This window comes from Mesoplodon mirus (genome assembly GCF_964341445.2).
Source record: "Mesoplodon mirus genome assembly, chromosome: 3".
Classification (NCBI taxonomy): Eukaryota; Metazoa; Chordata; class Mammalia; order Artiodactyla; family Ziphiidae; genus Mesoplodon; species Mesoplodon mirus.
The window spans coordinates 71,705,373-71,849,551 of NC_138978.1; the positions used below are offsets into that span (position 1 = coordinate 71,705,373).

General features: G+C 40.0%; 1 protein-coding gene across 1 annotated transcript; it reads left to right on the forward strand.

The window, feature by feature from the left end:
* Positions 1–4,090: 4,090 nt before the first annotated feature.
* Positions 4,091–90,711, forward strand: GIPC2 (GIPC PDZ domain containing family member 2). Its single transcript, XM_082615680.1, has 6 exons — positions 4,091–4,583; positions 33,583–33,768; positions 43,239–43,419; positions 63,831–63,937; positions 69,786–69,867; positions 90,367–90,711. The coding sequence occupies exons 1-6, from the start codon at positions 4,344–4,346 to the stop codon at positions 90,504–90,506; spliced, it is 936 nt and encodes a 311-aa protein (XP_082471806.1). The 5' UTR covers positions 4,091–4,343; the 3' UTR covers positions 90,507–90,711.
* The last annotated feature ends 53,468 nt before the right edge of the window (positions 90,712–144,179 follow it).

Genomic DNA, 144,179 nt, shown 5'->3' on the forward strand with positions numbered 1-144,179 from the left:
CTCTCTGTGTCTATACGGATATATGTATGTCTGTGTGTATGTTAGAGATATGATATGTCTCTACCTCCAGATGGTATTACCAAAATTAATTTGCAAATGAGTTCTATTTAATTGACTTAAAGGAAATTAAGTGCTTATATAAATTCTCAGAAATATAAAAGAAGCTAACCCAAATGAATTTCAGGTTCATGTGAACTGGGAAATATTCAGTATTAAATTAATATTTGGTATTAAATTTAGTTTAGTTAATACAGACATGTCTTTAGAGTCATCAACATTAAGTATAATAGTATGATTGTACCAAGCTTTACTAGAAGTCAAATAAGATCTTACTATATCTGGTGCAAAGTTTGTCAGCTTTACCAAAGTTTGTCAGCTTTTTTATTTACCAAGAAAAATAACTTTGTATGATGAAGTTTTTAATAAGTAAGTTAAATATAAATGAGTTAAGAACCTACAGGTAAACTCTTTAGGAATAATTATGTTTTAGGAATGTCTACCTAAAAATAGTCTCTCCAGATTTTGCTAACTTGAAACTTCACAGTTTTGCTAAATTAAGTTAAATGATGGAAGTTTATTGACTATCTAGGTCATTTCCAAATAAAATGATACTGAAACATTAACTACTGAACACTGGCTTTCTTTTACAGAGAAACTAAAGATATTTAAGGACTATTAATAAATATGTTTGGTGCCACACTGAGACATTTTCTATAAGAAAGCATGTTTTTAGACATTATAAATAGTGTTTGCCAATCTACAGAATCGTAATGTAAAATTTCCTAAGTGCTTACTTCTTTGTTTTCACTAGAAATTAAGATTTTTAAGAGTTGAGAATTCTAATTAAAATATGTACTTAAAGCTAATAGAAATAATAAGGGAAACATCTCACTATGCAAGGAAAGTAAGAGTTGTGTTTTCAGTAAAAGAAGATATGAGGAATGGAAATGCATTTTGTTAAGGGAAAATAAAGTAATTTTTTCTTAAAGCTGGTTATTTCTGAATAAGAAAGAAAATAAGGGACAAATTAATATGGATATAGCAAGTTGTGGAAGGTTCCTGGGGAAGAAATTAAAAAAGAATCCTTAGAAAGGAATCCTTTGTGTGGTCAGGACTGACTTAGATTAGAATGAATTTAATTGAGTAGATACATTTTAAGATTAAAGGTAAAGTGGTGCAAAACTTGAATTTGGTTTTCTCTCTCTGTGAAGAAAACAAAGTTCTCTTAGAATGTCGATCTGCTTTCAGTAACATTGTAGTTTCTTTCCCTTTTTATTTATTTATTTTTGCCTGCATTGGGCCTTTGTTGCTGCGCATGGGCTTTCTCTAGTTGCAGCGAGTGGAGGCTACTCTTCGTTGCGGTGCACGGGCTTCTCATTGTGGTGGCTTCTCTTGTGGAGCACAGGCTCTAGGCTCACAGGCTTCAGTAGTTGCAGCACATGGACTCAGTAGGTGCAGCGCATGGGCTCAGAAGTTGTGGCTCATGGGCTCTAGAGCGCAGGCTCAGTAGTTGTGGCGCATGGGCTTAGTTGCTCTGCAGCATGTGAGATCTTCCTGGACCAGGGCTCGAACCCCTGTCCCCTGCATTGGCAGGCAGATTCTTAACCACTGTGCCACCAGGGAAGTACCTCTTTACCTTTTTAGTAATGTATCATAACTTTCTGAATTTGTCTTTGAAATCTTTCTTTCTTTATTTAATTTCAATTAATTAATTAATTTTTTTTTTGGCTGTGCTGCATGGCATGCGGGATCTTAGGGATTGAACCCATGCCCCTGCAGTGGAAGTGCAGAGGCTTACTGGACTGCCAGGGAAAGCCTGTTTTTTTTAAAGAAATAATTTTATTTAATTAATTAATTTATTTATCTTTTGGCCTCACCACGCAGTATGTGGTTTCTTAGTTCCCCGACCAGGGATTGAACCCGTGCCCCCTGCATTGACACTGCAGAGTCTTAACCACTGGACTGACACGGAAGTCCAAAAAAAGGTATTAAATTAATTTGGTTTATTTGGTATGTTAAATTACATGGGAAGCATTGTTAAATGAGTGATAAATCTTCCTATGTTATAGGGGTAAATATTATTAATACAGGTATTCTAGAAATTATATGGAATTCCTAAAAATCTGGTATGTCCTGGCAAATTGTTATCAGTCATAATTCTAGTTATCTTAAAATGTTGTATGTCACGGCAGTAACCAAGCTTCTTTGTCAATTGCGTTGAAATAAGATCTTTAACTATGCCTTTAAAAATCTTTTGTCATTTATAGACAGTTATTGTTGTATTGATGTTTTTGCAAAAAAATAAAACTTCGTCTTCAAGATTCATAGAAAGGACTGTTTGACAAGTACAGGTTTCTGATAAATTTCAGATCATACAGCTGAACTGGGTAAGGAATTAAAGAATTTTAATGGAAACCCTGATGGCTTCATAAAACTGTTAACAAGAGATCAAGGATTAGTTACATAGGACTGAGTGAACTGCTGAATATGGTTATAATTTTTATGTTTTAAAAAATTTTTTGTCTGAAATGTTACTAGCTTTTACTCTGTGTTTTCCAGATATAAGGAAACATTTCCCCTTAAGCTAATTATGGCTTACAGCAATTTGGTAAATTATATCCTTGTAAGCAGAATTGAAACTTTTATCTTTTCTCTCTACCTCATCCCTCCAGAAATTGGAAACTCTTAGGTTCCCAGCAGATTTATCAGGTGAATAATGAAGGCCACCTCCTGACAAGTGCAGGAATCTCAAGATACCTTGGAAGCTTCAAGAAGAGAGGAATTCATTCAAATTTGTTGATATCACAAGTGGAATTGAGTTATTAGCCACTGCAGCTGCTGACCTTTAACACACCCTGAAAGGAGTTCAGGACAGAGATTAGGAATAAGACTCTGGGAAAACTGGTAGAACAAAGCTTCAAATAGTTAAATATTTTCAGAAGAAATTTCTTATAAACCTGGATTCTTGTGCCTTCCCATACTTAGAAAAGCACTAAAACCATTTATGAAGATTATCTGTTTCTCATGACGGGCAGCAACCTTCTACTGAGATGTGTGCTTGGGTGCATGTACCCCCTTTGCCAAAAGCACATAGATACTGACCTCCCTCTTACCTCTTCTGAGCAGTTCCTCAGAGCTATCTGAGATGCTGTCTCTTGGGCTATAGTCCTCAGTAAATCTCCAAATAAAACTGAAACTCAGAACTCTCACGTTGTATGTTTTTATTTCAGTAGAAGCCAAAACAGAGGTGTGATTTAAGAATAAGATGGTCAATGCAGTCAGATATTCCAAAAGGCGAAGTAAGACTGAAAAGTGTTAATCATATCTGATGATTAAGTGCTGACCATTGTAAGAGCAATTTCAGTGAAGAGTGAGCATGGCTCCAGGTGTGCGGGCTTCAGTAGTCGTGGCACGTGGGCTCAGTAGTTGTGGCCTGCGAGCTCTAGAGCGCAGGCTCAGCAGTTGTGGCGCATGGGCTTTGTTGCTACAGGGCATGTGGGATCCTCCCGGACCAGGGCTAGAACCTGAGTCCCCCGCATTGGCAGGCGGATTCCTAACCACCGCGCCACCAGGGAAATCCCTAGAAATTGAGCCATTTTTAAAGGAGGGGAAAGAAGCCAGGAGATGAGAGGAGGGAATGGGCTATCGACTGAAGAACCTGCACAACCTAAACGTTTTGAGTTAAGTTTCATTCGGAGACCTTACTGAGCACTGTAGCGGAGGAGAGCCTCTCAGATAGCTCTGAGGAACTGCTCAGAAGAGGTAAGGGAGGAGCCAGGATATATGCGTGTTTTTGTTGGATAAAAACGTGTTATGGAACATGAAAAGATTACTGCTAATCACAAAGGACAGACGTCTCAAGTTAATGATTGTAGTGCTTTCCTATGTAGGGGAAGATGCAAGAGTCTGAGTTCACTGAAATGATTCCTTAGACGTGTATCTTAACTATCTAGGGCCAGTATCCAAATCACAGAATGCTTCCTTGTTTTCTCCATCCTGAATTCCCCTCAGGGCACACCATCCGGGGCAGCTGCGATGGTTGATGGCTTGATCCTTGTAGAACTGGAATGGTAGGCAACATTCCCCTTCCTCAGGGTCCAACTTTACTTCTCCCTGATCCATCCGGAGGGCAGGTAGCTGCTCGGCTGGTTGCAGGTGCAGCTCCTCTCAGTGGAGGAGGGCCCTGAGCAGGCGGGGCCTGGCGGGAGCGCCTCTGCCATTGGCCCAGCCCAGGCTGCACCTGCCCGGTGCCGGCAGGCCCTTAGCACAAAGTCCGGGGTCCCAGGCCAAGGAGGCAGCAGTCCGTGGCAGTGCAGGTGGGTCCCCGCCCTCGGCCAGGCAAGATGCCCCTGGGGCTGCGGAGAAAAAAGAAATGCAATACCAAGGAGACCTCCCGGCTGGTGGAGGGCGAGCAGACGAATGCGGCTGGCGGCAGCCTACCCAGCCTCCCGGCGCCCACCTGCAGGCTGGTTTTCCACACACAGCTGGCCCACGGCAGCGCCACGGGCAGAGTGGAGAATTTCTGCAGCATCCAGGAGCTCTACGCCAAGATCGCGGGCGTGTTTGAGATTTCGCCGTCGGAGGTAAGCGCCGGGGGCTGGGGCTCAGCCTCTCGCTGCCTCTCGCCGCTTCTCCCACCGCCCCGCGCAGGCTTAAATTGGCTCCGGCTGGTTGAGCTGCGCTTCCCGGATCCCGACGTCGGAAGCGGGGTGGGGTCCGCGGCTGCGAGCGCCCCAGGGGGAGAGAGAGGGCCTTACTGGGAAGGGAAGAGGTTAGTCCCAGGACTGGAGAAAGTCACGTTCTCCAGGCTCGATCTGGCCTCTGGGAAACACGGGACGACCTTTCTTCCTCCTGCAAATGAGCATGCTCTAGTAACCCGAGATTCAGCAGCTTCGGCGCCTTCCCAGCGTCGAGATCTGGCTCGGCAAATTAACACCCTTCACTTTGTCTGGACTTTGCTCTCCTGCTTCCTCTGCAGGGCTGAGCGGGCCACGCTGAGCATCTCCGGGATTGACGGGCTAGGGGGTGCCTTCCGGGTGATACCAAACCAAGCCCCATTTTGACCCGCATATGTCATGTCACATGTCATCAACACTTTGGTATTTCCGGGAAGCTTATTATTCCAAGGGCAGATAACTAAGAGAGTTATACTAAACTATGCGGGACTAGTTGACAAAAATTTCAGAGGGGAAAGCCCCTCTAAATTTTACCCCATATCCTTGAAAAGGGACTGAAATTTGCTTTTATTAGATCGATAGCACGTGTGCCAGGAACTGGAGTTTGTTATAGGGTGATTTCCAAAGCCCTAGTTTAGGCGGATATTTATGTGAGCACTTTTTTTATACTTACCCAAGCTAACTGCAAATGCAGGTGTGAGAAGTCAGTCCAAGAAAGTATTTTGTCCATATTTCAAGGAAAAGCACAAGACCTTGTTGCCCTGGACTCCTGGGAGTTCAGAGAGCTGCCTTTGTGTGGCACAGAGCAGCATTTGGCTATCTATTCTTTAATGTTGTTTATCAGGTCAGTTCAAGCGAAATTGAGGTCAAGACAAAATTCCAAGAGGAGATGAAAGAGATCTTGAAGCTAACCTTTTGTTCTTTCAGGGTTCCCAGGCACTGAGGGGGCAAATCACAGACCCATTCTATGAATTATTTAGATTAATATAGGGTATTAACGATAATACTTCACGTTTGTATAGGACGTTTCAATTCAAAAAGCCCTCTTGCAGGAAAAATGTTATTTGATCTTCTCTAAGAGAGGTAGGTGGCAGAGAGTTCATTGGGTAGTTAAGGACAGGATTTGGAGACTGACAAACCTCCCTGTGGATCCAGGCTCTACCACTTACTAGCTGGGTGGCCTTGAACAAGTTTAACTTGTCTCAGTTTCAGCCATTTGTAAAATAGAGATAAGGATATCTACCTTGAAGGGTTATTGTAAAGACTGGAGTGCATGTGTAAACCTATCAGATTGCATTGGTGTATGGTCAGTGCTTTACAAATTGTAACTAATATCATTAATACCTAATATCATTAATACCTAACAGTTAAATGAGTGGGCTGAGGTACAATGTGTCTGGCCTTTGGCCAAGGTCACCTAGCTAGCAACAAAAAAGCTGGGCCGTTATTTTAAACTTGAATCTTCTTGTTTCTAAGCTAAGTGAGCTTGTTAGCATTCTTAACTGACAACTTTAAATATCTGTCCTGTAACCAGGGACTCCAGATTTATTTACTTTGCATTAAGTCTTCCTCATCATAATGGGATACTATTTTGAGTTCTAGATGCATGACTTTACTCAATCCACTTAATCCCTGAGAAGTATTATTATTATCCCTACTTCACAGATAGGAAACTAATGCTTTGAGGTTCAGAAAATTTTCAAAATTACATATAGTAAGTGGCAGAGCCTGTGTTTAATTAATTAATTTATTTATTTGGCCACTCTGTGCGGCATGTGATATCTTAGTTCCCCGACCAGGGATCAAACCCATGCCCCCTGCATTGGAAGTGCAGAGTCTTAACCACTGGACTACTAGGGAAGTCCCAGAGCCTGGGTGTAAACCCAGGTTTTTTTTTCTGGCTCCAAATTCCATGAAGTTATATTGCTTCCCAAGTTTTCCAGGGTGTCTCAGCAATAACTTGGCAACCATGTTCAGCATTTTAAGTTTGCAATGTGCTGACTTGCATTAAAATTTCAAGATAAACATTAGGTATTTTGATGTGCTTTATCAAAGTTCATAAATTTTTATAACCCTAGATATATATATTAGTATGTTTATGCATATAATCAACATTAGTGCAGGTTTTCCATCTAGACTAAAAAGAGTTAAGTATATTCAGGGTAAAGTATTGATCATCATAGTATATGTCAAAGTATCTCAATAGTTACTTTTTTAATGAATGAATGAATTTATTTTTTGGCTGCGTTTGGTCTTCATTGCTGCACACGGGCTTTCTCTAGTTGTGGCAAGCGGGGGCTACTCTTCGTTGCAGGGCGCGGGCTTCTCATTGCAGTGGCTTCTCTTGTTGCAGAGCACGAGCTCTAGGCGCGTGGGCTTCAGTAGTTGTGGCATGCGGGCTCAGCAGTTGTGGCTTGCGGGCTCTAGAGCACAGGCTCAGTATTTGTGGCGCACGGGCTTAGTTGCTCCGCTGCATGTGGGATCTTCCCAGACCAGGGATTGAATCTGTTTCCCCTGCATTGGCAGGTGGATTCTTAACCACTGTGCCACCAGGGAAGTCCCAATAGTTACTTTCGAAATGAGTAATTTATTAAAATAAAATGTACACTAGTGAGATCCCATTTCTCATCCCATTCCCCCAGTAAGAGGAATAGTGGTATGCACTTTTGAGATGTCAGTGGGGAAAAAACAAAAAATGTCCCCCCTTTATATGACTATATCAGAAGTCCTGCCTTTTCTCTAGAGAGGTGGCTATAAGGATACAAATAACACTGTATGAAGAGCTGTACTCTCTCTGCTAAGGAAAAGAGGGAAGGAGTTGGCCTGACCTGATGGCAGGGAGTCTGTAATGTGCCTCTGGCTGTGCGAGGCGTTTAAGACTACAGGGTGGTCATTCCATCCTCACCATAGCACTGAGGCAAGGAGTCTTCTCATTTTGCAGTTGAGCTACATGAGGCTCTGAGAAGTCAAGTAGCTTGCCCAGAGTCACTGGACTCGTGTGGGGCGGAGTCGGGATTCGAATCAAGGATTCCTGGTTCCAAGTTCATTACATAGCAGCTGTGGGATTCTTGGTAACTGTATTCAGATTCCAAATACAAACCCGGCAAAACTTCTTTTTTAAACAAACGATCTTTTCAAGTAAAGCCTCAGAATCAACCACCGAAATACTTACTACCTCAAAAAGATGCTGTAGTGAAACTGATAATTATGGATTTCACCTATTTCCTGGTTCCTGAAGGAGGAAGTTAACAAAACCTATGAATCACTTGCAGGGTGCAGTCTGTAATCATTACCTTGAAACAGATGGCCAATTATGCAAAAATCCCTTACAGCTGATATCATTTTTCTAAACAGCTAGATGAGCAATTCAACAAAAAGAAAAAAAGTAAATCTTATCTAAAAGAACAGTTAAAAGAACAGTTAACTCATAAATTCTGGGTCGGTTTTACAAAACATTTGATACCATCTTTTAAAATATTCAGGATTCAGGGACTTCCCTGGCGTCCAGTGGTTAGCACATCGCGCTTCCACTGCCGGCGGCATGGGTTGGATCCCTGGTCAGGGAACTAAACTCCTGCATGCCGTGCACAGCCAAAAAAAAAAAAAAAAAAAAAAAAGAAAAATTTCAGGATTCATGTATGAGTTGATTACTAAACTCTTGAGCTGTAGTCATAAAATTTGTTGAAGGGGCCTTTTGAATATTTTACTACTGTAATTGTTTGACAAGTAGTTTGTGTCATGACATATTTTCTTAATTCTCTATTATGTGGAAAGATTGTGGGGAAAGAGTGAATTTGAAAGAGTTTATTAAGAAATCACTTTTGTAGCTAGATACTTGTCCAGAAGCTGAAAACTCTGTAGATTTCAGATATTAACTTTGATTTGGTTACATTAGTTTGTATATGTTGTAATACTAAGTAATTCATTGAATGAATGGATCAAGCAAATACAGCCCCTTCTCTCTCAATACATAGAGCGGTCAAATAAAGCAGTGTACTGGGGAAGCACAAGAGTCAAGAACTGTGATTTTAATTTCAAGCCATATGTTCAACATGCAATTATGCTATTTCTCTTAAAAACAACAACAACAACAAACCTTCTCTTGTCACCTGCCCCCATCTCTTTTGCTATTACCCCATTTCTCCTTTATAGCAAAACTCAAAAGTTTCTGTCTCCAATGAGATATATTCTGCATCTCATCTCTCTGCTCAAGACTGATAGCTCCTCATCTCACTTAGAGTAAAAGCCAAAATCCAATGATGCTTACAGGTCCTGTGGCCTCTCTAACATGCTCCAGCTAGTCTGGCCTCCAGGCTGTTCCTTGAACTCTGAAGCCTTAGGGCTTTTGCACTGGCTGTCTTCTCTACCAGAACCTCTCCTTGGCAAAATGCTCTTTTTTTTTTTTTTTTTTTTTTTTTTGGTTACGCCTTGTGGCTTTCAGGATCCTAGTTCCACGACCTGGTATTGAGCCTGAGCCCTCAGCAGTGAAAGTGAGAGTCCTAACCACTGGACTGCCAGGGAATTCCCAGAATGCTCTTCCTGAAGTTTGGTCTAATGTCACCTTCTCAGTGAGGCTGGTACTGATCATCCCATTTAAAATTACAGCACCCCCTAGGAACAAAACAAACAAACAAACAACAAAAAGAAAAAACAAAACCCCTCAAATTATAGCACTCCCTATTCCCTTTTTATAAAAAAACAAATTTATTTATTTATTTATTTATTTTTGGCTGTGTTGGGTCTTCGTTGCTGCGTGCGGGCTTTTCTCTAGTTGCAGTGAGCCGGGGCTACTCTTTGTTGCGGAGCATGGGCTCTAGGCACACAGGCTCAGTAGTTGTGGCTCGCGGGCTCTAGAGCGCAGGCTCAGTAGCTGTGGTGCACGGGCTTAGTTGCTTCGTGGCATGTGGGATCTTCCTGGACCAGGGCTCGAACCCGTGTCCCCTGCATTGGCAGGCAGTTTCTTAACCACTGTGTCACCAGGGAAGTTCTTATCCCCCTGTCTTGACTGATATAAATGACTGCTGCTCCTTTTACGAACCACAGTTTTAGCTTTGACAGTTTTCCCCAACTTGAGATAGTTTTATTAAGATACTGAGTCATAGACTTGTCCCCAGTTCCTGACAGCAAACCTATGCTGTCCTAACATCACCTAACACAAGCCCAAATCTTTTCTAATGCCCTCTTACTCAGACCCTCCCCCACGGTTCTCCATGGTGTGCTGTCTCCCTTGTTGCAAGGAACAGTAAACTAGAAATGAGAATTCCTGGTGGTTTTTGGCTGGAAGGCATTGACAGTTGTCACTGCTGGATTTCTACAATGCAGATTCTAAATGGAACCCTGAATATGGTTTCCCTGATTCCACCCATCCTCTATTTTTTAAAAAAAGCAATTAATTCATTTATTTTTGTCTCTGTTGGGTCTTCATTGCTGCGCGCAGGCTTTCTCTAGTTGCAGTGAGCAGGGGCTACTCTTTGTTGTGGTGCATGGCCTTTTCATCGCAGTGGCTTCTTTTGTTGTAGAGCATGGGCTCTAGGCACGCATGCTTCAGTAATTGTGACACGCAGGCTCAGTAGTTGTGGCTCGCGGGCTCTAGAGCATAGGCTCAGTAGTTGTGGCTCACGGGCTTAGTTGTTCCGTGGCATGTGGGATCTTCCCGGACCAGGGCTCGAACCTGTGTTCCCTGCATGGGCAGGCGGATTCTTAACCACTGAGCTGCCAGGGAAGTCCCGCATCCTCTATTTTAATATTGATTCTCAGATCATACCAATCTCAAAAACCTGCAAGGCTCCCTGTTACTTACTGTCATATTCCTTTTGGGCTGCTATTAAAAAAATACCACCAACTTGGTAGTTTATAAACAAGAAAAACTTATTACTCACAGTCTGGAGACTGGGAAGTCCAAGATCAATGTGCCAGCATGGTTACCTCTGGTGAAGGCTCATTTCCTAGTCCACAGCTGGCACTTCTTTCTCTGTCCTCATCTGGTGGAAGGGACTAATGGTCTTTCTGGAGCCTCTATGATAAGGCACTAATCCCATTTATGAGGTGTCCACCCTCATAATTTGAGCAATTCCCAAAGGCCCCACCCATTAACACTAGGATTTCAACATTTCAATTTTGGGGGAGGGGACATAAACATTCAGACCATAGCGCTTACAAATAACCCCCACCAGCCAGACAACGTCTCCTAAGTCCTGCCTGCCTCTTTAGTCCTGCCCTGTGCCTACTGCTCCAGTCTCATTTCCTAACAATCCCCTTTTTATTCCAGAATGTTTAACTGTTTCATTCCTCTATGCATTTTCTCATGATGTTCTCCCTTCCTTGTTCTGATAGCTCCTACCCACCTCTCCAGTCTCAACTGTCACCTCCTCCAGGAAGCCTTCCTTGTGAATCTGCCAATCTAGATATGTTTAATACCCAGTACTGCATGATTTTAACATAGCATTAGCACACTGAATTGAATTTAGTTACTTATCTCTTACTGAGGGCTGGGAGGGTTTTTTCCCTTAAAAATCTCATTTCCAGAGTTGCTAGATGGCTTAATTGCACCATAAAAGTTTAAAAAATAAAAGTAGATGGTGGATCCAGTAGGAGATGAAGCTGAAGATGTAAACAGTAGTGAGACTACAAATGTCCTTGAAGCTATATGGGTTCTATTCTGTAGGCAGTAAGAGTAACCCAAGTATTTTTCAGCAGGGGAATGACCCGTGACTGGTGTTTTATAAAGTTGAAACACAATCGACCATCCCTTTGCTATGCTTCCTTTATAAAGTTTAGTTTAAGTTAAATAGGATGGTATTTTCTGGAATTGCACAGTACCATCTGAGAAGTTCTAAATATACTACGATCATTATGTGTGCTTACTACCCCTCATGAGCATCAGCCTCTGTTTTCTATGAAAAGCTCAAGTAAAAAACAAAACACCAAAAAATCCCCCCTTGAACCGTGACTCATTTTGAGAAGTGGGAGGGTAGTCTCACCAGCTGCCTTATAGACCTCATTGCTCTCAGGAAGATAAGAAATGGGTAAGACTGTTGATTTGTGTGCTGGAGATCCCCCAAAGTAGGTGTGTGAACAACTCTAGAATCAAGTCTGAACCCCTCCCCAAGCCTCTGCTACCTCATAGACAGATGGTGGCCCTTTTGCCATCCCTCACCTCCTCCCACCGCTCCAGCCATCCTGAGTGGACATGGGAGGCTCTTGCAGGTTGTAAGAGATGGAGACACTCAGGTTACCTTGGACAACGTGTATGTATGTATTTGTTAGGATGTACGGGGTGGTGAGGAAGCCCAGGATCGCCTCTGTAGCTGGGTGGTCAGTTTCCATGGACAGCTGGAACATCACTCATGCTGTCTGGGTGAAAGCAGTAACTTCAGACTCTGGAGAACCAAGAGCAAGTCCAGTTGCTCTTCACCTTCCCTCTCTACCTGTCTCCCTACTTCTTACTGTGTTCTTGACTGATTCCCTCTTTTTATCCTTTGACTTTTCTCCTTTAAGGCCCCTATTGCCTCCTCTCTGTCTTTTAGTTCTTTGCTTCTGTACTTTCTGTGCACCCACTCTGTCTCAAACTTGAACTCCCTGAGAGTGAGTCTCTGTTGTTGAGTCAGTGTACAGGACAGGTGGGGCAGGCCCCTTTGGCTTGTGGGTCAGGGCTCGTCTCTGGTCCAGTGTGTAGGTGGTACTAAGGCAGATGAACAGTGGATAAGGAGTCCTGTTGGAGAGGACAGTGGGTAGGACAGATAGTCTGAGACTTCTTGAATTAGGGATGTGGCACACACCTTCCACGGCCTGTACAGAGCATGAAACTATTCTTGGTTCTCTGACATTTATCTGTTGTTCTTCTCTTTACCTGGAAATCTTTCCCCTGTTCTTTCCCTGTTAATTCTTTTAAAGGATAAACTGAGGCATATTTAAATTGAGTATATTTGAGCAAAAATTGATCTGGGCGGTGGCAAACCATAAGGGGTTAGAAGTGCTCAGCAGACAGGAGTTAGAGGCAAGGTTTTTATAGAGGAGATGTGGAGGCAAAGCAAGGAAGTTACTTGATTGGCTCCAGCTTAAGTGGTTGCCTTATTTGGGAAAACCTACTTGGCTGTTTGTGATTGGTTGTCCTTTAGGTTTCTTAACGTTGAGGCATTTGCTGGCCTAGGTTTTGGTTTGCTTACGTAGGCTGCCAAGTTCATTAGAACCCTCTCAGTCTAATGGCCTCCTTTTAAAATTAACAACTCCTACTTATGCTCAGGACTTGTGAGTCAGTACTCCAGGAATGCAGGTTTCTGGGCCCCGCTTTTATGGATTTGGGCTAGGGCCTGAAAAATGTGGTAATTTAACTTTTCCCTGTTGTCCCTAGGCAGTTGATCTGTCATCTGTTGGCAGATATGTTTTTGGGAACCACTGGATTAAATGAGAAGATCCAAGGTGTTTTCCAGTATGAACGGTCTTCCAGAGCTTGTGCACTCAATTAAAAATATTAGAGTGTCATTTTTATGTAAAAACTATTGAAATACATACAAATGTTACTAACTGCCTGTCTAATGGAGCTTATAATGTATAGGAGTGGTGGTAAGAGTAAACTAAGACATGTGAGTAAACAAGTATGTATATGCTGATAATACAAGGTGGAATACAAAGGATGCTGCCAGAGATACCAGATATGCAGGTAGGGATATGGTAGGCAGAGATCAAAGAAGAGTGAGATGGAATTTGATTGAGAAAATTGTGGCAGAGCCCCAAAAGTATTGAGCCGTGTGTACCTTTACTGCTCAATGTACATACCTAGCATGTAATTTTGATTCCACAAATGCAAAACTGTAATTATACAGGAAAATGTGGTAACAAACCAGAATAAAGAAAATGACTTCAAATCAAAGACTGTTTTTTTTTTTTTTTTTTTTTTTTTTTTTTTTTTTTTTTTCTTTTTGCGGTATGCGGGCCTCTCACTGTTGTGGCCTCTCCCGTTGCGGAGCACAGGCTCCGGACGCGCAGGCCCAGCGGCCATGGCTCACGGGCCCAGCCGCTCCGCGGCATATGGGATCCTCCCAGACCGGGGCACGAACCCGTATCCCCTGCATCGGCAGGCGGACTCTCAACCACTGCGCCACCAGGGAGGCCCTCAAAGACTGTTTTTTAAAAAAATTTATTTATTTATTTATTTGGTTGCGCTGGGTCTCTGTTGCGGCAGGTGGGCTCCTTAGTTGTGGCTCGAGGGCTCCTTAGTTGTGGCATGCATGTGAGATCTAGTTCCCTGACCAGGAATCGAACCCCGGCCCCCTGCATTGGGAGTGTGAAGTCCTAACCACTGTGCCACCAGGGAAGTCCCATATATACATATTTTTTAATATTAATATTAATTTATTTATTTGGCTGAACTGGGTCTTAGTTGTGGCACACGGGATCTTCATTGCCGTGTGTGGGATCTTTAGTTGCAGCATGTGGGATCTTTAGTTGAAGCACATGGGATCTAGTTCCCTGAAAGGGATCAAACCTGGGCCCCTGCATAGGGAGTGTGGAGTCTTAGTCAGTGGGCCACCAGAGAAGTCCCCTCCTCAGTGTTATTAATTGTAACCTTCCTCTCAGGTCCTCCTCTTTCTTTCTACCTGTTGACTCTCAGTTAGTGAGCATATCCATGATGTTTGACCAAAGACCACCAAGGGAAAATGGTTTCTGTGGTTTTGTTTTATTCATTCACTAAATTTCCTAGCAGAAATTACTCTCTGTGAAGCAGAAGTCCACAGAGGAGTTACATAGTAAATGTTATTTAAAACCAATTTTTATTTTATTTTTTTATTTTAATTTTTTTAGAAATTGGTGTCTTTATTTTTTTGGCCATGTGGTGCAGCATGTGGGATCTTAGTTCCCTGACCAGGGATTGAACCTGGACCCCCTGCACTGGGAGCACGGAGTCTTAACCACTGGACCGCCAGGGAAATCCACCAATTTTTATTTTAATTGAAAAAATAATATATATACATAGTAAAAAAATTTTAAAAAGTGGGTAACCACTTTTTTTTTGTGGGGAAAAAAGTGTGAACCACGGTTCCCTAGTCCTCTTTCCCCAGAAGCATCTGCTTAGGCCACTTTCTTGACCATGATTACAGAAAAATTAAATTTGTGAATTTGTGAGTGTGTGTTTGTGTGAAACATATCTGTGTAAGTGTAAACCTCCCTTCTACTTTTAACAAATTAGGAGCATACCATGTATCTGTTCTATACAGTTGGTAGTAGCAGAAGCAAAGAAGCGGACCTAAGAAAAAAACACTGAAGCCTGGGGATGACAGAGTCACTGGGGTCCTTTCAGGGTCACAGAGGGCCATCAGAATGTCCTTCATGCTAGGAGAACTGATACTGTGTCTTTAATGGCAATGAGCCAATTTTTAGTAATTTCTAAGAAGTCTGTCTTCTGAGAAGGTTTCCTGTGCTTCTTTTGTTTCCCTGTGTTTCCTTATAATAAATCCCCATCACCTAAGGTAACCAAAGGTGTTCATTTTTTATTGAAGTATAGTTGATGTACACTGTTATGTTTCAGGTGTATAACATAGTGATTCACAATTTTTAAGTTATATTCCACTTATAGTTATTGTAAAATATTGGCTGTATTCCTGATGTTGTACAATGTATCCTTGTAGATTATTTATTTTATATATAGTAGTTTGTACCTCTTAGTTCCCTATCCCACTCTTCCCCTCCCTCTTTCCCTCTCTCTACTGGTAACCACTAGTTTTTTCTCTATACCTGTGAGTCTGTTCATTTTTGTTGTATTAACTAGTTTGTTGTACATTTTTTAGAGTCCACATATAAGTGATATAATACAGTATTTGTCTTTTTCTGTCTGACTTATTTCACTTAGCTTAATACCCTCCAGGTCCATCTAGGTTGCTATAAGTGGCAAAATTTCATTTTTTATGGCTGATTAGTATTCCATTGTGTGAATATACCACATCTTCCTTATCCATTCACCAGTTAATGGACACTTAGGTTGTTCCCATTTCTTGGCAGTTATAAATAATGCTGCTGTGAACATTGGGGTGCATCTAAAGCTGTTTCTTGAAACTATGTATTCAGATAAAGTAACTAACAAATACCTGTGGGCTAGATACTTGCTGAGATAAAGAAAAGAGGAAGCCAACAAAGAGTGGATGACTGTCACTGTTTCTCTGGATTGGGATTCTAAAAACTGCTTTTTTCTCACTGTCTTAGAAACTCTAGCCTTTCTGTTTGGGGTATGCTGAGTATTTTGAAGTTTTGGTGATTAAAATGTGGAGTAGGAAGTTGAAGTTTGGACATGACTAATACCAGGGAGGTCCTATGGCTTCTACAGATAAGCGAAAGGGAAGAAGGGACCTTAGACCTTGTCAGTGATAGAATATTTGCCTTTTAGGAACATATCTGACCCCCAGTTAGTAGTGGCTAAACAGGCCCAAGACCCAGCATTCAGAAAGTGTATTTGCTATTGTATAAAAATCTCCCTAGAGATAATCAAACCACGTGTAGAGGAAGAGTTCCAACTTAAAAAAAAAAAAAAAAAAAGAAAGGCTAAAATCCAGGATCTACATCTCAACCTCTACAGGTTCTTAAGTTACAGTGTTAACTTTAAGTGGTCTTAAAGGGATACACAGTAACAAGGTTGAGGAAATGATAATTCTGTACCCATTCCTGGAACAATTCACATGTCCATATATTGCATTAAGTAGTAGTGTTTGTAGTAGTGTTTGTGTGATTGATTGGCATTAACAACATGTTCTTCATGATCCAGGGCCAGAATGTAACTTGAACCTCCTGAACCTTTTTACATTTGATACTAACAGTGTGTTCTGGGTGTAGTTAGGTATTAGGTACTGATCATGATTTGTTACTCCCTTTCTCCTTCTGTATTCTTTTTTAAAAATTCATTTACTTTTGGCTGTGCCAGGTCTTCATTGTGGCATATGGGATCTTTAGTTGCAGCATGAGAACTCTTAGTTGTGGCATGCATGTGGGATCTCGTTCCCTGACAAGGGATCAAACCCGGGCCCCGTGCACTAGGAGCGTAGAGCCTTACCCACTGGACCACCAGGGAAGTCCCTCCTGTATTCTTTATACTTCCCCCTTCCTATCTTAATTTTCCTGCCTTCTGTAAAGGTAAGTGGGGGAGGGAAGCATAGCTTGAGCATTGAGAAGGGAATTATTGTTGAATACCTATCATTACCACTTAACCTGTGCTACCTTGTTTGAAATAGCAATTCTTAACAGAACCCCAGAAATGGCTGTGATCAATAGATGAGGCAATTGGAGCTCAGAACAAAAATAAACTACTCTGGCTTTCCTGGTGGCGCAGTGGTTAAGAATCCGCCTGCCAATGCAGGGGACACGGGTTCGAGCCCTGGCCCAGGAAGATCCCACATGCTGCAGAGCAACTAAGCCAGTGTGCCACAACTACTGAGCCCGTGAGCTACAACTGCTGAGCCCAGGCACCACAACTACTGAAGCCCGCATGCCTAGAGCCCGTGCTCTGCAACAAGAGAAGCCACTGCAATGAGAAGCCTGCGCACCACAATGAAGAGTAACCCCCGCTCGCCACAACTAGAGAAAGCCCATGCGTAGCAACAAAGACCCAATGCAGTCAAAAGTAAATAAAATAAAATAAATTAATTAAAAAAAAAGTAAACCACTCAAGGGACTTCCCTGGCGGTCCAGTGGTTAAGGCTTCGCCTTCCAACATGCAGGGGGTGTGGGTTCAATCCCTCCTTGGGGAACTAAGACCCCACATGCCTTGGGGCCAAAAAACCAAAACATAAAATAGAAGCAATATTGTAACAAGTTCCATAAAGACTTTAAAAAAAAAAGTAAATACACAAATCATGCAGTCCAAAGAGATGTCTTCTATCTTAGGTTTGTCTGACTCCAAAGCCCATGTTCTTTCCTTTACACAAGTGGTTCTTAACCTTATTGGACCCAAAGTTCCCCTGTAATAACAAATATTTTGTGGCACCACTTTTATTTATCCTGAAATAAAAATTTAAACAATAATACCTACCTATACACATAATTTTAAAAACTATTAGAAACAAACATGGATTTCAATGCAAATACTTCGGAAAACTATCTCAGAAGACACAATGAAGCAGTCAGTTTCTTGTATTTACCTACTTACAGTGAATAAGTTTGGATTTAAAAAGAATAAGAAAAAAAATGAAGAAAAAAAAAGAATAAGACAATAGTCGCTTGATTGTTGTTGACTCCTTTCTGTTACCTTTTGTTATCTAAATATTTGTAGGTATTCATAGAACTATATAATGTAACAATAATAGGAGCAAATGATATAAATGTTTCATGTTAAATTCAAATAACATGGACAACAGTGCTGTCAGTGACTTGATTTTCTGAAATGATGAACAACTCTTGATAAGATTCTACAGAAACGAGAATATATATATTCTCTTCCCAACATGAATCTCTAGTAAGACATTTGAAAATCATCAGAATTAGGCTCACCAAGCTGAGCCTCTCTGAGCACTAGAGTTCATACCATATCCCTACCTCATCCCCTATCTCTCCCAGAGCCAGTGGTGTACATAATCATTGTAACAACCAAAAAAGCTCCCACAAGATTTCAAACAGTTTTCCAGTATCACCCTACCTGCTGGCAACATTGCTTTATGCCAGTTTGCTTGAGGTTAAGCACTTTCTCTAAGCTGTGAAGTTAAGATGAAAAGGGGGGCAAAATGGGAAAGCAACAAGAAGGGAAAAGCAGTAGAAAGACCTCCTGTTTTATACTTACAGTTTTAGGATCAGTATTATAGGATTGTAATTATACAAAGTGAAACATGGCTGGTTAAATTTGTGAGATTCCAAGCTTTTGCAATACCTCAAAACTACACATGTTGCTGTGGCTATTTCACAGACTTATAGGGTCCTATGATAGATGGAGAGTCAGGGTGGCATGACAGCAATGCTTTAGGTCAATCTGATGGGGAGGTGGGTTTCAGAGTAGCGTGGTGTGCCCTGAGTTTGCTTGGAGGTGCCACCGAGTGGCTTCAATTTTCTCACCTGGAAAATTGAACAATGGAATTGAACCTGGAAAATGTACAAATAATACCTGCCTTATAGGAGTGTCGCGAGAACTGAATGAAATAGCATATTAGGTATCTAGAACAACGGTTCAATAAATGTTAGTTCTCGTTCCCTCTTTTCCTCAAAAAGATGCTTTTTAGGCAATTTTTGAGGAATATTTTGGTAATTTTTTCCTTTTAGTTTTTCTATTCTAGACCTGTACAATTTCAGTCTCCTACTTTTTGCCTAATCCCAGAAAATAAGGAAAGCAAATTTAAAAGTTTATCTCTATACATGATCCTCAAACTAAGCTATCTCAGTGTGGAATTCTGTGTTACAGTAACTAATGTGGACTCTTCTGACAAGGGCTTCTTCAATAAGGTTTAGTATAAACCTAATAAACTATTTCAGTCAACACAGTCAAAGATCTCAAACTTGAAATATTAAATATACCAATTTATTCAGAATTATTTTGCATTGCATTTGTCAATGCTTATTTCTCTTGAACTCTTATTCAAAAGAGTTATTTCAAAAATAACTCTTTAGGAATACCCATGTTTCTTTGTGTCATATCTCTAGACATACCTGTGACAGAATTTTTTTCAGCATGGAATTCTATTATTCTACTCCATTCTTCCACTGAACATTTAGAGCTCATTTTCAACTCTCCCCACACTCGTTAAATCTCCTAGAATCTTTTTTTTTTAAAGTTAGTTGGAGATTTTTTTTTAATTTTTATTTTAAAATTTTTTATTTTTTAAATGTCTTTATTATTATTATTATTTTTACAGTAAGTCCTTGTTGGTTATTTATTTTAAATATAACAGTGTGTACAGGAGTCTCCTAGATTCTTTTTTTCTTTTATAATGAAGTATTTTCTTTTTTTTTTAAATTTAAATGTATTTATTTATTTATTTTTGGCTGCGTTGGGTCTTCATTGCTGCTCCCTGGCTTTCTCTAGTTGCAGTGAGTGGGGCCTATTCCTCATTGTGGTGCACAGGCTTCTCATTGCGGTGGCCTGTCTCGTGGTGGAGCACAGGCTCCAGGCACGCGGGCTTCAGTAGTTGTGGCTTACGGGCTCCAGAGCACAGGCTCAGTAGTTGTGGCACACGGGCTTAGTTGCTCTGCGGCATGTGGAATCCTCCCGAACCAGGGCTCGAACCCATGTCTCCTGCACTGGCAGGAGGATTCCCAACCACTGCACCACGAGGGAAGTCCCTCCTAGATTCTTAATTGTGCTCAAGTCACAGACACTGACTTCCAAGAAGCTTCTGGGGAAGATTACTTACATGCTAAGGGATAGAGGAAGAACTCTACCACTGCCTTTCCTCAACATGCAAATCATGTTTTCCCTTTTATCCCATGTTGTCTAGTCTTATCATCCTGAAAAGGGAACATGCTTATTTGATCTGCTTAATAGAAGAAGCATTAAAAATAGATGGCTATGTAACTTATATTTCCTACCCAGACACTTCACAGAGTGAAAAGGAAAGTTGTAATAATCACTCTGGGACAGCAGCGGTAAACTAGGATCCAGAGTCCCTCTAATTATAGAAAAGGAGAAAAAAAAATGCGATGTGAGAAAGTTTATCATACATTTGCTAATTAAGCACCTACCACACACAAGCCAGTTTCCTAGGCAGTAAGGAAGGTTTTGAATGGTAGGCATTTGGGGAGGGGGTGGGGAGAGGAGGGTGTGGGCATAAAAATAGAAGCAGGTAGTGAAGGCACAGTGTCAGCTCTAAGCCTGGAGCCAGGAGATGCTGGTACTCCTCGTCCTGGCTCTGGCTTGGTGACACATTCTTGGGAGTGAGGATGGAGCCCTGCCAGCTTCTTCGGGAAGCTTCCTGACACTGCTGGGTCCTCCTCCCCTCTTCTCTAACTGCTCTGTCTGCTCCAGCCGCAGGAGTCCTACATGCAGGAAGGGCAGGAATGTTGGCAAGCAGAGGGTGGGAAGAAGCTGCTTGGGAGAGTGGGGAGCCTGAGCTGGTCATAAACCCCTGGGAGCAAAGGTGAGAGGCTCTCAGCCAGGGCTGTGACTAAGTGTCTCCGATTCTGTGACAGGATTCTATTCCTGGCAGCTCCTCTCCGTGTCTTCCTGGTCTCTGTTCTTGGAGCTGTCTATCCCTGGGGTGGGAGGTGGCTTGAAATTGAGCAACCTGAACCTAGAAGAATCTTCACAGTCTCCAGACTTACTAACCTCCCTTGTGTCACACCAGCCCCACCCATGGGTGAACTTTTCTATGCTTCTCAGACTTTCTAATCAATAAGGGTCTAAGGCGGTCACTGAGTTTGCCTCCACTCCCTCACCCCAACCCTTTGTCACCTCTCATCTAGGGAACCCTGTAGTACATTTTCCTTTGTCCCCTCTTGCCCTGTCACTCTGCACTATGTTTTTCTAATGTCTTTCAGGTGTCCTAGTTTAGAATAAAAATCAATTGCAATCTTTCACTCCCTCAAGTTGTTGACAGTTTCTTGCATGACCCATTTTCTTCATAAAGTGCTCATATCTTTCTGTCAGAATTTCTGTTCTGGGGAATAGGAAGGAAGAGACCACCTTCCTGCATCACTCCCGTCTTGACCCTTGAGTGGCTCCCCATGCTTGCTTTCCAATTTTTCATGATTTATTTGGGTAGCTTTTATTTAGTTAGTTATTGAAATATAATTCATTTACAATGTTGTGCCATTTGGGTAGATTTTAAATATCACATACCTTGTAGACATTTCATTGTAAGGGTTAGAATAAGTCTGCTTCCTGGTTAATATGAACAGGGTTCTTGCTACATGAGCATTCTGCCAAACAAATTTTAAATTTTTGTTTAAGGACCCTTTGGGGATCTAATGGCTTTTTAAAAAATATATAATTTATATTTGTATATTTGGTAAACTGGAAAGTTTAATCAGAGGTCTCTTTACTAATAATTATAATTTATAATGTTATGTCTCACGAACCACTCTACTGCATTCTTGGATGTAAAATGTCTCCTGTTATATCGAGTTTCTCCTTCCCTTTTGAGGTTCTCTTCCATCTTAAGTGTCAAATAAGAGGAGGCTTTTAAGAAGATAAGTGGTTTAAAAAAAAAAAGAAGAAGATAAGTAGTTTAGAAACCTGGAAAATTTGGGACAGCACCTGACAAGGGGAATGGCAGTGATTTATGATGTCTTTCAAATTGGCATGTAACCTTGCAGCATTATTAGACCAGGCTAAAGCTCAGATATCTCCTCTGACCTGAAGCATAGTTTGGAAGAGGATGGATATATATAGCTACACACATTTGATTTATCTTACTCCTTGGGTTAGTGTCGGTGTAATGTCCACAAAAGCAAGACTAAAACCTATCTCTATTCTTCTAACCTTTTCCTGTTTCAAGAATTGCTTTGAGATCGCCTTTCTTTGTTACATAGTTGCTTTGATTAGATTTCATTAACAAAGGAAAACGTTCTTTCTGTTACTCTGGGAAGTCATTTGGTAGATGAAAAAATGTGATTTGATTTTGGAGGAGGGGATAAAATTATTTTTGTCACATTATTTTGCCCATTAAAAACACTGGGAAAAAATGTGATTGTACCAGGGAAGGAACAGTACAAAGGATGATTCACCTTTTATTTAAGACTTGCCACTGCTGACCCAGGACAGCTAATTTAGAAGTGAATCATTTATAGAAAGTTCTACATAGTTCCAAGGCAGGGCTTTGTACAATATCCTCATGAAGGTCTAAATAGAGCATACAGTATCAGGTTTCTAAATATCTGTCTTGTTGCCAATTTTATATCTTTTCCAAACTGAAACTTTTTTTCTAGATGACTGTAGCCATTGACAAGGTGAAGGCAAAGGCACTGGATTTATAAAATAATGTATATTTAAAAAAACAAATCTTAGAAATTTGTTACATGTGTTATACTGGGAAAATAATAGGCATGAGATCTTAAATGTCTGTGTTTTGTTACATTCATTTCTTTGGATTATGGTCAGTTTTAAAATTAAGTGGAAGAAATCATTTAAAATTACTTATTTACAGTAAATCAAATTAAACAATGTATTAATATTTTGATATTTACTAACCACCTAATACATTTGACTTTAAAATTTTTTAAATTTTAAATTTATTTATTTATTTAATTTTTGGCTGTGTTGGGTCTTTGTTGCTGTGTGCAGGCTTTCTCTAGTTGCGGCGAGCGGGAGCTACTCTTCGTTGTGCAGGCTTCTCATTGCGGTGGCTTCTCTAGGCGTGTGGGCTTCAGTAGTTGTGGTGCATGGGCTCAGTAGTTGTGGCTTGTGGGCTCTAGAGCTCAGGCTCAGTACTTGTGGCGCACGGGCTTAGTTGCTCTGCGGCATGTGGGATCTTCCCGGACCAGGCATCAAACCTGTGTCCCCTGCGTTGGCAGACGAATTCTTAACCACTGCACCCACTGCACCACCAGAGAAGTCTTACATCTGACTTTTCAAGTCCAATTACAAATAGCTCCTTTTTGTAAGCTGTCTTCACTCCATTTAAGAAGTGGGTGGTTTAATAAATAAACAGTGTATTTGGCTCCATATAGAGCAAAAACTTTGTAGTCTCTGCCTTCTAGGGGTTTTACGTTTAAAGCCAAATTTATATTTACATCACAGCTATGGTATCATGGGGTTAGAGAAAGCCCAAAAGTCTGAATTCCAGTTTTGTCTGTCATTCACTAGCTATGTGACCTTAGACAAATCATGTAAGGGGGTTTGAGCTGGTTTTCTCTTCTACACAGCATGTAGTGATGCTTGTCCTCATGACCTGATGCACATGGATTAGCTGAGCTAATGCTTTAGGAAGTGATCAGTAACTTGGATGTCTCTATGTAGATATTACGTCAGAGAGGCAACTGTAGGGGAAAGAGCTTGGAACTGGACAACCAGGGTTGGAGTTATATTAGCACCAAAAACTACTTAATCACAAACTATTTTATCTCTTTAAATCTTTATGTTCTAATCTGTATAGTATATGGGTATAGTAATAAATGTCACATAGAATTGTTGTAGGATTAAATGAGGTAGTATGTGAAAATACCTTGTACACATAAGTGATCAATTAACGTTCATGAGACCTTAATTTTTATTTTATTTTTGTTCTTCCAGACCTTTATCTCCCCAGTTCCTTCACTTTTACAGTGCTCTAATAGAAGTGGGACCCAGTCTCCAAACTGTGTAGAGCTGAGAGGGATGAACAGGTGTCTCATTTCATGAATGTCATTGAAGAATTGTTTGAGTTCTAGAACTTCCTTTATACAACACATCTACCATATATTTGGGGGAATCATGTAGGATAAGACTCTCAGCTTTTGGGAAGAGTTTTGAGTAACATAATTCTGTCACTCTGGCTTGCCTAGAATTAATTCCTTCTGTTCAAGCACTCAGGGTAAGTGGGTGATCTTTTCTCCTCAGTAATTATTCTTAGTTTCAGGTTGTTCTTAATTCCTGCTATTTTAAGGGCAATTAACTATACGGAAGTAAAATCTTTTTTCCCTTTTTGAGAAACAGTCTGTGAGGCTTAGATAATAAGAATAACCCAGATAGGGCCTTGGTCATTAACAAAGAAAACATAATCCAAGTGGTATTCTTGTGTATAAAGATGGTGGTATTAACTCCTGATGAAAGTATGGTTTAGTTAATTACTATGTTTATTATTATCCAGTTTCTCGTCTTTATTTTCTATAATGACATTAATATTTCTATAATGCTTATTTTAGAAAAATATAAAGAGTTAGCAAGGTTCTTGGTAGATTGAGATGTAGGAAAGTAGTTGTATTAAAATATTTAGTAACACTGTTATTTTAGATAACCACAGGAGATAACTGTTCTAGTTGCTTATATTTATTTTTAAAAATTAATTAATTAATTAATTTTTGGCTGCGTTGGGTCTTTGTTGCTGCGTGTGGGCTTTCTCTAGTTGGGGTGAGCTGGGGCTACTCTTTGATGTGGTGCGCAGGCTTCTCGTTGTGGTGGTTTCTCTTGTTGCGGAGCACGGGCTCTCGGCACGCGGGCTTCAGTAGTTGTGGCACGCGAGCTCAGTGGTTGTGGCTCATGGGTTCTAGAGTGCAGGCTCAGTAGTTGTGGCGCATGGGCTTAGTTGCTCCGAAGCATGTGGGATCTTCCTGGACCAGGTCTCGAATTCGTGTCACCTGCATTGGTAGGTGGATTCTTAACCACTGCACCACCAGGGAAGTCCTTAGTTGCTTATATTTAAAATCACATTCCAAATACTGTAATGCGAGCCACACAAGCCCATAATTTCTTCCAGAGATCTTTGGAACATGTGGAATCTTGGGTCAACTCAGTTCCTGTTTAAGGAAAGCATTAAACAAAAGGTTGGAAGTGGACTTCCTGGAGTTTTAAAAATGAATTTGATGTGTTTTTGGAGAGATTTGCAACCTGTTTGTGGGCTAGAATATCTTTTGAAACACTAATGACAAATGATTTATTTAACCCTATTCACCTAGCACACTCGTGGAATATATAATGGTGCCATCAGAGAAAAAGTAATATTAATTTATATTAATGGCTCTATACAGTAGTTCAGACTCTTATCATCCTATCATCCTAGCCATATTGAGTTTCTGGGGTGAATAATCATAACCGTGTGATGAGAACTGAAAAATAGCTATTGAAATATAAATGCATGGTAAGAATATGGTCATGAGTTATACTCAACAAAAAAAGTTGAAGGATAATGTAATTTATGGGGGAACATGAAATCCATCTTGGTTATGACATTAAAAAGGAGCAAAATCTAATTTTCAGGAAAAGTAATGCAATTTAAGCTGTCAAGCATAGGTGTAAATATTATTCAAGAAGCACCTGTATTCCAGGAATAATACTAATAATAACCTTTAGAGCTTTTTAGTTTAAAAAACACTTTTATGTATAGTCTCTTATTGAGTTTTAGTAACAGCTGTGTGATATAGACCAAGCTTTACTAATGCCAGGATGTATATGAAGACCAAGGAGGTCAAATGACTGAGCTCACTGAGAGTACAGAGTTGGGACTAGATCCAGGTCTCTTACCTCTTAACCCATTGTTTCCTTCTTTCCTTTACTTCTTTTTTTTTTCTTTTTTTTTTTTTTCCTTTACTTCTATTTTTCTTTCTTTTTCACAACCATTACAAGTATAACATAGCTCCTCTCTAGATATCCATTTTGCTGATACTGAAGGGAGCTTTCCTTTATGCTTGAAATTTTTGATAGGATATGAAATTAGGATAAGAATGCATATCATTTCAGTGCATTAAAGGAAACATGGTTCACCATAGACCTCAGAGTTGTCTTTTTTTTTTTTTTTTTTTTAAGGATAAAATGAGACAGTAGGTAGAAAGAACTTTTAAACTGTGAATTATGGGGAGTCCCCTGGTGGTCTAGTGGTTAGGATTTGGCGCTTTCACTGCCGTGGCCTGGGTTTAGTCCCTGGTCTGGGAACTGAGGTCCCACAAGCTGTGGGGTGTGGCCAAAACCAAAACAAAACCCCCCTGTGAATTATGAAGATACAAAGGATAATGATTCTATCAGTTAGAAATCTGTTAGTTGAAAGCAACAGAAAATCCAACCCACAATGGGTTGGTAAAATTATTGGCTTGTGTAACTAAACATTCTGGGATAGGGCTGTGTATCAGATAGGATGTTTTCAGCTTCAAGTAACACAGCGCTAGTTCAACTGCCTAAGACAAATAACTTTCTATTTTACATAAAAGAGGCATAGTGGGTTCCAGAGCTGGTTAACAGAGCAACTCACCAACGTCAGGGACCTAGGTTCACTTGAAATCTCTGCGTTCTTGGCATTGATCTCTTCCTGCATTGGTAGTAAGGTGGTGGTGGAAGTTTCTAGATCGCATACAGGTAAGGGAACGTCCATGGGAAGAGGGGATTGTCTTTTACTGTGTTTGTTTCTTAGGAATGAAAAAATACTTCCCTGAGGCTTCCTGGACATCTTCCTCCCATGTCTTGTTGGCCAGAACCAGGCCACATGCTTACTCCTAAAATCACCACTTCTACCAGTCTAAGCCTTATGCCTGTAACACAGGAGGTGAATCATTTTCCTCCAAAGCACACACGAAGGATAGCTACCTGATATCGGAAGATTACCTTAGGAGGTGAAAGGGGTGGACAACTTCCAGTGTCCATTACTGACTGTCTTTAGGTGAGGCTGGATCTAGAGGCCCTGCCCTTCTCCATGTGCCAGCTTTGTCCCCAGGGTCAGTCTTCTAATGTTGAAGTGACAGCTGCAGTAGTTAGACTTCACATCAAGGAATAGAGACACCTTTCTAGGAGCTTCTGTGGAAAAGAAGATTCCTTCCCCAGAAACCCCAACAAATTCTTTCTTGTATGTTATTGGCCTAAGTTGGATTATGAATTAGTCATTAACTGATTTAAACCTAACTACGATTCATTTCTGATGGAACTGAGGATGGGTCACTCCTACCCAAGCTACCATATGGCTTAAAATGAGGAATGAAACTTGAGGGGGAAGGGGAATGGTACTGTAGATATTGAGGTCCAGCACAATAACAAATTTGGCTCCAAAGGGCAATAGCTTTCTCCTTTCATTAAACCACATCTCCTATAAATCATGGTGACAGGCACGCAATAAGACAAATATGACAATAAGATGAATCCTTACCTGCTAAAAGTTTACAAAGCAGCACATGGTAAGTTCCACAACAAATGTATGAAATTTAATAGGTATATAGAAGGTGAAGGAATAACATTAGCTTAGGGTGTTATTAGAAAATGTAGTTTAGCTAGACTTTATTGGATGCGGAAGATTTTGACATATATGACTGGGTTTAGAAGTTGAGTTTAAGCTATGGCATTTTTGGCCGAGGGAATGACATGTATAGTTATATGGAGATGGGAAAAATACAAAGTATAAAATTGTTAAAGACATGGGATTCTAGAACAGAGCTGCCTAATATGGTAGCTGCTAGCCAAATATAGATATTGAGCACTTTAAGTGTCACTAGTCCAAATTGAGATAAAATGCAAGGGTAAATATACACCAGATCTTAAAAACAACAACAAATGCTGGAGAGGGTGTGGAGAAAAGGGAACACTCTTGCACTGTTGGTGGGAATGTAAACTGATACAACCACTACGGAGAACAGTATGGAGGTTCCTTAAAAAACTAAAAATAGAATTACCATATGACCCAGCAATCCCACTACTGGGCATATACCCTGAGAAAACCATAATTCAAAAAGACACATGCACCCCAATGTTCATTGCAGCACTATTTATAATAGCCAGGTCATGGAAGCAACCTAAATGCCCATCGACAGATGAATGAATAAAGAAGATGTGGTACATGTATATAATGGAATATTGCTCAGCCATAAAAAGGCACAAAATTGGGTCATTTGTAGAGATGTGGATGGATCTAGAGACTGTCATACAGAGTGAAGTAAGTCAGAAAGAGAAAAACAAATATCGTATATTAATGTATATATGTAGAACCTAGAAAAACGGTACAGATGAACCGGTTTGCAGGACGGAAATTGAGACACAGATGTAGAGGACAAACATATGGACACCAAGTGGGGAAAGCGGCGGGGGTGGTGGTGGTGGTGGTGGGGGGTGGTGGTGTGCTGAATCGGGCGATTGGGAAAAAAACAACTTAATAAAAATGTAAACTCTCAATTTCATTTTAAAAATAATTGATTATATGTTGAAATGATATTTTGGATATATGGGATTATATGAGGAAATTAGATTAGTTTCACCTATATCTTTTGTTAATGTGATTTTTAGAAAATTTAAAATTATGTAGCTTGTGTTACATTTATATTGAGTAGTACTGCTCTAGAAAGTGGAATAGTCATAAGAACTCCATCAATCTTATGAACATTGACAATGATAGTGGTAAAGCATCAAATATAGATACCCCAGAAGATGTTAAGGATTTCATTTTACAATGAAAAAACATCAGAAAGGTATATCTAATGGATGGATAATTTTCCTTATATGCTACCTTACCCTGAGTTTACTTTCTTTTGATTTAGTTTGTGCACCAGAGAGTATAAAAAATGACGTTAAGTACTATGTCGTACTACTTTTATCTCGTATATCTTTTCTCTAGTATATCTCTGTAACCAAGTATTTGTTAGAGGAACATTGATTATATAACCACTTCAGTGTTTCTTTTCTTGTATTGTTTTTTCTTTCTTTTAACATTAAACATTTATTAGCTGTGATAATTGGATGAAGTCATAATTTTCTCATCCACAAAATGAGGTTAATAAAACCTAGTACACAGGTAGGTTTTATTAAACGAGGTAAGTGAATGTGCAGTGACATTCAGATATAAACCAAGCAGCGCACTGTGTTAGACATTGTAGGAGAAAGATGACTGAGATCTCGCCTCTCTGAGTGAGGATGACAAATACATGTTACACCAATTGGAGTTGAAGGCAAGGTGACTCAGACACTCGAATGAGGTGCTAGATTTAAACGTTGTGAGTGAAGTGGAAAGAGTGATTCCACCCGGGCAGCCACATTCCTGCAGAGTCTCAAAAGACAAGAGCATGGGGGTAGAGTTGGGAGTGGGCGGGCAGGCCTTTTAGATTTTGGATTGAAGAAAATGTATGAATGGAGGTCGGAAGCTTCATGATATGTATTTGCGGTTCCTTTTTGGTTTAAGTATCCAGGACTGTTATATTACAATTGCGTTATGTTGCCCCACTGTACCTCAGTGGAGCATCTACCAGCCTGGGAGTTCCTTGTATATGAGGACTGGTCCTAGTCATCTTTGTACATCCAGCGTGCAGCACAGAACCTGACAAAAAGCACGTGTCCAATAGATGATTGTGAGTAGATGAATGAACACGAACTTTGCAGCATTTAGAAAGCATTTCTTATTTTTCAGTTCAAAATGCAGTATCTACGAGGAGTATTTGAATCTCTAGACTTTATGACATACAGATGTATTTGCTAACGGCTGGGCATTGAGATCGTGTGAGTGATAGTTTTTTTTTTTTTTTTAAATGTTGAGCCTTCTTTTTAAATTAATTAATTAATTTATTTATTTTTGGCTGTGTTGGGTCTTCGTTTCTGTGCAAGGGCTTTCTCTAGTTGTGGCAAGTGGGGGCCAGTCTTCATTGCGGTGCACGGGACTCTCACTGTCGTGGCCTCTCTTGTTGCGGAGCACAGGCTCCAGACGCGCATGCTCAGTAGTTGTGGCTCACGGGCACAGTCGCTCCGCGGCATGTGGGATCTTCCCGGACCAGGGCTCGAACCCGTGTCCCCTGCATTAGCAGGCAGACTCCCAACCACTGCGCCACCAGGGAAGCCCCAAGTGATAGGTTTTTATCCTCCCTTGAGGAGCTGATCTGAAGTCGCGGAACTTTAGTTACCTGCTGCTACAGAGGGCTCTTACTCCACCTCCCAGGGACCGTTACATTTCTGCCGGTTTTCAACACAGCTTTCTGTGGAGCTCTATTCCATGGCTCTACTCCTTCCAGGAAAGAAATCCCGATGCCTTGGCTGCCAACTTCTGGCTGCCCAGAGTGGAACGTTATTCTGCAGAGGAGGAAGCACAGTGGGAAAGGGTTATATCTACAGGAAATCTTATATTTGCTCTGTAGTGAAGCATGTGAAAAGGTTGAAATAAAGGAAGTAGCTTAGTAGTAGCTAGAAGTTCAGTTTGTGTGGGGTTTCCTGTTTGGGGCTTTTTCCCCTACCCTGTTTTCTCATCATTATGTTTTAATGTTTTATTTCCTGTCTACTTGGTAAGTTGCTTTTTTATAAATTAATTTTTATTGGAGTATAATTGCTTTACAATATTGTGTTAGTTTCTACTGTACAGCAAAGTGAATTGGCTATACGTATACATATATATCCCCTCTTTTTTGGATTTCCTTCCCATTTAGGTCACCACAGAGCATTGAGTAGAGTTCCCTGTGCTATACAGGAGGTTCTCATTAGTTATCTATTTTATACATAGTATCAATAGTGTATATATGTCAATCCCAGTCTCCCAATTCATCCCCTCGCCTTCTCCGTTGGTATCCAAACGTTTGATCCCTACGTCTGTGGCTCCATTTCTGCTTTGCAAATAAGATCATCGGTCTACTTGGTAAGTTGCTTATTAGTGGTGGTTGGGATCCACTATGAGCATCATTAACAGATTTTCATGGGAAAAAACGACAAGAAGAAAACTGTTCTACTCACTTTCCATCTTTTTGAGAAAGGAAGCCAGAAAAGCTGTTTTCTATGCATACTACCTCCCCCTGACTAACCATGATTAATGATTTTTGTTAGTGGACTAATTATACCACTGACTTCACAACTGGAATAAGAAATAGGAGCCATTATTGGCTTAAATGACTCGCCGCCCCCCGTGAATAATAGAAATTTAACACCAGTGAGTATTTGCAAAGAGTAACTATAAAGCCGAATATATTATGTCTTCTCCGGGATACAAAGGTTAACAACCCTTTGTGTTAAAGGCCCACCAGCTAGAACAGCTCACTACAGACCTGGGTGAAAAGAGGAAAGGGCAGCGGCAGTAGTTCTTCCCTGTAGGCGTTAATTCTTCTGTACCCTTTGGCATCTTCCTTGTCTTTATCACTAGTACCTTTCGTATACCTCTGGGGTTTGATAGGGGCTTTGCCAACCATGCTGGACCTCTAACTGTAGAGCAGGGAGAGCTGTTCCAATTCAGACTTCTTTTTTTTTTTTTTTTTTTTTTTGTGGTACGTGGGCCTCTCACTGTTGTGGCCTCTCCCGTTGCGGAGCACAGGCTCCGGATGCACAGGCTCAGCGGCCATGGCTCAGGGGCCCAGCTGCTCTGCGGCACGTGGGATCTTCCCGGACTGGGGCACGAACCCGTGTCCCCTGCATCAGCAGGCGGACTCTCAACCACTGCGCCACCAGGGAAGCCCCAGACATATTTTGATAGGGCTTAAAAAGCCATTTAACAAGTAGTAATTGCACAGTTTCTGGACTTCCAGAGGCTTATGGATGCATTAAAGCTCAAGGTTCCAGGGGAATCAGGAATGGTGTGAAACTCAGGGAGGTTGGGAGAGGGTTGGAAGTGAGGGCTGAAGCAAGTCTCAGGGATGGAGGAAAGGCTGACTATATCTCTGGCAAACGTTACTTGATAACAAAAGGTAAAATTTTTCATTTAGCCATTTTGGTATGAAAAACCTGTATTAGGGATTTCCCTGGCGGTCCAGTGGTTAGGACTCTGTGCTTTCACTGCCGAGGACCCCTACCACCAAAAGAAAGAAAGTTTTGTTTGGTATGTAGAAGGTACTCAATAAATATTTATTTATTGAACTTAATCTTTTTTTAAAAAAATTTAAGACTTAATTTTATTTATTTTTGGCTGCATTGGGTCTTCGTTTCTGCATGCGGGCTTTCTCTAGTTGCGGTGAGCGGGGGCTACTCTTCGTTGCAGTGCGCAGGCTTCTCCTTGCGGTGGCTTCTCTTGTTGAGGAGCGCGGGCTCTAGGCACATGGGCTTCAGTAGTTGTGGCACTTGGGCTCAGTAGTTGTGGCACATGGACTTAGTTGCTTCACTTGGCATGTGGGGTCTTCCTGGACCAGGAATTAGACCCATGTCCCCTGCATTGGCAGGCGGATTCCTATCCACTGTGCCACCCAGGAAGTCCCGGACTTAATCTTGAAATCAGTGGCATGTTCTTAACCCTCCTTCTCCTCTTCCATTTTTTATCTGAGCCTCACAAATGACCCAAATTATGGTTGGCAAACTTAAGAGTAGCATTGCAGATTTTAGTAAAATGAATTGTATTTTTGAAGGAAAATTAGGTCAAATAAAGACTGGGTAAACGTAAAAGTCCCTTTAAAACCTCCGCACAACTTCTCACCATTTCCGTCTTTCTGTTTCTACCATTAAGTGAATTTGATCAAGTTGCCTTAGCCTCTCCAGACCTCAGTTCCCCCTTTCTTAAAGCCAAGGGATTGGGACTTCCCTGGTGGTGCAGTGGTTAAGAATCTGCCTGCCAACGCAGGGAACACGGGTTCGAGCCCTGGTCCGGGAAGATCCCACATGCCGGGGAGCAACTAAGCCCGTGCGCCACAGCTACTGAGCCTGTGCTCTAGAACCCGCGAGCCACGGTTACTGAGCCCACGTGCCACAACTATTGAAGCCCGTGCGCCTAGAGCCCCTGCTCCGCAACGAGAAGCCACTGCAGTGAGAAGCCCACGCACCACAACAAAGAGTAGCCCCCGCTCGCTGCAACTAGAGAAAGACCGTGTGCAGCAGCGAAGACCCAATGCAGCCAAAAATGAATAAATAAATAAATAGATTTATTTTAAAAAAAGCCAAGGGATTGGACTAGTCAGGGTCCGTTTTAGACATTTTTGTTTTACTACCTCATTCATTAATTACTTTCTTAAGCACAAAAATGCAAAATAAATAAAAATTTTCTCATTTAAAAAAGCAAATTTTCCAAAATAGTCTTGCCTATGTTTTCATTGTGGTATACATATCATGACCCCACCTTTGGGAACACAACCTTCGATGTCAGCATTGTAAATGGCAAGTAACATAGGAGTGTAAACCGCTATGAAGTTGGTGAGACCTGAGCTTGAATCCTGGCTCTGACAAGTACTGTCTTTGTGACCTTAGACAAATTGCTTACTCTCATTAAGTCTCGATTTTCTTATTGGTAATATGGAGATGATAATGTATTTATAAAGCTATTGTGAGTATTAAATATAATGGATATAAATTGCTTAACACAGAGCTTGGCCTCTAGGAAACAGTTCATATCACCTAATGTTAATGATATAACTGCTTACATCATAAATTGAGGACTATTTCACTCAAGTGTTAAATAAACTAATGATCAGAATGTTTTACTGGTGGAAACTGACCTAAAATATTTCTTTCTCTTTGCAGATCTTATATTGCACTTTAAATACACCTAAAGTTGACATGGGAAAACTCTTAGGAGCACAGATAGGTCTTGAAGATTTCATATTTGCCCATGTGAAAGGGATCAAAAAAGAAGTGAATGTGTATAAATCTGAGGATTCACTTGGTCTCACCATTACAGATAATGGTGCTGGCTATGCTTTTATAAAGGTAAGTCTTAAAAAATAACTGTGTGACTTAACTGAGGGTAACATATAATCTATATTATATGAAAATCTACCAGGTCAAAGAAAGTTTGAAATGATCTTTGGAGTGAGAGCTGACTTGACAGCGATGGATGGATTGGTAATGTTTCCTTTAAAAAATGTTTCAAAGACACTATTCTTTTTTTTTTAATTAATTAATTTTATTTTATTTATTTTTGCTAGGTTGGGTCTTCGTTGCTGTGCGTGGACTTTCTCTAGTTGTGGCGAGTAGGGGCTACTCTTTGCTGCATTGCACGGACCTCTCATTGCGGTGGCTTCTCTGTTGCAGCGAGCAGGGGCTTCAGGAGTTGCCGTGTGCGGGCTTAGTTGCTCTGCGGCATGTGGGATCTTCCTGGACCAGGGCTCAAACCGCGTCACCTGCATTGGCAGGCGGATTCCTAACCACTGCGCCACCAGGGAAGTCTCAACACCATTCTTTTGTTTACTCTTTCCTTGAATTTTTTTTTTGATTTTTTTTCCTTCAGATTAAACTTCTGCTAGGATTTAGCATTTACTGAAAAGGAAAGCCTGGCCCTGGTGCCTACTTATCCTCATGGGCTCTTGTAGGTCTGTTGCTTGTCAGCATGTGGTGACTTCTATGCTGATTTCCATTGATTTTGTGTTATTTCCAAGTGCACATATTTTTGGCCACCTTATTTACTTTAAAAAAATGGCCTTCGATGGGCTTCCCTGGTGGCACAGTGGTTGAGAGTCCGCCTGCCGATGCAGGGAACACGGGTTCGTGCCCCAGTCCGGGATGATCCCTCATGCTGCGGAGTGGCTGGGCCCGTGAGCCATGGTCGCTGAGCCTGCGCGTCCGGAGCCTGTGCTCCGCAACGGGAGAGGCCACAACAGTGAGAGGCCCGCGTACCACACACAAAAAAAATGCTCTTCAAAAATATCTGAACATATACAGTTGACTCTTTAACCACACAGGTTTGTACTGTGTGAGTCCACTCAGATTTTTTTCGATAGTAAATATTACAGTGTAATGCAGTCCAGGGTTGGTTGAATCTCTGGATGTGGAACTGTGAATATGGGGAACTGTTCACACGGTGGGATTTTTTACCAGGACTTTCCATTGCGTGGAGGGTTAGCACCCTTAACCCATGCATTGTTCAAGGGTCAACTGTAATTACTTTATCTAAATACAGAGAGCAATATAGAGCTGCAAAGGCAAAAGAAGGAAGTTTGGTGTGAAAAACTGTTAAGAACTGAGGAATGGTGAAAAGATTCATCTCTTAAATAACAATTCTATTATTGTAATAAGTAGTTGTGTTTCTTTGTTTTTTTTTTTTTTTTTTGGCCATGCATTACAGCTTGTGGGATCTTAGTTCCTTGAAATCCCCGGCCCTCGGCAGTGAAAGAGCCGAGTCCTAACCATTAGACCACCAGGGAATTCCCTGTAATAAGTAGTTGTAATAACACTCTCTTATATGGAATGCTTGTCAGGTACTAGACACTTTGCATACGTTTTCTCATTTAATGCTCAAAACAATTCCATTTGGTATCATGTTTTCTTTTTAATTACTCTTTTGTTGAGACGTAACAGATGTACACCTTTAATGAATGTTTACAGATCTGTGTAAACACCACCCAGAGTAAGGGAAATTTCAGTTCCATCACCCAGAAGGCTCCCTTGTGCTCCTTCTCGGTCAATACCCTTCCCCCACAAAGGTAGCCACTATTTTGACCTCTATCACCATAGTTTTGCTTGTTCTTGAACTTCATGCAAGTGGAATCACGTATTATGTACTCTGCTGTTTCTGGCTTTTGCTCGTCATGTCTGTGAGGTTCATCTCTGGGTAGGCACTATTATCAACTGTTATAGATGTAGAAACAGGTTTGGGAAGGTTAAGCAGCTTGCCCAGAATTATGCAGCTGGACAAATTCAGGATTTGAATGCAAGCGATCTGACTCCAGAGCTGGCAATCCTACCCACTGAGCTTAGAATTAGTGATAAAGTTTCATGCCTTTTTTGGGTCCAGATCCTTGATTTGCTGATGCATTGTCATCATTGAAAAAAATAGCCTTAGGGAAGTTATCTTCTTAACTGTAAATAGTACTTTATTTAACTTCCCACTTGATAGAACGGCTATTTTTAGCTCTGCAAAAGATATGACTCTGCTGAAGTTTGAGTGGGTGACCAAATGGAAAATCTGTGAGTTGGGAAAGTCATGTGGAATTATCTGGGGGAAGCTCAGGACATGAGGTACATGGAGCAATGCCATTCTAATGTCAGCAGGGAAGGGCTTGGAAGTTTTGCAAACACGCATGGATTTTTTAGATCTTAGCCTCTAATGTCCAGAGCTTGTGTTTCTATTTTTTTATGCCCCTTCAGACATGTGCCTGCCTCAGATTACTAGTCACTAGCCCTGTGGGGACAGAGAACATGGTGTCAAAGAGAAAGTGGAGCCTAAGCCAAACCTCCAACTTACAGTTCAACTTAGAAGAGAAATGAATATCATACTGTGTACAAGGTTGATATGATTTTTTAAAAACTGTGGAGAGCATGATTTCGGACTTATTGAAAGAGTGTAATAACAAAGAACTCACATGATACACTTTACTCAAAAAAGTTTTACCATTTGCCACATTTGCTTTATTCTCTTAAACACACACATGTATGTGTGTGTATATGTACACACACATATACATGTATGTAATTTTTCCTGAGCCATTGGAAAAAGTGGAGTGCATATATTATGTCCCTTTATCCAGTAATACTTCAGAATGTAGTTTCTAAGAACAAAGATATTCTCTTTAATATACCTACAGTACAGTTATGAAATTCAGAAAACCTAACAGCAATACAATACTGTCAAACTAATCTAATGTCCATATTGCAATTTTATCCGTTGTCCTAGTAATGCATTTTTTTTCCTGGAATAAGTCCAATACAGGATCATGTATTTCATTTAGTTATCATGTCTTTTTAGTCATCTTTACTCTAGAATAGTTCCTCAGCCTTTTATAGAATATCCCTCAATTTGGACTTTTCTGATGTCTCTTTATGTTATGAAACCGGTTATTATGCATTTTTGGCATGAAAATTAGATAAGTGATGTTGTGTCCTCAGTGTACCTCAGAAGGTGCATTTTATTGGTTTGTCTCACTATTCATGATGTTAATTTTTCCCCTTGTGTAAGGTAGTGACTGCCAGTCTTATTCACTGCAAAGTTATATTTTTCTCTGTAATTAATAATTTGTGGGGAGATACTTTGAGATTATGTATATATCTTGTTCTCTTAGTTGCACCCCACAAATTTAGCATCTATTGATGAGTCTTGCCTGACTCGGTCTTTAATGGTTGCAAAATGGCGGTCTTTCTAATTCCATCATTTCCTATATATTTTTAAAAAACATTCTATTATAATAAAGCACTCCACTTATTTATTATCTATTAGCAATGGACACGTGATTTTTAAATTAATCTTTATTGGAGTATAGTTGATTATACAATGTTGTGTTAGTTTTTGCTGTACAGCAAAGTGAATCAGTTATTCATATACATAAATCTACTCTTTTTTAGATTCTTTTCCCATGTAGGTCATTACAGAGTACTGAGTAGAGTTCCCTGTGCTATACAGTAGGTCCTTATTAGTTGTCAATTTCTTATTCAGTGGGTCCATTACCATCATTTATTTTGATGCTCCAGTTTCCTGAGATTTGTCCTGCAGGAGTCCTTTTCAGCTGGCTCCTGTATCCTTTTGACCTGCCTCCCATTATTTTATTGAGCAATTCCTTCCTTTCTGGTACAACAAGATGTTCTACGATCATCTTTTATCTTCTTTTTCCCAGGCTTGGAATCAACCATTCTTCAGGGAGCTCTCTTTTTTACCGAGGATGGGTATTTCAAAATCAAGATCTGAAGCTGGTTGCATGCATTCATTGCTACCTGAATGTCAGTGTTTCTAAGTCCTTTCAGTTACCACAGAAAGGGTTAGAAAATGTGTATTTTAGGAATTATTATTTCATAATTATGCCTCCAATTCTAATCCTGCCCCACAAGGTTCTACCTTGGCTTCCCCACTAAAATATTTGCTCTCAAAATTATTGAAATATTTCCTTAGTTCTACAATATACATAAAATAGTTTCAGAATTGCTGTATTCATACTCTGAAAAATCTATTAAGAGTTCAAGATTTCTATGCATTTTTTTTTTTTTTTTTTTTTTTTGCGGTACACGGGCCTCTCACTGTTGTGGCCTCTCCCGTTGCGGAGCACAGACTCCGGACATGCAGGCTCAGCAGCCATGGCTCACAGGCCCAGCCGCTCCACGGCATGTGGGATCTTCCTGGACCAGGGCACGAACCCGTGTCCCCTGCATCGGCAGGCAGACTCTCAACCACTGTGCCACCAGGGAAGCCCCCTATGCATTTTTTGTCTTTAAATGTATGTACACAAAGTATTCTCTTCAGGAGTTAACTTGGAATAGGTTCTCACTTGCCCCTCCTTCCCCCACCCCATGATTTTTATTCATTTGAAATACTGTTGAATCCATTTGCTTCTCTTCAAATTGAGTTTGAGTTTTTCCTCTCATGTTGATTTTATTTTCTGAGTATGTAAAATGGTTTCAAAAGTTAAAACTATAATAAAAGATGTATTCAGAGATGTTGCTCCTTCTGTGATCCCCATTACTTGTTTTCCCCACTCCTTAAAGTAATCAATTTTGTTAATTTCTGGCTCACTCTTCCAGTGTTTTTTGCCAAGATAAGCAGAAAAAGTGTAATGTTCCAAGAGTTCGCATGTCATCCTTGTTTGGGGACTATGCTAATCTTCTCTGTATGCTTCCAATTTTAGTGTATGTGCTGCTGAAATGAGTACTTGATATGCTTTTAGCAGTGGCTGCAAGTCAGTGAAGGTTGATGTAAGAGGACAGTGTAGTGGGGATTCAGACAAGGGTGAGGAGGAAGGAGTCCGTGATTAGGAAGGCAGTGCAGTGTGGTGTATAGGACCATGGGCTTTAGAATCAGGCCTGCTTTTGGTCTTGCTTCAACCATTTATTTACTTGCTGTGTGACCTTGGACAAGTCATTTCTGTGCCTTCTCTCAAATGGAATATTAGCCCCTACTTTATAGGATTATTTGGGTATAAACTGATGACACCTCTGAAATGTTTGATAGTACTTATAATTGATAGCTAATACCTTAATAATAGCAAGAACAACAAATCCTCACATAATTAGGAGATGAGATCGATGGCAGAGAAATGTATTTACTAGTACTGCATGGTTCTCACCGATAAGCCTCTTCAGGTGGAAAGACAGCAGACTTAAACATTTATAAATTCTGTACCCAAGTCTTAACATTTCCCAGGAAAATGTATATAAATAACTTAATCAGAAGAATCAGAGTATACTTACAACAAACTACAAATTCCTAAAATAGTTCAAGACCAGAGTTGGCGTACATTTTCTATAAAGGGCCAGGTAGTGAATATTTTAGGCTTCATTAAATTTTAGGGTCATACAGTCTTTGTTGCAACTACTCAACTCAACGTTGTAGCACAGAAGTTATGTACAATACTTAAACTATGAGCATAGATGTCTTTTAGTAAAATCTTATTTATGGACACTGTAATTTGAATTTTGTATAATTTTCACATGTCACAGATATTCTTTTATTTTTTCCCAACCATTAAAAAAGGTAAAACCATTCATAACTCATGGGGCATATAAAAACAAGTGGTAGGCCAGATTTGACCTATGAACTGTTGTTTGCTGTTCCCTAGTTTAACAGAAGAGAATACTTTTAGATTCAAAATAAAAATAAGGGCTTATACTATGCAATGAAGAAATGAAAACCTAAGTTGATTTAGAATTGAAGTAACTTATAAATAACCACAGAACTGTCATTTTCAGAATATCTTCTTATAGAAATCTGTATGATTTGGGATACTTTTACTTTACTAGAACTAAATCACACTTTAGCATGATCCTTTGAGAAATATGGTACTAGTATATTTCTAATATTTTGATTATTTATCCAGAACTAATAATTGTACAAGGTCAAGGGACTCGGGGGGCGGGTGCGGGGGCAGTTCAGGGACGGAAGCTAGGATCTCTGAGAAGAGGCATGTAAAGCAAGAATAGAAGTGGTGATCTGAGAAAAGAGGTAATATTTGAGATCTGGAGGCCATGATATAGATGAAGAACTGCTTTAGTAGAGGTAAGAAAAAATAAAGTAGGAGGGTGGGGTTTGTAAAAAAAAAAAAAAAGTTCAAAGGTGATAGGTCACTTTTTTCCAGCTTTATTGAGGTATAGTTGACATATAACATGGTGTAAATTTAAGGTGTACCATGTATTGATTTGATACACTTATGTATCGTAAAATGATTATCAAGGTGATAGATCGTCTTGGATAACTACAACCCCAAACTCTGGTCTTGAGTCAGAAGATCTTGAATTCTTCATGAGACTTTCTTTCTTTCTTAACCAGATGTTTGGGTTAGTTAGATCTGTTTGATTGGGAGTGTTTTGACGAAAGAGCATGATGTCTCATAATTATACCACCTCTCTTTGAAAACCAGTTCTCTTATTTATTAGCTGTGTTATTTTGGTTAAGCCATGTCATCACTGTGCTTTGATTTCCTCATTCACTAAAGGAATATTAAATATTTCCCCTCCCAGGCTGTTAGGACTAAATGAAAGAGCTATTTACAATTGCTATCTGCATGTTTATTATTATGAACAAGGTTTGGGGACAGTGTTTGGAGGGTCAGCAGCAGAGACTCAGAGTTGCTGACCATGTGGGCAGGGTCGGCTCAAACAACCTTGAGTCAATGCTTAAGACTTTGAGGATGGTGAGATGCCACCCTAGAGTTCTGCTGATTTGTGATGAGAAGATAGAATTTTGTAACTATATGGGATGAATTAATAGAAGTTAATATATATAATAACAGTCTGAAATGGTTGGGAAACTCTAAGTTTAATAATATTGTAAATCCTACCTTCCAAAAAATATTTAATGTTGTCTTCACATTTTGCAGCATCAAGCTCCAAAGCCAGATGAGAGAAAGTTCTAAGTATTGAAGAGAATGATATTAAGTAACTCAGTAAATATAAATATAGAATTAATGCCTCTTTTTTCTTCCTGGTCCTTTGTGCCTGAGTAACACTTTTAGCAATATTACTAATCTATATCAAGTTATGGTATGATTATTAAAGTATATTAAATTGCAGAAACTTGTTTCAGTTGCTACCTCATTCTTTATTCTATCTATTTAGGAAGCTAAGACTCAGGTCACCCACAAAATATATCATCAGTGTCTCCCACTTTGCTTCTATATCTGGTTCACCTTATGGTGCCCTTCTCCAAGTTTCTTATGTTGATTTTCCTCTCTCTTCATCCCAGATTCTTATCCACTGGCCCTGATGATTACATATGCTTTGACTTTTCTCTTGCCCACCTGGATTCTCACCTTGCTACCTGCTGACTTCTGGTAACCGCCTTTCCTCCCTCTCTCTGGGCACCTTTCTTGTGACCTGTGGCTACTCATAGGCCCTGGTGACCCTAGATTTCTGTTACTCTGCCCTTTAATTTACTGGTAAGATTCATACATGTCTTTAAAGTCTTTCATTTAGTTTTATATAGTGCTTATTTTTAATAAAATTACAACAGTAAGTCTTAAACTAAAAACATGTGGAACTGAAATTTGTATGGTATAGTTGATCAAAGGAAAAAATAGGTTCAGAATGTATCAAGAAACAACTTAGAATAAAATTTAAGAAAGTCAGAGTTATAGATTTTCATATTCTCTAGTGACTTAAGAAAGGTTAGATGACAGAATATTAAATTTTTTTGCTTTGTTTCTTTAAACTCTAGTCTTTTGTTTAATCTCACTTATGTTTCTTTGACAGTTTAGAAACTCCAGTTGTACTGAGTGGTTTGTTGTGGTTACCTTTGTTTGTTTCTCTAGTTCATGTGTCAAACATGGACTTACTAAAAAATCATTTTCACTTAGATTGTGAAATTTCTGGGTTTTTTCCTTTAAAATTAACTACCTGTAATGACAGTAATCTCCGTGTGAATAAGCATTATAGTGTCATTTGCATAAAGACTGTTAACAGTTATTACAATGAACATATCAGTGTTCTTAAAATTGGGGGGTAAAAAAGAAACCCACTGTAAATTTTGGTATATTGTAATACAATTTAAAAATTAAAAATGCCCAACCTTTCTAGGTTAGTCTTCTACAACTTGTTTTTTCTTATGACAGTATTATGGAGATGTTGGGGTACTTGAGATCGTTTTGTCTCTCAACTCGTGGACGCAATAATCAATCCCCTGGTGACTCAGAAGATGTTGTTACTCCACCTGGCAAAATTGGGAATACACACACTTCAGTTACACAATAGCAGCAGCCCCTAATATTTCCAGCCTGTCATTCTCACAAAGGATTTGTGATGCCCGAGGCAGACTGTAGCCTGCATTTTGCCGTGTTCCTCACCACTGTTGAAGAATTTGTACATCCTCTGTGGGACTGTTACCTGTGCAGAGTTTTCTGGAGCTTCTGTCCCTAAAATCCTTTCAGGGATTCTTAGGATTACGTTAGGGAGTCTTACACCTCATCTTGAAACTCTGCACTACTGATGTATTGTACTTACCTATGATAGAGTTAGGAAAGACCAATTTGATGTTTCTCCTTGGGTCCTAAGTTCTCTTCACCTAAAATACACGAATGAACAGCGATGGTATACCATCCTTCTCATTGGCTCCACAATTGGTAACCACACCTGTCTCTTAAGTATCAATATTCTTAACTAAGGTTGTACCAATTCTTGTCTTGCATTTGTAACTAAGGTTTAAAAAGCTGTAGCTGGTAGAAAAAGCTCAAGCTTTATTCTGATGTAATGGGCCTCATGTTGAAATGATTCAACAATCATTTAGGGAGGGACTTTTCTGTACAGATGTTGTGCTAGGCACAGGGCAGTGGTGAAGAAGACCATCTCTGTCCCCAAGGATATTACAGTTCATTAGTGGAGACTGAGAGATAAATGAACAATTGCAGTATGGTTTGTTGAACTTGGGAAATTCCTTGATCTTCTGATCAAGACATGAGACTCTCATAAAGTTTGTTAAAATTAATTGAGATGGCAAATGTAAAGTACCTACCTTAGACCTCAACTTATGTAGCAGAAAGTACTACAGAGACATGAGAGTGGCACATTACCTAGTCTTGGAGTGGGCTGGGAGGTGTCAGGAAAAGCTACTCAGAGGAGGTGGTAACTGTGATGGAAGCTGAATTCTGAATGATAAAGAAGAATGGTTGGGAGTAGGATGGTTGTCTTTGTTGTTTGGGCTTCTGTCTTTAACTGAACATTAAACTGCCTTGTTGATATGTCAGTATATTGTATGTAATGTCTCAAGAGCATGATAAGTAATGTTACACAGTGCTATTTTATATTAAGTATTACCCTTCATTTTCTTTCAGAGAATTAAAGATGGCAGCGTAGTTGACTCAGTTAAAACAATCTGTGTGGGGGATCACATTGAAGCCATCAATGGAGAAACTATCATTGGGTGGCGTCACTTTGAAGTTGCTAAGAAGTTAAAGGAATTAAAAAAAGAGGAACTCTTTACCTTGAAGTTAATAGAACCTATGAAGGCCTTTGGTAAGTCGGTTTGGCTTATCTTTCTCAGGGAAATGAGTACTGCAATATGGTGCCATGTGCTTTTGTATATCAGTTAAGAACATAGGAAGTGATAGATAAGCTCTACTTATAAGGAAAACAACCATTGAAGGAGAAAAAGTTTACCTAGGACATTTTCTTAAAAAGACATTTAGGAGTTATAAAGTGTCATGTATAGTGACTCAATTTGTTCCAAGCTCGAAGAACAGCACCTTGTATTGCGTTCATCTTGCCGAGCAGGGAGATTTTGGACTGAGCTCTCTAAACAGTGGTATCTGTCACTCATGGCCCTCAACAGCAAAAATTTTAGTTACACACAGAATTGATATTTAAAGTAGTTATTTGGTCTATTTTAAAGACTTCCTTCAATACTTTTCCTCCATTGGCATTTTGAACTTGGAAGTGTGGAATGGTATGAAATTGCTTCTACTTTGGTGTGACATCTGTACTTGCTTGGTTTTAGCCATGGCAGCTGTGTTCCAACTGCTGTTCAAACCCCCAGGGCTATCTCATCTACAGGAAAATGTGCCAGCTTCTCTCTCACTACCCAGAACTATTTTAGTAAGCCAAATGATGGCCTAGTGTTCATCAGTGTTAAAATATCTTCAGCAGAATCATTCTCAGCCTGCCCTTGCTCATCTGTGACTCCACCCACCTTATGTTCTTTCCTTTGCTCACAAAACATAAATATTCCTTATAGTTTGTCTCTAATGGCTTTTCTCAGGGCAGTTAATGACAATGATGGGTGAATGCAGTGGGTCTGGGCAATTACATTTCCCCACCCTAAGCAAGTAAGGGGCAGATCCTAGCCATACGAAATTGAAACACTTTCTTTCTCTGCTTCCAAGCGATTCTGTGCCATTTAATAGAAATGCAGTGTAGGTGGTATTGCTTGTGGGTGACAGAGTTCTGAGAAGATGTAAGAAAAGGATGCCTTATGCCAGTAGTGCTCCTGGAGGGACCATTCTGGGAACAACTGCCGCAGATACCGTGGTTCTGCATGGTACATTACAGCATCTGAGCTCACTTCCCACAGAGGAAGGTGGGCCAGCACACAGAGTTCTATCCAGCAGCCCCTTTTGAAATGGGTTTATTTGGTAACCAACTTCCCAGGTATCACAGCATATAAACTGATAGGATGTAGGCAGTTTGAGATAAACAGTGTTTGATTTAGGCTCTTTGTAAATCAAAGTTATTCTCTTAGTACAGCTCAATCTGTACTAAGATTCAATAGAATCTGTTTTCCAGAGTCGATCTCTTCCTCTTTTTCCTTGTCTGCATATAAATTATGTGGTCCCTGTGTTTTTTGTAGAAAGTTGCTGGTACACCTTAACTTGGATGTTAGGTTGGTAATAGTCTTAGATGTTATAGAGGTCATTGTATTTAGCTGCTATTGCTCCATGATTAGATTTTTTCCTTCAATATTTGAGATACATGTATGGACGGTTGGTGTACTTCACTGCCTTATGTGTCTGCAATGGCTGAACTTGCTCTTTTGCTTCATATGAATTCCATGGGCAAATTTGAAAAGGATTTTCCTAATGGGGGTATATTATTTCAGGCAGCTTACATTCTGGTGGTATGAGTTAGGATACCTGGAGATTGATTTTGGGGCTGTGACGAGCTCACATTCTGGTTGTATAGGTTAGGATACCTGGAGATTGATTTTGGGGCTGTGACCAGCTCACTTTCTGATGGTATGGGTTAGGATACCTGGAGATGGATTTTGGGGCAGTGATAGGTTTTTATTTTCCATGGTTTCAATGGCAGCTTAACTCAATGTAACCCCTGCTGGTCTATATGCATTTTTCACTCTGTAGATCAATGTTTGCCTCTGGGCCCTAGCCTGGGGATTTCTCTTAGAAGTAGGACTTGCTTCTCTGCCCACCCTTCAGCCCTTAATTTTGGTGCCTATCTTTTTGACTCTAGGATAAAGGCAATGCTAGCTTGTTCCTTACCCTGTGGCCTTATTCCAGCACTTAGCTCTTTGCCAGGGAGGGAATATATATCAGGAGGTACTTGGGGGACCAGTCTTGGCCCCATTCTCTCCATCCCAATCTTATCTTTTGCTATGTTTCCTTCCTTCCTGTGTTTTTCTAGCATTTTCATTGATTCAAATTTAAAGTCCTTCATGATCTGACTCTGTCATCATGGATTCCTACCAGGAGACAGGGCCAGTCTACACGAGGCAGAATTCTCTTCTTTGCATTCAGATAGCTTCAGCCAAGATGGCCTAAGTCATTTCTTGGACTTAACCAAAAACTGTCAGAAATAGCCACACACTCCAGTAGCTTGAGATTTTCCTATCAACTTCCCAAAGATTTAGCCTGGGGAGGCATGTGGACTGTGTCCCAAAATATAGGAGGGAATAATGTAGTTGGCTGCTTTGTGCTGGCATAGCAGGTATGATGAACACAACTTCTTAACCACTGATGAGGGAATCCTTACTGCCTGTTTTATTTCCATATTTTACATCCACCACTACCCACACCCCACTTCTAGGGGCCACTATATGTGTCAAGATTCTTTGAGAGCTACAGAATAAGCACTAGCTAATTTAAGGAAAAGACATTTTTGGGAAAGACTATCAAGTAGGTCTCAGAAACAAAGAGAGTTCAATCAAGTCTTGGAAAGGTAGGAAATGAGGCTGTTTCAGGGATGTGTGAACCAGGAACCCTTCACGGTACTGGCTTAATTGACTCCCTCCAGTTATTTCCTGTCTTCATGTTACCCCACTTAGGATTCAAATTCCTGGGAGGTGGTACTTATTAGGTCGTGTGTCTGTCTTGATAGTGGGGAAGGCAGACTACATAATTGACAGGCCCACCAAAATCACACAGAACAGTGAAGGGGAAGAAATTTCCTTTTGTGTAGGAAAGGGCAGATGTCCACTTAACCATTTCTCTCAGCTTTTACATCTTGTTCTTTAAGCAGAGAAGTGTTTGTTTTCTCTTGACTTTGAATCTGACTCTATCCATGCATGATGCTGTCAGTCTGGTGTATCAGAATGAGTCTGGAGGGAGGAGGGTATTGTCAACTGGCTTTGGGTGTCTAGTCTTAAGGATTTTATTATTCTACTAAGTTTTGGGTGCTATATAGATGGCTGTTTGGCAGTGGGCTATCTGGAGACCATGACAGTATCTAACTTTCTTTCAGGGAAAGGCTAAAGCCATATTCTTCTTGGTGCTGGCCACCAAATTTGGAAGGGACCTCACTCCATAGATTTGGACTACACTCCTGGAAGGTCCTTCATTTATGTATCCCACAAATAATTTGAGAATCTGCTGTGTTCCAGGTACTCTGCTATGCCTAGCAGATACTAAGAAAAAAAGACTAAGTTATAGCTCCTGCCTCTTGAGAAGCTCACAGTCTAGTAGGAAGCTGTTATGGACTGAATTGTGTCCCCCTGAAATTTGTATGTTGAAGCCCTAATCTCCAGTACTTCAGAATGTGACAATATTTGGAGATAGGATCTTTAACTAAGTTAAAATGAGGTCATTAGGGTGGCCCCCGGTCCAATATGCCTGGTGTATTTCCAAGAAGAGAAAAATTGGACATGGAGACATGTAGGGGGCGAATGCCTTGTGAACATGAAGACAGCCAACTGCAAGCCAAGGAGAGAGACATCAGAAGAAAGTAACCCTGGTAACAGACTTCTAGCCCCCATAACTGTAGGAAAATAAGTTTTTATTGTTTAAACCACGTGGTCCTTTGTTATGGTAGCCCCAGGAAACTAATACAGAGGCCAAGAAGCAAAAAAAGAAAATATAGTGCAAGTTCTTTGACTATGGCAGTAGATCTTGGACTTCCTGACAATATAGAAGGTATAGGTTGGGTGTCTTAGCAGTCCTTTGGCCTTGGGCAGATGGCAAGAACTTACCAATATGTTTTCATTCAATGAATATTTGAGTAATTAGTATATACTGGTCTTAGGGTGCTAGTTGCTGGGATAATTGTCACTGTTTATCGAGAAACTACTGTGTTCCATCACCATACTACATACTTGGTATTCCATAAATAAGATCCAGTTCTTGCCTTCAAGAAATGCATGCCTAAGGACTTCCCTGGTAGCGCAGTGGTTAAGAGTCTGCCTGCCAGTGCAGGGGACATGGGTTCAATCCCTGGTCCGGGAAGATCCCACATGCCGCAGAGCAACTAAGCCCGTGTGCCACAACTACTGAGCTTGCCCTCTAGAGCCTGCAAGCCACAACTACTGAAGCCCACGTGCCACAACTACTGAGGCCCATGCTCTGCAACAAGAGAAGCCACCACAATGAGAAGCCCGCGCACCACAACAAAGAGTAGCCCCCGCTAGCTGCAACTAGAGAAAGCCTGTGCAGCAGCAAAGACCCAACACAGCCAAAAAAAAAAAAAAAAAAAAGAAGAAAAGAAAAAAAATAATAAACTCATGTTTAGTGAGAAGAGATGGATATGAAAAAATTTCAATAAAGGGTGTTAGAGGCGATAGAATGTACTGGAGGTCTAAAAGTGGGATAGGAGAAGGAATTTGAGCTGAATCTTAAGAGGCTTACTCAATGAACAAATCACGGAAGGTTGTCCTAGGGAGTAGGAATAGAATAAACAAAGGTGCAGAGACATGAAGCAGTATCATATATCTTAGAATATGATGTATGTGGGTGTGATTGGAATAGAGGTTATAGGTGGTGGTGTGGCAAGAGACAAAATCCAAGAGTCAGTGGGCACCAAATTATCAAGGGCCTTATGTATATAGATAAAGAGTGGACAGTGGAGAACCACTGAAGGGGTTTAGACAGGGGAGAAGCATTATGAGACCTGGATTTTAGAGAGGTATTTTGGAGACTATGTCAGAGAGGTAGGGTATGAGTAAAAGGTCAGGAATTCAATAAAGACTCTATTGTGTTGAGGAGAAGCAAGATGAAATCTGGAGACAGTGCCAGTAGGCATGGAGATAAGAAATGGTTCTGAGGATTAGATGGTGGTGCGCTGGAGCCATTAGTACCCATCTCTTTTCAATTCCATGTTCAGTGGCATCAAGTCGGTTGCTTGAAATTGGCTCTGGTGCAGTATTTGCATCACAGAAATAGAGAAGTGCTACAGGGCTTTTTTTTTTTTTTTTTTTTTTTTTTATAACTGGAAAGGTGACTGTTAAACATTTACCTGCATACCACTGAATATTAAGAAGGTAAAATTGGTAACGCATTGGATGTTGAGGTATAGGAAAAGAAGTTGCAAATGATGATCCACAGATTTGTGGATTGTGTGTGGTGCTATTCCTTGAGAGGAGGAAAACTGGAAAAGAAAGATTTGGGTGAGGAGACAGGGAAGAGAGATTGTACTTACAGTACGATTTTGGGCCTTAAGAGTTTGAAATCTGTGACAGTTCAGTTGGAAATGTGTTAGATGTAGCTGGGCATTTAGAATTGGGGCCTAGGGAATGGGATTTCTGAATAACTTGAAGCCATGGAAGTAGATCCAGTTACTCAGAGTAATAAGAGAAAAAGGCCAAAAACAGAGCCCTGGGGGAACCCCAGCATTCAAGAGATAGAAAGAGAAGGAGTCAGCACAGTGAGGAATGGCTGGGCTTGGAAGAGCCAGCTTCTGGGTGGCCTTTACCCAAGCAATCAAGGAACAAGTCACTTGTCCCAAGAGCAGATGCGCCATTGCAGCTTTCCTAAGTTGGCTATGGGACCCTGAGGGAGGAATAAAGGCTATTATAAAACATACCCTCAGAATCTTCTCTGCTGGTTTATATAGCTGTTTTTCAGCCAGTAGGTCTCAACTAGTGTTGAGTAGAATAGAAAGTAGAATAGAACTGAAAATTTCATAGTGCTTTGTGCCTAATAAGGGTAAGCATTGTTTCAGTTTCAATGTTTCCGTGTATGCATATGGGTGTTTCAGATACATAATATATGTCATGATATAATGTATTATATATATTTCTCACTGTGTGTCACAGCAAAGAAACCACAGAAAACAAAAAACAAAAACATTTGAAAGCAACTGATTTAAATGACCCCCTTGTTGAAAACTTGTAATTTAATGGGAAATCTTATTCATACCTAACATGGTTTCTCCTGGTCAGTTGCATTCCAATCCAAATTTTCCATCTTCTAGCCATGAGTTGATGGCAGCCTTCCCAGTCCTTATCAAGTATCGGCTGGAACGTCTCTAGTGGTAATTTTTTTAGGGCATGGCTCACTTCCTTTTCTCTTTTGCCAGTGAAAAGGAACATGTCTCCACAATGAGCTCAACCCTTCAGAGTTTGCCCTGTAAACCTAGATTTTCCCAAGGCTGTGAAAATTCATTCTTCCATTTAACTGGCTGAATTATCAGGCTAGTTCAACTGGTTTGTTTTCTTATGAGGCCTTTTTATTATTAAATGTTATGAGGCCTTGATTCAGTTTTATTTAGATGAGTCTCCACTTAACTTATCCTGGAGAATTTCTTTAATTTGTAATTGTTCCACTTTATGGAAAGAGGTTTGTGGAAGGAGGTATGAAATGTATCTGTAAAGTGTTTTGAAACAGAAAGGGAGTTGAAAGAATGTTGGCCTCCTAAAGCATCGATAGTCTTTGTTTTGGGGTTAGATTTTGTTACAGATCTCTGGGCTATGTCTTCTTTTAGAGACCTCATTTCTGTGCTATGTGCCCATCAGAATAGGATGTTCAGTATGTGAAGTACGTCCAATTCCCTTGAGTCATTCACAGCTGGAAAACTTGTACCTCATCTTCGTGATTCAGCTTAACTGATGTGCTCATTTTCAAAGACTAAGTCTATTTGCTATTAAGAGAAACGTTGGCTTTTAAGTTTTATGACTTTTTAGATAGACACTTCAAACATTTAAAAAATTCTCTCTACTATTCATGCTATTTCAAGTGAACATTTTTCAAGCAACAGTGCTTTTGGTCCTTTTTTTTCTTTTTAAATTAATTAATTAATTATTTATTTTTGGCTGCGTTGGGTCTTCGTTGCTGCACGCGGGCTTTCTCTAGTTGCGGCGAGCGGGGGCTACTCTTCGTTGCGGTGCGCGGGCTTCTCATTGCGGTGGCTTCTCTTGTTGTGGAGCACGGGCTCTAGGCGCTCGGGCTTCAGTAGTTGTGTCACACAGGCTCTAGAGCACAGGCTCAGTAGCTGTGGTGCACGGGCTTAGTTGCTCCGCGGCATGTGGGATCTTCGCGGACCAGGGTTCGAACCCGTGTCCCCTACATTGGCAGGCGGATTCTTAACCACTGTGCCACCAGGGAAGTCCGGTACTTTTATATATACTGAATTCTACTAAATATCCTGTGGAATACGAAAAAAGTTACAAAAGGGACAACAAAGTGTAAATAGTTAAGTACGTAGACTCTGCCACATATGGGCTGTGTGTTAATGTGACATTGGGTGAATTAACCTATCTGTGCTTTGGTTTCCTCACACAAAAAGTAAAGATAATAGTATCAACCACATTGGGGTGTTGTGAGGATTAAATGATTGAACACAAAAACAATCATAGAACAGTCCCTGGTGCATATAAGTCTTTGGTGGAAGTTAGCTGCTATTATTACTATTGATACTATCTTGAAGGTGTAGCCCTTTCTTTAAGGAGTAATTTTAGAAACAAGATGAACCCCACATGAAGCAAGACAAACAATGTGGGTGAGTTGGTGATTAGCAAATATTTGTTGAGAACTCTGGCACTCTTCCGGATCCTGGAAAGACAGATGGTAAATCACATCTCATATCAAATAATGAACTATATCAGTATGTCATTGTCATAGCTGCCGTTCACTTTTCGAAGTACTTTCTAAGTTGGAAATAATTTAATCCTTACAGCCATCCTAAAAAGTTAAGCAATCTGTCCAAGATTTTAGAGTTAGCTAGTGAACACGGGAGGTAGACTTCTAACCCCTGCAGTGGGCCTCCAGAGCCAGCCCCTAACAGCTGTTATGGATGAATCAGCATGTTTACTGTCCTCAAGGAGCTTTCAATTTACATAAGGAGGCAGACACATTAAGAATCAGGTAGTTTGGGCTTCCCTGGTGGCGCAGTGGTTGAGAGTCCGCCTGCCAATGCAGGGGACACGGGTTCATGCCCCGGTCTGGGAAGATCCCGCATGCTGTGGAGCGGCTGGGCCCGTGAGCCATGGCCGGAGCCTGTGCTCTGCAATGGGAGAGGCCACAACAGTGAGAGGCCCGCAAACTCAAAAAAAAAAAAAAAAAAAAAAGAATCAGGTAGTTTATCAATAGCCGTGATAGCTACCATTTGAAGCAATTGCTTATTAGAAGCAATATGGTATAATGGTTAAAAGCATAGATTCTGAGCCACACTGCTTGGGTTGAATTCCTACCTCTGCTGCTTACTTCCCATGTGATCTTGGACTACTTACTTACTCCCTTCTATGCCTTACTTATCCATAAAGTGTTGTGGGGATTGAATGTGTTAATATACGTAAAGCACTTAGAATAGTGCTTGGCACACAGTGCTGCATAAATGTAAGTCATTGCTACTAGGACTTCTATTCTGGCCTGATTCAATCCTTGTGTCATTCCTATGAAGGTTTTCTAGATAAGTAAACTGAGGCTTTGGGCAGTTAAATACCTCCCTGAGGTCATTCAGTGCGAGTATAGTACTCCATTCCTGTTTATTCCTGAGGCTTCTGCGCTTAACAGTATGTATTACTGCCTCTTAGACTACAATGCAAACCATATGATATGAGCTGTAGTGCAGATTTAAACGAAGGGCAGTTCAGCTGAGAGCTGATTTGTCCATGATGGGGAAGGGTCCTGAAGCTGAGAGTGAGGGAGGCTGGGAGCAGTGGTAAGATTGCGAAGGAATTTTCCCAAAGTGATAAGCCATGGGACAGATGGCTTATAGAGCATGTCCCACCAGTATCAAGGACCAGTGTCCCATTCCCATGTAACTCCCCATGAGAAGTGATAGGACTCCTGATAGAGTTGCAAAGGGATATCAGGGCTGTAAGAGCTGTGACCTTGCCATCTGAGGTGAAAGAGCCCCTGTGCCTTGGGCTTGGACACACTGACTTGGAGGTCAAGCTTCAGGGTAGGATCTGTGTTGGACTGAGCACCACATCAGCCCTCTGGATCCCGAGAAGGGGAGACTCCCAAAGCAAAAACCAAGACTAAGTTTCTCACCAAGCCTGTGGAGTGAGGGGCTCCCAGTCAGATTCAACCTGACATTTCTTTTCTCCAGAACCATGGAGCAAAAATTTAAATGTTTAAAGAGGGGAATGATATGAGTAGGTGAGAAAGATTCCTGAAGAAGATTGCCCTTGAACTTGGCCTTGCAGGATGGCAGGGGAAGTACAGACAAGGAAGGAAGGTTTTCTGTGGAAAAGTCTTGGAGGGACTGCAGCAAATCAGGCTGCAGAAACAGCTCTAGGCCATGTTAAGAAGATCTCCGAAAACTAGGTGGGGAACCTGAGCTTGTCGAGAGGATAACAGGGAATCATGGAGATATTAGAACTGAAGAATGAAATGATGAAATAGACTTTGGGGAGTTAAGCCCGGAGGAGGAATGTTGGCTGTATTTGATTAGAGGAGAAACCATGTCAGAAGCTTGCTGCAGTAGTCCAGGAGGAAATAATAAGGGCTGGGATCGGAGGCAGCAGCGGGAATTTGCATGAAAGAAGAAAGCCTGAGTAATACTGCAGAGGCACGAATAGAGCTTAGAGACGGGTCGATGCACTTTAGCTAAAAGACAGAGAGAGAAGGTTTGGAAGAAGCAAATGTAACCCCAGGTTTCTATCGTTGGAGCCTGTGATAAAAGTGATCACTGGAAATGGGGCCATTGGATGTAGTAATGGTTTGGTAGAAAGTCAGGGAGAGAAGTTTAATTTGAGATGTATTGCATTTTATGTGACAGTGGCACTCTCTTTCATGTTTTTTTTGGCAAAGGTTTTAAGCACTCACAGTGACAAATTTGGGGGCTAGAACATGCCACTTAATCATCTTTTCATGTCATAGAGTTTGTTCTGCCTTTCTTATATCTAGCTAGACATTGGTTTGGCATTTACCACAAAAATACTATGGAAGAAGATAAATGAAGAGCCAAGTTCTCTTTTGTGGGGTGTGGCAGATGTGTTAGATGAATGCTGGGTGTAACCGATAAGTGTGTTTTCAGTGTAAAGACTCAGCTGGATAAAGACCCAGGCTAAATATTCACTCTTTTCTACTCTAGCTATAAACTCTCACCAAGGGAAAACTTATTAAATGCTCATGTTTTTAATCTAAGAAAGGTGAAATTATTATAATCTATAATACTGAAGGCTCTGTAATCTGTATTTCCCATGTCACTTACCCTAAACAGTGATTGATTTCTTAGAACTACAATGTTTAAGGAGCCTTATGTTGGAATTAATAACAACCATGAGTGGAAGGTAGAGAATAGTTCTCAGCTGTTTGTAAGCTTAGTAATTAAAATAGCCATGTAGGATGAAGGGGTCAAAACTGATGCTAACATGGAAGTGGCTTCCTTAATATGGTAGAACAGTGTGAAGATAATATAACTTATTGGTATAATTGCTCTTTTTCTAATAATACACATTTCTAATAATACACATTCTTCCCATTGTATAATGGGAAGTGTCATGTAATTGTAAGAAAATGGATCTGACAAATTATACTCAAAATTGTCAGAGTATGCCTTCAGAAAAAGGTAAGCAGATAAACAGTTCCCTTTGTATATGGGAAAATGTTTTATATATTAAGTGAAAAGACAGATTACAAAACAATGTACAGTAATATCCCATTTTTTGTAAAAAACTATCTTTACATGTAGAAGAAGTGACTTGCAGTATATGTATATTGAAATGTTAACGGTTATCTCTGGTGGTGTGTTTATGAATGACTTGTTTCTTTAGGTTTCTTGTGTTTCTCACTCTTTAAAAACAAAATATTAACTTTTATAACCAGAAAACAATTATTAAAAAAAAAAGTCTAGCATTCCTAGTCTAGGAAGTAGAGAAACGGAATCATTCCACTTTTAGTAGCTTTATAATTTTTAACTGTATGATCATACTCATTTTAAACAGCTTTCTTTAACATTATCTTAAATGGTTCCATGTTAGAAATGTGGTAGATTACATTGTATCAACTTTTTATTTTATTTTATTTTATTTTTTTATTTGTATTTTTTTGCGGTACGCGGGCCTCTCACTGCTGTGGCCTCTGCCGTTGCGGAGCACAGGCTCCGGATGCACAGGCTCAGCGGCCATGGCTCACGGGCCCAGCTGCTCCGCGGCATGTGGGATCTTCCCGGACCGGGGCACAAACCCATGTCCCCTGCATCGACAGGCGGACTCAACAACTGCGCCACCAGGGAAGCCCTGTATCAACTTTTAAAATTGACAGGATTGTGTTGTTTTTTCTTTTTTTATGAACTAGACATTTTATTTTATTTTATTTATTTATTTATGTTTATTTTTGGCTGCCTTGGGTCTTTGTTGCTGGGCGTGGACTTTCCCTAGTTGCGGAGAGCGGGGGCTACTCTTTGTTGCAGTGCTCGGGCTTCTCATTGGGTGGCTTCTCTTGTTGTGGAGCACAGGCTCTAGGTGCGCGGGCTTCAGTAGTTGTGGCACTCGGGCTCACTAGTTGTGGCTCGCGGGCTCTAGAGCGCAGGCTGTGTAGTTGTGGCGCACGGGCTTAGTTGCTCCGTGGCATGTGGGATGTTCCCTGAGCAGGGCTTGTACCCTTGTCTCCTGCATTGACAGGCGGATTCTTAACCACTGCGCCACCAGGGAAGGCCGGCAGGATTGTTTTTGTAACTAATAAACTTTTTAAAAGGTGGAGGAAAAATATGTGTAATAAACCATGAATAAAAGTGAACAATTTTTGATTTTTGAATTCCCATAAAATCATACTATGGGATAAAATAAGTATAAAAGGATAAAAATACTTTAGCCATCCTTTTAACTTCCTCGTGTTAGAGTCCCGAGGTTTGTAGTATTTTTGGTGACACAATCCCCTCTGGATTAAAATTATCCCAGAGATGCACATTAACTTTTGCCTGTAATTTCAGGGAGTTATGAAAATAGGGTTGAGTTTTTCTCAAATGACACCTTACCTAAAGAACAAGATGATTTAGGGCATAGTTATTTCCCTTCTGACACTTGTCTTACACTGTTCAGTCTCATCAAAGGAACAGTTAAGAGCAACTTTGTGTAGCCTTTTTTTTTTTCTTTTTTGGGTGGATTGGGTCATGTGTTGCCAGCCCTTTTGATCCGATAGCCACCTTGTGTATGTGGCATCCACTTATCTCCTTTTCCTTCTTATCCGCCCCAGCACCCTACCAGCTCAATCAAAACAAAAACAACAGCATAGCTATTCTAAAGAAGTCTGAAGAATGTTGGAGAGAGGAAGGAGACATACAAAAAGGGAATGAATAGTTAAAGTTTTAAATTCTGGAGCAAAGCTAGATTTTATGTCAGCTACTCTGAGAGGGGTGGGGAGAGAGAGAGGGAGAGAGGGAGGGAGGGAGGGAGTGTCGGGGGTCGAGGTAGGGAAGTGAGCATACCAGCTGTTTATGGACAGCGCCATTTATGTATGTCCAAGCATTGGAAGGTCTCTTTAGAAGGGTTGCTTCATTGCACAGATACAATTCTGTATCTGTGAGGTATCTTTCACTTGGAAACAGTGGAAAACCTTATGACCCTGGCTAATGCAGAAAAGGGAAGCTTATAAATCAACCGTCCGTGAGTGATGCCAGCATTAGCAAAGCTCTATGTAGGGCCTATACAATGTGATCAGGACCCCGTTTCTTGCCCTTCCTTTCTGCTCTGCTGCCTGAGGCATCAGCTTCATCATCCATATATCCTTCACGTATCCCAGGATGGTGATCAGCAATGGCTTGGACCATGTGTTTCCTTATTTACATAGAACAGAAAAAGAGAGTGTCCTTGCCTCAGAATTTCTAGCAAAAGTCCTTAGATTTTTTTCTGACTTACCTTTGTTCACATGTCCACCTCTGAAAGAATCACTGTGATGAAGGGTATCAGTTAGCTTGGCCCATTCGTGTGTCCCATCCCTGAAGGTGGGAGCAGTCAGCTTCCCCTGAACCACAGTGATCCTCATGACCACTGGGTACTGAGAAGACAGCCAACTAATGTCTGTTACCAATGGCAACTCATAATCTTTAATAGAATATAAAATCAGGCAGTGGCTCTGGGGTAGCCCAGCTCTACCACTTACCAGTTGTCTATGACCTTGGTGAAATCATCTTACTTCTCCAAGCCTCAACTGTAAGTTTAGTTGTAAAATTAGAGTAATACCTACCTTGTAATAGTGTTGTGAAGATTAAATAAAAGAACTTATCAAGAATTTCTAGTACCTGGGACATATTAAATGATCAGTTAAAAAAGTTACCTTTAATTTTTCCAGATGATCTATGTTTTTACCCCTAGATGAATTATAGTGTAGATGTCTGTGTGTATATTTATTCCTTTGAAATAAGACTGCAGTCTAAGAATAACACTAGTATATGAAACAGCATATAAAGCTTTATAGCTATATGTAGTGAGAAATTCTGTACCTTGAGAGATTGTCTGAAAATGAGGGCAGAGAGCTGCAAACCCCAAAGTAAAGTTGTCGACCCTAATTATTATTATTTTGTAGGCATGCGTCAGTCTCCAAGAGAAGCTTAAAATTTGAATTTTTTTTTTTTTTTGCGGTACGCAGGCCTCTCACCGTTGTGGCCTCTCCCGTTGTGGAGCACAGGCTCTGGGTGCGCAGGCTCAGCGGCCATGGCTCACGGGCCCAGCCGCTCCGCGGCATGTGAGATCTTCCCGGACTGGGGCACGAACCCATGTCCCCTGCATCGGCAGGCGGACTCTCAACCACTGTGCCACCAGGGAAGCCCCTTAAAATTTGAATTTTGATGAGAAATCACCCAACTTTTAAAAGTTGGCAACTAATTAAAAAAATCTGAAAACGTTGCACACTTCACAAACATGTCTGTGGACCACATGTCACTGAACTACCTGTTTGCAGCCTTGGACTGTGAGAATTATCCTTTGTGCCCAAGTCCTTTTCTCTGGTATCATCCATGCACACTAAGCTTCTCAGGTACCCAATGGGAAGAAAGTTTCAAGTGAATTATTCCCAAGAGGGGTAGAGGCCTGGTAAACTGAGAGTCACCCAGTTGGGCGGGACTCTAAAACATCAACTCTCCACTCCTTGCTTTTGGAGTCTTGGAACTCATGGCCTGGAGCATGATCCCTTCCCTTTTCCTACTTAGCCTTGCTGTCTTAGACCTTCATGGCTGGGTCTCTGCTTGGACATTTTCCCCAGGAAGTTTTGGGTTCATGAGAATGAAACATTGGAGCCCACTTGGACCTTTGATACCATCCCTACCTATGGTTAATACATTGATGTATGACGTTTGTTCTTGTGAATTTCGTTAGTGTGAATCAATCCCTAAGACTCAGGTCAGTTCTGGGAACACTGGAAAAAAGCATTTCTGGGCCTGTAGTGCTGAAGGTCATTGGTATAACATCCTGCAAAGTCCTGCCTGAGTTGCCATATGGCCACTATTTTTTTTTTTTTTTTTGCGGTATGCAGGGCCTCTCACTGTTGTGGCCTCTCCCGTTGCGGAGCACAGGCTCTGGATGCGCAGGCTCAGCGGCCATGACTCACGGGCCCAGCCACTCCGCGGCATGTGGGATCTTCCCGGACCGGGGCACGAACCCGTGTCGCCTGCATCGGCAGGCAGACTCTCAACCACTGTGCCACTAGGGAAGCCCTGGCCACCATTTTTGATGCTGTCGAACTCCAGAGGTGGAAATTATAGAAATGCATTAGTGAATTTGGTGAAGTAGCTTAGTTCACCAATATGGGTGGTTAGGGGAGGGGACTCTAAGTTTACAGGCTGGAGTGTTGCTGTGTCTGCCCTCTTGCCCACACGATGTCATGTAACTCTAACAGGACGTTTTGAATGGGGGTCAGAGGTCCAATGAGATGGACACTGGAGGACCCCCACTGCTGAGTGCCCCCCGAGGAGCTGGGCTTAAACTCAGCCACTTTGGCGAATCTGAGTAGAGTAATGGGTCATCTGTTGTTTCTACTCCCCTGTAAATGGGAGGGGGAAAAATCATAGTTCTATAGAAGATAGAATAAAAAGGAGACCTTTGTATTTGAAGTGACAGTTTTCTGAACATTTGAAGAGAGACTTCTGCATGGTTCTCATCCTGGGAAAACCAGTGCAAATGGTTTTGTTGGGGAGGGCATGGGAAGAGCAGATGGCTGTCTCTCCAGTGTGGACCGTGTCAGCAGAAGCAAGTCCAACAGCAGTAGCAGCTCTCTGTGTATGAGCCAGACCACTGGGCAAAGCACCTTTCATACGGCAGCCATTTGAATGCTTAAGACAACATCCTGTGTAGGTAGTGTTACCGAGAGATCGGCCTCTCTGTACACGGGTGCCAAATCAAATCTTGGAGACAGAGTTCTGGGTGAAGTAGAAAAGGATAGCTTTATTACTTTGCCAGGCAAAGGGAGACACACCTGGCTTCTGCCTTGAAAAATTATGTGTCCCAACCCAGGAGGATTTGATGAGGGTTTTATAACAGTGGTTCAAAGGTGGGGTCTCTGACAAGATTAGGGTTGAGCAGGGCCTGCACGCCCTTAGTCTCAGCTCAGGTGGTCGCCTAATCTTGATGAGCTTCCCTTTAATCTGGCCTCAGGTGGTTTCAGGGCTGCTTCTCCCTTGATTAACAACTGTTGGAATCTGCCCTTTGGAACTCAGGGAAGGTCATAGAGGCTGGAGCCTTGCCCACAAGAAACAGGGAACAAAAGAGCCTCTGTGCTTGGGAGTCCCACAGGGCCTCACTTGGTTTCAGTAGTGTTCTTGTACAGATAAGGACTTATTCCTTAAGTTCTCACAATTTGTAAATGGTGGAGCTGGGTTTTAACTCGAGTTCTCTGATTCTGAAGTCTGTCTCTTGCTGGACACAGAGGTGTCCATATGTGCCCCCCTCTCATGGAAATCATGGCTCTGCCCCTGCTATGAATTGTACTCCAGGCCAACTCAGGCCCTTGTGGGAGCAGAACAAGATCTTGTTCTGTGCAGAAGCAGGAGAATGCCTACCCTTCTCACTGTCACCCTGTGTCCCTTGGGGATCTAAACCACTTGCATGTGTTCCACCTGAAGATAGGGCCTTGGCTGCTGTCAGCGCTCTTCTTTCCCTGGGGCTCAGGGTGGGACTAGAGACAGACATCTTGCTGTCTTCTCCATTTCCCCATCTCTCCCCTGACCTCCACGATGCAGCAGGGACTGGGGGTTGGTCTGCTTATTGAAAATGCCAGTTAAAATGGTATCATAAAGAATGACACAAGTGGATATAAACATTTTATTTAAAACATATAAATATGTGTTCTTTTACAACTCTTTAGATGTAAAAAGCTCTTTGAGTAGAGGACACAAATTGGAGTTCTATGAAGTCTTGCTTTAGTAATCAGAACCTGAATGCACATCTATGGTTTCTGTTTGACATCTAAAAGCCAGATATGTGAAATGCTGGATGTTTAAAGATATTTTTCCTAATCTCCTAGCATCATTTTGCCCACACCTTTTTTTTTTTTTTTTTTTTTTTGCAACTCGCCCTTATGGAGTCTTTCCAAAGCAGTTAACCTAGTTTTCCTACCAGTAATAACTCCGTGTTTCACACTTATTTCATCAGCTCACGTAGTTTTAAATTCAATTATGTAATTAGAGTAACAGATACAGTTGCCACAGAAGGGTTTGGAACTAAGGCGACTGCTTCTTGGTGACATCCCACTCAGTTGTGGGAGCAGCTGTGTACCCCTGAGCTGTGAGTGTCCTGTGCCCTAAGTGACACAGGAGGGGAGCCCTGAGTCTAGTGAATCCTTCGAGCTGCAGGCCGATTACCAGCGTCTCCTGTGTGAACTGCATCCCTCTCATCATTCACCCCCAAGAGAGGCCTCATGCAAACCTGTTCATGAGAAGTGAAGTGACTGATCTAGGGCTTGGCCTGGTTGGTTCGACAAGCTTAGACCGGCCAGCACAATAAAAGTAGGCCAGACGAGCAACCTTTGCAAACATTAAAAAAGCAAAACATTTTTTCCCCCTGAGGCTGAACAGGGTCATCCTGCCTATATTCATGTGTAAACCGGTTGATTTACTTCCCTGAGTCAGGATTGTGGGGAAACATGGCTTCTATTTCTTTAGCCACAAGAACTGCCTTTCTGGAGGCTGGTCTAAGCCAGAAGTGAAATTTTAACTTTTGTTTTGGTGCCATCAAGTGGTTAGTTTTGAGATAACACTTTCGAGGAGAAGATGACAAACATGTAATGGTTTAAAAAAAAAATCTGGGGTGCACAAGCAGAGCACAGAGGATTTTTAGGACAATGAAACTACTCTGAATGATACTCTGATAGTGGTTACATGTCATTATTCATTCTTCCAAACCCACAGAATGTACAACACCAGGAGTGAACCCTAACATAACTATGAACTTTAGGTGATATGATGTGTCCATGTAGGTTCATTGATTATAACGAATGTAGCCCTGTGGTGAGGGGTATTGATCATGGGGGAGGTTTTGCATATGTGGAGGCAAGAGGTGTATGGGAGAGCTCTGTCTTCTCAATTTGTTATGAACTTAAAACTGCTTAAAAAAATAAAGCCGAGGGGCTTCCCTGGTGGCGCAGTGGTTAAGAATCCGCCTGCCAATGCAGGGGACACGGGTTCGAGCACTGATCCAGGGAGATGCCATGGGGCAACTAAGCCCATGCGCCACAACTACTCAGCCTGCGCTCTAGAGCCCACACGCCACAACTACTGAAGCCCACATGCCTAGAGCCCTTGCTCCACAACAAGAGAAGCCACCACGATGAGAAGCACGCACACCGCAACTAGAGAAAGCCCGTGTGCAGCAACGAAGACCCAACGCAGCCAAAAATAAATTAATTAACGAATTAAAAATATAAATGAATTAAAAAATTTTAAAAAAGCCAAGTAAAAAAACTTCTGTTCTACATTTCATTTTCCCTTTTAGCTACTGGTGTTGCAGGTAAGAGCCAGGTAAGCAGAGACATCATCTAGGGCGGCTGGCTGACTTCTCAAGCCTGGATGACGATTCCTCCATGAATTTCCCACGTTCCAGAGTCTGGGTCCTTAGCTTTGTACATCCCAGGAACCTTTAATTTCTTCAGTGTATCCAGAACTTGTGCAGTTTTCCAAGGTTATATCTTGCTTACCAAACTTACAAAAGACTTGTTGTTAAGTCAGAATACCAGTATATTACTTTACAGTTAGAAATGTATATGTAGTTGTAAACCAAACACATGTGTTAGCTGAGTGCTTCATTTGCCACCCTGTAGGAAATTTATATGGGAAGACAAATTATACAGAGCAGGTTGCTTGGTGAAATCGCGGTGGGTAGAGGTTGTGATGGGGGAGTGTGGGTGTAAGGTTGTTTATCTTGGAGGTTAGCATCATTAAGGTGAGGCTGTCTTGACCACTGTAGGTCTGTACATGACTCCAGACTGGCTAGTATAGAATCCTGGACAGTGATGGTGACAGACTGACCTCATCTTTTTCGTTGGGCATTCTTTTGGAGCCCCTGTGCTGAGTGAGCATCTCCTGTTAATCTGTTCTTCCCTCGGACGGGACACAGTGTGACTGGCAAGGAAAATGCTGCAGACTTGCTGACACAGCTCTGGTCTCCTGAGCATCTCTCTGGTCAACGTGGTCAGCATGAGCACTGTCAGCCACCAATTAGAGGTTTTGGCTTAGGGGAACTAAGCATGATTAGTTTAGATTGTGTGATTATTTTGAATAATTTCACTCTCAGAGGAAGACTTATGTGTTTTATGTTTTGATGGCTCTGTCCTCAAATGCAGGTTAAAATTAACATGTAAAATCCTTAGTCACCTTGGAATAGATCCCCAATAGTGAAACAGGACTTGCTGAAGATGGGAATTATCCTAGATTCTAAGGAAGGATGTGTTTGCGCAGGCCACTTGACGTCCATGTTTTGAGAGCTTTGTATGGACCTCACTACCTGCTTGTACGCTGCGGCCTGCCCTGTGACTCTGCATTGGAGCTCAGTTATCTCCCAGGCTTGGTGCTGCGTCTCCTCACCCCCGCCTCCATCCTTGCCCCAAACTGCTGCCAGAGTCCTCAGTCAAGAGGACTCGGGCTACCTGCAGAAGTTATAAATTGGTGGCCTATGATTAGAATCTGATCCACAAATTTTTTATTTTTGCCATGACGTTGTTTTTATTTTTATTTTATTATTAATTTATTTTTGGCTGTGTTTGGTCATCCTCGCTGTGCCCAGGCTTTCTCTAGTTGCGGTGAGCAGGGGCTACTCTTCGTTGCGGCACGCAGTCTTCTCATTGTGGTGGCTTCTCTTGTTGCGGAGCACATTATGTCGTTTTTAAAAGTTTGATTTAGTTGCCAAAAGTTAAAAATCAGGAGGTTGGCACAAAACTGAGTGTTCATCTTCTTTGCAAGCCAATAGAAGATCTGGCTGTGCAGGGCCTACCTTCTCACAGAGCAGTCAGTTACTGGAGTGGCCTGGATAGGGTATGTCCTGGGAGTTATCCTCGGTTCCCACCCTACCCTTCCACTCATTTATGTTACTGTCTGGGAGTGGGGGTGACTCTTGGTATGCTGGAAAACCAAAACCAAACCAAAACACACACGTAGAAAACCAGCGTAGGGAAGGGGAGCGGCTTCTCGTGGACTCTTGCTCTCTGTTCTCGTCTGCCTTGCGAGGGGGACTCCTTCCTTGAAACCTGTTCCCAGCCTCTTGAGGTCCGTTACCTCTGAATTTATCCCTTGTGCTTCCAAGAGGTGTGGTGGTGAAGTGTTGTGGAGACTTTGGGGTCACAAGGCCTGGATTTGAATACCACCTCTGATCCTTACTGAGTTCAGTTTCCTTTTCTGTAAAATGATGGCTCTAACTTGCCTCTTAGGTTGGCCCAAGAATTAAATGGGATTTTGTATTGAAAGCATCAGGCAGAAGGTAGGTCCTCCAATAAAAGTGCCCCCATCTCTGTCTTCTATCAAGACATGACTCCTTCCCTTCTTTACGACCTTAATGAAGTCCAGCTACACACCTACCTCTGCTTTCCTGCCACATATACCTCTTTACTCTTACAATAAAACCAACTGTTTTATTTTTTATTCCTTATAACTTCCAGTCTTTCCGATCAGCACATTTCATGTATTCCCTTTTCTTGTTGTAGGCAGACCTCATAGAGACTCTCATATGAGAATAATGGATGACAGGTGAATTAATTTTGTTTGGGAAATTTTATCAGAAGGCACAGCTTTTATCAAATCTCTTCAATAACTGTCCAAAAATTTGTGATGGAAACTCATTAGCTTTTATAGCAACTGGTTGGAATTCTTAATATATGTACGTTTCCCCATCCATTGTATGTTTATAGACATGGAGCCCAGGTCAAAAGCTGGAAAGTCATCAACAGGAAAGATTGGTACTGGAAGGGAGACACTTCGCCTGAGATCAAAAGGTCCTGCCACTGTGGAAGAAGTGGTATGTTATGTTCATTTAATCCCTATATGTCTTGGAAATGGATGGACATTCGTGTTTGTCAGAGCTGGAAATAAAGGCCCTCTTTCCCTCTGCTCACTCAGCAGCCAGAGGTATCCTTTAGAAACTCAAATGAGATGGAACAATCTGTTCAACACCCTCCAGTGGCTTCCTACATCACTCTGAGTAAAAGCTAAAGTCCTCAGAGTGTCCAACACGATCTGACTCTGTGTCTCTCCTCTGCTCTCATTTCCACCCCTCTCCTCCTGGCTCCCTCTCCTTCAGCTCCTTGAGTCTCCTCTCTGTCCACAAGCACTCCAGATACATCCCCACCTCAGGACCTTTGTATGAGCTGTTACCTCTAGCTGGATGCGCTGCCCATTTACGGGCACTGCTCACTCCCTTGCCGCCTTGAGTTTCTGCCCACATCTCCCACCCTGTTTAACCTATGAGCAGCTGGTATGATAGCAGTTCCCACCACCCTGCCCCCTGACCAATCTTCCTTGCCCTTCATTTTTTTTAAGGCGCTGAACACAGTGGGACTCATATCCTTGTCTCCTTTCAGTCCCTTGTCTTGTTCTCACATGTCCTGTTCACAGCTGTATCCCCAGCACCTAGAACAGTACCTGACACTTCAGAGGAGCTCAGATCTTTGAATTTAATGAATTAGTGAGTGATTCACTTATGCTTGACTGGAGGAAGGGTTTTGCTGATTGACTGTGTCTATGTAAAGGTCAGTATTTGAGTGAAAAACAAGAGGAGAAGAGACACATGGAGGGAAGGAGGGTGGAAGAAGAGGGTGGCAGTGGTAAGGATCCAAAGTGACAAGTGGCAGGTCCGCTCACAGCAGGAAGACAGCGGTGATGAAGCCCTCCTTTGGGGAGGTCAGGCAGACCTCTGAGGCTCCGGAGCTCCTTGGCGCGGGGGACTGGGTGCGGGGGAAGGCATGTCTGTGTGCGCATACTGTCCTAGGGCTCCCAGCTGTTTGAAGAGCAAAAGAGTGAGACAGATGAATGGTTAGGAGGCTGTTTTCATAGGATCCAGAGCTTTTGGGGGACGATGTCACGGTCAGTCATGGGTGTGGTTTGTCGGAGCAGACCCTCAAGAAACCACGAGGCCAAGGTTGTCCTCTTGAATGTTTGAGTCACCCAGGATGTTGTCTGTTTTGGGGAATCCAGAGGAAGACTCCGAGTCGAGTGCCATGGTCCTGGGTGAATGAAAAGATTGATCTGGAGGCAAGTGACAACGGAGAGGCCTGCGAGAGCTGAAAGCATTTTGAAAGTGAGATATGACAAGATTTGTGAAAAAACCCAGGGCAGTGACATCTGGTTGTTCTGAGTCTTTACTTTTCCAATGCCCAGCACACTGCCATGCATATTGCTGAAGTCCAGTAAATGTTTATTGGACAAATGAACAAACCTCAGTGGAAGAAAGGAATCTGTAGGAGGATGGGAGGACAGTGGGAAGGAGCTAGGGGATGCCAACTGTGCTTTAAAGTGGAGGAGGAAAGGACAGACCTTCAAACTGCTTGCAAAGGAATTGGGGTCGGCAGGAAAAACTCCATGTCACTTCAGGAGGAGCGCCCTCTCCTAACAGTTAAAATGGGTAATACATATCTGTTTATTTATGAGCAGCTGCTATATAGAAGGTGCTGGAATGAAAAAGAATAACTGCATATCTGCCTGAGGAGGTGGGAAAGATTCATTCCAAGACAAACATCTAAAACTCCCTTCCTATTTGCATAGCCTGCTTCATTAAATAGGGCAATTAAAATAGCTCATAATAAAAGGGGAAAAAAACTAGTTTGGTGCTAATATTAAATTTGATACAAATGACCTACCATTTAATTTCAAACACCAAAGGACTTACAGATTTGAAACAAATCAGCCCCTCATAATCTAGCACAATTTCTGAAAACTGAACTATACTCCACCTGCATACCTCACAATTTATTCACTATGTGTTTGTTGAGACAGGTACAGTCCAGGTGCTGGTGATACAAAGATGGATAAAGATGTTGTTTTTCCTTTAAAAGGAGAGAGGCAGGAAAAGAAGCTATTACAAATCAGAAGGGCAAGGTTAATATCATAAAGGAGGGTCTGGCTAATCAGCTGCAGTCAGGGATTGGGAAAGGGAAATCAGGGAGAGTTCCCTCCAGAAATGGTTGAGTTGGTCAAAGATGGGGAGAAGAGTGTTCTAGGCATGAAATGGAAATGTCCACGGGACTGGAGTGTGCTGCAAGTACCTGGTGGGGGGTGATGAGGCTGGAGGTAGAGGCCTGGGTCAGGGCGTGAGGGGCCTGTGGATAATGGAGGGGGGGGGCTACTTAAAAATTGCAAGGGGAACAGCAAATCAGTTTTGTGTTTTAGAAAAACCCCTTGGTTCTGGGGGATGGGATATTGAGCAGGGTGGATTTGAGAGTGTGAAGATTTTTCTTTTTTTTAAAAAATTTTTATTTTATTTTTGGCTTCATTGGGTCTTCATTGCTGTGCACGGGCTTTCTCTGGTTGCGGCGAGCAGGGGCTACTTTTCATTGTGGTGCACAGGCTTCTCACTGCGGTGGCTTCTCTTGCTGTGCAGCACAGGCTCTAGGTGCATGGGCTTCAGTAGTTGTGGCATGTGGGCTCAGTAGTTGTGTCTCGCGGGCTCTAGGGCTCAGGCTCAGTACTTGTGGCGCAAGGGCTTAGTTGCTGTGCAACATGTGAGATCTTCCCGGACCAGGGCTTGAACCTGTGTCCCCTGCATTGGCAGGCGGATTCTTAACCACTGTGCCACCAGGGTAAGCCCCGAGCATGAAGATTTTAGGCAGGGAGACCAATTAGGAGACTTCTGCAAATAAGGAAAAATGAGGGGAGTATTATTCAGCCATAAAAAAGAAGAAAATCCTGCCATTTGTAACAACATAGATGGACCTTGAGGGTATTAAGCTAAGTGAAATAAGTCAGACAGAGAAAGACAAATATTGGATGACCTCAGCTATATACTCCTCTCACCCCCCCACCAAAAAAAACAAAAAAACAAAAAACCCACCTCATACAGAAATGGAGCAGATTGGTTGTTACCAAAGGCAGCAGGTTGGGGGTGGGTGGGTGAAATGGGTGAAGAGGGTCAAGGTACAAACTTCCACTTATAAACAAGTCCTGAGGATAGACTGCACAGCATGGTGACTATAGTTTATAATACTGTATTATATATTTGAAAGTTGCTAAGAGACTAGATCTTAAAAGTTCTCATCACAAGGAAAAAAAATAACTATGTGTGGTTATGGATGTTAACTAGACTTATTGTGGTGATGATTTTACAGTATATACACGTATCAAATCTTTATGTTGTATACCTGAAACTAAGATAATGTTATTTGTCAATTATATCTCAATTAAAAAACGTCAGGACTGAACACAGGCAATCAGAATGTGAATGGAAGAGGGAGTGATGAGATCAAGAGCTATTTAGAATAGTAAGATCTTGGTGGCCATTTTTTTATGAGAAGTACTGATACTTGTTACAATTACTTACAATATGACTGGTTAGATGCAAAGGTAAACACTTAAGTTACTTTGCATAGCCTGTCACTTCACACAGACCATTCAAAATACATTGTAAAGAAGGCAAGAGTGATATATCACGTCTCTTGTCTCATTGTTTTAAACGTTTAGTTAATATAAATAAAAGTACAAGAAAGTTGTAATAATATCCTCAAGGAAAAAAATTTTATTTGCAATAAAATGCATATTTTTTAAAAGATTTTTTTAACATCATTATTAGAGTATAATTGCTTTACAATGGTGGGTTACTTTCTGCTTTATAACAAAGTAAAGCAGCTATACATATACATATATCGCCATATCTCCTCCCTCTTGCGTCTCCCTCCCACCCTCCCTATCCCACCCCTGAAGATTTTTTTTTTGATGTGGACCATTTTTAAAGTCTTTATTGAATTTGTTACAATATTGCTTCTGTTTTACGTTTTGGTTTTTTGGCTGCGAGGCATGTGGGGTCTTAGCTCATCGACCAGGGATTGAACCCTCACCCTCTGCACTGGAAGGCAAAGTCTTAACTGCTGGACCGCCAGGGAATTCCCTAAAATGCGTATTTTCAATAAGTTTTGAGAATACAAAGCAACCTTTATTTATGACAGTATTTAAAGTGTTATGAAATTTTTGCAGTGTAATCTTGAATTCAACATTTGTACCCATAGTTGAGTATTTAACGTATTTGGGCAATTTTATTTCAGCTATGAAGCCATTTAAAACCAAGTATTGAAATAAACTAAACAGAACCAGACTTCACCAAATATTAAACCAAGATTTTAAAAGAATAATAAAATATATCCAATCATGTTTTTCATAGAAACTTTTAGGAAGAACAAAAATATTTTGGTACCATTAATACATAAAACAACAATTATTTAAAAATATTATTTTATCATCTCCTTATAAAATTTCTATTTTTATAACATACTCAATACATTAATGTGGTAACACATGTGTGTAATTGATAAAAATTGCATACAGTAGTCCCCTCTTATCCACAGTGGACACGTTCCAAAACCCCCAGTGGATGTCTGAAACTGTGGATAGTACTGAAGCTTATATATACTATGTTTTTTCCTATACATACATACCTATGATAAAGTTTAACTTATAAATTGGGCACAGTAAAAGATGATAATAACTAATAGTAAAATAGAACTATTATAAAATATACTATAATAAAAGTTGTGTGAACGTGATCTCTCCAAATGTCTTATTTTACTGTATTCGCCCTTCTTGTGATGATGTGAGATGATAAAATGCCAGTGTGATGGGATGGAGTGAGGTAAATGATGTAGGCATTGTGACATAGTGTTAGGCTACCACTGACCTTCTGACTCTAAGTCAGAAGGAGGATCATCTGCTTGGGAGATCCTGGATCATCTAGCCGTGATGATGATGAAGGTTGGATCTCAGGAGCAGGTGATGTCTGTGGTTGGGGATTCTGGGATGGAGCAGGTGGTGTGAGATTTTATCATACTACTCAGAATGGCACACAATGTAAAACTTGTGAACTGTTTATTTCTGGAATTTTCCATATAATATTTTTGGACCTCAATTGACTGAGGTAACTGAAACTGAGGAAAGCAAGACCACAGATAAGGGGGGACTTCTGTCCAATAAAATTAATAAAAAATAGATATTAGGGATATGTGTTCAGAGTGTTTTACTCTTGGGGTGAGCTGTTAATGCATGTGGCCTGCATGAAGACCAAAGCCCTGTTCAAGGCATACAGGACTCCTTAAGATCTAGTCATGTCTGGCGCTATGATTCCCATCACATGGGACTTCTTGCAGTCCTTTAACCCACTGTACGCTTTTATAAGACTCTGCAACCTCACATAGACTTTGTGTATATATTGCCTTCTACTTTCAGTGTCTGCTTCTGCTTATCTGACGCCAGTTCATTTTGAAAACACACTTCTTAAGTCACCTTTCTGAAGTCTTCCTGGACACTTAGAGATTTAAATTTACTTCTCCTGTGATGCCTCTTTGCCTTTGACATCCTTTAGAAATTGTCCTTATTATTGTTAAATAGCTATTAATTTTCACATCTGTCTCCCTTCTAGACTGCTAGCTGCTTGGAGACTGTTCTGGCTTTTCTTCTTTGAATCTATAATACTTAACACAAACACCAAAAATATTTACTATATTGATTTGTATTGAGTTGCAGTGCACATTCTAGATATATTTCCATTCAAGTTAGCTGAAGTACACAACCAAGAACTGGCTCCACATCAGGTTTCTCCCTATGTATGCCTCGACATTCAAGAGATTATACATAAAAATATGATTTTATTTCTCTTTTCTTTGATAAAGCCCTCTGAAACCAAAGCAGAGGCGATTGGAAAGGTTGATGATCTTCTTGAATTGTACATGGGAATTCGAGATATCGATTTAGGTAAGATTACACTATTCAAAAAAGTCTTATGTCTTAATTTGATGGAACTTAATGCTTATTTGTGTCTTGCTTGCATTTATTGTCACATATTTTTCAAGATAAACAGTATCTGTGTAGTGATGAAAAGCATAATGAAAATAAAGATAAATAAAAATGAAAAGAACACCTGGCCTTTACCCCTTATTAGTTGTGAGGCCTCAAAGCCAAGTCAACTTTCCTAAACTTCAGGGTTTTTTTTTTTTTTTTTTTTTTTACAGGAAAATGTTCATTTTATCTATTTAAAAAAATTGAAGTATAGTTGATTTACAATACTGTGTTAGTTTCAAGTGTACAGCAAAGTGATTCAGTTATATATATATATATATATATGTATATATATATTTTCAGATTCTTTTCCATTATAGGTTATTAAAAGATATTGAATATAGTTCCCTGTGCTATATAGTAGATCCTTGTTGTTTATCTATTTTATGTATAGTAGTGTGTATCTATTAATCCCAAACTCCTAATTTATCCCTCCCTCCCTTTTTCCCTTTGGTAACTGTAAGTTTGTTTTCTATGTCTGTGAGTCTGTTTCTGTTTTGTAAATTAGTTCATTTGTATTATTTTTTAGATTCTACATATAAGTGATATCATATTTTTCTTTATCTTACTTCCACCCATGTTGTTGCAAATGGCAATATTTCATTCTTTTTTTATGGCTGAGTAGTAATATATCTATATCTATCACATCTTCTTTATCCATTCATCTGCCAATGGACACTTACATTGCTTCCATGTCTTGGCTATTGTAAATAGTGCTGCTATAAACATTGGTGTGCATGTATCTTTTTGAATTAGAGTTTTCATCTTTTCCAGTATATGCCCAGTAATGGGATTGCAGGATCATATGATAGCTCTATATTTAGTTTTTTAAGGAACCTCCATACTGTTTTCCAAGTGGCTGCACCAATTTACATTCCCACCTACAATGTAGGAGGGTTCCTTTTTCTCCACACCCTCTCCAGCACTTGTTATTTGTAGACTTGTTTTTTGGCTGTGCTGTGCAGCATGCGGAATCTTAGTTCCCTGACCAGGGATTGAAACCATGCCCCTTGCATTGGGGGCACAGAGTCTTAACCACTGGACTGCCAGGGAAGTCCCCTATTATTTGTAGACTTTTTAATCATGGCCATTATGACCGATGTGAGGTGATAACTCATTGTAATTTTGATTTGCATTTCTCTAATAATTAGTCATGTTGAGCATCTCTTCATGTGCCTGTTGACCATCTGTATGTCTTCTTTGGAGAAATGCCTATTTAGGTTTTCTGCCCATTTTTTGATTGGGTTGTTTGTTTTTTTGGTATTGAGTTGTATAGGCTGTTTTAAACTTCAGTTTTTAACCTATAAATAATATTTCCTACATAAGCAGTTTTATGGATTTAAAAATATATTGATGATAGATGTTGACTTACTGTGGTGATGATTTCATAATATATACATATATTAAGATATATATGAAAAATTTTGTAAATGATACATATGAAAAGTATTTAATACATCAGATTTAATGGACAAATTGTGTATTTATTACAATATTAAAGTTGTGCCCCATTTAATAAGATTACTGAAACCTTGTGAACAATGAATCAAATATGAAGAAAGCAGACACACTTGGCATGTGATGAACAAGGGCATTTGAGCAGTTGAATTTCTGTGTATTTCTTTATTTTATTTTTTAAAAATTTTATTTATTTTATTTTTGGCTGCAATGGGTCTTCGTTGCTGCATGCGGGCTTTCTCTAGTTGCAGTGAGCAGGGCTACTCTTCGTTGCTTTGTGCAGGTGTCTCATTGCGGTGGCTTCTCTTGTGCGGAGCATGGGCTCTAGGTGTGTGGGCTTCAGTAGTTGTGGCTCACGGGCTCTAGAGCACAGGCTCAGTAGTTGTGGCACATGGGCTTAGTTGCTCCACAGCATGTGGGATCTTCCCAGACCAGTGCTCAAACACATGTCCCCTGCATTAGCAGGCAGATTCTTAACCGCTGCGCCACCAGGGAAGCCCTCTGTGTATTTCTTATGTCATCATTAGGATGTCAGTATCTTGATCTCTCAGTTAAGACTCTATCAATTGCAAATAACAAATGAAACAAAACAAAACTCAACAAATCTAATTCCAACTGGCTTAAGGGAATGTTAAGCCAGGGAAATGTTCTGGTTCTTCTAGCTGAAAATTCCAGAGGTAGATCTTGGCTTCAGAAATGGTTAGAACTGGAGTTCTCATGCTGTCATAAGGATGTGGTTTCTCTTCTCTCAATTCTGGCTTCATTTCAGATCCCCATGTTATCCCCTGGTAGCTTCAGGCCCTCCCTCATAGACCCCAAATGACAGCCATGGCTCCACCCTCTACATCTTCTTGGTGGCAAGCACAGTGGGAGAGAGGGAGGGCCTTTTCCAAATCATTCAAACAAAATGCTCAGGATCGTCTCTGATTGTCTCAAGTGAACTAGTCACAGAGGTCAGGGAGGTGGTTAGGTCTGGGTCAAATGCTCTACCTATGCAACAGAGAGTGACTCTGAAATACAAAGGCTGAGATTGTGAAGGGCCTGGTCCCTCCAGTGTAGAAGCAAGATGATAAATGTTCCCTTAAGAAGGGCAGGTGGATGCTGGGTGGGGAAAGAGTGAATGAGCATGCTAGTGGTGGGGTGTGTGCCTGCATGAATCTGTGTGTGTGGGCATGGGTGAATTTGTATCAGGTACTTAGTAAATTTTTTAAAGTCAAAGACTGGGACTATTTTGTTTACTTGCTACCAGGGAAAGTATTTTACTTTACATTAGCTAGAAGTATTTAAAACTCATTCTTCCTTTTCTACTTCTACTCATTTTCCTTTTTCCTTACAGAGTTTATTCTTATTTTTTTCTAGCCTATCTGAACTTTAAAAATAAAATTTTTATGTTGGCTGTGCAGATGATGTCTGTAATTGAAAAAAGTGATACTCTTTTCTAGCTCCTTTAAGAGAAATATAAAATTTGCATATAATAGATCCTTGCTACACACGACACGAAGTTAAAGCTGAGATGATCCTATAGAAACCAAGTGTTTTAAAATGTTTCTCCCAATCTGTTTGTATTTGGAAAAATAAAGAGATTTGCATAAATGATGTGGGCCTGTGACAGTTATGCAAATGAACTTGCAAATGAGAGTAAAAGGGATTTAGAGATGGTGGTGCTCTTAAACTCAGGTAGTATTTGTTAGGAGAGTAATATGAAATATCTCTATTCAATTGAGAAGTTTTAAAATTGTATACTGTATAAATATTATAAGATTCAGGAACTAGGGTATCAGTTGCTGGATCTTGAGCTTTAGGAGAATCATACTTTTCAAAGGTGAGAACTTAAAGCAGTGCTCAACTTTAGAACTTAATTTTGGGCATAGGTCTTATAGCTACTTAAGTATAAATCGGGCATAATTAAATAAATCATATTTAATAATAAATCTTTTGTTATTAAAATATACAAATATACAGGGAAGAGTGTTGGGCAATGGTACAAGTAATTATAAATGAATTAAGAAAGTTCTTTTTTTATAGATTTATTTATTTAATTAATTTTTTGGCTGCATTGGGTCTTCGTGCTGCTTGTGGGCTTTTTCTAGCTGTGGCGAGCAGGGGGCTACTCTTCGTTGCGGTGCACAGGCTTGTCATTGTGGTGGCTTCTCTCGTTGCAGGGCACAGGCTCTAGGTGTGCAGGCTTCAGTAGTTGTGGCACGTGGGCTTCAGTAGTTGTGGCTCGTGGGCTCTAGAGCGCAGGCTCAGTAGTTGTGGCACATGGGCTTAGTTGCTTCGCAGCATGTGGGGTCTTCCTGGACCAGGTCTCGAACCTGTATGCCCTTCATTGGCAGGCAGATTCTTAACCACTGTGACACCAGGGAAGCCCAAGAAAGTTCTTTAAAGATCAATTTTCTTTCACTCTGACAAATTCAGAGCACTAAACATTCCTCACAAATTCCTTGTAAATTAACTAGTAATCCCTTTATAAAGTTAATTAATCAAATTCCTCCAATGGCATAAAAATCATTATTATTATACATGATTAGCAATGTGATTAGTCACCTAGGGAGGTAAAGTTTAAGGAAAGTAATTATTTTGAGAATGTGAACCATTGTTGAATTAGGAATTTCTCTCATTATTCAGATCTGATTAGCATGAAATATGACTCACAAATATGACACTGATTCAACAGACAAATGAATATATTTACTTGTTTGTATTCCAAGCATTTCTTAGCTTTCAGAAATGTTGTCTTAATGCAAATTACATTGATATCACGTTATTTTCAAGTTAATATGTTTTTTCAGAAAACTTAAAAAGTAATATGGCAGTAAAATGACTAAAACCCAAAACACTATCCTCAAAAAAGGATTGGGATGTATTTACCATTTGAAAATGGAAAACAATTCAAATGGGTTTATGTAGAAGTAACCCTGAATGGGATAGTCTTTCATTTGGTTGTAAAGTTGTGAGCTATTTCACAACCAACCGAATGCCAGCCAACGTGGCTTGCCTTGGAATGTTACCCATGGGGGAAACTGGTTTCTGGAAGATTTTAAGTCCTGTAAGACTCTAGATGGGGTTGACCTAACTTAAAGGAAAGTTGTGTCATATAAGTTTCTTCATGAATATTTAAGGCCATTGTGTAAATTGTATATGGAACTACACTATTTTCTGATGATACCAACTTAAGAGTTTGGAGATCATCCCAGCAACTTCAGAATTTTAGGATTTCTAATTTATAAAGAGATCCAAGGGGGGGGGACCTTCAAGATGGCAGAGGAGTAACACTTGGAGATCACCTTCCTCCCCCAAAATACATCAAAAATACATCTACATGTGGAACAACTCCTACAGAACACTTACTGAATGCTGGCAGAAGACTTCAGACTTTCCAAAAGGCAAGAAACTCCCCACGTACCTGGGTAGGGCAAAAGAAAAGGAAAAAACAGAGGCAAAAGAATAGGGATGGGACCTGCAACTCTGGGAGGGAGCTGTGAAGGAGGAAAAGTTTCCACACACTAGGAAGACCCTTCACTGGTGGAGACGGGGGTGGGGGGTGGTGGGCGGGTGGTGGTGGGGAAGATTTGGAGCCACGGAGGAGAGCACAGCAACAGGGGTGAGGAGGGCAAAGCAGAGAGATTCCTGCACAGAGGATCAGTGCTGACCAACACTCACCAGCCTGAGAGGCTTGTCTGCTTACACACTGGGGCGGGTGGAGTCTGGGAGCTGAGGCTCGGGCTCTGGAGGTCAGATCCCAGGGAGAGGACTGGGGTTGGCTGTGTGAACACAGCCTTAAGGGGGCTAGTGTGCCATAGCTAGCGGGAAGGGACTCTGGGAAAAAGTCTGGACCTGCCTTAAAGGCAAGAGACCATTGTTTCAGGGTGTGCAAGGAGAAGGGGATTCCTTTCCTGTCTGCCCAGAGAAGGTAGAGCACTGTCTAAATGAGCTCCAGAGACGGGCGTGAGCCACAGCTATCAGCATGGACCCCAGAGACAGGCATGAAACACTAAGGCTGCTGCTGCAGCCACCAAGAAGCCTGTGTGCAAACACAGGTCAGTATCCACACCGCCTTGGGAGCCTGTGCAGCCCGCCACTGCCAGGGTCCCGTGATCCAGGGACAACTTCCCTGGGAGATCACACAGTGCACCTCAGGCTGTTGCAACATCATGGTGGCCTCTGCCGCCACAGGCTCACCCTGCACTCCATACCCCTCCCTCCCCCCAGCCTGAGTGAACCAGAGACGCCTAATCAGCCACTTCTTCAAGCCCTTCCTGTCTGGGTGGAAACAAAAGCCTGAGGGTGACCTGCACGCAGAGGTGGGGCCAAAACCAAAGCATTAAACGCACCAACATTTGAATTATAGGGGTCCCAGAAGAAGAAGAGGGAAAGAAAGGGTCTGAGAAAATATTTGTAGAGATTATAGTTGAAAACTTCCCTAACATGGGAAAGGAAATAGTCAATCAAGTCCAGGAAGTGCAGAGAGTCCCATACAGGATAAATCCAAGGAGAAACATGCCAAGACACATATTAATCAGACTATCAAAAATTAAATACCGAGGAAAATATTAAAAGCAGCAAGGGAAAAGCAGCAAATAACATACAAAGGAGTCCCCATAATGTTAACAGTTGATCTTTCAGCAGAAACTCTGCAAGCCAGAAGGAAGTAGCAAGACATATTTAAAGTGATGAAAGGGAAAAACCTACACCCAAGATTACTCTACCCAGCAAGGATCTCATTCAGATTCAACGGATAAATTAAAACCTTTACAGACAAGCAAAAGCTAAGAGAATTCAGCACCAAGAAACCAGCTGTACAACAAAGGCTAAAGGGACTTCTCTAGGCAGGAAACACAAGAAAAGGAAAAGACCTACAAAACAAACCCAAAAAATGAACAAAAGGGTAATAGGAACATACATATCGATAACTACCTTAAATGCAGATGCATTAAGTGCTCCAACCAAAAGACATAGACTGGCTGAATGTATACAAAAACAAGACCCGTAAATATGCTGTCTGTAAGGGATCAACTTCAGACCCAGGGACACATACAGACTGAAAGTGGAAAAGATATTCCATGCAAATGGAAATCCAAAGAAAGCTGGAGTACCAATTATCATATCAGACAAAATAGACCTTAAAACAAAGACTATTACAAGAGACAAGAAGGACACTACATAATGATCAAGGGATCAATCCAAGAAGAAGGTATAACAGTTGTAAATATTTATGCACCCAACATAGGAGCACCTGAATACATAAGAAGAATGCTAACAGCCATAAAAGGGGAAATTGACAGTAACACAATCATAGTAGGGTACTTTAACACCTCACTTTCACCAATGGACAGATCATACAAAAGGAAAATAAATAAGGAAACACAAGCTTTAAATGACACATTAAAGAAGATGGACTTAATTGATATTTGTAGGACATTCCATCCCAAAACAAAAGAATACACTTTCTTCTCAAGGACTCATGGAACATTCTCCAGGATAGATCATATCTTGGGTCACAAATCAAGCCTTGATAAATGTAAGAAAATTGAAATCGTATCAAGTATCTTTTCCAAACACAACGCTATGAGACTAGATATCAATTACAGGAAAAAAACTGTAAAAAATACAAACACATGGAAACTAATAATACGCTACTAAATAACCAAAAGGTCACTGAAGATATCAAAGGGGAAATAAAAAAATACCTGAAAAATTTACAATGAAAACACAACGACCCAAAACCTATGGGATGTAACAAAAGCAGTTCTAAAAGGGAAGTTTATAGCAATACAATCCTACCTCAAGAAATATCTCAAATAAACAACCTAACCTTACACCTAAAACAATTAGAGAAAGAAGAACAAGAATACCCCAAAGTTAGCAGAAGGAAAAAACTCATAAAGATCAGATCAGAAATAAATGAAAAAGAAATGAAGGAAACAATAGCAAAGATCAATAAAGCTAAAAGCTGGTTCTTTGAGAAGATAAACAAAATTGATAAAACGTTAGCCAGACTCATCAAGAAAAAAAGGAAGAAGACTCAAATCAACAGAATTAGAAATGAAAAAGGAGAAGTAACAACTGACACTGCTGAAATACAGAGAATCATGAGGGATTACTACAAACAACTATATGCCAATAAAATGGGCAACCTGGAAGAAATGGACAAATTCTTAGAAATGCACAACCTTCTGAGGCCGAACCAAGAAGAAATAGAAAACATAAACAGACCAATCACAAGCACTGAAATTGAAACTGTGATTAAAAATCTTCCAGCATACAAAAGGCCAGGACCAGATGGCTTCACAGGTGAATTCTTTCAAATATTAAGAGAAGAGCTAACACCTATCTTTCTCAAAGTCTTCCAAAATATAGCAGAGGGAGGAACACTCCCAAACTCATTCTACGAGGCCACCATCACCCTGATACCAAAACCAGACAAAGATGTCACAAAGAAAGAAAACTACAGGCCAATATCTCTGAGGAACATCGATGCAAAAATCCTCAACAAAATACTAGCAAACAGAATCCAACAGCACATGAAAAGGATCATACACCATGATCAAGTGGGGTTTATCCCAGGAATGCAAGGATTCTTCAGTATACCCAAATCAATCAATGTGATATACCATATTAAAAAACTGAAGGATAAAAACCCTATGATCATCTCAATAGATGCAGAAAAATCTTTCAACAAAATTCAACAGCCATTTATGATAAAAAACCCTCTAGAAAGTAGGCATAGAGGGAACTTACCTCAACATAATAAAGACCATATGTGAGAAACCCACAGCCAACATTGTTCTCAGTGGTGAAAACCTGAAACCATTTCCTCTAAAATCAGGATCAAGACAAGGTTGCCCACTCTCACCACTCTTATTCAACATAGTTTTGGAAGTTTTAGCCACAGCAGTCAGAAAAGAAAACAAAATAAAAGGAATCCAAATCGGAAAAGAATTAAAGCTGTCAATGTTTGAAGATGACATGATACTATACATAGAGAATCCTAAAGATGCTACCAGAAAACTACTAGAGGTAATCAGTGAATTTGGTAAAGTAGCAGGATACACAACTAATGCACAGAAATCTCATGCATCCCTATACATTAATGATGAAAAATCTGAAAGAGAAATTAAGAAAACACTCCCATTTACCATTGCAACAAAAAGAACAAAATACCTAGCAATAAACCTACCTAAGGAGACAAAAGACATGTATGCAGAAAACTACAAAACACTGATGAAAGAAATTAAAGATGATACAAACAGATGGAGAGGAATACTATGTTCTTGGATTGGAAGAATCAACATTGTGAAAATGATTGTACTACCCAAAGCAGTCTACAGACTCAGTGCAATCCCTTTCAAACTACCAGTGGCATTCTTCACAGAACTATAACAAAAAATTTCACAATTTGTATGGAAGCACAAAAGACCCCAAATAGCCAAAGCAATCTTGAGAAAGAAAAACGGAGCTGGAGGAATCAGGCTCCCTGACTTCAGACTATACTACAAAGCTACAGTAATCAAGACAGTATGGTACTTGCACAGAAACAGAAATATAGATCAATGGAAGAGGATAGAAAGCCCAGAGATAAACCCACGCATGTATGGTCACCTTATTTTTGATAAAGGAGGCAAGAATATACAATTCAGAAAAGACAGGTTCTTAAGTGGTGCTGGGAAAACTGGACAGGTACATGTAAAAGAATGAGATTAGGACCCTCCATAACATCATACACAAAAATAAACTCAAAATGGATTAAGGACCTAAATGTAAGGCCAGACACTATAAAACTCTTCGAGGAAAACGTAGGCAGAGTGCTCTGTGACACAAGTCACAGCAAGATCTTTTTTGACCCACCTCCTAGAGAAATGGAAATAAAAACAAATAAACAAATGGGACCTAATGAAACTTAAAGGCTTTGGCACAGTAAAGGAAACCATAAGCAAGATGAAAAAACAACCCACAGAATGGGAGAAAATATTTGCAAACGAAGCAACTGACAGAGGATTAATCTCCAAAATATACAAGCAGCTCATGTGGCTCAATATCAAAAAAACAAACAAACCAATCCGAAAATGGGCAGAAGACGTAAATAGACATTTCTCCAAAGAAGATATACAGATTGCCAACAAACACATGAAAGGATGATCAACATCACTAATCATTAGAGAAATGCAAATCAAAACTACAGTGAGGTATCACCTCACAGCAGTCAGAATGGCCATCATGAAAAAAATCTACAAACAATAACTGCTGGAGAGGGTGTGGAGAAAAGGGAACCCTCTTGCTCTGTTGTTGAGAATGTAAATTGATACAGTCACTATGGAGAATGGTATGGAGATTCCTTAAAAAACTAAAAATAGAACTACCATATGACCCAGCAATCCAACTACTGGGCATATCCCCTGAGAAAATCATAATTCAAAAGAGTCAGGTACCACAGTGTTCATTGCAGCACTATTTAGAATAGGTGGTACATGGAAGCAACCTAAGTGTTCATCAACAGATGAATGGATAAAGAAGATGTGGCACATATATACAATGGAATATTACTCAGCCATAAAAAGAAATGAAATTGAGTTATTTGTAGTGAGGTGGATGGACCTAGAGTCTGTCATACAGAGTGAAGTAAGTCAGAAAGAGAAAATACCATATGCTAACACATATATATGGAATCTAAAAAAAAAAGAAAAAGTTTCTGAAGAACCTAGGGGCAGGACAGTAATAAAGACACAGACGTAGAGAATGGACCTGAGGGCACGGGGGGGGGAAGGGTAAGCTGGGACAAAGAGAGATAGTAGCATTTACATATACACTACCAAATGTAAAATTGATAGGTAGTGGGAAGCAGCTACATAGCACAGGGAGATCAGCTCGGTGCTTTGTGACCACCTAGAGGGGTGGGATAGGGAGAGTGGGAAGGAGACGCAAGAGGGAGGGGATACGGGGATATATGTATACATATAGCTGATTCACTTTGTTATACAGCAGAAACTAACACAACATTGTAAACAATTATACTCCAATAAATATGTTAAAAAAATTAATGTTATTGCTAATGAAGTTTATCATTATAAAAGTAAAAATGAAAATCCTTAAAAAAAAAGAGATCCAGAAATATGTGGAAAGGAAATTTGAATGATAGTTTCTCAGTAATGTTTTCCTGTAAAATCTTTTATAGGTCTTTTAAACATATATGATAATATTATTTAGAGGTTATTACATTTTTTCCTAGGGTGATTTCTTTTTTCACTGAATTCAAAATAATGAACACTATGAAAAGTCATCCTTCTCAGATAAAGCCAATGAAATTTTGGAAATAGATTTTTCTTAAACATTCTGTATTTCCTGTATTTTTTTTATTTTTTTATTTTTGGCTCGCGGGCGTCTCACCCTTGTGGCCTCTTCTGTTGTGGAGCACAGGCTCCGGACGCGCAGGCTCAGCGGCCATGGCTCACGGGCCCAGCCGCTCTGCGGCATGTGGGATCTTCCCGGACCGGGGCACGAACCCGTGTCCCCTGCATCGGCAGGTGGACTCTCAACCACTGCGCCACCAGGGAAGCCCTGCCTGTGTTTTTTGATGTTTGACTAATGTATGAGTTGCTTGAAATGGGTCGACATTTATGAAAAGTCTTAGGGAAAGTAGGTGTTAAAGACTTTACATAGAAAGAGTTACAGTTACAGATTTAATGGTTAAATTAACAGTGGTGGTCATTAACCTTTATCTAAACCCTGCTATGTGCCATTTTATAGATTTGAGAACAAACGGATTCAGAGATATTTGGTAACTTGTCCAGTCAGCTAACAAGGACTGAGATTTAATTCTGGGACGTTGATACCAAGATTTTTCATCTTCAGTAGTACCTTATAGCTAAAAGTTATGTTTAAGTATTTAAAAACTTAGTGGAAAATACAGATTGACCTGTATCACCAATATAAGTTTGTCATTAATAATGATGTGAAAGTTGTTTAGTAGTGGTAATAATATAAAGATATTCTCAGCATGGCCACTAGATGTCAGCACTTAGCTGTTATATGTGGTATAACAATTCTACATTTTAGTGGAATATTTTTTGCCAGGTTGTATTCAGGTGCTAAATATTATTGCGGCATATTGCAGATCTATTATAGTTAACATATTAAAAGCATTTTAGTAGCGGTCACTATGTTGATGTAATAAAACTTTAAAAAAAGTATTTCATTTTGCTAAAGTTTCTTTTGCTTTTCTCTTTTTTTTTTCATAAATTTATTTATTTACTTTTTTTTGGCTGCGTTGGGTCTTAGTTGCTGCGCACGGGTTTTCTCTAGTTGCGGTGAGCAGGGGCTACTCTTCCTTGCGGGGCTACTCTTCCTTGCGGTCCGCGGGCTTCTCATTGCCGTGGCTTCTCTTGTTGCGGAGCATGGGCTCTGAGCGCGCCGGTTTCAGTAGCTGTGGCACGTGGGCTCAGTAGTTGTGGCTCGTGGGCTCTAGAGCGCAGGCTCAGTAGTTGTGGTGCACGGGCTTAGTTAGTTGCTCTGTGGCGTGTGGGATCTTCCCAGACCAGGGCTTGAACCCATGTCCCCTGCATTGGTAGGTGAATTCTTAACCACTGTGCCACCAGGGAAGCCCTCTTTTGCTTTTCTTTTAAATCAGAGATTCAATCTTTTACCAAAACGGATAAAATAATACCATTTATTTCTTCTGTAAAAAATAGTTAAAATCTATGTTTATACTTTATGAGTTAGCAATTTATAGCATGTTCAGAGCATGCTCCATTCTTAATTTCTTTTAACATACCTAAGCAAATTATGGGTTTTGTAAAGATCTCTGGCGCACTGTATTACATACAGTATTTCCAGCATAACTATGAAGCTGCCTAATTGGTACTTTTGTTGCTTCTACAAGACCAGTGTTTCCTTGAAGGGAGAAAACTTACTCAGTTTTTAATCCCAGCTCCTACCACAGTGCCTCTCCCAGAGTAAATCCTTGGTAAATGTTTATTGACCGAATGTCTGTTAAGAGGCACAAAAATAGTGAATTCACAGGGAGTATGGAGTCCTAATGTCATTTTTGAAGCTTTAGCCCTTGGGCAAATTATTAACTTTGAGTCATAATTTCTGTATCTTTGTAAAAGGGTATGATAAAAAACAAACTTACTGGGTTGGCAAGGCATTAAATTAAATATGTATAAAGTTTCTATCACATTATAAATAATGGGTATAGCTATTCTCATTCTTAGCAGTGATTACTAACAATTATTGCCAGTAATAATGGTAGTGGTGTAGTAGAGGTAGAAACATATAAGAGGTCTGAGCAGTTCTGGGGCTGTGTTTAGTGTATGGGAGGTTTTCTTCTCTGCTGTGCCAGCATGAGTGAGATTATATAGCTTGGACTGTAAGGTTATTGTCTGGGCATCTTAAGCCATCATTTTTCTCATTTTGTGACTAAGGAACCCAAACCAGAGATTGAGAGTCAGAGTTGGCCAGGTCCAGGATATGTTGTTCCTGGGCTCAGGGCGCTAGCCAGTACTGCTGAGCTTCCTGAGGTGCCAAAAACATGCACCAAGTTGTTTCTTTCAGCCAATGTCTGTGTGTGTGCGTGTGTGTGTGTTTGTGTGTGTGTGTGTGTGTGAGAGAGAGAGAGGGAGGCAGGGAGGGAGGGAGGGAGGTTGTTTGATTCAGTGTCCATTAGTGAAAATCTGATCCTGGTCATCGTTTCCTGCAGCATTTAAGAGCATCAGTCGTCTGCACTGTTAATTTCTGCTTCTGAATGGACTGTAGATTTTCTTATATCTTTTATTTGTGTGCATCTTATTTCTTCCTCAAAGAGATTGTATATCACCCTCATGTCAGTATGATCTTTAGGTAACTGTCTCAGTAAATGCTGTCTGTAGGCCCTATGAGAAATATTTAGAATTGTAGTCTAAGCAAAATTCTGAACTTGAGTCCTACTTTTGCAAAAGTTTTGGCTGCTCTTCTTTCACATCCTAGCTACAGGATCAGAGTTCTGGACTTCACTTTCTTGAGTGCATGCTAACTGTGTGGGTACAAAAATTATTTAAGTGTAATTACAAGGACTCTTTCTGGACCTACCCAGCTACTAGCATTTACTGTACATAAGACACTGAACTAGTTTTCCCTGGGCATAAAAGACTGAATAAGCTCTTCAAGATCTGTTGGGAATTTATTCTCTGATAGAGGCAATATGTAGATGAAAATAATGACAACACAGAACAATGTTAAATGTGCACCGTAAGGCCTTATGCCTCAAAGTGTGGTCTGGGGACTGGCATTACCTGGGGGTTGTTGGAAATGCAGAATCTCAGGCTTTGCTGCAGAGCTACTGAACCAGAATCTGCACTTTGCCGAGATCTCAGCCAATATGTTTGCATACTCAAGTATGAAGAACACTGGTAGAAGGCTTTAGGGAATGCAGATGTCACTTCCAGTTGGGGACACAGGATTTCATGGAGGAAAGAGCCTTGAAGGAGAGAAAGGATTTTGATGGTGGAGCTGGTGATTAGGAGCAGGCTATCCTGGGCAAAGGTAGGAAGGAGGAAAGACGGCTTTCTGAGTTGTCAGATTTCTAAGGGTACAGCGTTAGTGCAGGAGTAAGCCTTGTGGGAACCAGGGGTACTTCGGATCAGAATGCCAGACAGGGTTTAGAGTTTTTAAGATATGCGTTGGAGATCAAAGGAATATTTTCATATATGTGAGTGACACAGTCTCAGAGGTGGAAAGGAGCTTCCTGGTCCTTTTGTCTTATTACCTAATAGGATCAGAGCTGTGCTTTAGGAAGAGAAATCTAATGTACCTATGGGAGATAGTTCGTTGACTAGACTTGGAGATTAAGGAAATAGCATGGTAGCGATGTGAGTGAAATGAAGGCTGGAGAGGTTGCAGGGGTAGAATCAAGGGGAGGCAGTGTTTGGTACACAAGCAAGAAGAGAAAAAGTAACAGGGACAGTGACTGCACTACTAATGACAGTGGTGGCAACGGGAAGAGGACTAGTGGTTTTTTTGGAAGGGGATATGATGTTTGGTTTCTGGACATGCTGGTTGAGATGCCAGCAGAATACAAGCTAGGAGACTTCTGCGCCCCTTATTCAGAAAGGGGTATTTGGAACTCGTGAGAGAAGTCAGGGATGGAAGTGAAGGTTTGGGACTTCTCTGCAGCAAGCCATGGTTAAGCGGGGGTTGTGGCTAAGACCTCCAAGGCAAGACCACCTAGGGAGAGGAGGGACACAGAACATCAATACAGTCCCATTTCCTGAACACTTGGTTTCTTATCTCACTGTGTGGAAATGCGCTTTGAGGGCCGCTTTCCTCCTTTCTTGACTATGATACTATGGCTGTTGAAAGAGAAGCATTACTTATAGACATTAGAGTGTTTTTCAGTGGCTTAGGAAATAATTTCCAAAATATAGCTGGTACCCACGAGGGCACAGAGTTTGTAAGTCAGCCATAGTTTTACTGCATTGAACAGGCCCTAGCTAAAAAAACCAAAACAAAAACTTTCTCTCCAATTTGAATGTATCTACTGTATTTAAAATTTTCTTTTGGGCTTCCCTGGTGGTGCAGTGGTTGAGAATCTGCCTGCTAATGCAGGGGACACGGGTTCGAGCCCTGGTCTGGGAGGATCCCACATGCCACGGAGCAACTAGGCCCATGAGCCACAACTACTGAGCTTGCGCGTCTGGAGCCTGTGCTCTGCAACAAGAGAGGCCGCAAGAGTGAGAGGTCCGCGCGCTGCGATGAAGAGTGGCCCCCGCTTGCCACAACTAGAGAAAGCCCTCGCACAGAAATGAAGACCCAACACAGCAAAAGTAAATAAATAAATTAATAAACTCCTACCCCCAACATCTTAAAAAAAATTTTTTTTTCTTTCATTGTCTGTGTAGAAGTTTCTCTCCCTTATATTTTATTATGGTGATTTTCAAACATACAGTACGGTTGAAAGACTTTTTAGTACTTCATACCTGTCACCTAGATTCTACCATTAATATTTGATTATAATTGCTATAACATACACTTCTCCCTTTACCCATCCTATGTAGAGATTTTTGTAAAAAACATTGTGATTGTAATATAAAATTTATGTACTACTTTTTCAGTAAATATTAAAAAGATTTTCTCAAGTTATTACAAAGTTATAAACATTGTTTAAAATTACTTCAAAATATTTCATCAAATATTTCATCTAATATATTTCATCATACTAGAGGTGACTTAATGATCCTGTATCTTATTAAGTAAAAAAAAATGATCCTGCATCTTAAGTTTTTTCTTTTTTTTTTTTTTTTTTTGTGGTACGCGGGCCCCTCACTGTTGTGGCCTCTTTCGTTGCGGAGCACAGGCTCCGGATGCGCAGGCTCAGCGGCCATGGCTCACGGACCTAGCCATTCTGTAGCATGTGGGATCTTCCTGGACCAGGGCATGAACCCGTGTCCCCTGCATCGGCAGGTGTTCTCTCAACCACTGCGCCACCAGGGAAGCCCTAGGTTTTTTTTAAATTAAGAGTGTTCTCCTAAATTCTTTTCTGTTTTTAAGATTTTTAAAAAAAGTGTAGATTATCTTGTGTGAAGGAAAGAATACACTATGTTGAAGAGATATCTGCACCCCTGTGTTCATAGCAGCATATTCACAATAGCCTAAGAAAATAGACTTAGGAAATAACCTAAGTATCTACTGGCAGATGAATGAATACAGAAGTTGAGATATATATACAATGGAATATTATTCAGCCATAAAAAGGAAATCCTGCCATTTGTGACAACATGGATGAGACTTGAGGGCATTATGCTAAGTGAAATAAGTCTGAGAAAGACAAATATGGTATGATCTCACTTATATGTGGAATCTAAGAACAGAACACCAAAAACCCAAAGTCATAGAAAAAGATCAGATTTGTGGTTACCAGAAGTAGGGGGTGAGAGGGAGGGGAATTGGATTAGGGTGGTCAAAAGATACAAACTTTCAGTTATAAGATAAATAAGTACTAGGGATGTAATGTACACATGATGACTCTAGCTAACACTGCTGTATGGTGTATACAAAAGTTAAGAGAGTAAATTCTAAGAGCTCATTACAAGGAAAAAAATATTTTTTGGTGTCTATGTGAGATGCTGGTTGTTCACTAAACTTACTGTGGTAATCATTTCATGATGTATATAAGTCAAATCATTATGCTGTATACCTTAAACCTATGCAGTGATGTGTATCAATTTTATCTTAATAAAGCTGGGAGAAAAAAATGTATAGATTCACAGAAGTGGAAATATTAGTAGATCAAAGGATGTGAACATTTTTAAAGATTGGTACTTGTTGGCAAATTGTTTTTCAAAAACCAAATTTACAAAGTCCACACCAGTATATTTGAGTGTTTGCTTCACTATATCCTGGCCAGCCTTGGCATATCATTAAAAAAAAAAAAAATATATATATATATATATATATATAAGTTTTAGTAAACTTGGCAGGCCCTTGGGCTGGAGAAGAAGGTCCAGCTGCAGCTGGACCTTCCTCCCTTTTGAAGTGTTTGCTTCTAGGTTAATGGTAAATCGAGAAGCTTTGGGGTCATGGCTGAAGCCTGGGGCAACGTGAGAAACAGGGAGATGATAATGAAGAGATTCAATTTTCCTCACTTTTTACTGCTTAAAATATATTTTTTAGGCAATCTCTAACTTAGAGAAAAGTTATACAGTACAAAATTTTTTTCTCTTGAACCATTTGAGAATAAATTAATGATATACAATTGCCCCCAAATACTTTAGTGCGTATTTCCTATAAACAAATGTATTCTCTTGTGTAACCCTAATATAACCGTCCAAATCATGAAATCAACATTGATACATTACTAACATCTAATCATATCCTGTTTTTGTTTCACCAAGTGCCTTAATATCCATTACAGCAAAAGAGCATGTTCAAAATCATGTGTTACTTTTATTTGTGTCAATTTGGAGCATTTTCCACTCCTGATTTTCATGACCTTGACACTTTTGGAGGGTACAAACCAGTTATTTTGCAGAATGTTCCTCATTTTTGGATTATTTTTCCATAATAACATTCAGGTTACACCTCTGGCAGAGATATCACAAATGTGGTGCTGTGTTCTTTTCATTACATCTTATCTGGAGGCATGGGATTTTGATTTGTTCTGTTTATGATATTGTTTATGTTGATGACTTGTTTAGGTGGTATTTACTAAGCTTCTCCACTGTAAAGTTATTCTCTTCATAATAAGTATTTGGTGAGGAGATATTTTGAAGCTATGTAAATATCCTGTTCCTCATGAATCAACCAACCAACGTTTCATCCATCTATTTGTCAATTAACCAATCATTTCATTATGGATTCATGGTTTGCTGTTTTGTTCAATAGGATTATAATCTATGACCATCACTACTTATTCTGATGCTCAAATTGTCCCTCATTGGGTCAGTGGGCATTATTCCACTCTTGACTTCTATGTCTTTTCACATGTTCCCACCTTTTGTTTTTTTGAGACTTTCTTACTTTCTGGCAGAAGTTATTCTTAGTTCATATTGTACTTTTCCTGCTCCAGCCCTGGAATCAGCCATTTCTCTGAGGAACTCTGATTCTTTTTAGTGGAAAATGATATTTGGGAACCAAGATCTGAGTGTTTTGTGTGCTCATTGCTATTGGGGTGTCACTGCTCCCAGGTGCCCACAGTGGATTGAGGAATGTGTGTATTCATGTCTTTTTATTTTATTTTATTTTATTTTATTATTTTATTATTTATTTTTGGTCTTCGTTGCTGCATGCGGGCTTTCTCTAGTTGTGACAAGCGGGGGCTACTCCTCATTGTGGTGTGCAGGCTTCTCATTGCGGTGGCTTCTTTTGTTGTGGAGCACAGGCTCTAGGCGTGCGGGCTTCAGTAGTTGCAGCTCAGTAGTTGCAGCTCAGTACGCAGGCTTAGTAGTTGTGGTGCATGGGCTCAGTTGCTCCGCAGCATGTGGGATCTTCCTGGACCAGGGCTTGAACCTGTGTCCCCTGCATTGGCAGGTGGATTCTTAACCACTGTGCCACCATGGAAGCCCTGTGTTCATGTCTTTACCTCTATAGTTTTTAATCTCTCTTTTGAAAAAAAAAATATTTCACTGATCTCTACAATTCTAATTTAGCAGCAATCATTCTAGTTTTCTCCCTTTTCCTATTTATCTTTCTCTGACAGTGACAAAACGTGGTTCCCATTATTGAGTGTATATACATGTACGTGATGCATGCCCTTGTATGTAACCAATCTCTCATCAGTGTGGCTGCTGTCCTCTTCTCCCCCACCCCCATGCCCTCCTTACCACACCTGGACTCTCCACCCTACACCAACCTGTCCAGCTATGTGGAAGCCCTCCTCATCTTAACTAGGGATTTGACCCCTGCCCCAGGTCACCCCATCCACATCCCACTTCTGCTCTGATTGTGGTGCCCTTCTACTGGCCACATCTCCTGCCTTCCCCCTAGACTACCTGTGTTAGTACTGAGCTGTTCGAGGTGAGGAACAGTTCTTAAATGCTCTCCAGAGCCCTAGTGGATTTTAGCTGGAAAGATCAGACCTCTTGGCTCATTCAGAGAAGTCATACAAACTTTGATTTGTTTAACCTTAACTTGGGAGGGAAAAAGAGGCTGGGCTTTGGTGTTTCCCTTTTACCTGGGGGTTTTTCACCCAAGTCCCAAATCACATCCACACTGCCCCTTCCTGGTAGCTAGTGCTTATAGGGGGCTGAGAAAAAAACCAGCTGAGCCTTAAGGGCTCCCAGCCAGGAGGGACAAGTCCCAGGGGAATGTGTACTCCTGAAGACGCTGGTTCCCCAGACATAAAATATGGGATCCAGGCAACTTATTAGAAAAACAGAACAAGGGCACCATCTTTGCTTTCTATCCCAAACTGGAAAAGGGCTCAAAAAATGTTTCCTTGATTCCACGAGGAGACAGATTTCCTCCCCTTCTCCCTAGCTTGATTGCCCCGTGGCAAACTGTTATCCTTTGTCATTTTTATAGTTGGGGGTGAAGAGTGGCAAAGGGGACGGAGAAAGCTAGTGACTATGGGTGGTGGGGAGCAGATGTACTCTGGGTCTCCCGTCAGGCTTAGCCACAGGAGCCATTGCCCCACCCATAGGGACACCAGAGGCTCCCACCTGATGGGCTCCAAGATGGAGGAGAAGGCAGGGGTAGAAGATGCAAACCAGGGTGCTGAAGACAGATTGTTTAAAACATCTTTGCTACCTTGATGTGTAATGATAGAGAGTATCTTAATTTGTACTAGAAGTATGTATCTATGCATGTTCCTTTTATTAAAATTTTTTTTGAATGAATGACTTTTATTATTTAAACTCTTTAATGCTAAATACACATGCATACAGAAAAATGAACAAGGTATAAGTATACAACACAAAATTCTCACAATGTGAACACTTATTTAACCACCACTCATGTCAAGAAATAAAACTCTGCCAGTACTCAAAAACCCTCTTGATGCTTTTTCCCAATTATTGCCTGTTCCCTCCTCTCCAAAAGTAACCACTTTCCCAACTTAGCCATAAATTTGTTTTGCCAGTTTTTTTTATTTTTATGTAAATGGAATAATATAGTATCATTCCTTTGTGTCTGGCTTCTTTTGCTTAATGTCACATTTGGGAGATTTGAGAATGTTCTGGTATATTAGCTGTGGTTTGTTCATTTTCATTGCTGTGTATAAGTTCATTGTATGATTATATTATGTTTATTTAGTTTCCTACTGATAGATAACTGGGGTCTTCCTGGGTTTGGGCTGTTGTGAATAATACTGCTTATGAACCTTATTGCCCATGGATTTTGGTGCACATAGACATGCATTTCCTTCTAGAATATCTATGGGAATAGACTTATGCTTGTTACTTTTAGCAAGTAATTTGCCTTGGTGTCATTTTTCTCAGTCTTCTGATGCTGTTTCAGGTATCACTAATCTTTAAAAATTATTTTTGATAGCTACTACAATGTTTGAAGCTGGAAAGGACAAAGGTAATCCAGATGAATTTGCTGTGGCACTTGATGAAACCCTTGGAGACTTTGCGTTCCCAGATGAATTTGTCTTTGATGTTTGGGGAGTCATTGGTGATGCCAAGTGAGGATGATTATGACGTGAATGATCGTCTCTGGAGGAATGAACCATTGTTCCTGAAAAAAAAAAAAAGTTAAAATCTGCTTTTAGACACTGTTATGGACTCTGGCTTGTTTTATGTGTATGAATACATTCTTTTGAAATATAATTTTGATTTCTGGGCACTTTTTAATTCAGTTGCATATGTAGTATGCTTAAGATAAATTACCTAAAACATGATCAATTTTAATACTCATTTAAAAGCTTTTTAAAATTAGTTTTAGAGAGTATTTCTAGATAGGTTATTTTGTTCCCCAATGACACCCATGTTTTGTTTTCCACGTAATAAGTAGTTGATTGCAATCGCTTTGTAGTTCTTTTGCAAAATCTAATGCAGTGAAAATGAGGATTGGAATATAATTTGCCTCATAGCATCTTCATTTTGTTATACTAGCTTGAACAGGATATGTTCAGGACATGAAATATGAATTATGCCTACTAGATGTCTAGAAACATTTTTTTAAAAAATCCACTGAATAAGGGGAGGAAGATTCCTATAGCCTGTTGATGTCTATGGCTTACTCTCTTTGTAAAACAAGGATTGATTGACTTTTATTTTTTGCTTCTTTGTAATTGCTTCCTTGCTTCTTAAACTTGTTGAAATCTATTGCGTTGTGTATGTATTTGCACGTGTAGAAGAAGGTGAAAAAGAGGCAGATACGGTAGAAACCACTTATATTTGATTTTTCTTTTTTTAGCAGTTCTTACAACACTATTGCTTTTCCATCCATACCTACTGTTGTTACCCTTTATAAGCATTCCAGGGAAAGTTTTTATAGTCTTTGTAGAACTTTTCTTTTGAAAGATGTTTACTCAGAAAATAACTATGTTTGAGAACATTTTTTGGGGTTAAAGAGCAACCCCCTTTTTTTTTTTTGGAAGAGCAACACTTCTAAGCCTCCTGAACTTAAAAGGAGATACCATCAGCAGTAGATTTCCCCCTAGTGAAAGTGCAGGAGGAAGGGAAAATTGAGAAAATATATTAGCTTATTATTTTAGAGTTCTAATGCACTCTCTCTGAAACCTTACATTATTGAGAAAATTGAGGGTAAATGACCATTTTATCACTCTTACTTGACATTTTACAGATGTAAGAGAAATGGAAATGAATGGTTTCAACATACATCATTTAATAAGGTGGAGCATGGTGTGACCAAACATTCTTCTAAAATGTTAGATGGAAAATGCTGCATGCTGCCGTGGTAATCAGAAATAATAACCTGTGAGGGGTGTATTCTAGGAAATCAGAAGTAGTTCCCTTTTCATGCTGGGTTGATGCTTAGATAACTCTTGTTTTCTGGTGCAACTTCACTTTTACTGCTTTCCACTCTCTTTTTCACATAAATTTAATTCTATGAATCTTGGTATTTGTCTCATTAATCAGAAACCTGCACAGAAACTGTTGCAGTCATTAACATGTAACAATAGCAGTTTATAGAATGTGGATTGTCTTATTGCCCTTGCCCATCATTTGGAGATAGCATTCAGCCCAGGCTGTAGTAATTTGTTGCTACTTGTTTAGTGAATTTCTTTCAGAGGTCCCCAAATACATACTAATTCTTAATATCACTTCTCATAGGATAGGAAAGTTATTTGATGACTTAAGAGGCCCACAGAAATATTTCGGTTTAAGCAAAAAATAAATTTTTTGGCACTAGATGTTAGATTTGAAATGATGAGTCATTGTTTATTATTGATGGCTGTCTGATTCTCCTTTCCTTTTGGATATGGATGAACACTGACACTTGGTGCAAATTCTCTGTGATTTGTGGAATCTCATATTTACAAAGTGGTTACCATGATCTTTCTAGAATTTTGATGTGTAAGGTACTGACGGCCATGTACAGCTGCAACTGTAACTTGCTTGTTAACATCAAATGAGCATAAAGGGTGTCAGCTGGGCACAGGTGTTTTACTACTAACAGTTTTTTTTTTTTCTTGAAATGTCTTTCTCTGTTACCTCTACTGAAAAACTGATAACAAAGTAAGTTTCTTCATTTTGTTCTCTTACCTGAAAATATATCTCTTTGTGAACTTTGTGCCTTTTGGTAAAACTCTCAGTGCACAAAAGGAACAGGGTTTCTTTTTAGATGTCACAGTCCACAAGTGGGAGCTACCCTTCTACTGCTACAATGAGACAAAGTCTTTTTTTTTAACTGTGCCATTTTATTGGCAACACTAAACATTTTCAGAAGGCCTCTGTTGTTTTCTCTTGTTCTCTAAGAACTTTTTTTTCCCCAAATGGAGGATGATGGTTTCATTCTTTTTAAGATTTTGATTATTTTATTCTTGATTTCCTTTCATGAAAAACAGCATCTTTCAGTGGCCACTAAGAGCACACTCTGTTTCTTTGTGGAAAGAATGCAAAGGATGAGTGAACGTTGGGTTCAATGGGGTCTTGAATACAGCTTGACTCCCAGCAGGTCTACACATTCTGATGACTACAAATGGGTACATTTTGGGTTTCTGTGATGTTTCAAAAATACAATTATATAATTATATGATGTGAAACTCTTTAAGAATTCAACTAATAGGGCTTCCTTGGTGGTGCAGTGGTTAAGAATCCACCTGCCAATGCAGGGGACACGGGTTCGAGGCCTGGTCCAGGAAGATCCCACATGCTGCGGAGCAACTAAGCCTGTGCACCACAACTACTGAGCCTGCAGGCCTAGATCCCGTGCTCCACAAGAGAAGCCACTGCAATGGGAAGCTCACATACCGCAACAAAGAGTAGCCCCCACTCACCGCAACTAGAGAAAGCCCACACGGAGCAACGAAGACTCAACACAGCCAAAAATAAATAAATAATTTTAAAAAAGAATTCAACTATAAAAGCTGTAATCAGTTAACCTCTGCTTGGGGCTGCTATAGCCAATAGTATAATGTGACAGATAATTAGCTAAATAGAGATAATTTTTCCAAATGATGTTTAATTTGACTATTTCCCCCCATAACTTTAACAAATAAACATTTTCCAAGTAAAGCGCACTTTATTTGGGTCCATGTTGCTATACCTCCATCAAGTCTAGAGAGCGCCTTCCTGGTTCCTTCAGTTATCATTGCCTTCCTAGCATAGTAGCAAAATGAATTTCACCTGCAAATGGTGTTTTCAAAGTAATGATTTTTCTAAATAGAGTACAGTTATCTGCCAGAGATGTAAAAGAGTGACCATATAATTACCATTTCACTCTGTGATACATCTAAAACATATGGATACCAATAGCATGCCGTTACTCTGGAGGAAGTAATAGGTTAAAAAGACAGTTGAGTGTTTTACTCAAGCTGTGACTGAATAGAGAGAGATAGGAGATGCTATTCAACTCACAGTCCCACGTATTAGTGCTCTGCGTAAAATGCACATTTATTATCTTCTTGACACAGACTGAAAGAGATATCAGAGTAATGTATCATGGTTATAAAATGTTTCTAAGATTGAGAAGTGTACCACTGGCACAACCTGTCCCTACCTGTTACCTGAAAACCCAGTTCTAAGACATGATTCATGGTTATTATATGCTAGGAGGGTGAGCAAAAGTTGAGTATGACATCTTTTTTTTTTTTTACATCTTTATTGGAGTATAATTACTTAAAAATGGTGTGTTAGCTTCTGCTTTATAACAAAATGAATCAGTTATACATATGTTCCCATATCCCCTCCCTCTTGCGTCTCCCTCCCACCCTCCCTATGAGTATGACATCTTTATTTCATTGGAGACATTACATCTCTATGAGACTTATGTATAGCCATAGATATTTTCAAACTATTGGAAGAAAAAGAAATTTAAAAAAAATTTCTGAAAGATAGTTTTAAGTAAACGTTTTATATTTTGAACTGTTTGTGCCATGCATATAGCATTGACTATATACAGGTAAAATATTCTACTTTTTCATAAAGAAAAGTTTTTTTCTCTTTTATAAATATCATAGCTTATACTTTAAAATGTATTTTTGAGATTGAATTTGGAAAATTTATTAATATGTGAAATTACAAATTATATTTTGATACATTGTTTAAAAATGTAATATTTACTGTATTTCTACTTATAATGTATACATCTTCATGTATTGATCAAAAAGTAAATTATTTGTAAAGCTATCATAACTTTATATTTCTTATATTTAAAATAGAAGTCCTCAAATAAAAAATCGTTTTCATGGAAAAAAAGTGATGAATGTTTTTATCATGAAAACAATAAAAATTTGGGGTTTTGAATGTCAGACTTTTAAGTTTTGTCTAAATAAATAATGGGGATAACACATGTGATTGTCCAGGCCTTTGTGTTTTTAACGTACCTTGGTATATCTTTTTCTCAACATATTTTGTAACAAGGTATAACCTCAAGGTCTCTTAGTTTTAAAATCCCCAAATTATTTGCTTTGATTCAGTAAAAATACATGAGATAGGCACTGCTACAATACTCTAAGACAAAACAGTCAGAAGCTGTTCCTGTTATAAGACGGAGGTTTACCCAGGGTGACACTTTCTTCTTTATTCAACCAATTTTTATGGCAGTAATTTCCAAACAATACTGTAAGTAAAAGACATATCAGCCCCTAGCTCTTCGGTAGTTATGCCTTTTGGGTTCATTATCTCCTTGATAGTTTGAAGGCCCTATCAGAGCTGTTAGAAATCCTTACAAATGTGCTAATTCCATGTACTGGTGGTGGGGCCCAGGAATCTGCATTTTGACACCTCCTCCAAATGGTTCTAAATGGAAGTGAATCAGGGACCTTTACTGTGAGCTCTCTGAAGGTTCTGGCCTAGTCTAGGGTGGAACAATAGATACACTCGAGCACTCAGGATCTATCAAGGTAAACAGAGGCATAAAAGAGATCTCTAATGCAATCAGATAAGTGCTCAAATGCATGTGATGTAGTATGCGAAAAAGCTGTAAATGACAGTAGGCATTTTGTTAAGTGGACAGTTTTCTAAACATTACTTGATATGCTAGAAGAATTTGTTATCTTAGAGAAATAGACTCCCCAAGTGGCACACTATGGGTTAACCCATGTGATGGTTTTGCCTCAGTTTACATGCAGTGTTTGATTCTTACTGTTGATACAAGTAAATATTGGCTATTTATCTTACCCTTATTAGGTTTTTTATCCTCTTCTAGTTTTGTAGATAAAGATCCTCTGAAACGATGGTTTCTAAACATTTTCGCTTTTAACAGAGTGGAATTGACATGTGTGATAAGAAGACTTACCTCTCTCAATTAGAGTAAGTTCAGTGGATGCTGTGGTTTTGATTATGGAAAAGCTAAGCTTGTAAAAATGCTGCTTGAATTCTCCTTGTATAGATTTTTCTCTTATTGAGGTCCCTTTATGCAGAGGGTAGAATGCAGAACGTAATTCATGCTTCCTTATCTTATGTGTCATCTAAAAATAAGTGGGAAATAATATTTATGATTAAAAAAGTTATACATCCAATGAATTAATTTAACTTTGAAAAAGTGTTTTCTCTAGAAGTTAGAATTTCTACCCCCTTGTTCAGATAAGTTCTTGTAAAAATAATTTGATTTGTTTTATTTATTAAAAAATTTTTATTTATATTTTTATTGCATATATATAATATACAATACTTATATATTTATAGTATATATATATATAAAACAAAATTTACTATTTTAACCATTTTTAAGTGTACAGTTTTGTGGCATTAGGTACATTCACAATGTTGTGCAATCATTACCTCTATCTATTTCCAGAACTTTTTTTTTTTTTTTTTTTTTTTTTTGCGGTATGCGGCCTTTCACTGTTGTGGCCTCTCCCATTGCATAGCACAGGCTCTGGACGCACAGGCTCAGTGGCCATGGCTCACGGGCCCAGCCGCTCTGCGGCATGTGGGATCTTCCTGGACCGGGGCACGAACCCACGTCCCCTGCATCGACAGGTGGACTCTCAACTACTGCGCCACCAGGGAAGCCCTATTTCCAGAACTTTTTCATCATCCAAACAGAGACTCTATATCCATTAAACAACAACTCCCCATTCCTCTCTCTGCCCAGCCCCTGGAAACTTCTATTCTACTTTCTGTCTCTATGAATTTGCCTGTTCTAGGTATCTCATATAAATGGAGTTATACAATATTTATCCTTTTATGTCTGGGTTATCTCAGGAAAATGCTTTCAAGATTCAACCATGTTGCAACACATATCAGAATTTCATCTTATTTTAACAGAAAAGTAAGCAGAAATATAAAAATGAGATAAACCAAAGATTTTCTTCCCCATAAAACAAGAGGAAAACTTCGTCTTTTGCAGTAGCGCTGGAGAAAAATGAAGAAATAAAATCTTAAAAACTTAAGGAATGGAGTCAAAACCATGGGAAACTTTAGGATAACAGGATAATGGGAACATTGTAGTCATCTTCCTGCAATGTCCTTCCCTCTTCACACCTTCCATTCCTTGCTCTTTCTTCTCTACCTAACCTCCATTCATGGTGTTCCTCAGGCCTCGGGCCTGGGTTCCTATCCCCTATTCTACCCTCTTAGGAAACTCATCTGACCCTGTATCTTTAAACATTTTTATATTTTCAACCCCAAAATCTATATCACCAGTTTGGGCCTCTCTTCTGAGCTCTGTACTCAGATATTCAACTGCTTCCTTGACATCTCCACTTGGTATGTCAAAACCTTAACATGTCTAGCATGAAATATTAGATTTTTCTTAGAAGTCTTATTTTCCTCCATTTTTGTGACAGGGAGTGGCTCATAATTCACCTCACTGCTCTTTTACCTACTGTGTCTAATTCAGCAGCAAGTCCTTTTTGTTGTATTTCCTAAAATGCCTCCTGAATACATCCACTTCTTTCCAGTTTCACTGTCACCTATTTCATCCACATATCATCTCTCCTGTGGCTGCTCCAACAGGCTCTGTGCTGCCCGGTAACAAGAGTACTCTGAAAACATTTACTGCTGGACATGAGTGTTCAGCATCCTTTAAAATGAGTGTCAGCGCCTCATTTTTTCTTCTCTGGAAGGGTTTGACATTAAGCTTTTTTCTGTCTTTGAGGGAAGGGACACTACTTTTTGGATGATTCAGCTTCTACTAAAGGGCCCACAGAGTCTACTGTGAAAGAAATAGGAGGAGGGAGGCAAGATGAAGAAATCTCTTAGGTGTAGACTAAAGGCTGTGAAGGCTAAACTGTGTGTGTGTGTAGGAAGGGCAGAGAGAGAGAGAGAAATGTCTTTAAAGGCCCAAACAGAGGGGATTGGTACCTTGTTTTCCTGCAGACACATCATGGTTAGATGGAGTGTTTAGACCAACAGGAACAAAAGTCTTCAAAAGATTCCTGATCTTTCATCATGGCACAGAGGGAGTAAGGCCCATAGTGAGGGGTGGTGTTTGAACACTCAAGACCTGTGAGGAAGCTTGAGTCGTTGACCAGAGAGCACCAGCCTTCATAGAACACCTCTTCTCATCCCCTATTTGTTTCTGTCATCAGTGTTTGGTGAGGATATGGTTTGTCAGCAGTCTTGCCTGCTGTTGTCTAGCAGGAATGTCACCCCATCGGCTAGAACCTCTGGCTTATTCCTGTGGCTGCCCTATTCCCAGGCATTGTATTTTATTTTATTTTTTTCATTTCATTTCATGCCGTACCACGTGGCATGCTGGATATTAGTTCTCCAACCAGGGATCGAACCCATGCCCCCTTCAGTGGAAGCGCAGAGTCTTAACCACTGGACTGCCAGAGAAGTCCCCCTAGGCTCTTTTTTGAAAGGACACATAAGCTTTAGAAAAGAGATATGGTCTCTTGAACACCTGGTGATGTGTGGGGGAATCCTTGCTTCTGTACTTGGGAGGCTGACCTGAACTAGCATATGACCCCTGGCTGGGACACTGGCAAATGACATGTTAATGGGATCACATCACTCCCTTTCAAGCTCCATACAGTGGCCCCCTAAGCCCTGCCCACCCCATTGCCATACTCCCCCATTTCTGTGCTCTGGTTACATTAAACTTTCTTTTGACTTCCGAGCTCTTACCTTTCTCAGATCTTTTTCACTTGCTATTTTCTCTGCCTTGAACACCCTTCCTCTTATTTGCACAACTATGTCCTTGTCATCTTTCTGTTTGTTTAAATGCCACTTCTTTGGAAAAGGCTTTTTTGACCTTCTCCCTCCCCTTATTCTCTGTATTCTTGATCTCAGCCCTTGTTTGTTTCCATCACAACACATCATTATTTGTGATTATTTTATTAGGTTGTTTTTATTCTATGTTCCCCACTTTAATGTCAGCTTCTCGGGGGTGGGATTGTTAATGTTTCTCTCATAGTTGTATCCCCAGCACTTATTATGGAGCCTTGTATATATCAAGCACTAAAAGAGTAATTATTGATGAGGAATTTCAACAAATGTGTGTTGAGTGCCTACTGTGTGTCCAGCCGCAGGAAACGGATCACCTCACCTAATCCTCAGCAACCCTGCAAGGTAGGTAAAGATTATCCCCATTTTAAAGATGAAGAAAAAGGTCTAAAGCAATTAAATAACTTGCTCTAGGACATATATTTGGTTAGTGGCAGGATTTGAACCTAGTTTTGAGTTTAAGTCCTGAGCTCTCTGTAAAATTGATCCTGTTAATACTTTACCAGAGCAATGTTCTGAGTCACTCAACTGAAGAAAGATGTAGAGGGGATCAAAACTTGGGGAACAAGGTTATAGATCCAGTTAACTGCTCTCGTCAGCCTGAGTAAGGGTGCAACTATGCAGAGGTCAGGCTAAGTAGACTTAAATGGCTACTTTTTAGGTTAGAAAAATCTAACCTAGATTTTTAGGTTAGAAACGATATGCTGAAGGATTTTAATGGTTCTTTAGGTTAAAAATTATAATAAGTAATAAGTCTGGATTTTTTTATAGGTTAAAAATTATAATTAGTTATAAGTCTGGATTTTTTTTATAGTTACTGGCATAATAATTTCTTGCTAGTTTGACTGAAAAAAAAAAAAAGATTAAGGAAAGAAAGGTCCTGACCATTTTTTGGAGAATAAGGTCTGGCCTTAGAAATCCTTCAAAGCTTCTTCTAGTTAAAGTGATTTCATGGTTTAGTTGTTTTGACTTGAGCTGTGGGTATTTTGCTTCTGGAGTCATTATTGTTTGTGTTTCAGTAAACTATTAAGGGGTGATTGCTGTGTTCTTCAAGCTTGTTTTTAATAGTATGAAACAAATTAAAAAAAAGTAGCAGCTTGTTATCAAATGCTCTGCATGCCACTTACTGTTTGAAAATGTCATTAGCATTTGAGGTTTCATGGAGCATGGAATCTTATCATTAACCATTTTTAAGACTCTAAGATACTTCAGTTCTGAGAAATGAATTAGTAAGTTATATTGCTTCAGAAGGCTTATTTCTGGACTAAAACTCAATTTATATGCCAAAGGGGTGAGTTTATACAGATGATTATAAATTCCTTGAACATATTCCCTACTCAATCCTTTTCTATACATGAGTGGTCAATTTCAACATATTAACTTATGAGTTGATGAGTAGGGAATATCTGTGAGGCTTCCCTCAATATTAAACTGAAAGTAAGACTATTTGTAACTGTGGTGATTTAAAAAATTAAATCAAAAAATTAAATCAATCATGTTCCTTCCAGGGGATTACATATTCATGTGTAATTTAGATATGTTTATTGAATTTTTATTGAAATGAAATCCAAGGAAATTCTGAAGTGGGAAGGTATACTGACTGAAATAGAGACAGGTGGCGTTTTCAAGAGTGATTATTCTAAAATTCCAAAGAATATGTCTGTGGCTATCTTTTTTGATTTTCTTGATAAACATTGTTAATAACTTTGGCTTAATCTTGAAATATAAATTCATTAGCTTCCAGAAAGACTCCTCCAGGTAATCTAATGCTTATTTCACTGATAAAAACTCTCCACTATCTCCTTGTCCTATATGGCAGAATTCACTAGGCAACTTAAAAAATTTATCTTGGCTGTCCAGTATGTGGCATTGCCTGCCTTGGTTGCTACCTTGAGTCTGTCTTCCTCTTATGTGAACCTGAATAGCAAATCAGGTATTTGTTGTATTTTTGTTGTATCCATTCTGACTTGTCCACGGTCTGATTTTTGAGCTCGTCTGTGATCCGAATAAGCATAACCCCTTGACAGCTAAAGTGTCTTTGATAGCCAGATAGCTTCTCCTCTGACTCTTGGGGATTATATCATGCAGTTTCAGAGAGTATTCAGAGTGAATGACTAATTCTACAAAACCAACCAATGGTCCTCTAGACCCGAGAGGCAAAGAAATGACTGAGCACTGAAATGCTGCAGAGGTGATTATGGTTAATATCCTGTGAAAGTTATAGATGGCTTCATACCAAGCATAAAATTAAATAGGTACATTAAAAACTTTAAAAACCTCATTCATGCTTCAAAACTTTTAAATAAGTTTCAAGCAAACAGTTAATTGTAAATTTATTTGTTCTTTGCATGAATAAATAAAACAAGTTGAGCTTTTTTGGACTTAGTACTTAATATCATGTGGATGATTCACATCACTGAAAACCTTGTTTCCATTGAGATAGAATTCTGGCTAGACATTGATTCATATGTTTCTGTTTCAACAGCTATCACTTGAACTAACTTTTCTTCTCTCTGATTTTTTCATATTTAAATAATTTACCAATACTTTTGAGGTAAATCAAGTCCTTTGGTCTTATCATAGGATATTTCCTTCTTACTTATTATATATTAGCTCATGATATTCTTGAAAGACTCATTAACTATAATTAAATGACATTTGTTAGAAACAAGAGTTTTTAAAGTTGGAATTGAAATAGTTTCCTATCATTATAATAATATAGAATTGCTTTCTTATCAATCATACCTGTCAATTCAGGTCCAGGGTATATATGAATGATTTTGTGCTGCTGTATGAGGTAGAGTTGCCCGTGAGAGAAGCAGCTGAATCACAAATCAACACCCTCAATTCAAATTGTTTTCTCGGGGCTTTATAACTGGTCATGGTATAACAGAGGCTCACAGGGAATAGCAGAGATATAAAAGCAAATGGGAAGTTGAAAGAAATCAGGGGCTTCTAGAAAATTTCCCTTTACTAGACCTACTGAAAAGCCCTGCTGTAAGCATTGATCTTATTTTAAATGTCCAAATTCTTTTTTGAAAATTTACTTTATTTTTGGCTGCATTGGGTCTTCGTTGCGGTATGTGGGCTTCTCATTGCGGTGGCTTCTCTTGTTGCAGAGCACAGGCTCTAGGTGCACGGGCTTCAGTAGTTGTGGCTCGCGGGCTTAGTTGCTCCACGGCATGTGGGATCTTCCTGGACCAGGGATGGAATCCATGTCCCCTGCATTGGCAGGCGGATTCTTAACCACTGAACCACCAGGGAAGTCCCTAAATGTCCAAATTCTTCATGCTGTTTTGATAATAAGGATTTCATAATCTCTAGAGATTAGTAATTGGTTCCAGGAATAGCATGGATGCTTAATTAGGTGGTAAATGATGGACAATAAATTATTGTTAGATTCCTTAACATAGCTGATTTGTGGCTTATTTTTGCATCACTGTTTGTTTTCTGTGTTCACAGTGTTTTATTAGGTGTGGCATGTTCCTCCTTGTTGGAACCAAATATCCCAACCAAATGCTGGACTTGAATTTCAGTAGCCTGTGAGAGACCCTCTCTCCTGTTTGACAGTCACAGGAGTCAGCATCCTGTGCCTCATTTTCTGGGATCAGGAGGATTATGGCTCATCTCTTTGAGGGCATAAACAATCTCCATTTTGAGCATCAATCTCAATTGTTCCAGAGGGAATATGCCTCTCCTGATTGATGATCTGGGACCTCATTGTCCCTGGGCCCCTCTAAGCTGAATTTTCTGTAAATCATCCTATTAGGATTCAGTTATAGAGAACACACTCTGATGTATCTGCTTTAAGCAGAAAGGGATTATTATAGATTATTAAACAGGCCCCAGAATTGTTAGAAGGAATGGAGAGAAGACTGAGCTGAGTAGGCAGACACTAGGATAAATTCCCAAAGCCTTGCTGCCCAATTGGTTTGCTAAAGGAGCTGCTGCCATGGCCAGAAAGCTGCTTCTGATAAAATTGTATCAACTCTGGGGCCATACCACTTCTGCTGTATCTGCATTGGCACAAATGAGGCCACATGCCTTGCCTCTCTTACAATTAACTTGGTTCTGAATTCAAGTCTTAAGTGCATGCGATTGGCAGAACTTAAATCATATCCAGAACCTGTAGCCTCTAGGGAACTTGGGGAAAATAAAAGCTTTTTGGCTAATGCAGTATCAGAAGGATAACACAAGGTTATTGGAATAGATGTTGAGCATGCCAATCCAAAATATTTGCCACCATCAATAAACTATTTAAGTCAGGTCAACCCAGCCTACTTCCCTAATTGGTAAAAATCTGTCCAGACAGGGCTTCCCTGGTGGCGCAGTGGTTGGGAATCTGCCTGCTAATGCAGGGGACACGGGTTCGAGCCCTGGTATGGGAAGATCCCACATGCCGCGGAGCGACTGGGCCCGCGAGCCACGACTACTGAGCCTGCGCGTCTGGAGCCTGTGCTCCGCAACAAGAGAGGCCGCAATAGTGAGAGGCCCGTGCACTGCGATGAAGAGTGGCCCCCACTTGCCACAATTAGAGAAAGCCCTCACACAGAAATGAAGACCCAACACAGACAAGAATAAATAAATAAATTAAAAAAAAAATCTGTCCAGACATTTTTGGCATGATGCATAGTAAGCAGATAGCCAGAATGTATTTACATAACTTGGTAAACTGTTTTTCCTTTATCTATGCTGCCATGCTTCTGCTTTTAAATAAAATCAGTAGTTTAGTGAATAAAAAATAGTTAACATCTTTTGTAGAGGTTTACGTGAAAGTTGGTGAAATATTGGACACGGGATAAAAAAGTACCATCCAAGCACATTCCATTGCCTTAAGACAAAATCATCTACATTAGAGGGTTTATTTTTGAAGATATGAAGCAAAAGTGAGCTTCATAGATTAATTGTTGAGGTGTGTGGTAGAAGGCAGCTTACTGGTATACTCCTTTTTCTGCATTTCTCTTTGGTGATATGGGACATATCAGGGATGCTTTTAGTTTGGGACTCAGTGAGTGGGCAGCCATCTACTGTGTTTTTGTTTCAATTGTATTTTACTTGTTGGGTGATTGAAATGTTCCAATTTTTTTTTTTTTTTTTTTTGCGGTACGTGGGCTTCTCACTGCTGTGGCCTCTCCCGCTGCGGAGCACAGGCTCCGGACGCACAGCCTCAGCAGCCATGGCTCACAGGCCCAGCCACTCCATGGCATGTGGGATCTTTCCAGATCGGGGCATGAACCCGTGTCCCCTGCATCGGCAGGCGGACTCTCAACCACTGCGCCACCAGGGAAGCCCATGTCTACATCTTTTAAAATCCATTTATATTACTTGAATTTCAAAATTGTTTGGTACTATAAGGATTTTTTAAAGATTCCACTAGAAATTTGTGGATAATATTGGTCACATGTATAAATTAAATATAGGCAATAAATATATTAATTCTAGATATTGCTTTGTTGAGAGGAAAGAATAAAACACTTATTATTATAAATAATGAACATTTAATAAATATAATAATAATGTATTAATAAAATATTCAGATTCTGTAAGTATTGTGAAGGGGGGAAAAACACTTGGGATTTTAATACCCAAAGATAAATACTGTTAATATTTTGGTGTGCATACTTGCAGTAGTATTCCTGTTTGTTTACTTGTATATTTTAACAAATAGTGATCATACTCTATATATTGTTTTAGATCTTGATTTTTAAAAAATTTAACAATATAGGTGTTTCTGAAGTTCTAAATGTTCTTCTACCACATGATTTTAATGATTAAATATTATTCCCTCTGATGACTGTATCATAGTTTATATACAGTGAAAATTTAGATTTTTAAAATAGCTTGCTGGTATTATAAATAATGTGGTGATAGAGTTTTTCTATTTCCCATTAAAGGAATACAAAATCCCTTAAAGACATACACATACCAAAAAATCCATCAATTTATCATCAGAAAAATATGATTTTAAAATTATTTATTTTATCTAAAAACTTAAAGGGTAAAACAGAAAACTTGACTTTTGATATTTATTTTTATAAACTTATAGACTGTGAAGGAAGAGAGTTGAGGGATAGAAAGAACTGATTCAAAGGTATAGCAGAGAAATCACAGAAAGACTAATTGGAAAGGATGATGTGATAGGCAGACTTCTTGGATGGTTCCCAGTGTTCCCACCTGTTGGTATTCGTGCCCTGGTGCAATCTTCTCCCCTTGAGTTTGGGCTGGACTTAATGACTAAATTCTAGATAGTAGACTATGGCTGGGACTTCTGTGATTGAGTTAAAAAATACTGTGACTTCCGTGTTCCTAGCAGATCCTGTCTGTCGTCTTCTTGGCTTGCATGCTTTGGTGAAGCAAGCTGCTGAGTGGGAGAGGCACACATGTCAAGGAGATGAGAGAAACCTCTGGCCCACAGCCAGCAAGGAATTGAGGTCTTTAGCCCAACAGCCTGTGAGAAACTGAATGCTGCCAACAACCACGGAGTGAGCTTGGGAAGTCGATCCTTACCGAGTTGAACCTGTAGATCCTGGACTAACTCCTTGACTGAGAGACCATGAAGCAGAGGGTCCGGATAAGCTGTGCCCAGACTCATGACCTATGGAGACTGTGAGATAAAATTGTGTGTTGTTTTCAGTTGCTAAGTTTTGGGGTAAATTGTCTTACAGAAATAGGAAGTAATACATTTGACTAGAAAGAAGGGGCAAGAATGAGTTCAAAGACCATGGAAAGGAGGCTCATACTGAAGATATTAGGAAACATAGCAACTTTTACTTTTTTAGGTATCTTTTGCTAAATGGATGATAGTGATTGTGTTTTCCTTTTACAATTATTTTAAATCTTTTTAAACACTTCTATAGAAAAGTTAGCAAATGGAAAAGTTCAAAGAAAAAATAAAAGTCATGTATAAACTTACCACCCAAATATAGCTACAATTATTATTTTGATACACATTTTTCAGTCCTTTCTCTTTCTCTACAAAATCGGGATTATTCTCTAATAGTATTTTATAACTTGGCTTCTAACCTAAACACATACTACATCTTACATTTCATATTCTTCTACCCATCTTTTAAATGGCTGTATAGTTGCCCATTGTGTAATATATTACAATTTATTTCATCAAACATCTATTGTTTGACACTTAATACTATATTTTAATGCATGAAATTTGGACTATCCCAGACAATCAAGGTTACCTGGATGGCATTTGCGTTTTGTTTCATGCTTTGCTTTATCTCACAGACATAAGTGATAAATTTTCAGAGCTAAAGGAGGACATAATTAAAAATTATTTATTTATTTTTGGCTGCATTGGGTCTTAGTTGCAGCAAGCAGGATCTTTCCTTGTGGCGCGTGGGCTCTTTATTGCGGTGCACGGGCTTCTCTCTAGTTGTGGTGTGTGGGCTCTCTAGTTGTGGCATGCGGGCTTAGTTGTCCGACCATGGATCAAACCCGCACCCCCTGCATTAGAAGGTGGATTCTTAACCACTGGACTGCCAGGGAAGTCCCCAAGGATGACATAATTTTTAAAGCCAGTTTTCCCAGGCAAAGAGCACATTATTCTCCAGAAAATGTCATCAGGGCCATTTCTGTCCAGTGTTAAATGAAAGGACTTAGATGGTAACCAAGTAAATGACTAGTGGAAATAAGCTTGGGAAGTATTAAAGTGCGAAGCATCTATGACCTCCTTCTTTAAACAAAGTCTCGGACTCCAGGGAAAAAGTAAGTCATCTTTTGAAATGTAGCTGATACAAAGAAATAGAGAACTGTTATAATAAAATACCTGCCTCTGTTGACCTTAGTAGAGCTTGAGGGATCAGGCAGCTGCCCTATGTCAGTGGGACAGAGACCCCATTGTGGGCACCAGAACCAGCAGAGACATGTGTTGTGACATGGTGTTCACATTTGATAGAGAAGTAGTATCCATGTGTCCATAGGATCTTTTTCAGCCTTCTTTCTCCTGATTTTTTTTTTTTTTTTTTTTTTTTTAGCTGCGAGTGCACCCTGCAGCTTGCAGGATCTTAGTCCCCCAATCAGGGGTTGAACCCGCACTCTAGGTGGTGAAAGTGCAGAGTCCTAACCACTGGACTGCCAGGGAATTTTCCCTTCCTCCTGATTGTTAATCCTGTCTTTTTCTCTATTGTCTAAAAGCAGTCTCAAAATACGTGCCTAAACATTAAAAAACACTTAACAGAAGTTTCCAAATAACTATCTTCCTAAATGTTTCATACTGTACTTCGTCGGTTTTTGTTATCTTTTTTTTTTTTCTGTCAAACTGGAAGTAAAATTGTCAGTAACAAAAAATGCTAACTTCAGGCTCTTTCCCCCTGCTTTCTCCCAAATACATTTTATTAAACATGAGAAATGAATTAACAAAATATGGATAGCCCTGTGTCTGATTCAGTGTTTTGCTCTAGAATCTTGATATGTTAACACTTCCTTCAAGCCTAAAATTCTATGATTTTGTGATTTCACTAGTGAAAGTGGTTAGAAAATTACTAGGTGAGTTCTAACCCTGGGGTTAATGATTTCCATTCTTCCCTGATCGCATCTCAATCCTAATGAAATCTCTCCTTCTATATCTGCTTTCTAGTGAGTTGACTGTGTGTCCACACAATTGTCTGTGTTTATTCTTGCAGAAGGGATATTGGAATTTGAAGAATCTCAAGGCACTTTTCTCAGATGTAAGGGTCTGAACCCCAAGTCCTAGGCCAGAAGTTCTGCTCTTGCTCTGAAAGCTTTGAAATGATAGCTTTATTTAATTGATGCTTTACGTATATTGATTATAAACCTTTGGGTTTCTTCCTAGAAAAAGTGTACCCTATGAAGTGAAAAGGTGTCTGGTTTGCTGTCTATATATTTGTATATATGCTATATATATATCTGTGGGAGAATTCTTGTGGCTTTGAAGGAGTGTCAGACTTCTCATTGCATCAGAATTCCCATAATGCTACACATGAAGTGGAGCTGACCTTGCATTTCTAATCGGCACTGAGATTAGATATGTGTGTTTCAAAAAAGACTTTTCAAGCTGTAAAACAGAGTGCAAATATTTGAAGATGCTAGAAAGATTAGAAAAGAAAAATTGGAAATGAACATTTTCCTTAATTAACCTAGAAAAGTTACTAGCTTTTCAGAAAAAAAGAAGAAAAAAAGCCAAGTGGGTGGATGAGGCAGTGGGGTTCTTAAATAACTAATCTTTTTTTTTTTTTAACATCTTTATTGGAGTATAATTGCTTTACAATGGTGTGTTAGCTTCTGCTTTATAACAAAGTGAATCAGCTATACATATACATATGTTCCCGTATCTCTTCCCTCTTGCATCTCCCTCCCTCCCACTAAATAACTAATTTTTGATATGTTCTATTGCCATAGGGAAGAAGTATCTCTTGAACTGAGCAAGCATATCAGGCCTTGGAACTTTTCTTCATGTAAACCCTACCCCTTTGATGATCCATAGAGGTCTTGGAGTCTCAGCCTCTGTACCTAATAGGGCTGTAACCAAGCCATATCACATGCCTTTCTTTTTTCTTCTGTTCCCTTCTGCTAGATTACTTTTCTCCAAATATCAATTTTTTTAACTTAAAAAAATTATTGAACACCTATTATGTAAGGCCTGTATTATACCACATGTTGGGGACATAAAGATGTGATTCCTGCCCTCAGGGAGACCTAGTCCTAACTCTTACACTAACTCTTCTCTCTAGACAGGAGGGTAGGACCTCATTGTCTATTCTAGATATCATTCTCATAGCTCTAAGATTTGCTTTCTTTTTCACCAGACATTCTATTCAATGCTGTTTGTAATTTTGTTAATATTTCTTTTTTTTGCGGTACGCGGGCCTCTCACTGTTGTGGCCTCTCCCGTTGTGGAGCACAGGCTCCGGACGCGCAGGCTCAGCAGCCATGGCTCACGGGCCCAGCCACTCCACGGCATGTGGGATCTTCCCGGACCGGGGCATGAACTTGTGTCCCCTGAATCGGCAGGCGGACTCTCAACCACTGCGCCACCAGGGAAGCCCTGTTAATATTTCTTGCCACCTGATTTAAGTTGTTCTTTCTGCCTCCTCAGTACTCATTTCCCTGACTCAGATATTTTTTCTTGTCTTTATTTATATGGTAAATGTGAAAAACAATAGACTTTACTTAAGTAAAATTTTTATTAGATAGGAGCTTAATCCTGAAAGTGTTAATTTCAAATTTATGTCTTAGTACGTTTACAAGTTCCCTGAGGACACAGTAATTGAAAATCTTCATTTAAAATCTAAAGTTTAAAAATAAGAGATACAAATGTAAATGATATCCCTAATTGCTATAAAGGGTATTGTGGGTTCTTAAGTATTTGAGACTAAAAAATACTTGTATTAAATCCCAGACTAGTGAAGTATATAAATTATAAAGTTACTGTAAGAAAAGGTTGAGAGAGAGACTCATTTTAAATGTAATAGTGTTGGTTAATTTTATGTGTCAACTTGACTGGGCCATAGGGTGCCCAAATATTTGGTCAAACATTATTTTGGGCATTTCTGTGAGGGTGTTTTTGGATGAGATTAACATTTTAATAGGTTGAGTGAAGCATATTGCTCTCTATAATGTGAGTGGGCATCATCCAATCAGTGGAAGGCATGAATAGAACAAAAAGATCAACCCTCAACCATGTAAGAGAAACAGTCATCAGCGGACTGTCTTCGGACTTCATCTGTACCATCAGCTTTCCTGGGCCTGTGCTTGCTGGTCTTCAGACTAGAGCTGCAGCATCATTTCTCCTGGTCTCAAGCCTGCCAGTCTACAATGTAGATTTGGACTTACCAGCCTCTGTACTCATGTAAGCAACTCCTATAATAAATCTCTTTATATACATACACACACACACACACACACACATCCTATTGGTTCTGTTTCTTTGGAGAATGCTGACTAATACAATAATGTATGTAACATTTGCTAACAATATACTTATTTTAATCTTTGCACAGTGTAGATGCTCAAAAAGTAGTTGATTAATTGATTTATTAATCATTATGCTCATAGACTTCACAGTCAAATAAATAGTTTTGGACTCTGCCTCTGCTATTTACTAGCTATGTGAACTTGGTCAGTTCTGTGGCTCAGTTTCTCCATATTTAATATCAAGGTAATATTAACTTCCGTGTAGGGTTGTTGTGAGGATTAAATGAGATAAAGGCAGAAAAGGAAAGCAGAAGCTTTGATGAAAGCTCTGATCATTTATATCCATTCAGGGCCTTCCTTGTGACCAATATTTCTATTTGTCCATAGCACATGGGGCCGACATGTGGTCAGTCTGTAGATGCTTTCAGAAAAGACCATGGCCTCCATGGCATTTCACAGTCTGCAGTGGATCCAGTTCAGCCTTTCCTCTCTGATGAGGCTAACAAATTTATGTTCATGTTGACACCAGTCATAGCTGCTCTGAAAATAGTGGTTCTGAACTCTTGTAGTATGAAGATTGATTTTTTCTGATATAAAACTTTTTTTCCCCTGCATTATTCTATCAATTGAAACTCACAATGACAAAAAGCTTCTAAGTATTCAGGAACACTTTTAAGTGAATTTATATAAGAAACTCAGATACTGCCCAAGGTCCCCTGAAAATCAGATTAAATTAGGCTTGAGCTCCATTTCCAGGGCCTGTAACAGGCAAAGTGCTACTCATGTTTCCTTTTTTTTTGGGCTGCGTTGGGTCTTCGTTGCTGCACGCGGGCTTTCTCTCTAGATGCGGCGAGCGGGAACTACTCTTCGTTGCAGTGCATGGGCTTCCCATTGTGGTGGCTTCTCTTGTTGTGGAGTATGGGCTCTAGGCGGGCGGGCTTCAGTAGTTGCGGTGCGTGGGCTCAGTAGTTGTGGCGCGTGGGCTCTAGGGTGAGTGGGCTTCAGTAGTTGTGGCTCGCAGGCTCTAGAGGGCAAGCTCGATAGTTGTGGCACATGGGTTCTGCAGCGTGTGGGATCTTCCCAGACCAGGGATCAAGCCCATGTGCCCTGCATTGGCAGACGGATTCTTAACCACTGCACCACCAGGGAAGTCCCACTACTCATGTTTCCTTGAGTTTCCCACTCTTTAATTCCTCACGCTTCCCTTTACTCCCACATTTTTTTTTTTTTTTTTGCTGTTTCAGGTGAGCCTTGGGCCAAATCTAGAAGCTCAGCCCCTTAACCATTTCCCACAAAAAATTAACCATACACAGCATTTTATGAATGTGGTAATTTTCTGAAGATCTGAGAGGTCCCATTGTTCACCATGCAGCCTATGCCAGCATGCTGACTCTATCCACCTCTCTTTTCTGCTCAGGGATTTTCAAAGCCCATGCTCCTGCCATGATCTCTCCCATTGATCATGTGCACCCCCGATGAGTAGAGTCCTCTCTGTCCTTCTGACAGCTCTTCCCACGCGAGAAGCTAGATCAGCCTGCCTGGCTTCTCCAACCTGTCTTACATTCTGTTACTCATCAGTAAAATATCTACGTATTTGTGTCAAATGGTAGTATGTATGTGTTAGGCATATCCACAAGCAAGGTGTGCTGTGTGTGTTTTTAAGTTCTCCTTAAAATAATTACAGTGGTCAAGGTGCTCCAGAACCGAGCAGATTGGGGACTACTTCCACAAAAATCTCTCTACTATTAATTAACTTTGTGGAAGTGTTATCAATGGATTTATTTATATTTTCATTCTTGTCTGCTCTTGTTAACAAAAACCTGAACTTTACCCCAGTTAAAAAAAACTTCTTTACATACATATTTCCCTTTATCCTAAATTGGTCCCCACTTAAGCTTTAAGCATACATCTCCTTTATTATATTCCAGATCTTAGTAAACACATTCAGTATACATCAATATTTTATAGATATTGATGTTTTCTACTTTTGGCTTTGACCAGTCCATACTGAATATCACTGATTTGGCCCCATGTTTTAGCTTCCAGCTCTCTTATGCCACCAATGTGGGAAGCTTATAGTCAATATTTTCTCCTCACCCACCTGCCCTCACGTCAATATCATTTGCTAATGGTACTGATATTTGAAAGGGAGGCGGCTGCCCATTTTCTCCTTTCTGATTGTTTGAGGGCAAATGCTGAACATTATATATATATATATATATATATATATATATATATATATATATATTAACATCTTTACTGGAGTATCATTGCTTTACAATGATAGGTTAGTTTCTGCTTTATAACAAAGTGTATTAGTTATACATATACATATATCCCCATATCTCTTCCCTCTTGTGACTCCCTCCATCCCACCACTATCCTACCCCTCTAGGTGGTCACAAAGCACTGAGCTGATCTCCCTGTGCTATGCGGCTGCTTCCCACTTGCTATCGATTTTACATTTGTTAGTGTATATATATGGCCAAGCCACTCTCTCACTTTGTCCCAGCTTACCCTTCCCCCTCCCTGTGCCCTCAATTCCATTCTCTAGTAGGTCTGCGTCATTGTTCCCAACTTGCCCCTAGGTTCTTCATGACCATTTGTTTTTTTTAGATTCCATATATATGTGTTAGCCTACGGTATTTATTTTTTCTTTCTGACTTACTTCACTCTGTATGATAGACTCTATGTCCATCCACGTCACTACAAATAACTCAATTTTGTTTCTTTTTATGGCTGAGTAATATTCCATTGTATATATGTGCCACATTTTCTATATCCATTCATCTGTCGATGGACACTTAGGTTCCTTCCATGTCCTGGCTATTGCAAATAGAGCTGCAATGAATATTTTGGTACGTGACTCTTTTTGAATTCTGGTTTTCTCAGGGTATATGCCCAGTAGTGGGATTGCTGTGTTGTATGGTAGTTCTATTTTTACTTTTTTAAGGAACCTCCATACTGTTCTCCATAGTGGCTGTAACAATTTACATTCCCACCAGCAGTGCAAGAGGGTTTCCTTTTCTCCCCACCCTCTCCAGCATTTATTGTTTGTAGATTTTTTGATGATGGCCATTCTGACCGGTGAGAGATGATATCTCATTGTAGTTTTGATTTGCATTTCTCTAATAATTAACGATGCTGAGCATTCTTTCGTGTGTTTGTTGGCAATCTGTATACCTTCTTTGGAGAAATGTCTATTTAAGTCTTCTGCGCATTTTTGGATTGGATTATTTGTTTTTTTGATATTGCGCTGCATGAGCTGCTTGTAAAATTTGGAGATTAATCCTTTGTCAGTTGCTTCATTTGCAAATATTTTCTCCCATTCTGAGCATTGTCTTTTCATCTTGTTTATGGTTTCCTTTGCTGTTCAAAAGCTTTTAAGTTTCATTAGGTCCCATTTGTTTATTTTTGTTTTTATTTCCATTTCCCTAGGAGGCGGGTCTAAAAGGATCTTGCTGTGATTTATGTCATAGGGTGTTCTGCTCATGTTTTCCTCTAAGAGTTTGATAGTGTCTGGCCTTACATTTAGGTCTTTAATCCATTTTGAGTTTATTTTTGTGTATGGTGTTAGGGAGTGTTCTAATTTCATTCTTCTACATGTAGCTGTCCAGTTTTCCCATTACCACTTACTGAAGAGGCTGTCTTTTCTCCATTGTATATTCTTGTCTCCTTTATCAAAGATAAGGTGACCATATGTGCATGGGTTTATCTCTGGGCTTTCTATCCTGTTCCATTGATCTATATTTCTGTTTCTGTGCCAGTACCATACTGTCTTGATTACTGTAGCTTTGTAGTATAGTCTGAAGTCAGGGAGCCTGATTCCTTCAGCTCTGTTTTTCTTTCTCAAGATTGCTTTGGCTATTCGGGGTCTTTTGTGTTTCCATACAAATTGTGAAATTTTTTGTTCTATTTCTGTGAAAAATGCCATTGGTAATTTGATAGGGATTGCATTGAAGCTGTAAATTGCTTTGGGTAGTATAGTCATTTTCACAATGTTGATACTTCCAATCCAAGAACATGGTATATCTCTCCATCTATTTGTATCATCTTTAATTTCTTTCATCAGTGTCTTTTAATTTTCTTATAATTTTCTTATAAAAAATCCCCAAAAGGTGTTTTGTTTCCTTGGGTAGGTTTATTCCTAGGTATTTTATTCTTTTTGTTGCAGTGGCAAATGGGAGTGTTTTCTTAATTTCACTTCCAGATTTTCCATCATTAGTGTATAGGAATGCAAGAGAGTTCTGTGCATTAACTTTGTATCCTGCTACTTTACCAAATTCATTGATTAAGTCTAGTAGTTTTCTGGTAGCATCTTTAGGATTCTCTGTGTATAGTATCATGTCATCTGCAAACAGTGACAGCTTTACTTCTTCTCTGATTTGGATTCCTTTTATTTCTTTTTCTTCTCTGATTGCTGTGGCTAAGACTTCTAAAGCTATGTTGAATAATACTGCTGAGAGTGGGCAACATTGTCTTGTTCATGAGATTAGTGGAAATGGTTTCAGTTTTTCAACATTGAGGATGATGTTGGCTGTGGGTTTGTCATATATGGCCTTTATTATGTTGAGGTAAGTTCCATCTATGCCTACTTTCTAGAGGGTTTTTATCATTAATTTGTGTTGAATTTTGTCGAAAGCTTTCTCTGAATCTATTGAGATGATCATTTGGTTTATCTCCTTCTATTTGTTAATATGGTGTATCACATTGATTGATTTATGTATATTGAAGAATCCTTGCATTCCTGGGATAAACCCCACTTGATCATGATGTATGATCCTTTTAATGTGCTGTTGGATTCTGTTTGCTGAGGATTTTTGCATCTATGTTCATCAGTGATATTGGCCTGTAGTTTTCTTTCTTTGTGACATCTTTGTCTGGTTTTGGTATCAGGGTGATGGTGGCCTTGTAGAATGAGTTTGGGAGTGTTCCTCCCTCTGCTATATTTTGGAAGAGTTTGAGAAGGATTGGTGTTAGCTCTTCTCTAAATGTTTGATAGAATTTGCCTGTGAAGCCATCTGGTCTTTGGCTTTTGTTTGTTGAAATATATTTAATCACAGTTTCAATTTCAGTGCTTGAGATTGGTCTGTTCATATTTTCTATTTCTTCATAGTTCAGTCTCCGAAGGTTGTTCGTTTCTAAGAATTTGTCCATTTCTTCCAGGTTGTACATTTTATTGGCATATAGTTGTTTGTAGTAATTTCTCATGATCCTTTGTATTTCTGCAGTGTCAGTTGTTACTTCTCCTTTTTCATTTCTAATTCTATCGATTTGAGTCTTCTCCCTTTTTTTCTTGATGAGTCTGGCTAATGGTTTATCAGTTTTGTGTATCTTCTGAAAGGACCAGCTTTTAGTTTCATTGATCTTTGCTATCGTTTCCTTCATTTCTTCTTCATTTATTTCTGATCTGATATTTATGATTTTTTTCCTTCTGCTAACTTTGTGGTTTTTTTGTTCTTCTTTCTCTAATTGCTTTAGGTGTAAGGTTAGGTTGTTTATTTGAGGCGTTTCTTGTTTCTTTCTTTCATTTTTTTTTAAGGTACGCAGACCTCTCACTGTTGTGACCTCTCCTCTTGCAGAGCACAGGCTCCAGACGTGCAGGCTTAGCTGCCATGGCTTATGGGCCCAGCCATTCCGCGGCATGTGGGATCTTCCCGGCCCGCGGCACGAACCCATGTCCCCTGCATCGGCAGGTGGACTCTCAACCACTGCACTACCAGGGAAGCCCTGAGGTGTTTCTTGTTTCTTAAGGTAGGATTGTATTGCTATAAACTTCCCTCTTAGAACTGATTTTGCTGCATCCCATAGGTTTTTGGTCATCGTGTTTTCATTGTCATTTGTTTCTAGGTATTTTTTTATTTCTTCTTTGATTTCTTCAGTGACCTCTTGGTTATTAAGTAAGGTATTGTTTAGCCTCCACTTGTTTGTATTTTTTACAGATTTTTTCCTGTAATTGATATCTATTCTCATAGCATTGTGGTCAGAAAAGAAACTTGGTATGATTTCAATTTCCTTAAATTTACCAAGGCTTAATTTGTTACCCATGATATGATCTATCCTGGAGAATGTTCCATGAGCACTTGAGAAGAAAGTGTATTCTGTTGTTTTTGGATGGAATGTCCTATAAATATCACTTAAGTCCATCTTGTTTAATGTATCATTTAAAGCTTGTGTTTCCTTATTTATTTTCATTTTGGATCATCTTTCCATTGGTGAAAGTGAGATGTTAAAGTCCCCTAATATGATTGTGTTACTGTCGATTTCCCCTTTTATGGCTGTTAGTATTTGCCTTATGTATTGAGGTGCTCCTATGTTGGGTGCATAAATATTTACAATTGTTATATCTTCTTCTTGGATTGGTCCCTTGATCATTATGTAGTGTCCTTCTTTTTCTCTTGTAATAGTCTTTGTTTTAAAGTCTATTTTGTCTGATATGAGAATTGCTACGTCAGCTTTCTTTTGATTTCTATTTGCATGGAATATCTTTTTCCATCCCCTCACTTCCAGTCTGTATGTGTCCCTAGGTCTGAAGTGATTCTCTTGTAGACAGCGTATATACAGGTCTTATTTTTGTATCCATTCAGCCAATCTGTGTCTTTTGGTTGGAGCATTTAATCCATTTCATTTAAGGTTATTATTGATATGTATGTTCCTATTACCATTTTCTTAATTGTTTTGGGTTCGTTATTGTAGTTCTTTTCCTTCTGTTGTGTTTTCTGCCTAGAAAAATTCCTTTAGCATTTGTTGTAAAGCTGGTTTGGTGGTGCTGAATTTTCTCAGCTTTTGCTTGTCTGTAAAGGTTTCAGTTTCTCCATCAAATCTGAATGAGATCCTTGCTGGGTAGAGTAATCTTGGTTGTAGGTTTTTCCCTTTCATCACTTTAAATATGCCCTGCCACTCCCTTCTGGCTTGCAGAGTTTCTGCTGAAAGATCAGCTCTTAAACTTATGGGGATTCCCTTGTATGTTATTTGTTGTTTTTCCCTTGCTGCTTTTAATAATTTTTCTTTGTATTTAATTTTTGATAGTTTGCTTAATATGTGTCTTGGCATTTTTCTCCTTGGATCTATCCTGTATTGGACTCTCTGTGCTTCCTGGACTTGATTAACTATTTCCTTTCCCATATTAGGGAAGTTTTCAACTATAATCTCTTCAAATATTTCCTCAAACCCCTTCTTTTTCTGTTCTTCTTCTGGGACCCCTATAATTTGAATGTTAGTGTGTTTAATGTTGTCCCAGAGGTCTATGAGACCATCCTCAATTCTTTTTATTCTTTTTCCTTTATTCTGCTCTGCAGTAGTTATTTCCACTACTTTATCTTCCAGGTCACTTATCCATTCTTCTGCCTCAGTTATTATGCTATTGATCCCTTCTAGATAACTTTTAATTTCATTTATTGTGTTGTTCATCACTGTTTGTTTGCTCTTTAGTTCTTCTAGGTCCTTGTTAAATGTTTTTGTATTTTCTCCATTCCATTTCCCAGATTTTGGATCATCTTTACTCTCATTATTCTGAATTATTTTTCAGGTAGACTGCCTATTTCCTCTTCATTTGTTAGGGGTGGTGGGTTTTTACCTTGCTCTTTCATCTATTGTGTGTTTCTCTGTCTTCTCATTTTGCTTAACTTACTGTGTTTAGCATCTCTTTTTTGCAGGTTCGTAGTTCCCATTGTTTTTGGTGTCTGCATCCATTGGGTAAGGTTGGTTCAGTGGGTTGTGTAGGCTTCCTGGTGGAGGAGACTAGTGCCTGTGTTTTGGTGGATGAGGCTGGATCTTGTCTTTCTGGTGGGCAGGTCCACATCTGGTGGTGTGTTTCGGGGTTTCTGTGGCCTTATTATGATTTGAGGCAGCCTCTCTGCTAATGGGTGGGGCTTTGTTCCTGTCTCGCTAGTTGTTTGGCATAGGGTGTCCAGCACTGTAGCTTTCTGGTTGTTGAGTGGAGCTGGGTCTTGGCATTGATGGAGATCTCTGGGAGATTTTTGCCATTTGATATTACATGGAGCTGGGATGTCTCTGGTGGACCAGTGTCCCACCTCAGAGGCACAGCCCTGATGTCTGGCTGCAGCACCAAGCGCCTGTCATCCCCATAGCTCAGAATAAAAGGGGAAAAAAAAAGAATGAAGGAAAGAAAGAAAGAAAGAAGATAAAAGAAAATAAAATAGAATAAAATGAAATAAAATAAGATAAAATAGCTATTAATATAAAAAATAATTATTAAAAAAATTTTAAAAATAATAAAAAAAAGGAAAGAAGAGAGCCACCAAGCCAAAAAAAATCCACCAATGATAACAAGAGCTAAAAACTATACTAAAACAAACAAACAAACAGAAAAACGGATAGAGAGAACCCTAGGACAAATGGTAAAAGCAAAGCTATTCATACAAAACCACACACAGAAGCATACACATACACACTCACAAAAAGAGAAAAAGGGAAAAAAAATATATATCCTTGCTCCCAAAGTCTAGCTCCTCACTTTGGTTGATTCATTGTCTATTCAGGTATTCCACAGATGCAGGGTACATCAAGTTGACTGTGAAGATCTAATCCGCTGCTCCTGAGGCTGCTGGGAGAAATTTCCCTTTCTCTTCTTTGTTTGCACAGCCCCTGGGGTTCAGCTTTGGCTTTGGCCCCACCTTTGTGTGTAGGTTGCCTGAGCGTGTCTCTTCCCCATGTACGTGGGGAGTTTCTTGCCTTTTGGGAGGTCTGAGGTCTTCTGCAGCATTCAGTAGGTGTTCTGTAGGAGTTGTTCCACATGTAGATGTATTTCTCATGTATTTGTGGGGAGGAAGGTGATATCCACATGTTACTCTTCTGCCATCTTGAAGCTCCTCCTGAACATGATATTTTACAAGTTAATAGAGATTCTTCCAGAAAATATTTTTTTGCAATAAAGTTTACTTTTAATCTTTCTAATCAGTAAGCTATTGTCTATTGAACTGTCTTAATTTTTGTGAAGTAAGGTGGCACTATTTTTATTTTCTTGTTCATTATCACTGAATCCTCTTACAAAATTACCCTCCTTCCATGAGAAAACATCATATATCACCCAACACTTAAGCTCTGGACCAAAGAGTACAGTGACTACTGGTGTGTGTAGAGTCAGCAAGGAGTGAGTTTTGGGTTTAAAATTTTAATATTCAGAAAATATATATTGAACATCCACTAGGTACATACAAAGTGCTATACCTGGGTACTGGGAGTATAAAAAAGGACTAGAAACATTCCTGGTCCTCAGGGGGTTTACAGTTTAGTCTCCACAGACAAGACCAGGAAGTCAGAAAATAGCTATTATGAACAGCAGAGAGTGGTAAGTTACCGAGAGGCAGAGAGAGCTGATGGGAGAAGGGAGAGTCCACCCCATTGGGACCAGGGAAGATTTCATGAATGGAATCTTATTAGCACCTTAAACAGTGGCCAGCAATGGGTCAGAGAGAATTTGAGGCAGAAGGCAAGGCATGGAGGTGGAAAAGTAGAGGATGGTTATGAGAGCAACTAATTGTGTGAAGAAATGTACTGATATTTCAGCCTGCAGGGGTAGGTTGGGTCTGATCAAGAAACATCTTCAGTATCAGGCTAAGGAATTTCAGTTGCCCATGATTCTTCCCTATCCCTTGTAGTTCTAGTGGGTCTTATTTTTATAATAGCATGTGTCCTCTTGTATCCTGCTTAATCTGTTTACGTGCCTAACAATTGTATTAGTCTGTGAGTGATTCCAAGTCCTGGTAAGTCATTTATTTATCTTCCTATCATAGACACCTAGTAGGACACTTGCCACACGGAAGGAGCTTGGAAAATGTGGCATTAATTGAAGCTAACCTCAAGTTTTGTGGCATGAATATCATTCATTACCTGAAAACACACCACAGACGTCCATGTGTGTGTGTGTGCATGCATGTGTGAGCACACACATACGGTTTCATAAAGATTTAAAAATTGACTTTTTCCTCTCAAGGTTATTGATTCTCCATTTTCTTACTGAATTCAGCAGGATCCATTTTGGTATGAGTTGTAGCTTTAACAGACTGTAAAAGCTGTTGTCAGCTTGGTGATTACATTTCATGTTCTCAATTTTGGGGGGCAACAGTGTGTAAAAGATTTGTTTTCTCAATTGCCTCAGAAAAGGCAGATTACTGGCAGCATTTACTCTAGCTAACCCTTTTAAGCTCATCTTCTGCAGCTCTCCCCCTGGTCTCTACATTTCAGCCAGAGGGAACTCCTCACCCTTCTCAGGCTGTGTCATCTATTTCAATCCTATCTTTGCCTGTGCTGTTCCGTCTGCTGTGCATACATTAGTGACTGTAACAGATAAACTCCTAAACCTCAGGGACTTAGTATGATTAAATAATACTTATGCTTTCCTCAGATAATAGTACAATACAGTCACTCCTGGAGGGTGGCCTTTCTCTACATGTTTCAGGGAGACAGGTTTCTTCTAACCCGTGGCTGCTCCATCTTCACATCATGGCTCTCAAGGTTGTCCTAGTCATCTCCAGTCTAGCCAGCTGGAAGAGAAAGGCCATGTAGGGTCATGAGTCAAGAGCTAAATGGACCAGGCCTGGAAGCAGCGGATGTCATGTTTCATTGGTCAGAACTGACACAGGGCCATGTCTAGTCATAAAGGAGACTGGGAAGCGTAATCTAGCAGTGTGCCCAGGAGAAAAAGGAAGTAGTTTTTGGTGACTTACTAACAAGTATCCTCCACAGTTTTTCCTTCTGGTCACAAATTTCCTATTCTATTCTTTCTTCCTTTTGTAGAACACCTTCTTTTTCCACAGGAGGCAACTCCAAGACACATGAAGTCAATGTAGCAGTACAAAGTTTAGGATACTTAGATGATGTCTGTGGTGTCTGGATGGGGCTCCTTGTGGAGATCTGTGAATAAAAAGATAAGCTGTTCATCCCTTCTCCCGCTCAATATATGGTGGATCAGAGAAGGGATAACTACAATAAAATCTCTCTTGGAAAACAAAAGAATGGAAGACAGTTATTAGTTGCTGGTACATATGATATCCTGCTGAGCAGGTTCAGGAAGGTCTCCTGCCCTGTGGGTGGGGAAGGTCCTTGTTTAGATTCTGATTCTGATCTCCTCTTGGAACTCCCTTGTCCACTTGGTCCATCCTCTGGGTGGGTCTTCCATGTCCTATATTCCATGGCTGCACCTGAAGAGGGCATTTGGGAGTTTATTCTTCATGAGGGCTGTAAAACTTTCACAGCCTGCTTTCTGCTTGTGCAAGCATGAGGTCCTGAGATGGTTTTAATGTTCAAATAGCCAAAGGTTTTTTTAGGTTGAGATCATGTTTATTTGGCAGTACAGTTCACCCAGAAATTTAGAAGTTTTTTGATCTGTTAGCTTCTAGTCAGTTCCACGTGCCAGTAAATATATTCAAAGTTTTGCCTAGATGTTGTTCTCAAGTCTTATTTATTTACTTCTTTGTCCCCATGCCCTTCTTTCTCAGTTTAATGGTGGTTACCTTGAGGACAATAGGTTTGGGTGGCGGCCACACCATTAATGTAACTTTGTAACAACACTGAGGTTTTGGAATAATTTAAATGATTAATTCTTATTGATTGTTAATCATATTACAAAGAGTAATACAATATTAAAATATATCATCCTCAGGAAATTAATATGCACTTAGAAAATCTAATGGTTACAGGTAAAATATAGCATATGGAACTTTCATTTAAAAATACAAATTTTATGAAAATTAAAAAATTTTTGAGATTTTGGATAAAGATATATCTTAAAATATTATGAAAAATATTCTTTATTCTGAAACAATGTCAGAAAAGATTACCCAAATTCCTCTAAAACAACTAGTTATAGTTAGTTATCCAGTTGCTGTTTTTGGTAAAATTAACAAGAAAACACATTTACAATTTTACACTGCAATCATATGTCAAGTAATTAGGATTGAAGAAATATTGTTGACATACACATTAGGTTGACTATTATATTTTCAAAAACAGTGTTCTTTCACTCATTTAAATTAAAAGAATTAAAACATGCTTAAATCTTGTTCTGGTATTCTAAAAGTGTTTGGAAACATTTTTCTTATTTTTTAGTACTGAAATCCATCTGAATGGATATACTAATAGTCATTGTAACCAAATGAAATTAGTTTTTTTTGGTTTTAATAGTTCATAGGACTTAATTTTATTTGAAGGTATGATGAGGCAGCCCCATCTTTCCATCTGTTTCTATGGTCTGAAATCACAGTTCTGCACAGTGGACATATATTCTCTCTGTAAAACCATAAGGCAATGAATGCACTCTTCAGAAAAACATGCTGACTGATAGGAAGAATAATTTTCTGAAATTCAGCTTGACATACTGAATAAATATCATCCACATCTAAATAAGTCACTCTGTAACTTGGTTGTGTAAAAAATATTCACAAAACCTATCTGAAAATTCTCAGATTTCCAAAAAAACCCAAAAGCTATAAAATGAGGTAGAATAAAGACAGTAATATCCCAAGAATCTAGCTAATTATATTATTAAACTCCCTGAAGCAAATAAGGCAATGAAACCAAAACTGATTTGGGAAAAAAATTCAGTAAAACTGACATAATTCTTCTAAGAGCATACACCAGTAACCCTTGGATTTAAAAAGCAGGATGAAAGAAGGCACTACTATAATAAGATTTTTTGAGCCTATGAAAAGCAGTTTCAAAATGAAGTCTGTAATTCTAATAATCCAAAGTACTTCTGAGAAGCTTGAATGATCCAAAGTAGGATTTAAAAAGATTAAGTTGTAATAAAGTGACTGAGAATGAAAGAACAGAAAATCCTGCTAAGAATACTAGTAACCAAGCTTACTGAATCTTTGAGCACCTTTTTCTTAGAAAAGCCTGATTTACAATGCTTTTGTTTGCACAGTTGAAAGTTGTTAGAAACCCAGTTCCAAGAAACATACCACATATTTCTGGAGCTTGGATTTTCAGCACATCCTTTAGGCATGGAGGTTATCCGGATGCGAACATCTCCAGAATGAAGGCAAGGCCCTTCTCCCATCCATGTTGTTGCTCAGGCATTTTGGGAGTCTGAGGCAGCCTCACTGCCTGCAGTTCCTGGAGGACTGGTGTGGCCCTGGAATACGTTTTCTGTGATCCAAATTTCTTTGCATTAGGACTGTGTTTCCTCTCATGATGTTGAGTGGATAGAGGCCTCACAATGGTGTCAGGGACAGTGGGAGATGCTGTCATACCCCTTCAGTCAGGGCCATCACCCTCAAACCCCACCACAAGTAACTTCGGTTAGCCCAATGGCAGCAGCAAAGCTGGATTTTAATAGGCTTTTGTGTTCGGGGTCTAACAGCTATCATACAGCTTTTCTGGACCCTCAATTTCTGCTTGCAAACTGGCCACTTATTTCCTGAGCTCATTTCTTATAATGCTTTGCTGCAGTAGAAAGAAAGTGAGCCCAGTTATTCTCTTGCCAATCACTTTGCCCAGAGCTACGGCCTCACTAGGCATGTGGCCTGCTTTCCAAGTCATCTCAGACAACAATTTCACCAAATGTTTTGCCCCTGTAAAATTTGGGTGTCCATCTTTACAGTTCTGTTATAGATTCCTTTATAATAAGTGTTGAAATCAGCTGGTGTAAGTCTTCCAATTTTGTTCTTTTTCAAAGCTGTTTTGACGATTGCACATCTTTTGCAGATCTATATGAATTTTAGATTCATTTTTTCAAATGGCTGCAAAAGAACCTGCTGGGATCAGGAACTGAACCTGGAGAAGGAGGGGTCCAGAAAGGAGAGTTGGTGAATCAGGGAAGTCACTAAGTAGTCCTCCTGAAGCACTGGCACAGTGGGCAAGTCAGGGCTTGAGGGGAGTCTGCTGAGAGGGACCCCTAAGGGGGCAGGTGTAGAGGTCTGTGCAAGGCTGTGACCTGGTCCTAGCAACTGCCTCTGTGAATTTGCATTCCAGCCTCTGCTCACTGGTTGCTGTTGGTCAGCAGGGCAGGCAGACAGGTAGAGCTGCTGGCCCTGGAGGTGGAAGAGGCTGCAGAGTGGAGAAGGAGAGTGAGGACAGTCTGGCATCTGCCATTTCTCTGTGTCTGCCTCATCTTACCTCTAACCGTGACTATCTTCAGAGCATAAGGGCTGTTGCTTCCTTTCACTTCCCAAATCTTGTGCAAGATTCTAACCTAGAACCAAATCTAACCCCAAACCAAATAGGGAAGGTGATTCTAAAATGTGGTTCTGACTTAGCCAGACCTACACAAAATAAAATCATTTTCTCTTTGACTGCTCTCTCTGTATCACCATCTTCATCCAACCAGCTACCAACTCCTGTTGATTCTACATCATTATTTCTGCATTATGACCCCTCCTTTCTCTGCTATTGCCCTTCTTTAGTGCAACCCTTCCTACATTTCACGTCTGAAGTACTTCTTTATTAGCCTCCTTACTTGCAATTACAGTAAATCTGGCCATGTAGGTTGAGCACTATACCACTCCGGGGTGCCATTCACAGACCACATTTCATGGCCCTCCCTAGGTTGTAGAGGATACAACATGCAGAACTGTATGTAGTAGTTCCATATCACATGTAGCCCCGTTTATTCCCCCCAGTAACCTGAGCCTTCCTTTTAAAAGGTACAACTGACCATGTCATTCTCCTGCCTAAAATCCTTGACCTCCCATGACCTTCTCAAGGTAAAATTTTAATTCCTTAGCATAGCATAAAATCCATTCATGACTAGCAGGTGAGTCTAAACTCTGGAATCAGAATTTCTAAATTGGAATTTTATCTTAGTAATTTGAGAAATATATGACCTTAGGCAAGTCATTTAATCTCACTGGGTTTGTTTCTTTAACTGTGAAATGGAGGAGGAGGGTATGAATACTCTTTTCATCATCAATTTTTGTCAGCATCCATTGAGAGGTAAAGATGGAATATTCCTTCTGTAGTGCAGTCTCTCACCGTCGTCTGTCCCTACCCCAACTCTATGCTTCAGCTAAACCGAACTCCTTCTAGTAATTCTCTACGTTGTGACCCATCTGCCTCTGTGCCTTTATACCAGCCCCCTGTATTACCCTCATTTTCTTCCCCTGGATAGAATCTGCTCATTCTCCAGGACTCAGTGACTCATCACTTCCTCCTGGAAGCCTCCTCTGATTCCCTCAGACGTGATTAGTAGCTGCTCCATTGGGCTGTCTCAGCAGTCAGTGCTTGATTATACCACAGTGAATTCTCTTTTTCTGTTACTTGCCTATCTCCCCCATTATGTAAGCTATAGACCATGTTTTCCTTGAGGGTAGAAACTGTTTTATTTGGCTTTATCCTTAGCTCCAAATATAGCTAAGTTCTTAAGAATGTTTGTTAGCAGGTTCTTAAAAATATCTGTTGAATTAATGAATGATGATGAATGATAAGGGCTCTAACAGGCATTTTTATACTTTATGGAGAAATATAAGGATGATAGAGGGAAGATTTTGGGACAAAGCCTAATAGCAGGAATTCTAGAATTCTGAAATTTAGTGATTTGATTATTCTCTTAATAGAAAGAATAGCTAAAGACATTTTTGTGAAAACATTGTTTACTAGCAGTTGTTCAATATCCATTGCTCTAAGACCTTTTATAAAAATATTATTGAATAATCCATAAAAGTTCTTTGAAGAGTATTCTGTTTGTCAGTGGTCAATGGTAATACCTAAAATATAAAGTAGCTATTCTTGGAAAGTTATGGATCAACATCCTGGAACTATCAGTTTGTTCTATAACGTCTGTATGAGTTCAATCATTTTGATGGCGCACCTTGCCTCAGTCAGTTTACACCTGAAGTTTCTGATGGCACTTTTAATAAAGAGAACAAGTAGTTATATTTTTCTCCAGAACTTCAAATTTCCATGTATTGAATATGCAATGAAATAAGGTACATCCATAAGGATTTTTTCATATTAGAAATTTCTGGATCAGTAATCAAGTTTCTTAAAATTTGGAATAAAATGTCAGTGCATGGACTTAATATCAGAAAATATTAAATCTAAGCACTTCTGTGGGCAATAGACCTTGACCTTTTCCAAAAAATCATCTCTTCTTCAAATAGGTTCTTGTTTTCGCATAAGTAAAAGTTTTAATAAATATGCAAACGATCACTCTCAACATCAGTGTCATGCTTTGTCAGGCTTATGATTCTAACTGCTACCCCATGCATCACAATTCTAAGATTAAGAAGAGTGACTTGTTTAAATATTTTTGCGTCTTACAAATGAATAAGAAGATGAAGATCTCACTAGAGAAATGGGCAAAGGGCATATGAAAGCAGTCAGTAAAGAAGAAATAAAAAATGGCCAATATATATATATATAGAAAAATTTACATATGGAGAAATGCAAACCGAATAACAGTGAGATACCATTTGAACCTGTCACAGTAGAAAAGGATGTGAAGAAAGAGCACTTTGATCCATCGCTATTGGGAGTGTATATCGTCTTTCTCTGCAACTGGACAGTAGCATGTAAATCTATATCGTCTTTCTCTGCAATTGGATTGTAGCCTTGACTACTTTTAGGCGATTTGGGATGTCTGCCTGTGGAGAGCATGCGCTCTCATCAGCTTCCTGCAGGTGGAGCTTTTATGGGAAAGGCCTCCCTCCACTGGGGAGCCCTGTGGTTTTCCAGCTCTGTCTGTGTATGTTTGGGAAATTCTGTTTAATTCCAGCTACCGCGTTAGGAATCTCAATGGGCTGCATACCTGATCCATGTCTTCTATTCAACTTTTATCAAAAATAAGACTGATGTTTTGATTTCCACTTGTCAGTTTCCTCTCTATTGCTCAGTTAGCCTTGAACTGGGGCTTCCTGACACCCCCAAGAAATAACAACAATGGCAAAATAGAATTTGGATATTCAAAAACATGGGATTGATTAAAATGATGTGTCAACAAAATTGGATATGACGCAGCAATTCAAAACAATTCATTGATGTACATATTGATAAATGAAGAAAAGATTCTAATATAGCATTCTGCATATGAACACACTTATTATATATGTATGTAGTCTGTTCTTTTCCTCTCTCTTTCTTTCCTCATCCATATTTTCTAAAGCTTGCGTAACTACACAAAATAGGTTAAATACATGTTTGCTTCTGTAGAGGCTGTTTTCACTGCTGTGTTTCCTGTGCTCATGGTGGCTGGTGTGTGTTTTCCATTCTTCTTTTGTCTGTTTCCTTGGTGGGGAGAGTAGGGTCTTGGCCACAAGCAGTACACCTGGAATTGGGTCAGTTTTTCTTTGCTGAACACCTCTTTACATGGATTCTTGCACAGGACCCGGCTACTGACTCCATCCCCCCCTCTTTTCTGCAGAGCCTCACCTGGTCAGAAAGGGGCTCACCTGTGGGCCCAAATGAGGTGATGGTCATCCTCTTCCTCCAGTGCCCCATGTGGTCTTCTTCCCAGGAAGCAGGGTTGATGTCTGAGGAGAGCTAGTGCCTCAGCCATCCTGGGGCTGTTGAGGGTTGGGAGAATTCTCCCACTCAAGAGAATAAAACCGTAGATACTAACAAGCTTGGGGTGAGCTGGTACACAGAGTTACCTCTAATTCATGGAGATGCCAAAAAGCATCATCATTCGCAATGGCTCCTGGGGAATGGAATTTTCCACACAAGTGAAGTTTCTAGATAACTAGCATTTACTACCTTAAGAACTTATACTATTTTTCTTCATCATTTTTAATGGAAATCTTACTGAAGGGCTTTCAATTTATTTCCACAAGCATTCAATATTTTCTTGATGATGCGGTCTCATTCTTATAAAGAACATGTTTTATTGTGCTGTTGAGTGGTGATGTTCTCTGAGCACATTGAAACATGTAGTCCCAAAGAGCAGCTCCTGGTTGTACTTTCAAGGCCATGCCTGTGTTTTTTAGATGGTTGGCTTGCTTTCCCTGCTGACAGCTGTTCCATCTGACAACCTGTGTGTTCTGGTTGAGACCCTGCTATATTGAAATAGCATTTGGTTGGGAATGGCTCTGATTAGAAGCAAGACTCAGTATCTTGTGGCTGACATTTCTGCCACTGTGAGGCCATTTCCATTGGTTCTGAGTTTGCAGCTGGGTTTCGGCCACTTAGTTATAGTAGTCAGTGGTCTGACCTCTGGTTGAAGGGGCTATTCTTATACTTTGCATCAAGGTTTCTAGTCACCTTTTTGACAACTAAGTTAAAATTCAAATTTTGCTTTACAATCAGACTTCCTTATAGATTAATGATCACTTATAATTTTAGGGACTGTGGTTCAAAGAAATGAAGTCAGTTTTCTAATCTCATTGGCAATGAAATGTTTATGAACTTCAGGATCTGTTCCTGAGGTTATGACTGGAAATCATGAGTTTTTCCTAAAAGAATTTTAAGGGGATAATTGAATGATCAAGCATTCATGTATTTAATAACTCTATTCAACTTAATTAAGAAATTCTCATTGATTTTCCATTGCCTAAAGTATAAAGTGCAATTGTTTTAACATCCTATCATTTAGTTTAGCTGCCTAAAAAACACCCAAAACATAATGGTTTAAAACAAAAAAGTTTCACTATGTTCTATGATTCCGTGGGTCAGTGGGCAGCTCTTTCAGTCTGGGTCATCTTGGCTTGAGTTGAATGGCCTAGGTTGGCCTCACTCACATGTCTGGGATGACTGGGATGACTAGGCCCTCTCTCCACCAGGTCTTTTATCCCCCGGAGGATAGCCTGAGTGTGTCATATGGCAGCAGAAGGGTTTCCAGCAGCAAGAGAGGGAAAATCCCAAAGTACATATATTTTTCAAGCCTCTGCCTGTGTCACATTTACTAATGTCCCATTGGCCAAAGCAAGTCATATTGACTTGAGAGCATGGATACAGGAGGCATGATTCATGGGAGTTATTAGTGCAATGATCTATCAAAGCATGTACCAAACTATCACTCTAAACCTGCAGTCCACAAACTGTGGCTCAGGTGCCCTGGGGCACCAGAGTGAATTCACAGGGACTGTTGCAGGATATTTTACAATTTTGAGGGAAACATAATTTTATTCTGTGACTACTGGACATCACAAGAACTACTAGCTTGATGTAGGTCACAATGTCAGTATCATAATGATACATTCCTTTTGGTGCTGTTGTGTCTTTGAAAAGCTGGATTTTTGGTGGTTGCTGTGATGAAAAGCAAGTATTGCAGGAAAATGATTGTGAAGCAGGAAGTGAGGGTAGTGGTGTCCAATTTGGTTCCAAGATTGCAGAGGTTGTGTGGTGCCCAATGTGTGCATATATACCATTATTAAGTAAATGTGGTTAAGAAATAAGATATCATTTAAAATTTTATGTGTATTACTTTTCAAATATAATTAAGTTGTGAGTATATACAACTTACAAATTTGTTTGGACCTAGCTACTTAATGAATGGAACTATTAAGTATTGCTTTTGGTCTAGGGGCACTGTGATAAAATTAACTAGACACTAAGGATGCCGTGAACCAGGAAAGTTGGGAACTGCTGCTCTAAACTCATTTTTTCTTTTCTTTTTTTTAAACTGCTGATAAAAGAAGAAAGTCAAAAAGCAAAGCTAGTTTTGGGGTAAGGTGAATGGATTCAATTTTGGTTATTGCTGAGTCTGAGGACCTAATGGACCATTCAGGGAAAGACACAGAATTGTGATTCAGATAGGAGATTTGGAATCAAGCTAAATGCATCCCTGAATACTCATGTGCAGGCTCTCTTTCTGATTGCTTTGGATAGTGTATGTACTCAAGAATTAATTGTAAAAAGAAAAGGTAGGATTGCTGAAAGGGAAGGAACCTAGAAACCAAAACTCAAAACCAACCTGTCAAACAAATGTTCTTGGCTTAATATTTTTGCAAATGTTAAATGGATGCATTAACATTTCTCTCTTATGTCATATTTTATTGCAAAGGGCAGACCTCTAATGGGGAGCCATGAGGTTTACTGTCCTAGAGAAGGAGAAGGTGAGCTCTTGACCTCTTAGCCAGGTGTTGCAGAGATAGAGGGTTTGCTAATTACTTTATTTCCCATTTCACACATCACTAGCTGAGCCCAGAAAGCTCAGATCATAAAGGGGTCCCCATCATATAGAGAAGGCACCTTGTACACAGTTAAGGCTTAACAGGATTAACATCAAGAAGCAGGAGGATATGATGTAAAAAATATATAGACCCTCCTCCCCTCATACACACATATTTTTGTCCAAGGAGATTGTGGAAAGGAATAGGAAGAGAAGATAAAATTTGTGTCTTGTGGACTTCCCTGGTGGCACAGTGGTTAAGAATCCACCTGCCAATGCAGGGGACATGGGTTTGAGCCCTGGTCTGGGAAGATCCCACATGTCACAGAGCAACAACTACTGAGTGTGTGATCTAGAGCCCAAGTGTCACAACTACTGAGCCCACATGCCACAACTACTGAAGCCCGTGCACCTAGAGCCCGTGCTCTGCAACAAGAGAAGCCACCGCAATGAGAAGCCCGCACACCGCAACGAAGAGTAGCCCCCGCTCACTGCAACTAGAGAAAGCCCGAGCACAGAAACGAAGACCCAACACAGCCAAAAATAAATAAATAAATAAATAAATAAATAAATAAATAAATAAATAAAATTAAATCTTAAAAAAAAGATTAAGTTCAATAAATATATATTTATTGAGTACCTTCTACATAATAAACAAAACTTTCTTTCTTTTGGTTGTGGGGGCCCTCTGCAGTGAAAGCACAGATTCTGGGAAACTTGAATACTTCTATATAATGAGATATCTTTGTTAAAAGATTGAGAGTAAGATTAAAAGACAGCTTAGTAATAATGTAGAGAAAAATCTCTACCATAATAGAAACTGCACTATTTTAAGGAAATTAAAAAAAATTGGAAATAGAAATAATATCCACTTCTCTTAAGTAGATGTGGTGAATTTAACCTTGGTGGTCTGACTGTATATTCTGTTATTAATTCGTATTATTAATTCTTTCATCTCTCCATCCATCCATTCATTTGTCCATCATATATTTGTTGAGTACCTGTTATAGGCTCTATGCCAAGTATTAAACAAATAGATTGGAAAAGCATTTTCTCCCTAGGGTTTATTGTATAGTTGGGGAGTTACAGGGGTAGAAGGCTGGCTTATATGTGTGTGCATGCGTACACATGGTATGTACAATAAAGGGTAGAGGTATGTAATTTTTCTGGAATTTTAACACTCACACAAAGTCAGGAGATGAGGCCTCAGGACTGTGTAAGGTAGGGATCTGGAACTAAGACAAATGAATAGAAGCAGAAGCCTTGTAAGACTGCACAATCCATAGAATAGGAATTAGAAAAATGTGGCTCACCAGCCCAGGAAAGCTGGAGGTATGCTACCTCCTGATACCTGATAAATCAGGTATCCTGATTTATCATTCTTGTGGGATACCAAATTAAAAATTTATATGTATACTGATATAGAACCTGAAGTCTGGTAGAGACAAATGGAAATTTTTCTCCAGAGATAACCAGAGATTATACATGGGACTCCCAGAGAAACAACTCTGCTGAAGATAAAAAAATTGCAAATCACACAAGGAAAGGAATCACCATGAGAGGGAGGCAGCAGATGCAACTAGGAGGAGAAGTAACACCACAAGAACTGAAGATAGTAGAACTAGCTAAAATAGACCTAATACTTATTATATTTAATGTTCTTAAGGAGAAGAAAAAAGCAAAAAGCCCACAGAACAACAGGAGAGTATGAAAAAAACTGAGAGATTAGAAAAAGAACTAAGAACTTCTGGGAAATAAGCATTGGAATGAAAACTCAATAGTTAGGTTAAATAGTAGATTAGGAATAGTAGAATATAACATTAGTAAATTGGAAGATAGATTTGAGAAAATCACTCAGTACAGTATACAGAGAAGAGATACTGAATCTGAGAGAGAGATTAGACTGAAGAGTTTCTACATATATCTAATAGGATCAAAAAGAACAGAATGGGGAAGAGGCAATATCTGAAAAGAAATGGCTGACAATTTTTAGAATTAAAAAAAAAGACATAAGTCTTCAGATTAAAGGTGACTATCAGGCTGGGTCAAGATAAATAAAGCCAAATTTATATCTAGAAACACTGAGGAAACCTGTAGATCAAAGACAAAGAAAAATCTTAAAGTCTTCCAGAGAGAAGAGACAGAGTACTTAAGGACTTAGGGACAATACATAGGGACTTCTTTTTTTTCTTTATAAATTTATTTATTTATCTATTTATGGCTGCGTTGGGTCTTCATTGCTGCGTGCGGGCTTTCTCTGCTTGCAGGGAGTGGGGGCTACTCTTCGTTGCGGTGCGTGGGCTTCTCAGTCCGGTGGCTTCTCTTGTTGCAGAGCATGGGCTCTAGAAGCGCGGGCTTCAGTAGTTGTGGTGCACGGGCTCAGGAGTGGTGGTGCGCGGGCTGTAGAGTGCAGGCTCAGTAGTTGTGGTGCAGGGGCTTATTTGCTCCGCAGCATGTGGGATCTTCCTGGACAAGGGCTCAGACCCATGTCCCCTGCATTGGCAGGCAGATTCTTAACCAATGTGCCACCCGAGAAGGCCCTGTCACAAAAATTTGATCCACAAATTAAATTAAAAAAATTTAATTTCATGATTTCAGCTAGAGAGTTGTTTAGCCAAGGAGTACCTACAAGGGCTTTTGTATCTTAGATGTCTCTTGCTCATTGGTAAGCTCAGGGCGTAGGATGAAAGTGAGAGGATGAACAAAGGGAATTCCTACTACTTTGCACAATAATGCAAGTTACTATCTCTGTTGTGGACAGACAGAGGTGCAGATTGTATACATTGGGAAAAGCATTAGTCTTCTTTTGTCTAGATTTGGGCTATATTGACTCTGAGGCTTAACATTTGTCATCGGAAGGTGAATGTGTAAATGTCACAGCCAGTAGTTACTCACTGGATAATCAAGTAGGCACAGTTGCCTCTGACAGTGGTCATGAGACTCCAGAAGTCCAGGCCAAAGCCTACCTTGAACTACCTTAAAGTAGTCTCTGGTGATGATATTCTAGTTTGAACAACTCAGATTTAGGGAAGTATTCTCTTGAGTGGTTACTGTATCCTACAGATTACTCAGAGCTGGGGTAGGTGGAGAATTGGAGGATGAACTCTAGAGTAAGACAAATTCCTGGTGGGTAGAGGGTGAGGTTATCCTAAAGGGGGGTGGAGAGTCCCATTCTGGAGGTTCGATGAAGACAAGGATGCAAGATTAGAAACTGGGACGTGACAAACAGGACAGCACTGTGAAGGGTTTTAACTTTTTTTCTGGTTTTCCCTTGGTTTATTTATTTATTTATTTATTTATGGCTGCATTGGGTCTTCGTTGCTGCACCCGGACTTTCTTTAGTTGTGGCGAGTGGGAGCTACTCTTCCTTGCGGTGCACGGTCTTCTCATTGTGGTGGCTTCTCTTGTTGTGGAGCACGGGTTCTAGGGGCACGGGCTTCCGTAGTTGTGGCACGCGGGCTCAGTAGTTGTGGCTTGCGAACTCTAGAATGCAGGGTCAGTAGTTGCGGTGCATGGGCTTTTTTGGTCCAAGGCATGTGGGATCTTCCTGGACCAGGGCTCGAACCTGTGTCCTCTGCACTGGCAGGTGGATTCTTTACCACTGCGCCACCCAGGGAAGTCCCTCCCTTGGATTTTAAAGGCAGTCTTATTTACCATATAGTTAAGAGCATTCACCCTCCACGTAGTAATTTCCTTTGGCTATTTACTCACCTACCCAGTGATTAAAGTCTGATCTATCAGCACAGCGGAGAATCAAGGGATGGGGCAGTGAAAGGATGTGTGGCCTGCTCCGTAGTCATCTCTGTTCTGAGATGCACTGGAAGCATCAGTTTTCCCTATCTAGGGGAACTGAGATCCATCAGTGGTCCCCAGTGGGCTTAGAGCAGAGGGGAGGAGCACAATTTACAAAAACAAATATTTTATACACATTTCAGGAACATTTCTGTAATGTAACCCTTGTGGCTTTGGATACCATCAGTATGCTAATGACTTTTAAAGTCAGATCTATAACCCAAACACCTCCCTTGAATTTGACACTTGTATATCCACTACTTAGCAAATATCTTTGAGTTCCTATTAACTACTGGACACTAGGCTAGATCTTGGATAAACACTGATGAACACAATCCCCAGGTTCCTATCCTCATGGAGTTAGTGAAGGAGAGAGTTAAGCAAGTAAATTCACACGGGAATGTATCTTTCTGAAGGTTGTCTGGTGCTTTGGGGGAAAAGAGATGGGTCCCACAAGAGAAAATGGTGTGAGAGATGGCTTCACATCCAGTGGTCAGGAAAGGGCTCTCCAAGGAAGTAACACCCTTAGGTTGGGACTGAAGGATGTGGAGGTATCTGAGCCAGGGATATATTGGGGAGACTGAAGCAGATGGAATGAGAGCTTTGACATGGGAAAGATCTGGCAAGTTTGAGAGACTAAAAGATGGTCAGTGTGGCTGGAATGTTTGCGTAAGTGAACTTTTTAAAAAAATGGTGGCAATAAATCAAGGCAGCCAGCTGGGGAGGGGTGCTGGGAGAGGAGGCGTATCAGAGGTGACTTGCAGCTAGTCTGAGGAGCCCAGATTTATATATGAAAACTCTGGCTTTTTCTAAAACATCATTTTTTCCCCTCATGTAAATTTTTTCTGTACTATTATCTGTCATCTGATCAAGGAAATAGTTAAATACTTGCTCTAGGTAAGTATTCGAAGATTATCTGAAAGTGAAAATGCTTTCTCTGATTAATCTTGCTCAGTCATCTGACTGTAAGAGAACATTTTGTGTTGCACGGTTATTTGTGTGCTAGCCGACTTCTGACCTGGGTTATTTGGTATTCACAACAAGTAATGAGACAGTTTGTGTGCTTGAAAAAGCAGAGTGGGAAAAACTATTACAATTTTATAAATAACTCTTGGTTCTTGTGTAGTGTTCCATTTGTTCAAATAGTGCTGTTTAAAAAAATCAGAGATTCTCATTTATGAAGTCTAGTCTGATTTTCCTAATTATTTTAAATCTTACTATGATTCATTAACATGTTGTACCATCATTAATTCAATTCATCCATAGTTACAACATTTTGCATTGCTATGTCTATCTTAACTGTCATCAAATTCCTTTGACCGAAGGACTTTGTTTTGTTTTTCTTTACGTACCAAGCTTTACCCTTTTCTTAGTCTTGGTGTCTTCTATCTGAAGATGTTTTTCATTGTTTCAAGAGTATTAGGTATACTTAGTAGAGCCCAATTTTTAAGAGCACCATAGTATGGCTTAGCAGTATAGTGGAAATAGCATTGGCCTTAGTGTTGAAGTTGGGCAAACCTGGGTGTGTATCCCAACCCCGCTGTTTACTTAGCTATGTCATCTTCGGTTAGTTACATAAACTTTTGAACCTTCCTCTTCTCATGTGTAGAATGGAGATAATGATCTCTTCCTCAAAGAGTTGACAGGATTAAATGAATGGACATGTGTAAAGCATAGCACAGTGCCTATCACTTGGTAGGCATGCAACTGTGTATGTGGTCTTTGGCAGATCAGACAGACTACTTAGAATTGTATTTCAAATAGTGGACATAGATTTGCTTTGGTTCTTCTGTGTTCTTCTACTTAGTCCCTTTGTGTCCAAGGATACATTTATTTCTCATTTGGGATAGAGAAAAAGTTGCTGGGTGGCACAAGGCTGGCTGTGACCAGGAGGGAGCAGCAGACGGTCACACTATCTTGATCTGAAGGCTCTGCAGCTGAGGTGGGCTCCTAAGGGAAGTCCAGGCCAGGGTTTAAGTAAAAGGTTCCAACTGTGGGGAAGGAAGTGTGGTTGGAAGCTAAATTCAAACGTGCAATCCAGGGCTATCATCAAGAAGCCGGGTCGTTCATTCAGAAAACACTGACTGAGAAACTGCCATGTATCAGGCCCTATGCTAAGCACTGAGTTCACCAAAGTGACCAAAACACAGTGCCATGGGGCTTCTGGTGTAGAGGGGAGCCCCACAGTGATGCTGCAGTGAGGTAAGTGCTATCATAGTGGTGCTAAGCGGGGGAAGGGTACAGGGGTCTGGGAGTTTGAAGGAGATAGGACCAGTTATACTTCCAGAAGAGGGATGGGAGACAAAGAGTTTAAGAAACCCACATCTGAGCCAAGAATGAAATCAGTAATTTAACAATAACAAGGATGGGAAGGTAAGTTGTGGGTCAAATAGTGAAGAACGGGTTCCGAATTGATGTTTCTGGTCCTTAAAGGGACCACACAAGGAACCAAGGAAGTGAGATGCTGAGGTTCATTCTGATAATACTTGTGGGATGCTCCCTGGAGGGTTGAACACTGCTCAAAGAACAGAGAGATGCTTCCTGACCCAACAGGGGGCTGAAAACTTGACCTTGCTTTCATTAACTTGAAGCAGGAATGATTCAAATGATTCTAGTGACTTGAAATAGTTCCTATGTAATTTCTGTTGGATGTAGCCCAGAGCAGGATAAGATTTACCTACGGAGTAATCAAAATTTCTGCTGATTTTATGGGATAGGAGAAACGGCACTGAACCACTTACTTTTTTTTTTTTTTTGCGGTACGCGGGCCTCTCACTGTTGTGGCCTCTCCCTTTGCGGAGCACAGGCTCCAGACGCGCAGGCTCAGCGGCCATGGCTCACGGGCCCAGCCGCTCCGCGGCATGTGGGATCTTCCTGGACCGGGGCACGAACCCATGTCCCCTGCATCGGCAGGCGGACTCTCAACCACTGCGCCACCAGGGAAGCCCTACCACTTACTTTTTTACCCTGGAAATTCTAGTGGACTGCTGTGTTTGGGAATATTTTTGAAACTTGGCTAAGTATTCTAAATCTTAACTGGAATCTCACCAAAATTTTTTTTTTGGTGGTTGTGAGGGCTCAGAGGTTATATAAACTGGGCTGTTCTGTTCACCTTGTCTGGCAGTGTCTGGCTGTACAGATGTAGCATGAATGTGTCTCCAGATGCTGATATTTCAGAGAGCACATCGCTCATCTGTGGGAGCTGGGAAATAGTCATTTGTTCAATTCTGGTTATGGCATTCTATTCATCTGCTTTCCTTTAAAATGCACTCGCAGAAGGCCCATATTTGTGACTGTCTGGGGGGAAGATGCAGCTGGGAGAGTTATGCTGGAGAGACTAGAGGTATTTACCATCTTTCTCTGCAGCCAAGATTTGTCAGGTTGGTTTCCTAGTAAGGATTCAGTTGAGAATAAGCAGCAACACTAACTTGTGTTGACATTATGATTTCAGAATAACTGTGTTTCAAAATTTTCTCAAGTACTGTAATTCTGGGAAAGTGAGGATTTATACAAGTAATACTTCACTGATTTTGTACTACAGTTTATTCCTAAAATTCATAGAGTTTCCCATTCCTACATTTCACAGACAGAACTATTTAAGTCAGTAAAAATCTGGAAATTATTTGCAGAGTGAGGCAGAAGGTACTCACTTTTAATTTTAATAATTATTAAAATTATTAAATTTAATTACTAAAATCTGTGAACATAATTTAAAAATCATCAGGGATTTAAAAATCACCATTTGAGCATCTCTCACCTTGCTGATTGTTGCATAGTAAACTCTGTTACCTGGATTGTTGATTTAATCCACTGTTTTGGAATGATTTGCCATACAGCAATAGATAACTGAAACAGTGCATCAAATAGTTCATGACGGGCAGCTGGCGTCTTGTTGAGCACTTATTCTCAACTGGCCCAATAATTAAGAGCTGTTTCATTCTCTTTTTTATTTCTTAATTTTAAAAAATTGAAGTTTAGTTGATTTACAATGTTATGTTAGTTTTTGGTGTATAGCAAAGTGATTCAGTTATACATATGTATCTATATCTATATCTGTCTGTTATTTTTCAGATTCTTTTCCATTATAGTTCATTACAAGATATTGAATATAGTTGCCTATGCTATACAGTAGGACCTCGTTGTTTATTTTATATATACTAGTGTGTATCTGCTGATCCCAAAGGGACTGTTTCTTAAAGGGTGAGTAGCTACCAGCAGAGGAGGGTCCTAGGGGACTTTGTCATGATTCTTTTATTAGGGCTTGCCAACAACTCCATACTGTGCCTTTATTAACCACAGACACTTGGAGTTCCCTGGATTTACTAGTGATGAGCAGTGAATAGAACGGGGGAGTGCATCAAAACTTGGACCTCCTGCAGAGACGTTTTTTCCTTTTTGTTCAACTGTAGTCACCATGCTGTACATTACATTCCTAAGACTCACTTATAACTGAAAGTTTATACCTTTTGTCCACAACTTCTCCTGTCTCTGGCACCTGTTTGTATCAAATCTATAGTTTTTTTTTTTTTTAAATTAAAAATTTTTTTTTAGATTCCACATATAAGTGAGATCACATGGTATTTGTCTTTTTTTGTCTGATTTATTTCACTTAGCATAATGCACTCAAAGTCCATTCATGTTGTCACAAACAGCAAGATTTCATTCTCTTTTTATGGCTGAGTAATATATATATATATATATATATATATATATATATATATATATATATATATATATCACATCTTCTTTATCCATTCATCTTTCTATAGGCACTTAGATTGCTTCCATATCTTGGCTATTGTGAATAATGCTTCAATGAACATGGGTTGAATAAATATTTTTGATGAGTGTTTTTGTTCCTTTGGATAAATACTCAGAAGTGGAATTACTGGATCATATGATAGTTCTGTCTTTAAATTTTTGATGAAACTCTATATTGTTTTCTGTAGTGGATGCTGCAGAGACTGCTTTAATTCTGGGCCCCGCTCAAAACTAGCAGCCTAAGGGTTATTTGGTAAAATGATCAGAGCAGCACACCCAGATGTGGTATTAGTTCCTCCAATCCAAAACAAAGCTGAATTGCTTTCCAGGGCTTATAATTTCTACACCCCCTGTCAGTTTATGAAAATCCCCGTTCCTTCCCACCCTTACCCATGCTTGTTATTCCCACCCTTACCCATGCTTGTTATTGCCATGCGTTTTAGTGTTTACCAATCCGTTGGGTGTAAAATAAAACCTCACTGTGGTATTAATGCCTTTACTGATTACTAATGAGGCTGAACATCTTTTTTACGTATTTATAATATTTGTTCCCTCTCTTTTGAGACATTTATTTGTGAATATTATCCATCCTTCTACTGGATTATTTATCTTTCTTAAAGCTTTTTCAATGTTATTTATCTATTTTGAGTAGAATCCTCATTTGCTTGCTTGCTTGCTTTTGGCTAGAAAGAAGAAAATGGTGAGCTTATGGGGAAGAAGATTCTCATATCAGTGGGGCCCCTGGTATTTCTCTGGCTGCTATTTTCCCTCTCCATTTACTTCTTGCCTCATTGAAGACAGTAGTGAACTTTCCCCAGGACTCTGTCACCTCACCTTTTGTCCCATAGGTTGATTGAGGAGTGCGGGGCAGGGGATGGGTGAGGGTGAGAGGGCGTGCAGGGGGAGGAGACATACCCTGATCCCTGGAATCTTCTATTTCTCTTTGTCCAGTCACTATTTCAAACGTTGCCTTGAAGTGGCGTTCCCTTCTTTGAGTGCCGCTCGTTCTTAACATTCATCTGCTGTTCATTTTGTTAGGTTCGGAGTGGGCAAGGGCCTGGGCTCTGGCTTCATTTTGCCATTTTACCCTGGGAGTCTCTGAGGCAACTTTTTCTATTTCTATTATTATTTTTTTTTTTGCGGTACGCGGGCCTCTCACTGCTGTGGCCTCTCCCGTTGTGGAGCACAGGCTCCGGACGCACAGGCTCAGCGGCCATGGCTCACGGGCCCAGCCACTCTGCGGCATGTGGGATCTTCCCGGACCGGGGCACGAACCTGTGTCCCCTGCATCGGCAGGCAGACTCTCAACCACTGCGCCACCAGGGAAGCCCTGAGGCAACTTTTTAAGGCTGCCCTTAATGTTCATTTTACATTGATTTCCTCAGGGTAAGAGTGGGTAACAATGTTGGAGACAAGAGATGATTTTTACCCTTGACTCGGTGTTTCCCTAGGAGGGCTCTGCCCATTGATGCAAAACTCCCCTGAAAGATGGTAGATATGGATGTCACATGCCACAAACTGGACTGTGTAAAAATGAAACCTTTCCCTTCCCCCATAACTGAAAACTTCTAGCCTGAACCCCTCTCCTGTCTAAAGCAGAAATCTTACTCCCAACATTTAGAAATAAACTCAGGTACTACTGACATTTTGCTTACCCATTTCAGGTTTAAGCTCAGTCAAATTTAGGACTTTCAAACAGCACCTTCTACAGCTTTCTTATCCCTGGAGTCGCTGCTAAGCTTGGCTTGGGGAGGGGTGCAAATGCCATCCCAAATAAGTGGGAGAGTTCTGTGTGTCTAGGTCTTTGTTCTTGTCCCCTGAGAAAGTGTTTATCTTGTTGAGCCTTTGGCGTCCCCATCCGTGCCAACATCCACAGAGTTTTTATCCATTTCCCATCCAGTCTTTAGCCTCTCGGTCCAAGCCCGCATCCTCTCATTCCTGGCTGTGTGATTAGTTTTTCATTGTTGCGTAACAAATGGCCGTAAACCTAGTGGCATAAAACAACACGTGTCGGGCTGAGCCACGCAAGCCTGCAAGCCCTGTAATTGCCGAGCTGCAAGAGTGATGAAAGAGCCAGGAGTTAGCGACAGAGACATCAATGGTTTATTGGATAGGGGATCTTACATGTCTGAAGCAAGGTCCTGGAGTGACACCCCACCATGTACAGCAGACAGCAGGCAGGACATGGCAGCAGTCTCAGTCTTCGCTACTGGGGGTAGGAAGGTTACCAGTTTTAGGGGGAATTGACATCAGGTTGCCTCATCAATTACCAGGGAAACCATCAGAGCAGCCCGTCCCTCACCTCTCCTTTGATAAACTATCACAGTGGAGACATTCTGATCTAAAGATTAGAACGATCACCAGCTGGGGCTGGGGCCGGGGGCAAACATGAAGGCGGTTACTGATTAGGCTCTGTGATAAAGAGGGAAGGTCAGTCAGGTGAGTAGGCTGTAGGTGTAGGTGAAGCAGGCACTGGTCAAGCAGGGGATGTACAGAGAGCAAGAGAACACCCATCTTGAGTGGCCTGTTTGTACAAGATCCATATATTATCTAACAATTTCTATGGGTCAGAAGTCCAGGCACAGTTTAGCTGGGCCTACTGTTCAGTGTCTTACAAGGCTGAACTCAAGAGGTTAGCCAGGCTGTATTCTCACCAGGAGGTTCTGGGGAGACATCTGTTTCTAAGCTCATTCAGGCTGTTGGCAGAATTTATTTTCTTGTGGTTTTATGACCGAGGTCCTCATTTCCTTGGTAGCTGCCAGCCAGGGTCCACTCTCAGCATCTAGTGCTGCCCCCAGGTCCTTGCTATGTGGCCCTCTCACAGGTCCTCCTCAAACATGGCTTTTTGCTTCTTTAAGGTGCATAGAAGAAGCTTTCACTGCCAGTCTCTCCCTACAGGAAAGGCCTTTTAAAGGACTCACCTGATTAAGCCAGGCCCACCCAGGATAATCTCCCTCTTGATTAACTCAAAGTCAACAGACTAGGCACCTTAATTACATCTTCATGTGGTACATATATACAATGGAATATTACTCAGCCATTAAAAAGAATGAAGTAATGCCATTTGTAGCAACATGGATGAACCTAGAGATTGTCATATTGAGTGAAGTAAGTCAGAGAAAGAGAAATATTGAATGATATCACTTAGTTGTGGACTCTAAAATGAACTGATACAAATGAACTTATTTACAAAACAGAAACAGACTCACAGACTTAGAGAATGAACTTATGGTTAGCAGGGGGGAAGGGTGGGAGGAAGGGATAGTTAGTGAGTTTGGGACTGACATGTACACACTGCTGTATTTAAAATGAGTAACCAACAGGGACCCACTGTATAGCACAGGGAACTCTGCTCAATATTATGTAACAACCTAAATGGGAAAGAATTTGAAAAAGAATATACATGTATATGTATAACGGAATCACTTTGCTGTACACCTGAAATGAACACAACATTGTTAAACAGCTATACTCCAATATAAAATAAAAAGTTAAAAAAAATCTCCCCCAAATTACATCTTCAAATTACCTTCACTTTTGTTACAAAAGATAACATAATCCCAGCTGTAAAATATCATTATATTCACAAGTGTTACCCACACTCAAGGGGAGGGGAGAATACTGGGCAGACACAGGGGATAGGAATCTTGGGACTATCTCAGAATTCTGCCAGCTCCACTGTGGGACCCTCGGGGCTGTAGTTCTCTCTGTCTGCTAACTTTTGTGTCTCTCTTGCGGTCTGAGGCATCGGAATTTTGGATGCTTTGCTATGCCACTCAGGGACTGAGAGGAAACTCAGGGCTCTTTCCAGCCCTGCCAGGCAGCTCACCATTTTTGTCAGGACTGGGGGGTTTCAGATATTTAGGCTTAAAGGGAAAACCACATCCCTTTCACCTCACAAGTCCCTGGACTGGCAGGGCAAAGAACAGGATTCTCATATAATTTCTAATTTTTTTTGCTTTTTTTCCAAACTCTCGCCACCCACTCCAATCCACAAAGGTTTAGTTGCTCTTGCCATTTGTGGATGGGGGAAGGATGGAAGAGATGGATGATTAAATAGTCTATTGCTTATGGCAGGACCTCAGCTCTGCAAGTTTAAAAGCTAAAAATTAACTTCTTTTTTTCCTATTTGAATTTCAACTATGGTCTAAGCTTTCCTGGGGCAGCAGAGGCCAGGATTAGTTTAAAGAGGTGGTGGGAGCTATAGGGTAAACCAAAGGATTGCAAGGCCATCTCAAGGCTCCCCTTCCCCTGTTATATATGAATTAATACTCCATGTACACAGCAGTTCCCAAAACAGTCTAGGTTTTCTGAATCATCCTGAGAATTGGATTAGTTCCATGTTAATTTTTATGCCTCATCTACTGTATTCTTTATCTATGAAACCCCAGAGAAGGGAAAATTGAAACAGTTCTAGAAATTAACAAAATGTTAATTAAGTTTCCGCTTGCTGAGGGGAAAGCTGAACTTGGCAGTGTTTCAGAGAAAATAAAGGACTCATGCTTATACTTATTAAGGGTATTACTCAAGTGAAATAATTGGAAGTCAATATAAGCCCCAAAGTTTAGAGAACATAAAGAATGATGCTGGGTTGGAATAAAAATAAATGGGTAAAAGGATGTGTCCAAAAACCAGTTGATACTTCTCACCAGAATAATAGTGTTAGGATAATTTTACACTCAGCTACTAACCACCATTTCCCTCCATCCCCAACCCTCAGTGCCCAGGCTTGATTGTCATGTAAATAATCTGCTAATCTTGTGGCATTAATGCAACTCATGGAAAAATCTCAAAGGAGAGCACAGTGACCTTGGTTGGCTTGCTTTCTCAAAACCAGATGGAGACCTTGTCAGCTATTAATTCCCCAGGCAGAGCTTCTGGGGTATTGCTCTTCTTACTTTCCAATTTTCTGTCTTCCTGACTGCCCTTTTCATGTTGTTTTCACCCTGTTTCTAAAGGCACAGGACTATCTCAGACAAAGTCTGTCTCATTTCCACATAGCTCATGTCAGAATGCTCATTTCCTACTGATTTTTAAATTACTTCTTTTTCTTTTGAATTTATCTTTGCTTAACATGGGTAGTAATACTTTTCTTTTTATTTTTTTGGTGAAGAACAGATCCCCAGCATCTAACATGAACACCTGGAATACAGTAGCTGCTCATATTGTTGATAATATGAACACATCAAGGAAATATTTATCTACTTACGTATCACCTTGCTAGACGGTGACCACCTGGCAGGTAAGGATCTGTTTTGTCCATTATTGGATCCCTGGTACCAACACACTGCCTGGCACATAGTAAGTTCTCAAGCAAAGTGTACTGAATAAATGAATAATAATCAGGGGTTTACTGATGTATCTCAGCACACTGCAAAAGAATAATGAGCTCTGATGCTATAATTTAAGAGTAGAGTATCAAAGAAATACGTAAGGACAGGTTGCCGATTTGGTCTTCCAACAATTACTGGGAAATTGAACAGAAGATAGATGCAACGAAGAATAATTTAGAAACTACAGGTGAGGCCTCTCCTTTTCCAAGATGGCCCACACTCTGTCTATGGAGTGTGTGTCTCTCTCAATAAATTTACTTCTTACCTAGGGGGAAAAAAAAAAAAAAAAGAAAGAAAGAAACTACAGGTCAGCCTTCTCACTATGCAATCTTTTTTTAAAAAAATTATTTATTGATTTATTTATTGGCTGCATTGGGTCTTCATTGCTGTGCATGGGCTTTCTCTAGTTGTGGAGAGCAGGGGATACTCTTCGTTGCGGTGCATGGGCTTCTCAGAGCGCAGGCTCAGTAGCTGTGGCCCACCGGCTTAGTTACTCTGTGGCATGTGGGATCTTCCCAGACCTGGGATCGAACCTGTGTCCCCTGCATCGGCAGGCAGATTCTTCACCACTGCGCCACCAAGGATGTCCCTCACTATGCAATCCTTACAAAGTCAAGCATATTTCTGATTCAAAGCAGAGAACAAATGCATCCCCTCTTTCCTTGAGATAAAATAGAAACATGAAATGGTCTCTTGAAAATCATTATGAAATACTTTCAACCAAATGGCTGCAGGGAATGGGAATCTGAGCCGATGTCTGAGTCAGACAGTTGG

Coding starts and splice junctions, on each gene's coding strand:
- GIPC2 (XM_082615680.1), top strand. CDS start 4,344: ATGCCCCTGGGGCTGCGGAGAAAAAAGAAATGCAATACCAAGGAGACC. Junction 4,584..33,582: donor TTGAGATTTCGCCGTCGGAG/GTAAGCGCCGGG, acceptor TTCTCTTTGCAG/ATCTTATATTGCACTTTAAA. Junction 33,769..43,238: donor CTGGCTATGCTTTTATAAAG/GTAAGTCTTAAA, acceptor ATTTTCTTTCAG/AGAATTAAAGATGGCAGCGT.